Here is a 114,069-nt window from a genome sequence, read left to right on the forward strand (position 1 = left end):
TACATGAGCATCTACATAGCATACCTTCACCACCAGGTTCTGCACACGGGCAGCAGTATCTTGACACAGTGCAGCAGCCCAGATGGGTTTACCTCTGTGTTGCCAGTTGCTCTGCTTCCATTGCTGTAACTACCCCCACAGGGCATTTGCCACCATCTATGAGTCAGTACAGAGATGAAGTACTGGCCATTTTTCTCGTTCAGCAATGTCCAAGGCTAGCTGGATGGCTTTCACCTAGGCAAACTGACTCAATTCACCCTCTCCTTCAGCAGGTTCTGCAACTTGTCGGGGACTCCATACAGCTGCCTAACATCTCTGATGCTTCCAAAGCACTGGAGGGGCCCAGTGGACTAGATATTTGCCCATACTGTCCCCCACACCTTGACACTCATGACTGTTCAGCCATGGGGAAAATCTCTTGCTGGTCCTCCTATATTGTTGTCTAACTCTAGACCAGACCCAAACCTGAACCTGCTTAACTTTCAAGATCAGACAAAATGGGCCATTCTCAGGGTGGTATGGCCAACGGGTAAAGCACTTTGTATGATTAACATGCTGGTCCCGATCACAATCAGCAGGCAGGTCTCAAGGGTTGCCAAAGGCCTTTCAAAACCTTCAGAACTCTCAAATGATGCTGTAAATGGTCTGGAGGGGTGGGGGGGGGGGGGGGGTGGGGGGGCAGGGCTTGAGTGTAAGGGAATGTCTCCTTCACAGGTTTACCACCAAGGAGAAACAAAAGATGTGTAATTGCAAAACACTTCCATTATATACCTCCCGAAGTACAGAGGTGATGACCACACTGTGAATGCAAGCCAGATCAGTTTCATGATCAATGAGTCTATTGTATTACAAGTCATTACCATAAAGTACAATGAAACAAGAACCTTAGCCCAGGCCCCATAGCCAATAAACACTAAACCAGCAAATACCGGCGGTAAGTAACGTATGACATGCTGGAACCCTGAGATCATGAACAACAACTTTGAAAGCCAATAAATCAGCATTTTCACGAGTGACTATTAATTCAAAACAATGAATGCTTATCACAAATTCTATTAGAACCACTCTGGTCAGATCTGTCATTATCTCAACCCTTTGAGCCCACGTTGGGCACCACAAAGAACTGTTGTGGTTTAAGCCCAGCCGGTAACTCAGAACCATGCAGGTGCTCACTTGCTCCCTCCCCTTCCTCCCCCTAATCCTGGAGGGATGGGGGAAGAGAATCAAAAGAATGTAGCTCCCACGGGTTGAGATAAGAACAGTCCAGTAACTAAGGTATAACACAAACCACTGCTGCTCTCACCAATAATAATAATGATAAGGGAAATAACAGGGGAAGAGATTACAATCACTCACCACCCACTGACCGATTCCCAGCCTGACCTGAGCTAGCCCTTCTGGGTGACTGCCCCCAGTTCATGTATTCAGCATGATGTGCTGTGGTATGGAATACCTCTTCAGTTAGTTTGGGTCAGGTGTCCTGTTTCTGCTTCCTCCTGGCTTCCCCTCCTCCCTGGCAGAGCATGAGACTCAGAAAGTCAAAGTATACATTACTGAGCAACAACTAAAAACATCAGTGTTACCAGTGTTGTTCCCAGGCTGAAAGTCAAAAACACAGCACTGCACCAGCTATTAAGGAGAAAAATGACTCCTACTGCTGAACCCAGGACACCACCTTTTCCCATATTTTTGTCAACATCCACCTTGTGACTCGCATACATCTGGAGTATCGAAAATGCTCTGTACCACTCACTGCAAACCTAAAAATATTACCTTCAGAGTGCTGAAGAATTTTAACATGTCCCCTTACATGCTCCAAGACAAACTTTTTTCCATTTTCATCACATCCCACAGTCTGTACCATTTCTTGTTTAGTGTAATTGTAATGCCTGAGCAGACAAATACTGAATAGGTAGATGTAACAAAGGTAGATTTGGATTTTTAACCATTGAAATTTATGTGATGAAGTAAATATGTGGGCTGCTGTGTGTATTTAGTTAAAGTTCCTAACTATTTTCTAACATATTTGTACAAGGTACAGTCTCTTCAAAATTTATACACAACTACTGCAACAAATTAGTATATTTTTTTGATTTTGTTGTATTTCTGCAGTAGATCGTAACTCCAGATCTAGTCCACCACCATTATTATGTGGTGATGTGATGCAAGGAAGGCAGCAGAATCATAATTTTAAATTATCCATACCTTATCAAACTGGCAGAGAAAAGAAACACTTAGATAACTCTGAGTAAACTCTCTTAGTCACATACTCATTGAAAGTGCACTGACATAACAAAGAATCTAGCAAAAGAGATAGTAAAGTTTTGGGCCTCCTTTGTTATTTAAATAAGAATGTGAGTTTGAATACAGCAACCACAGGATCACAGAAGTACTTTAACCACCTATACACACATGGACTAGTTTTGGTTCAGCACTAAGATGAATGGATCTAATTAGCTACAGGGAAAACCAGGCAAATGTCTTGAACCATGCCCTGAAGCCCCACAGCCACCAGTGTTGACACTGGCAGTAAAGCCTTCAGTTTTACAGAATGCCAACACATGGGCCAGAGTTAAGCCCTACATTAGTAAGTGCCAAAGTTAAGACCTACATTAGTCCAGGTGGTTCTTTGACAGATGACACAACTTCAGATGCTTTATACCTCTTAAAGAAAGGGCATCTGTTCATGTCAGCCACCAATTCAGCAAGATGATCATTCAGTGTTTCTGCTCACGTGCTATGTAGCATGGAATCAAGTAATCACACCACTCTCTGCTGTGCTTGGGAAATGAGTTCTTACTAAAGTGTCCCGATGAGAAATCTCACTGCACCTGGATGCACTAGTATAGGCAGCACATGGGGCAGAACAGAAAACAGCACAAAAGTGACATCCCTAACGAAAACCAGTCTATAATCAACCTATAGTCAAAGGTGTGAATTAGGGTATATCTGTGGTTCTTTTTAGTTTGGATCAGGAGTGCACTTTTGAAGCAGGTATTTCCAACACCCCCACTGTGCTTTGGCTCTCAGTGCAGAGGTCTCGCTACGCACAAACTAGATTCCTGTCAGATGAAACTAAACCAGAAGAAGTGTTCCAGAAGGATGCCCAGCACTTCAACTGCTAAGAGGTATCTGGTCAACCAGACAGGCCACCTGAAAGGCAGAGAAAACTGCTCGCAGCTTGGACAGGCATACTCTTTGCTGGGTAAAACCTGGATGGATGGCTGGCCCAAAGAGTAGTTAAATCCAGCTGGCAGCTGGTCACAAATGGTGTTCCCCAGGGCTCAATAGGGCCAGTTCTGTTTAATATCTTTAGCAGTGATTCAGAGGAGGTGATTGAGTGCACCCTCAGCAAATTTGCAGATGACACCATCCTGGCTGAAAGTGCTGAAGGATAGAAAGGCTCTGCAGAGGGATTTGGACAGGCTGGGTCAATGGGCTGTGGCCAGTGGTATGAGCTTTAACAAGGCAAAGTGTCAGGCCTGGAACTTGGACCACAAAACCCCCATGCAACACTACAGGCTGGGGGAAGAGTGGCTGGGAAGCTGTTTAGCAGAAAAGGACCTGGGAATGTTGGTAATCAGCTGGCTGAACACTAGCCAGCTTGCGCCCAGGCAGCCAAGAAGGCCAGCAGCATCCTGACTTTTATCAGTAATAGCACGGCCAGCAGGGCCAGGCCAGATCATCTCCCTGTTCTGAGCACTGGTGAGGCTGCACCTCGAATCCTGTGTTCAGTTCTGGGCCCCTCACTACAAGAGAGACACTGAGGTGGAGTGGGTCCAGAGAACAGCAATGGAACTGGTGAAGGGTCTGAAGCACAAATCTGATGAGGAATGGCTGAGGGAACTGGGGGTATTTAGTCTAGAGATGAGAAGGCTCAGGAGGAACCTTACCACTGTCTACAACTACCTGAAAGGAGAATGTAGAGGTGAGCATCACTGTCTCCTCAGAACTGCCAAGTGATAGGACAAGAGGAAAAGTCCTCAAGTTGTGCCAGGGAAGGTTTAGATTGGATATTAGAAAAAATTTCTTCATGGAACAGGTTGTCAAGCCTTGGAACAGGCTGACCAGGGAAGTGGTACAGTCACCATCCCTGGAAGTATTCAAAAGACATGTAGACAAGCACTTACTGACATAGTTTACTGGCAGATTTAGCAATGCTAGGTTAATGGCTGGACTTGATTTTCAGGATCTTTTCCAATCTAAATGATTCAACGATTTTGTAACTGTTGTATCTACTACTTGGTAGTGGAGGCACAGTCCCAACCTGAGAGGCTCAGCAGCAGTGACAATGTATGTGTGGCAGGGCAGAGCTTATTCTTCCTCAGGCATATGAGCTCTGGGCTGGCTTTGCAACAAGCATCAGACTCTGCGTAAGTGCACTGCCATACACCCATGAACATAGTGCTGCCGAGTTTAACACTGTGTTTGCATAAGCCATTGTCAGCTTCCTGCTTCGGTGTATCAGTATCTGATAAACATTTTTCTTTGATATGCTGGCACTTGTAAACCACAAATTCTACTACGCGTCACAAGCTGTATATTTTCTATTTGTATATTCTCTAATTAGTATATTTTCTAAGGTACCAACACCATTTAGTTCTGAATGCACATGATTCAAAGAGTACAGGCTGCACATCAGTGCCAAAGGTAAAGTAATTTCATAGACTGGGATCCCTTCTCTCTAACTTCGTAGGCAATGGGTTGGGAAAGACATTTGCATTTGACGAATTAATCTGGAGTAGCTCGTTCCTGCTCACAGCCGGGGCTGCTGATATGGGTGCCTGTCACCTCTACTGCTAACATAAGGAAATGAGTATTACAAAGGCCTTAGCGGGTCACGTTTCCACTCAGCACCTTAGTACCAGAGATGATCCAGTTCCAAGATGCCCTGAACATCTACTGTTTTGGCTACCTCACCAAAAAGCGGGCTCTTCGAGGAACACTCGAGTGCGGACAGCTGAAAGCCCAAAGCACAGCTTCTTAACCCCTCACAGGTAACTCCTGCTCCTACTCGGCGAGCCTGTGCCCCAGGAGACCACACTTCTTCCCGTTCCCCGCAAGGAGTGGGCACCGCGACATCTATAACCACCGCAAACACAGCCGCGGACCCGGGACTCACCCTGACAGCCCCACTACCCACCAGATATAGAGCCCGGCCTGGAGGACAGAAGGGCCTGAGGGTAGGCCGCTACACCACCCCCGCCAGCGCCCACATCAGCACATACAGCGGTCCCGACGTCCGCGCTGCGCGCAGGCCCTCCGCGCCTCGCCCCTTCACCCGCCCTCTACAAGGCCCGCACCGGGCGCAGCTCGGGGGGGTGACGGGGGGGTGACGGGTGGGTGACCCGTGGGTGACACCCCCCACCCCCCCCCCCCCCGCCACAAGGAGCGGGAGGAGCCGCCCGGCGGCGGGCGCAGGCGCCGCAGCTCTTGCTTCCGCGCCATGGCCCGCGGGGCACCAGCGGCGGTGCTTGGCGCTATCGCTTGCCTTTGCTTCCTGGCCCCGGCGGCCGAGAGCTTCAAGAAGAGAGGACCCAGCGTGACAGCCAAGGTGACTCTCGCCCGCTGCTGGGGCGGCTCCGCCGAAAGGAAAGTCGCCCAGGGCGCCGGCCTGAGGCGAACCGGGATGGGTGGGTCGGTCGTGAGGGGGGCCGCGGCGTCTCCTCAGCGGGCCCCGCAGTGGGTGGTTTTCCTGCCAGCTCCGCGCCTGTTGTCGGCGGGTTCTGGTGGGCTGCGGGCCGCCTCTCACTCACCCCGGCCCTGTAAGCGTAACGCTGGTCCCTCGCCGGCTCGCTGTTTCTCGGGCGGGATGCTGGGCGGGAGGGAGGCCCCTGCGCGTTGGGTCCGGGAAGGGCTTGGACAGATGTCTTCGCTGTCCCATTTTGTGTTTTGATTTGGGAGTTTCTTAACCGCTTGCTCCCTTTCTGTTGGCGTTGGCACACTGCAGACCTTGCATTAGCGGAGCCTGCCTCTGCCTCATAGAAACCGTAACTTCAAAAGTTAAACCTCCCGACTGCGGGGCCTCCACTGACTGCGGACTTGTAGTCCGTGGGTTTGATTCTTTTTTTGAGGGTAAGCCTCATAAGCTGTGGCCTCCGAATCATCTTCTGGCAATATAGTGCAGTTTAATTGTGCATAAAGTACTTACTTTTTCAGACCTTACGTCTGGGATTTCATTTTGTGCCCTTTCCTGATCCTTCTGCTGTGGGACACAGATAATTGGACCTGCTGATCTTCCTTGTGCAGGCCAGTCATAACTTTACTTAGCTCATCAAATCACTACAGTTCTCTGTTCCAATTTACATAGTTTTATTTAATCTCTCGTCATATAAAAGGTGTTCCAGATCTTTGGGCATCTGTGCTGCCCTTTATCTTCTTTAGATGGGTTTTTCCGTTCTGTGCCAGAGAAGATAGAATTACATAAAGCACTCAGGCTGTGAATGCATAGTACAAATGTACACGATACATAATTATGCGCATCTCTTGTCCTTACCCATGTCGAAGTATTACAAAAATTCAGTTTTCTTCTCTGATCTTCACAAGCCCAGAGCCAGACTTTTTATCAAACTGCTCATGGTGACTCCAGATGTCTTTTCTGAGTGGTAGCTGATTTAGGTTGGCTGTGTATTCCCTCTTCCATCGGCAGTATTTGGATTTATCGCGAGTTTGTTTTTTGTTTATTTGTTTATTGTGAGTATTACCTGGTCTGTAGGAATCAGGAAATCTTTGTTTCACAGTCAGTTTCTTCCTCCCAACCCTAAGTAATTGAGTACTCTTGGCCATTTTTTAATTTCATATACACCATCTTGTGCTAATTATACATTAATACATTGATGAGAACCAGCCACTCTTACTGGTGCACTCTTTTTTTCATTTCAGTCTTGAAATACTGCAAGTTGTAAATAAGATTGTATGTAAATATTGGTAAGACTGAAAATGTATAATATTTATTTTCTTTAAGACTTTTTGGCAAAGAATCTGGCCAAATGTTTTTTGATATTTAAGGCTGCGTTGACCAGCTCACTAGTGCCTGTATGCTTATTGACTTTTCAGAGAACTTGAGGAAATATGCTTAAGAGAACATGGCTTCTCTATGCAAAAAACAATACCTACGGCTACTGAGTATTTCCGTGTTTGATTTCCTTGTCAGAAATATGCACAGACATGTTCTGTGGTGCATTCTTTGGAAGCACATTGCTTTCTGAAAATCACCAGGCAGGTAGCACAGGTATGTGGCGTGCTAGGAGGAAGCCAGGAACTTACTGCTGTTCACAGAATTAGCTGGTCTTTTGGAAGTACTGGGTTTGTTGCTTAGGAGAGTAGCTTTGCCATGGGTGAAGCCTTCTGGTTGGGTTAGGTTTACAGTATGTGATGGACTTTACTCCATGTGGTCTGTGGAAGTGTTTAAGGTTATTGCTATCTGGGGTCACTGGCAGCTTCAGTTGCATTACTTACATATGGTTATATATTTCAGGCAGTCCTACTAGGAGAAAATTTCCAGGTAAAATAATGTGTGTTTATAGGCAGGCATTAGCCCTGACCTAGATAATCCTGGTGGCAAAATTTGGAGAGGTGTGTTTATGAAAATGTTAAAAAGTTGGTTAAAGTGAGCTGCTAAAACTTTGGGAGCCACACATCTAAGAATTTTATGTTATTTAGTGCCAAGGAAATGAATGAGGTGTATCAAAAGGAATTTTATTTTCTTTATAGTGCTTTTATAGAGTTAGCCAAAAAAGTTCAACAGTCAAAACCACATGGAAGATCAAGAAATGGTAGAAATGTTTAGTAGGAGAGCATGAAAGAGGCATTCACATTGAAGAGACTGTGGTCATTTATTATCATTACTGGACTAATTTCTTAGTGTTGCAGACAAGTAATATGTGGTTGAGCACCACAAGGAACAACAAATACCACATCATAGGAATACACATTGCTGTTTCCTAGAAGTTGTAATAGTCTTTATGTAACTTTTACAGAACCTCAAAATGTCTCTTTTCCTGACAGCTGTTTCTATTTTCAGTAATTTTTGGAACATTTTTTCACGTTCAAGTACCTATTCATATATCCTGAACTATGTTCAAACACTTTATAACTCATTCGCCTTTTTGAAGTTGCTTTCTAACATTTACATTCAAGCTTCTAGGCTTCAAGCTTCTTAGGTGAATAGTGTAGCCTGGTCCTTTCTCCATCAGGTTTGAATCCGTATTTAGGAAGGCAACTCCCTGCTTGAGCTGTAGGATTTTTTTCCTACTGTTTGTCAATTTAATGGCATTTAGGCTTTAGCCTGTACTTAATCACATACATAGTAATGCTTAGAACAGTGAAGGTTATGAGTGGATAGCAAACTGTCATTTGTGGGGATTGTCAGTTCTATACTTCCCTGTTATTGTTCACCACACTGGAGTTCTTTCCTACTTTCACGATTTGTCTTTTCTGTACAGCTTTAAAAACATGCATGTCAGGGAAAAGTCTTCTTGAACACTGCCTTCAAATGTGTGATACAGCAGTCTCACTGAGCCATTAGAAGCAGTAAGAAACAAAAAGTGAATTCACCAGTTCTCAAACATTTTCCTGCATAATCTGATTTTGATAGCTCTGGAAGTATTTTTCTCAAACAGCACACTCAGGAACTGAGAGTTACTATTAACATAGACCAGCCAGAAGCAGTTTCTTAATACCTTGTACTTTCAAAAGCTTGGCCTTATTGTTGTGCTCATGTTTGTATCACTTTTGTTCTATTCTCAAAAATGTTCAGGTGTTCTTTGACGTGAAGATTGGAGACAAAGATATTGGCAGAATTGTAATTGGATTGTTTGGAAAAGTTGTCCCAAAAACAGTGGAGAACTTCATTATGCTGGCAACTGGAGAAGTATGTTTGCAGTTTTCTTCCACTTAAGTGTACACAAGTTTGGATTGGGAAGCAAATATTTGTTTAATGCTGTTTCAGTTGTGAACTGTCAATCTTAATTCAGTGGAGCCTGTGCAACAGTGCCATTCCCAAGGCAGTGCACTGGTGTGGTGACTTCTCAGGTCCTTGTGGCTTGGTTCGCAAGATGTAATTATGAGATGCTGGATATTGCTACCTTAGACTGTACTTGCCATGCAGATCTGGCATGTAGTGGTAGGGTATCAGTCAAATAAAGGCAGTGGCTTTGATAACCTGCTTTGTGGCAAAGCAGTCAGCTACATTCACCTGCATCTCAGTTTAATGTTCTTGCCACTGTTTGTATCTGGTGGTGGTGTATTTGTGAAATCTGGTCGTTCACCCATATGTGTTTCCATGTGACTGTATAGAACTGGATGTTACATTAATTTAAATAATTATTTCATTTTCTTAGAGAGGATATGGATACAAAGGAAGTAAATTTCATCGTGTGATCAAAGACTTCATGATTCAAGGGGGAGACTTTACAGCTGGAGATGGATCAGGAGGTAACATGTTTCCTGTATTCCAGGTTCCCTTTCCTTTGAATCCCTGCTGAAATGATGGGCAAAACCATGTAATTCCCTCAGTTTTTCAGCTCATAAATAAAATAAATGAGAAAGAAAAAAAAAAAAGAAAAAAAGTTTTAGACCATCTAACACTTTTCCAGGCATCTTGAACATGAGCTGCAGTTATTTGAATTACTTGATTTTAAGTATGTGTAGAGCTTCATCTTCAGCTTTTACAGATAGCTCTTTTCTGTCTGTGACTTGTCTCCCATTCAAGAAGCATGTCTTTGTGTGGTGGGTTGGAGCCATGCAGCTAACTGAGCTGCTACTACAACATACTGTCTCCAAAAGATGGAAGTCTCCAGCCTTGCCCTGCCCTGGCTTTGGGACAGTGCTCCTCCCCTGAGGCACTCCCTGATTGCGTGTATACATGAACCAGTTCAAATCATCGAGCAGAAAACTAATGTGAGATGAAATAGTGTAGTCATATAGAGAGAAAGAAGGCAGGTAGGGAAGGAGCTCAGCCTGTTCTGTGGAAACTTCAGAAACATGCTATAGGAGGGAATTTCAAAATGGGTAGCAAAATTAGAAAATGAGGGTCATGCCCTCTCCCCTTTTTTCCCCATACTAACTCTAAACCCGTAAACTTGGCGATGGTGTGAATTCTGGATGTGTCCATCACTCATGAGCCTCCAGGAGAGCAGTTTTGTCCACCAAGGAGGGCAGTCCTGTCTCTTGCATTGTGGCTTCTGATCACTTCCTTTACACATGCACGCTTCATGTGCTAGGATTTGAACTGCCTGCACACAGTGTTAGTGATTTCCCCACTGGGACAGAACGGAAAACACACATTCCTTTTCCTTGCAGTGAACAATGGGCAAGGCTAAAATACAGAAGACACAGTTTTAGCATTAAAGGTAGGCAGTGTTTTTTGCCTACTAATACCATTTATTGGGATAGTAGCTGGTGTTGGGAGCAGTGTGACCACTGTGCTAGGCACTGTACAAATAAAGAATGAGACGGACTGCCTTCTCTTTTTGAAGTGATGGTGGTTAAAACATGACTCAAATGTTTTCTAAACGATCTTAGAAACATCAATATCTGTATGTAATATGGATGGTACAGATTCACAGCAAACCTTTTAGGCTAACTTCCATTTGATCTTCATATATTTCTAGACATGTCTAAAGTGTTTTCTTATTAGGAGGAAAGGTTGGGAAAGTAAAGATTAAAACTGCCACAAAACATGGCAACCCAATTTTTAGTGCCCATAGATACATAATTTAAATTTGTTAAATTAGGGTGAAGTACAGTTGTTCAGTGGTATATGTAAGAAGGACCTTTGAAGGTACTCAGCTTCCTTGTTAAATTCAAAGGATCATCAGCTTTAAATATTCTCTCCTTACATGCGATGTTTTACCTTACCTTTTTCTTTACACCAAAATGCTTTTAGTTGTGGAATCACTGACAATGGAACAATGATGTTGCTGTGTTTACTCAAACAATGAATCTTGAAGTCCTGAATATATACTTTGTTTTTCCCATTTTTGAACTAAAAGGTTTTGGTTTGGTTCGGATTTTTTTTTTAAAGTTTGTTTCTGATTTTGTGTCACAGGAAGAAGCATCTATGGGGAAAAATTTCCAGATGAGAACTTCAAGCTTAAACACTATGGAATTGGGTGGGTTAGCATGGCTAATTCTGGTCCAGACACCAATGGATCCCAGTTCTTCATCAGTGTGACAAAGCCTTCCTGGTTAGATGGAAAACATGTAGTGTTTGGCAAAGTCCTTGATGGAATGGTAAGCTAAAAGTAGTGGCAAGATTATCCAAGAAAATCTGGACAAGTTCTGCCATGTTTTATTTGCGTTAGTGTAATTTACACCAGTGTGGTTCAGAACAGTTGAATGTTATCTAGTATGTACATAGTAGAAAACAATTGTGAAGAGCCTGAAGCTGGATGATTTGGAAGTACAAATGGTGACTGCAGAACTGGAAACTTGAATTATGCCTCTGGCTTTCACAGCTTTTGTTTAGGCCACTAACCACTGAAATCAACACTGACATCTTTGCAGATTACAAATGCAGAAGGTTCAGGTTCCCCTGTCGCTAATGCTGTTAGCCATGAAATAATTGTATTTCTACAAGCTAAAGTCTACTTCTGTAGCATGTATTAGTTAAGGATGACACTTTCACCGTTAGGGTTTTTACAATCATGTGAATGTAAAGTATAAAGATCTGTTTAAAAAAGAAAAAAAATCTAGCCCATTCCCTCCAGCTCTGCACAGCTGCAAAACTGATCAAACGCCAAATAGAATTTAAATTGAAAAATGGTACTTCCAGCTGATTGTACTCACAGTAGTCTGGTTTTCCTTTTAAGTCATTCTGTTCCATCTGTGTTTTGGAATGAATGGGGGAAACCTGAAGTGCTGCACTGACCAGTTTTTGAGGGGTTTGAAAACCTCATCAGAACACTTGCCCCTGCTTCCACATTCATAATGAATTTGATTCTCATGAGATACAGTAGTAGCTGAAAATTTTTGAGGAGCAGCTCAGACTAATTTTTAGTTTAGATTAATGCATCAGATTTCTCGAAGCCCAGTTGTGCTGTTACAATTAGAAAAACAAGCACTTCTCATCCTTTACGATCTTTGGATTACACTTTTTGATCACAGGCTACAGACAGACCCTTGAATGTGCTAGGGTCGGCCAGCTGAAAGGATATTTTGAGTTGCCCCTTCATAATATTTTTGTTGGGTTAAGGTTTTTATGGAAGGGCAAACAACCTTCCTTCTGTAAGCTGTGTTTGGGTTGTATAGTGGCATGACTGTTTATGTGGGGAAAAAAAAGGCATGTCAAGAACGCAGCTGGGTAAAGGTCTTTAAAGTTGCTTTGTATGTAGTAATGCTTGGAGCACTTAGTTGTTCATGTGGTCCCAGTCTTGAGCCACTGCAGTTTCCTTGGATAAACTGAACTCTCTCCTCTTTTGTATTAACAGTCTGTGGTACACTCGATAGAACTCCAGCAGACAGATGAACACGACCGGCCCCTTCAAGACTGTGTGATTGTGAACAGTGGAAAAATAGCTGTAAAAGAGCCATTTGTAGTTGAAGTAGGTGACTGGTGAGACCAACAGTCAGAATGGAAAGTAAAACTTGCCACTTTCTTTTTAAGGCTTGTTTTTGACTGATCTCCACCATCCTATTGAGTTTTCTCGTCAAAATACATCAGGCTGTATTTAGATAGTACTTATTATTTGCCAGACACATAAAAGATACAAGCATTTCTGTAACTATTTTAAGGAGCTGTCACTCCTTGAAGTTCAAGACATATCTCACTAAATTGCAGAAAAAGTCTTTAATGAAAAATTTTAGATGCATTTTTATTTTTTCAAGGTCTGAAGTACAGTTGTCATTTTTGGAAATTTTTGCAATATTTCCAGCTTTTCAATTGAATATATTATTTTCTGTAACACTATCAGCATTTTTAAAAATGAAAAAAAAAAAAAAATGTTGTTTGAATAAATAAACTTTTATTTCAAATAAATACTTGAATGAACTTTTTCTATACCCTTTCCATCTGTGCCTCTGGCCTCTTTTATCACCCTATTTGATCCTGCAAAGTGTGTATGAGGTGCTGCTTCTCAGGAAATGAGGTGGTAAGATTAGAGCAGGGATGGTAAATTTCTCTACTTTCATACTCCAGTATGTCAGAATCCCTTCTTTCTAAAAAGCAACAGTATTCATGTGCCATCCTGTAATCAAGAAAGAGCAGCTCTGTCTACTGTTAAGTAGGATAATCACTTAGAAACTCATTAAAACAGAAGAGTCCTTGCTTTTACAATGGTAAATTTCTCTACTTTCATACTCCAGTATGTCAGAATCCCTTCTTTCTAAAAAGCAACAGTATTCATGTGCCATCCTGTAATCAAGAAAGAGCAGCTCTGTCTACTGTTAAGTAGGATAATCACTTAGAAACTCATTAAAACAGAAGAGTCCTTGCTTTACAGCACAGTGAATTTTGTAACTCCTAGCTAAAGTTAGTTACGATAAGTGCTGCTTTTTTGCAGTTTTGCTCTATGTCAGAGGTGCAACTTCAGGTTCACTGTTTTTGTAATGCTTCTGAGTAACTCAAGTTGACAGCTTAACTGGTAGCTTTGAAACAAAATCAGCATAAGGTAACTACTTAGACACCTGAGTTTGTTAGGTTCTTTAATGAGAGAGATGTGGATTTTTTCTTGAGTTTCCAGTGTTTCAAAACTCAGGCTACAAGAACCGATGCCAAGATCTGAAGGAAGATGCACCCACCTGCAGTTTACAGTACACCGCTTAACCTTTGTGGTGATGGGTTTCCTGAAGGGTGTTCTGATGCCGAGGTCAGGTATGCAGACTGTGGTGCAGGGGAGAGCGTGAACTGGGACAGCACAGAGCTTGTAGGTATCTACTGGCACCCCTGTTGTAATTGAACAGGAAAACACTGTGGGCAGGGATTTACCTCTGCGTCTTCTGACAGGTCACTTCCAGTTCAAGGGGGTGCTGCTGCTGGTTCACCATTTGCAGCCCTGGGGCCTCTCTGGAGGGTAAATACTGACACTTTTTTTATAGAGACATGAGAAAGGATTATTGTCCTCTTTAAACAAAGCTAGAGGAGAGTCTCTGAATGTGCCTAGTACTACACAATATGGCTCCCATCTTAACCACTGTTAATTTTTATTTCTAGTGCTTCAAGTAAAATTCTCTGGGAAGCAGCACTGAGAAGCAGTGTTGGGCAGTAAGAGTGAGAGAGCCTCAGACTCCCTCAAATAGCTCAGTTTCTGCAGGTAGCTGAAAGCTTTTTTGGTGGCTGATCTGCAGACAATGTAGAGGGTTCTGCTGACTGAACAAGTGCTGTGGTCACAGGCCCACCTTTTCATCACCCCAGCCAGTTTCAAAACCCATGTGCTGCCAGGACCCGACTGCTGTACCTGCCTAGCTTTGCCAGTATGGCTTTTCTGCAATGCTTCCTTTCTCTGAGCCCAGTGACTTACTGGCTTTTAAATTTATGCTGATTTTTTTTCCCCAAAACATGCACTTTCATAAGCCTATCATGCTCACATGGCATGCTGCTGAGAGTCTTAAATGAACAGACAACCAGGCATTTTCTCGTGCTTCATGTGGAGGTATCTGTGAGACCCATCTCTGAGACACAAGCTCAGAGAAATGTCTGAATAGAAATGCAAAGACACACTGAAGCAGTACATTCATCTAGTACTTTATTTTGTAAAGTCCAGTAGCACACATACAAATTTCCAGTTAAATCTGAACAAATATATATATATAATTATACATCTATAATTTTTAGTTTTATTAATTTACTACATCATATTGTTGTTTTAGCTTACCACAGAGCTGTGTGCTCTGTGACTTACAAAATGTTAAGATATGGATTACAGTCTGCAAGTTGATGTGAAGAGTAAACACACACAGATTAGATGTTATAACTGAATGGAGATGTGTAAATGCCATGGAAAATCCCCTCGTACATAAAGTCATTTCAGCTGAAATCTACAAAATTTCCTGAGAGTGAGCTATGTATTTCAAAACACGGAAGCAATGTTTTCCAGTAGGAACTCTCCATACAGCTGCACTGGCTCTTTTCCAACCTGATGCTAAGAAGCAGATTCAAAATAATTTAAGAGAAATTAACTAAATATTGAAAGTTGCTTTCAGTCTCTTCTTAATTTTTTTGTTTTTAGTGCAATTTCTCACACAATCTCTTAAGTGCCAGCACTTTTAATCTATCCAGTGGCAGCAATGGGTAATATGCTGGGAAAAATCCTGTTGTAAAAATGCTTAGTGTAATTTATGATAGAAATTACAGTAATAATTAGTAAAGCTTTCAGTTATTTTCAAAGGTTAGTGTAATTCAGTGTAAGACTTTCAGGTTTTAGTGTTAAATAGAGTATGTCAACATATAAAGGTATAAATAATTTCAGTACTGTTGCTTCCATATCTTTTTTTTTTCTTTTTTGAAGCAGCAATTGTAGTGACACTGATTTTACTTAAAAAATCGAATGCTTGAACCTGAACTGAGGTCGTGCCTTTCCCTTCTGAGCATAATATTCACGTCTCAGATACTTATTCCTGTTAATTCTGTTACACATGACTCGGAGACTTGCTTCAGCTTCTTCTAGCCACACATTACTTCTACCTGGGCAGTAAATGAGGATAAAATATTCCATGTAGAATGCCTTCTATAACTACGTTTGGAAAGTCATCTGAAAAGAAAAAAGAAAGAACTTTGCTTTCTTACCTATGCCAGCACAATATAAATGTTTTTGTGAGACTTAACTAGGTAAGGCCTCATATAATGTGGGTTACCGCACCACTCCACTGTTTATCTGTGCTGGGGATGTGCCATTAGTAATGCTGTTTCAGCATTAAAGCCACTTTAGTGTAGCACTGGGCATTGCATGAATGCGCTGCCAGATTTGTAGCTTATTGATTTAAAGGGATGTTCTAATACCTAATGCTGCTAGGCTCCAGCTCTTTATCTGAATCTTTTCTCACAAGGAAGATGGATTACACTGGCAATTCAATTTCTAACAAAATCTCAATATACTTGAAGAAATTCCAAGATCGCTACTGGGAATACTTCTAAGCTGTTTTTCCATTGTGGTTTACAGAAATGTTTAGACTGAGAAGACTTGAGGATTCCTGTACAGTCAGAGATGATTATATGAGGTAGGAAAATTTCAGCCTGTCTAATCAATATAAAACATCATGTGTTACAAGAAGTCATCCTATTAATATCTGAAGTTAAAGAAAACCCACTATGTTCTTACCACAAATGTAGAGGCAACTGGCACTGAATTTTCATCTTAGATTTAGCAAGAAGGAATTACCAAATAGAACACAGTAATAGTTCCACGCAGGGGAATGTAAGAATGTACATTACTGAAGTGAAACTATTTTTCAAATGCACCAACTCCTGCGTTTGTAATGGAGGGTTCACTTAAATCAGTGGGCATTAAACATTAAAAGTAAGATTTTCTGATCACCTCATATGATTGCTGCTACACTAGGAGATGGACTGGCCTAGAAGAACAGACTGTTTATAGAACCATAGAATCACAGACTGGTACAATTGGAAAGGACCTTAAGATCATCTAGTTCCAACGCTGCTGCCATGGGCAGGGACACCTCACAATAGACCATGTCAGCCAAGGCTCTGTCCAGCTTGGCCTTGAACGCTGCCAGGGATGGAGCATTTATGACTTCTTTGGGCAACCTGTTCTGATACAGAACTTTCCACACTAATCAGATCTTTCCTTCACCTATCAGCCTACAGGCTATTCAAAATGGGGAGATGTAACTTTTATAAAAACCATTAGATACTTGGTAAATTAGGTCACCGAATGTGGGTGGGATGTTTCCCCTTATTCTTTCATCAAAATATTTCTGGAGATAAAAATACTGAGCAAAAAGTAGACTTGGACTTGGTAAGGAAAAAGAAGTCCTTACTAGCTAAGTGTTATCTCATTGGCATTAATACGGTGATTCCAGTGTATTAAAGATGTTACAAACAGATATTTTAGGAAGTGTTAAAAAACTGCAACATCCACTGTGAACAATACGTGAATAATTCTCCCAGCTTCTCATAGTAAGTCATAAATTACTCGTTAATAATTTGAATCCAATAATGATTCCTCAAATCCTGCAAGCTCAGCTATCCCCAGTCACCCTGGCAGAATAACCCTGTGCTGTTGTCATTAATGTTATTAAAAATACACTTGTAAGGGCAATCTGATGCTTTCCTTCCAAATTAAATGCTGCAGTTCCAGAAACAAGTTTTTACTGGTTCTTCTGTAACATACAGAATATATAGGAAAATTAGTATTGATTAAAAAAAAATATGCAACTTTACAGTATCAAAGTTACTGTGAGGCTTTGCTGCTGAAAAAAATTTGATTTCAGTTGACTGTATAAATACACTGAAGCATACATAGTCTTGCAAATCTGTGATACTGACACAGCTTAAAGAACCATCAGCAGTTTTTGAACAAGTGACACTAAATCTGAGATTCCATTTTTTAGCTTCTGTGGCATCATTTTAAATTTGCAGCATTTTATATTTTTAATTAATTTTTCTTCAAAATAGTACATGTTGGGTTTTTTTCCCCACCCCTAAAAATGGAGTGGCCACCTTACACAAAAGGCGATGTGCTCATGCGCTCAGAATCAGTGTGAAAAATCAATGAGGGTTGTAACTGTGAGTCTTATTTTTGCAAAGTTGCCTTGCAACTCAAAAATGCTTAAGTTCAGTCACTAGAATAATAGGAAGATGATAGTTTATGAAGACAAGTATCAGTGCAATGAAGGGGGGAAAAAGTGTTCTCCAAGTATTATCTTGCAGAAAGAACTGTTTATTTCATTAAAAACAAAAAAAACCAAACCAGAAATACACAATCTCCTTTTTTATGGCAAGATGTTAACACAGGCCTTCCTGTATCCAGGGAGGAATAACTCCTGAGCACTTCTGAGCCAAACAACTCTCACAGATCACCTTCAAAGAGTTACACAAAATGAATAATTATTCATTTGGACACTTTTGGTCACAATCTGAACAACCTTGGCTGTTTTTTTACAAATGAATCAGAGTCTATCAAAAAGTCAGAACTGATCTGAGAGACAATTTTAGAAAGCTCGTCTATATTTTCTCTGTGCTGCAAACTGAAAATGAAAGAAGAATTAAAGGCAGTGTGTAAAAGCTGTAAAAACTTTGTTTCTTTCCAACTAGACTTAACTAGTAGTGCCTCTAGACTTAAGAATTTTCTTCCCTTTTAAACTACAACTCACATTCTAATTTGTGTTTTAATTCAAGTTAGAGAGTAACTTGCAAACAAATTTGTTGTTTTAGGGTCTTCAAATACAAAGAATATTCATGTGCCACATGAAATGTAAATACTGTGTCAAGGCCAGAAAATTACTTGGCAAAAGCTGTAGAAGTCTTCTGTTTCAGGTGTCATTAATGAGGCCTATTTAATATTTAAACATGGCAAGCATTAGAAGAGGCCTTTATCTTAATCCAAGTGACGCACTACTTAATGGAGTAGTTACAAAATTCATCGTGAAGTTCCTAATGATTTCAGGAAAAGGGAGCTCAGCCTTAGTCATATATTAGGGAAGGAAGACCATCACAGAACTGCAAAATCCTGAACAGAAGTCTTGCAGCAAAACCTTACGTGTTGGCTGAAAACATTAACTGCTGTCTTCATTTTCAGAGTAACTGACTATAAAATCCATTTTCTTTCTCATAAATGATACAGAATTAAATTATGTTCATAATTTACACATTGCTCTAGAGGAATCCAAGTTTGGAATTAAGAGGAGCATTAAACAGTAAGATTAAAACATGCAACTGTGATCCACTCTAAATACCAGTACAGCTAGCATCTGGATCAACTTTTAGACAGAGGTATTTCTGCAAGTCCTTCTGCACTGTGTTGTCACTTGGGTCAGGAGTGATCTTGTAAAGTCACAATCTCGCCAGGACCAGCCTGTGCTTTGGTGTATCAATTTTCTGATGTATGCTCCAGCCTCAGATGTGCATTCAGTCTAGGTCAAGTCTAAATGACTAAAAACTAAATAACCTTTTAATGTGTCTTTTGATGTGGACCTTGGTCACACAAGATCTCTCCACTGTTTCATTCTAGAACTACAATTTCAAGTTCAGTAAGACTCTATAGGGTCGATACCACTGGGCCACACCACTAGCTAGAGTGGACATTGCCAGTCAGGGAGACTATTTAAACCTCTCAAAATACGTGAGCCTGGCCCCTGGGGTTTTGAAAACTAGCCTGAAAAAAACAACAGAATCACAGAATGACCGCAACTGGAAGAGACCTCCTGAGGTGATCTGCTCCAACCCCCTGCTCAAGTAAGGACACCCAGCGCCAGTTGCCCAGGACCATTTCCAGAGAGCTTTTCAGGATCTCTAAGGATGGAAACTCCACCTCCTCTCTGGTGACCTGTGCCAGGGCTCTGTCACCCTCACAGTGAGGGTGTTTGCACTGGGCACCACTGAAAAGAGCCTGGCTTTGTCTTTCTACACCCTTCCTTCAGGTATTTATATACATCTTGAGAAAATGTGAATGAAGTACACTTTGCTGGCTAAGAAATTTCAAGCAAAGTGTTCTTTCCTAAATTTACTCTTAAAAATTTTATGATGTTCAAGGCAGCTAAAGAACCTCCCTGTTGATTTCAATACAGTATTTTCTAAAATAAAAAAAAAATGCTCTATGAAACAAATAATCTTACTTGGCAGCTCTGGGAGAAAATTCTCCCGTGAAAGTACAATTACGATTTTAATATTAGATTTAGTAGAAATATCAGTTCAAGTTAAATGATAAAACCATGAGGCACACACTATTAAAAATGTTTTTTTTCTTGTTTTACCTGCACACATTTAATTTAAGACAGAGGGTAAGTTCTCTGAATTAATAATGCAAAGAACATTTTATTAAAAGAAGGCAAAAAGAAAAAAGGGTTTATTAAAAGCTCTTTCAGACACTTTTTTGAACCACATATTAAGAGATGAAGGTTAACAAAAATGTCCTGTGACATACATCAAACTATGCATTCCTATTCTCCCTCCCCACTCCCCCAGAAGAGCACTAGAGGTTATAAATGATAAGAAATAGTAATAATCCAAATGGAAATACAAACATGGTCACAGGAGATAGACTGGTGTTTACGGAAAAGCACTTACAAAGGACTGTGCCTCTCTTCAGGCAAAACAGCCCAAAGGGTCAACAAGAAGAAAAAAAGGGCAATGTTCTTTTTCTTTTGACCTGAATTCTCAGTAGATTTGTCTGAGAGAAGAACTGGGGGAGAAAATCCCACCCTTTTATAAATCGCCCACCCCACTTAGTGTTTTAATGGTTTCTTACACAAGAACTATCGTTTTATTGGCAGGTTATTAGATTTTGGACCAGTGTCATCTGACTAGGCTGGTATTAATAATAATGTGATTTATGCAGTGCAGGGTCAGAGCAGTAAAGCACTGTTAACAGATGACAGGTTTCATTACCGTTGGCTTTAGGCAAGACATATGGATCCCTTAGGAACAGCAGCACAGGCTGGTGGGACAGTTTGCTGGAAAGGTCAAGAACAGAGATGTCAGTATCAAGGGACAGTAAACAGAGTATTGTACAAACTAGCTTTGATAAAGTAAGGTGGCTGAGCCATGCAGTAGCCATGGCCAGTGTGCTTCTGCACATCAGTGCTGCCCAGAAAGAGCAGGCTTCATCTCCTGGGAGCAAAGCTCACTGCTCCTCAGCTGCACAGCAGAATTGCCAGTGTGAAGCTGAGGTGAAGGGGCTGTGTTAGGAGGGGCAGCTGGCAGCTGGCTTTGAGACCTCCCTGGTACCTGATATAATGCAGGCTGCAAGATCACCTACAACCACAGCCCTCGGTAGCTCTTCGCAGGGCTGTTTCCCATTCTGGTCACAGTACAGACATCCCCCTCCAGCCCTCTTTCCTCTGCTCTGTACATGCACGTGCCAAGTAGTTCAACCAGGTACATACAATGACCTGTCAAAAAGCATAGTGGAGAACCCAAACCTCTATTTCCTTCTGGCAAATCTTCCTGCTATCTAAAATTAATGGGTAAAAACATTCCCATAAATTATTTCAGAGCTAGCAGTACTCTATTAGGGTTTTGCAAGGAATTTCTCAATATAAGGATGCTCGATTCACGCTACAAATGGATGGATCTACCACAGCTGATGAAACTAGCGATGATTATCAACACATCTAATTTTAATACTATACTACTGCCATTTTGTCAACTGCACCAAACAAATATAGTAAACACCAATAATTTCAAGTAGTTTATTAATCTGGTGTCCTAGAAAGAGTAGGCATCAAGCTTACCTTGATTCTTCAGATTCTGTTTCATCAAAAGAGCTGCAAGTAAAGTGACAGGAAACTTTGGTTAAGCAAAATTAACTCTACACTAAAAAAAAAACCAACCCATACAAATCCTTTAAGAACCATCAAAGGGAGGAATCTGTTAATAGTCAGTAGTTGCATAATGTCATGCGATGGAATAAATGTGGGAGGTCGTATCTTTTTACAATAACCTCTACTTGGAAATGACAGCATCCATTTTACTGAAATAGATTCACAAGCACATCTCTTTGTCTATGAAGCATTGGGGTACAGTCCCACTGAAGGTATTGCCTGAGGTTATTCACTGCAAGTGAAAGTACAAGTCTGTAAGCTTCTGAGTCCCTCTGGAGACTGCCCTGGGCCAGACGCTTCCCAGTGTATAGAGGGCCTCAAAATTACCTGCATTTTTTTCACTTTGCCTCCTCTCCACTGCAGATCCAGAGAGCTTCCCCTGAAGTGGGAAAGAGCCACATAGCTTTCTGGGGAGCAAGTTCTGATGATGCTGCTGGACTATTAACTATGTCAGCCTGCATAGCAAAAGAAATTACTTTCCCTACAAAGCTTACAGCTGCAGATGGTAACAGAGCTTCCAGTTACACTGTTTGGGGTATTTCTGTAGTCATTACATTGATCATACAAAGATTCCCTTCTCCCACCCTGATCAAGAGCCCTTCCCAATGGAAAGGCAATGGGGCCATTTGGGTTGATGTCACCAGAAAGGTGAAAGACCCCGTTTTCAAACACACAGAGGGAGATCATAGAAGGATCATAGAATGAACTTCTATCTTATGCAGTTACTATGACCATTAGACACATGCATAGGCTTTCTATGCAACTTTAGTGAGTGTTTATGAGTATTGTACATTTCAGTAGATACTTCAAGATCTATGAGGAAATCATGTTTTTCCTCATCTAAACTCTCTTTTCTAAGAATATTACATGAAACCTGACTTGTGTCTTTGAACAGTCTGGATTTATTTTACCACCTTTTGGGGATATATAAACATTCTCAACATGAACGTTACGCCCATTTATTTCACAGTGTTAGAGTTGGCAGCAACACCATTTAAAGTCAATGGAATTGCATCAGCACTGAGTGAATATGGGCCTTTTGGCCTCCATGTATTTTTCAGTAAATGAGAGCTTACCCACAGCTTTCTGCTTTTGGCAAGCTAGGTACATGGCGAACATTCAGGAAATCAAGAAATATTTTAGGGAGCTCTTCATTTTCTAAAATGACTGTCTGTAAAAAAATAAAGAAAAAAGGCACAATAGAAACCCAAGATTTTTTAGTATCTTAATTATCACACACTTTTATTCAAGCTACCAAAACATTTCCCATTTGCAACACTTTTCAATTCTTACACCTATTTTGTAGTATTTAGTTTCAGTAGGAAAACCACAGTTCTTAATGAATCACATATAAATACATTCAGTTCATGCTACTACATTGTTTTTCACCTGTCATCACTGGTGCCAAGCTAGATGTCTCTCAAGCAGAGAAGCCTGATTCTGGAACTAAGTTACTGGCACACTCATTTGTGAATAAAATCCTGTTTATTTAAAGCATAAATCAGCTATAACACAGTGCTTTTATGTTCACCTCACAGGAGACTCCCGTCTGCCACACCAGTGGAAAACTGAAGTTTCCACTTGGTGTAATTTTATTAATACATGCCTTGGTAAATGCTAACAAGGGAAAGAAACTCTTTGCTTAGCTTGACAGATGAGCTTACAACATACTCCTATCTGCACTGTGACTCCTAATGACAGAGCTCTGACCAAATGCTGCTGGCTAGGTGTGCCACATTCTTCCGGAGCAGTGACATGAAGACTGGACTCCATTCTCCTTTGTTTTCCATTGATGAGATGATTTACAATTTTCGGTAAATTAATTACAAGTATACTTAAAAATATGTAGCAAATTAATGAGCTTCTCAAGTGCATGTTCATCATGAAACAATGACTCTTAAAGAAAAAAGTAGACCTCTGACAGTTTCAAAGAAGCAGAACAAAAATAATCATTTATTCTTCATTTTCATGGGGCAAACAGAACAGTTCATGAATTCAACCAATGTCTCACCTGAAAGATTAAGCCGTTATTTATTTACTGTTCATACTGCCGCATATTCTGATAATACACTTACTTCACATGCAAGTGAAAGCCTCAAGCTTTTTCCTAAAAACCTTTCCTTCCTTCATAAAGTCCTGATCCAGGGAGGATGTATGCACAGAAGAAACTTCACTAGATTTATAAATCAAACAACTTGTACAAGTAAAGCTATCCACATCCATCCTGATCATTTTCACACCCTGTGTTAGAAGAAACAAACCTAGAGAAGAAACAAGACTGGCAATGGGAATAAACATTACTCTGCTTACATTCAGGAGGTAACTTACTCCTGTGTGTATATTCTTTTACATTATAATTATCACTGGGGAGACACAACAGGATGTAGAGAATAACAAGATTACAAAAAAAAAATAAAATTAGGTTGGAAGAGACATTTAGAAGTTCCTCTAGATTTTACAGTAGGTTTTATAGGGAATGGTTTGGTTATTTGTGTAATGAAAACCCAGTTAAGTGTTAAAATTCAATAAGGTGTGCATAGACTTAAAGAGAGAAACACATTTGAAAACAAAGATACTTGAGAACTGCTTATTTTTTTATGTTACATTTGCAAATCTGAATTCAGAATCTACAGTTCTTCAACAGCTGCAGATGTCACTAACAAGTCTGAAAAAAACCCAAAACCAACAGGAAAAAAGCAGCTTTTGAACTCTCCTGTTCTATATTTCAATGGATGTAACAAACAGGGAGGTCTGAAATGTTGGCAAGTGTTAAGCCTTTCAGTTCACCTCTGTATGAAGATGCTGCATTAAAAAATGCCACTTCATTTGCATTCTGAAAAGTCAGCACTCTGCTGCTGCAGAATTTATCCTGTTCTGCATTCAGGTTATGCACAGAAGGAGGGGTGTAGGTAAGTGCATACTCAGAAGGTGTGTGAATTGCATAACAATGCACGTTGTTTGCTCAAATAAATAATCTTAATATTTATATGCAATGAAGAACTGCAGAAAGTTATATAAAGATGTTTAAGGACATACAGTGCTTACATGCAACCTCATACTTACACCTGCTGACAGCTTCTTCCAAAAGTTGAGCTGCCTGCTGAGGCTGCTCAACAGAACAGTGACTGTCAGGGAAGACAAGGATACATGACTGTATAAAAGGAAAACTCCCAACAGCTCTTATTCGTTTTTACTTCCACTCACTCCAGATTAATATCTTATTCTGTTTCCCTTTTTTTTTTTATATGACATGTATCAAGTCAACCCAAGCGTTGCTAACCCTGCCCTGACCAAATGTATTTCAGAAAAATATGTAAGGAAATAGCATCTGGTTTAGTGTGCTAATCCATATAGTTTGTTAACTGTCAATAACTCTGCTTTGGTGATCAATAAACTTGAAAATGTAGAATTTGCAGAGAAGCAAAGGCAATTTGCACTGTACTCTATCTTGGATGTTGCCTCTGTTGACTGGGAATTCTGTCATTTCCAGAACTTTATGAAGGCAGGAATGACTGCACTGAACAAATGAGGATTTTTCAATGGATGTAATGTCACATGCATTTTAAGCAATTAAAAAATAAATGGACGTACAAGTTAATTATACTGATAAGGGGGAAATTATCTTCCAGCTTAACTTAATTTGCTGTGGTATAAAAAAGGGCCAGTGTATAATCCATTCACTTACTATACATGGTAGAAACCAAAGGAAAAGAGGAAAAAACCTTGGGGGCGACAACAAAAAAACCCCAGCCCTACTGGATCAGGTGTGTCTGTGTAGCTGCATTTCCTACATCTGCTGGTGGCCCAAAGTGGATGTCCAGAGAAAAATATGAGCATGTTCAGCTTCCTATTTAAGTTGTTCAAAAAGAATACTCCTAAATCAGAAATAAATGTTAACATAATCAGCTTAATTTAAGTGGGGCAACCCATAACAGAACTGACTTTTAACGTCTAACTGAAAACTTGTGACATACGTATTTTGCAAACTCGATGATCTTTAAATAATGCCCGATTAGAAAAGGTACCAGAACGTAAAGTCTCTACACTACTGTCAATAATTTATGATGTGATATGCTCAACTGTAGCCTTTGTTCGTTCAAGTGTATGTATGTCATTGGCTTGTAAATATGACTATTACCTGTTCGCTCTGCAATCCGAAACTTAGAAGATAGATATTTTCAAAGAAATAGTCTCACAATTAGCTTGTTTGTAATGTGAATTTCCAATTAATCTGAACTGTATCAAGACCATAGCAATGAGTTTCAATTATGGGCCCCAAAGTGCCAAGTAGACTAAATTAAAAAGAAACCTAAAACCAGCATGTGTATTTCCTTCCTAAAATAAATAAAAACTTCCCAAACTAAAACACCTAACACAACCTCTGGCAAGTGATTGGGAAGTGACTCCAGAAATGCATTTTTCAAACTCATTGAGTTCAGCTAAACTAAGAGTATAGACGCCATATATTCTTAAAATATCGTAAAGGGTGTTTATCTGTTACTGTCACACTTTAACGAACTACTCTATGTTTCAGGAAGAAAAACAAAACAACACACACAAGGGAAAGCCTGGTATTTACATCAGCAGAAATGTCTTTTTCATCAAAAAGGTGCAATTATTATGTAACAGAAATCACAAAAATCCCAATCTTTCCACCTTATCAGTTTTATAAAATCATGTTTCCTAAGGATTTAATTGATTAGATGCACCTGTTCTTACAGTGACATCTGAAATACTTAATTGTTGGTTATCTTTTCTCCTACAGCAAGTAAAATATAGTCACAAAATTGCAAAGGGACTTGTTCTGCCTTAACCTTACCTAGATGCCATCATGCAGTGGAAAACAGTGCTAAAATATCACAGGATAATGCTCTCCAACAAGGGAGACATATAAACAGCATAATGATTTCCCACGAGTTTCCTTTTTAGAAAATTGTCTCTAAAGACAGGGTAAATGGTGACATATCTTCACAGAGGACAGTGCAAAATCGAATACTGGCATTTTAGTTAGGTCCAAACCTACTCATCAGCCAATTATAAGAGTAACTGAACATCCTGCTGAAAACCTGAACAAGACTACTTTGCTAACCTTAGGAGATCATGCCACAGGAATGCATCATTTTCAGGTATTTATTATTTTTTAATTATTATTATTATTAATAATAATAATTATTATTAGTGGTGGTGGTGGTTTTAATGGAAAAAGATTTAAAAATCAATTTCTTGCCATCACCTATCATACTTTCTCAAGGTTACTGAAACAGTTGTTGGAGGGCAACGAATGTGAGAGGGGAGCTGAGTTACGAGGTTTTTATGAGTCCTTACAGACTTTTCCTTTCAATCAGGTTCAGTCTGAAAAGCTGTACTGTTTCGATGAAAAAGTTCATGACAGTTTTTCCTCTCTTCACAGGGAGAGATGCTTCACAATTCCTAATTCAGTGGTGCAGCTAAAATGGGGGAGAAGAAAATCAATACATTCCAGCTACAGTAAGTAGGCTGGAGTGTCAGTCTCCACTGGGACCAAAACCCACATCTTTTAGAACACTTTACAGTCTACATTCTTACACTAACCTGCTTTTTGTGAAGTGCTTTATACAGTCCCATGAAATGATAAAAAAGTTACCAAAAGAACACATTAACTAAAAACCAAGTAGACAAAGGAACCAGACTTCCAAGAGCCAGGTTTCGTTTTCTTAAAGTCATAGCAGATACAATAACGTTTCATATTACCCATTGTGAAGAACTATGAAGAAACCACTTCCTTCTTCAGTAAGGATGTTGTTATAGAATTATTTCTAAATAAGTTGTCACTTAAGCTTTACTAAGGAATTTCCACTTTTCATTATTACTAGAAACATGTTTTTCAAGACAGGAGGTTATCAAGCATGCTTAAAACCCTGTCTAAAGATACAAGAAGCATGCAAACACGCATATAACAATACAGAAGTGATGATCCATGAAAAGTACCAGCTAGCTAACACTCCTAAGCTGCATATCAAAGGGAAGTCAACAGTAAAAAAAGGCACAGAGGGGAATCACACCTGTGAACCTGAAAACTGGAGAATAAAAATTCCTGTACCAACTTTCAGATTCATTATATTTCCATTGAGCTTAAAACTTGCAAGGTATCTCCTGAGTGACAAATCCATCTATCACAGCATCCTCAAAGTACATGGAGGATAAGTGAATTAGATAGAAACGAAGCCACGTTAAGTTGTATGACTGCTGGATCATCACTGAAAATATGCATGCAGAAATTTATGACAGCGTCTATAAGCTATTAACGCTTTAAGCCTTACTTAACCTAAATTTAAAGCACTTTCATAATTTTCACTAAAATTACTACCCACTAAGTTCTAAGGTAGTCAGTACTTCAGTTAGAAAACTAGTTAATTATGCATTTGCAGTTCCAACTAGTATTTAACTACTAAGTGCAGAACAAATTGACTTGAGGCTATGTGTACAAACATAAGCCATTTGATGTGAAGAATACAACACTGACTTTTTTTTGAAAACTGGGAACGTAGCGGGAGCAAACAGTGAATATCTCTGCAGCAAAACAGGAGACTAACCCTTGAAAGATTAGAAACAAAGTGCAACAGACTACAGTTCCTTTGAAAAATAAAAATGAAAGGAAGCAGTCAATACAATTTCCTGAGACACTGCTCAAAGGACTGGAGGTTAGGACAAAGCTCACTGAGAAATGAAGAAATCAACAGAGCAAAAGGAAAAGAAGCAGAAGGGCAGGATGAGCTAATGATATATATATAAAAAAAAAAACATTAGTAGAAACAAGAAAGGCTTTTAAAAATAAGTATTGGGAAGAAGTATTGCAAAGAGTAAACAGATCCCTTAATGACAAAAAGACACCAAAATAAACGTTGATTTTAAAATGGCTTAATTGAAGTGTTTTTTAAAAGTCAATGGACCCCTAAGACAATGGACATATAACAAGTAATTAAGACCCTGTCAATAATGCTACTGGTAACAAACAGGTGCAGGACTACCTTAGACAATAACATACATATATATCAATCAGTAGATCCAGGAAATACACATTCAGGGATGGTAAGGAAATTGGATAGTTATGCTTGGAAAAGTCTCCTCAAAGTACAGGGAAGATTTGAAAAAAGCAAACACATTTACAATACACAGTGTACACAAAAGACAAAGCAGAATAGGTTAACATCTGAGCTAGTGTTTTCTGAAAGCTTAAAGGAACTAAATACAAATACACCGTAAATCCCCTCCAACATTCAGGTTTCAAACTAAAACACCTGGAAAGTCTGGAAACCAGAAATTTTTGTGGCTTCTCACAGTCAGATGCTGCTGTTTTTATATGCTCTTGCATACCAAGGAGGAGGTCAGATGGGATAAAGCAGCAAAAACCTGCAATGGTATCAGATCAGGTAATTAAAGACTACCACAAATACATACTTTAAGGCAAATAAAGCAGGTACTGAAATGTGAGTTTCAGATTTTCCAAATTTGCAAGTGTTTCTTCAGTCCTAAGAATGCTTCTCTAAATACTGGGATTTAGTGCATGTTCGCTACTCTGCTCTTGTGAGACCTCACCTGGAGTATTGTGTGCAGTTCTGGTGTCCTCAACATAAAAAGGACATGGAACTGTTGGAACAAGTCCAGAGAAGGGCCACAAGGATGATCAGGGGACTGGAGCAGCTCCCGCATGAAAACAGGCTGAGAAAGTTGGAGCTGTTCAGCCTGGAGAAGGCTGCGTGAAGACCTCATAGCAGCCTTCCAGTATCTGAAGGGGGCCTGTAAGGATGCTGGGGATGGACTCTTCATTAGGGAGTGCAGTGACAGGACAAGGAGTAATGGGTTAAAACTTAAAACAGGGAAAGTTTAGATTGGATATAAGGAGGAAATTCTTTCCTGTGAGGGTGGTGAGGCACTGGAATGGGTTGCCCAGGCAAGTTGTGAATGCTCCAGTCCTGGCAGTGTTCAAGGCCAGGCTGGACAAAGACTTGGGTGAGATGGTTTAGTGTGAGGTGTCCCTGCCCATGGCAGGGAGGTTTGGAACTTGATGATCTTAAGGTCCTTTCCAACCCTAACTATTCTATGATTCTGTGATCCTTGTCTTCTTAGTATAACTCCTTAGAATTACAGGATCATTTAGGTTGGAAAAGACCTTTAAGATCATCAAGTACGACAATTAACCTAGCACTGCCAAGTCCACCATTAAACTATGTCCCTAAGCACGTCTACACATTCTTCAAATACCTTCAGGGATAGTGACTCCACCAGTTCCCTAGGCAGCCTGTTTCAATGCTTAACACCACGTTCTGTGACAAAATCCTCCTAATGTCAATCTAAACCCCCCCTGCTACAACTTGAGGTCAGTTCTCATCCTATCACTTGGTACTTGGGAGAAGACACCAACACCCACCTCACTACAACTTCTTTTCGATTGTATAGAGTGATAAGGTCCCCCCTGGGCCTCCTCTTCTCCAGAGTAAACACCCTGGTTCCCTCAGCCATTCCTAGTCAGATTTGTGCTCCAGGGCCTTCACCAGCTCTGTTGCCCTTCTCTGGACCCACTCCAGCACCTCAATGTCTCTCTTGTAGTGAGGGGCCCAGAACTGAACAGAGAATTCGAGGTGCAGCCTCACCAGTGCAGTACAAGGGGATGATCACTGCCCTGGCCCTGCTGGCCACACCATTGCCGATACAGGCCAGCATGCTGTTAGCCTTCTTGTGGGCACACGCTGGCTTATGTTCAGCTCAGTCAATCAGCACCTCCAGGTCCTTTTCCACTGAGCAGCTTTCCAGTCACTCTTCCCCAAGCCTGGAGCATTGAATGGGAAGCATAGCAAGCCAGCTACCAAAAACAAAAGGCATTCAGGAGTCCCTTGCCATGACCTTCTCACCATCACGCAGATAGAACTGATGTAGGAGACAAGGGAGGTTGGAAAGGGGTTATTCTTTATTTGCATAGGGTTGTTGTGGCCCAAAGGCAGGACTCGGCACTTTGCCTTTTTGAACCTCACACCACTGGCCACAGCTCATTGATCCAGCCTGTCCAAATCCCTCTGCAGAGCCTTTCTCTCCTTCAGCAGACAAACACTCCTGCCCAAATGGTGTCATGTGCAAACTGACTGAGGGTCATACTCGGTAAAGAGTATGCTTGTCCAAGCCATGAGCAGATGTTTCCTTCCTTTTTTTTTTTTTTCCCCCTTGGTCTCCTCATCAAAGGATTTCTCTAATTGAGGCCATAAACCACAGAGAAGTATATTTGCTTACAGTTACAGTAACAAATCAGCAGGCTCACACATTATCTTGCCTAAGGAAACTCATTGATTAATTCTCTGATTTGCCACTGGTCTATACCATATTATCTACAGCTGCTTTAGAACAGGAAGACTAAAAAAATGTCAAAAATGTTTAAAAAAAAGAAAGTCCCATAAGAGAACTGGGGATTTATAAACTGGTACACCTGCTCCAGGGAAGTTAGAAGTAGTGCGTGGATAAATACATCTGGATAGAAAAGGATCACAGAGCTGCTGTTAAAGGAGGCTCTGTTTCAGAACTTACTGCAATCCCTGACAGGATCAAGAAGCACAGATAAATATGGCCCTGTTGTTTAAGCATACCTTCATTTCCGAAAAGCTTTTGACAAAGACTCCCACCAAAGACTTGGAGGTAAACTGAACAGCCATGATCTTGCAGACATAAGCAGTTACAAGTCCTGAAACAAAGGACAGGAGAACACAGCCCACAGTGTTGCATATTGGAAAACGTAATGATGGGCTTTAGACTGACCATTAGTGATCAGAGAAGTGAGATACCGGGGGCTACGATGTATCCCTCAAAGGACAAGCTTGTTAGCCAGCAGCAACTCAAAAAAAAACAGATCACAAACTTATTAGAAATTATTAGAAAAGGAATCAAGAACCCATTAGAAGTAATTATTACATGTTGTTAATATTATGAAAAAGGAAAGAATTTAGAGATAATGAGACACTTCTTCATGGAACAGGTAGCTGAATCATGGGCCACAGGACATTGCCAATGCTAAAAAGTGTGTTTGTTTAAAGAAGAGACTGCACAGAATGATGGAAGAGGAATTCATTGAACTGAAAATGCATGGAAATGCAGAGTGTATTCAGAAAGAATTATCAAGGCATGTTCTCTCTGTTCTCCCTCATGTACCTGCTTTTGATCACTATCAGATGCAGGCTGTTCTCCCAGAGAAACCTCTGGTCTAATCTGCTCCAAATATTATTTTATGGTATGCCAGGTGAGTCACAGGGTTAACTGTACTAGTCCACAGTAGCAGATGGCTCTCCCAGAAAAGGGAGACGGCCAACTCACTCTCCCTCTCTTCATTTCCCTTGTCCACTGTGCCATTTAGGTGGCTGGGAGAGGCTGCTCCCACCTGCCAGTTCTGATCAGCAAAACTCCATGATGAAAGGTAACTTGTTGGCTTCCATGCACCCAGAGCCCCTCTACCTCCTTCCTCTCCCAGCGGTAGAGAGAGTGGAGATTTGCTGAAGAGACATGGGAGCTCTGTTCTGCTCAGTGGATCCTATGTGAAGGACTGCCAGGGACAGAGGATAGAGCTGGCGGCTGACCCGGTGGTGGTGGCCAACATCCCAACTTGCAGGCAGTGAAGACAAAGGGGTGATGCAGGGATGATAATCCAACGCCTCTTCCCTGCTGTCAACTCCGAGGAGTTCTACTTTAAAAATATTCACATTCTTTAAAGATTTGTAAAGCAAAATAATTTTAGGACAAAACAAAGATAAACAGGAAAGAGTTAAAGGAACACAACAAATATTTTCAGAAAACTTTAAGATGTTACCTGGAACTAGGTACTGTTTTCTTGGTTTACCTGTACTGAATACATATTATCTGAGAGAAAATACATTTCTGAATGTAAAATGGAAGTGAAATGATTGTTATTTCAATTCGCTAGATATTTTATGTAGTCACACTGTGAGAGATATTAATCCATATTTCATAAAAAATGCTGCTTGACACAGAATACAGTTTTGGCTGCAGAATGGCTGCAGTTTTGTATTTGCATGCTTACTTTCTATACATACAAAAATATATATAAAATTTTTTTTTCTCCTTTTATTATGTAATTTTAAAGAGGAGCTTGAAGAAAATTGTCACTTAGTTCTACACAGAGTGCTTGCTATTTTTCCTGCACTGCTGTATTTTCTAACTACTGTATTTACTATGCTTGTAAAAAGCCCCTTATAAGAAGAAAAACTATGAGCAATTAAAGAACTAAGCTGTACTCCATTCTTCAGAGCCAAGTGTGACAATATTACCTCAACAGTCAGAGAAACAGAGGCACAGTTCTGCAGCATGACCAACTTTCTCTTCATCTCCTCAAGCCTCCAGTCTCTGGATAATGTCACAGACTATTCTGTTAAAACACTTACATGGAATTGGATCTTGGATTTTTTGGTTGGATAATGTGGTTTTGGTCAAATAAAGCAGCTTGTGAGAACTGAAAAAGCCCAGAACAATACTGAAACCATTAAGAATAGCCTTGAAATAACATTTTCACTTTTTTTGTTTGAGAAAAAAAAGCATCCCACAGTTCCAGTTTTGCTGGTTTTGCTGGGAACAAGGAAAGAGCTAGGTATGTGATGAAGACTGAGGAAATTCCCTACAAAAACCAAGTTTCTAAGTCTTGCTCTCCCACAAGAAGGTTAATTACATGCAAATGTCTTGTCAAAAATCTAGGAATCATTGAGGGATGACTTCCCCATCTGCACTGTTTCCACAAGGTACTGTAACAAAAATGCTATTCAAGTCTACAATAACTTCTTATTTTGTCTTCCTGATATTTTCTTGTCAGAGGTTTTGACTCACAGTAAACTCTTGAGAAATGATTCGACATTCCCTTTGAAACTAATTAGACTAAGCAGCAGGTACCCACTCCAAAGTCCAAACAAGAGAATGTAGAAAGCACAGGGAATTCGCTGCACCAGGGGTTAGTAAACTCACAGTGCCATTTTTGCAGAGGTAACAAGGGGTAACGTAGCTGACCAAACATGTTTAGATTTATATGGTGAGTTTTCTGGGGGGTTTCTTTTTTAGTTTTGTGTGTTGGTAGCTCTTTCAGCACAAAATCTGGTGTTGAATAAGGACTCCAGGCTATTTTACAGTGTTGGAAGTGTCACTGCAAGGAAACTGGTAAGCTTAATTGTAAAAACTCTGAAGCTTCCATTACATTTTAATCAGCTTAATAAGAAAATACACTCTGCAGTTGCAAGACATTTACTGACTTTTAGCAGCAAAAGTGAGGTAAAAGTCTGTCGTTTTTTTCCTTTTGTTTTGTTTTGTTCCCCCAAATTATTAACATACTAACAACTTACTCTGATATCCTAATTCTGTAGTTAATCAGGCTGTTGTTCACACAGGGACAGAGAAGCATGAAGTAAGTTTTGATCACTAGCAAACTCAGAAATGAAAGAGACTGGGGGGCTGAGGAAAACGAGTCAGTCTTAACAGTACAGATAGATACCACAGGAATAGAACAACAGTATAAATGTCTTTGTTCTAATTTGTGAAAACAACTGGCTTTCTTGTAGAACCACTTAAATAAAATCTGTTTTGAAACATCCACTTTTTCAGATCATATTAAATTACCTTCTGTTTGTAATAATTCTTATGTTTTAAACATTTCCCTAGCACCACAGGAGACCAAGACACAATCAACTTAGAACAATGCAGTAGATGCTGTGCTGACAGCATTAGCTATTGACTCAAAAGCATCAGTTTTCTGAGAAATTCAACAAGGTTTGCTCTCTTTGGAAAACATTCATAAGAAATTTCTACTCTGCACTGAAACCAACACATTAAAAGTCAAAGGTTCAGACAATCTCTTCTTGCCTACTTATGCTACAGAAGCAGCATAAGAAATGGTCAAAATGTAGTGATATCTAACCATATGGATATCAAAAAAGCTTAGAGAGCATTTCATAAATTACACAGGCAATTTCGAATCAATGTCAGAGAACAGAAGCTTGACCAGATGAAGTAGGACATTTTTTAACTGAGACTAATATGTGCGTTTGAATTAAATTCTTGATTAATAACTACTATGCTGGGAGAATGTTTTGTCAGGGGTTATAACTCGTGGATTATTTTCATTAAAAAGGAAGACAATATAAATGACTTGGATGATAACAGGGCAGTCATAACAGAGTAAATTATTTTGCCAAACAACATCAGAGCAGGAAGATGCTCAAGACTGTTCAGAAATCAACAGTAAGCACTTCCACCGGTAACAGCCACTGCAGAACAGTCATGTGGGCAAGGAAGACTTTAATATGTGTTGTCAGAATATTTAACTGGTCCAGTTTTGTCATCAGTAGGCTGAGTTTGTTAATTCTAGTGCTAACACACAGGTGAACCTTGACAGATGCATTACTTCTGTGTTAAACCAGATTGACTGGGGACTGCACCCTGCTTCTTTGTACCACCCACCATACTACTCCTCCAGAAATGAGACTTTCAATTATCTAAAATGTTTTGTCTTAAAACAGTAATTCCTATGCTATTCCTATTTACTGAAACCGTCCTTTATCATGCATGTAATTTTCATTAAAATCTGTCAAATAAAGACCTTGCTCATGCCAAAATTTTACATTAAATACCCTTGCAAATTTTCAGAAAAAGCTCTCTTTGTCCCTCTTCCCACTCACACCCATTACAGGAGAGATCCAACAGCAAATTATTAAATTTTTTACTTATCAGTGAAATGAACTGTTTGCAGAATCAAGCTCAGCATACTGCAGCATGACTTTGTCTTGCTAAGGAGTTGACAGTGTCTAAACAAGCAGGGGGGGGGAAAAAGTATAAATAAAAGATACAGGAGCTAAAAAGTGTGGTGTAGAGTCTCTGATCCTAAATTCTGGATGCTCTTTACAACCTTAAGTACTTGCTTGCTCATGGATTCAACCTACAGTGAGAATGTTACCAGAAGTGCTAGAACCAAAGTAACTCCCTTTCTGTGCAAGTACACAAACCCTGCTTTTTGTTTGTACAGAACTGCTAACAGGAGTTGCAAGTTTTCCCTTTTATTTCTTGCCAAAAACCCCAACCCCAAACAATCCTCAAAATACCTTGTCCTTCCTTTTTCAATCGCGACACCCTGGCAAAAACCTTACCTCTTTCAGAGAAATGAGCATCTCTTGTTACATGCTGCTCTGTAACTATAGGAGCAAATCAATAGCAGCTGAATGCCATCTGCTTCGGGCAGCAGAACAGCACCAAAAGTGTGAGCAATGCATCTTCCCTTATTGAAAGGTTATTTTATGCAAGTAAACAATTCATCGTCTTCTTGCACGCTTGATGCTCATTTACCACTTTTGATCAATAAAATATGCAAAACAACAAAAAAATTGAATCCTAAGAGTAGTTCTGATGCCAGTGTGATAGTTAATCAATATCAGGTCTCTGTTCAGTAAGGCAGGCAGTAGGGTAACTCCTTTATTGTATGAACCCAGGAAAAAGTGTGGAAATGTGTCTTCTTGCCTTTAAAAATACAGTACAAGAAACAAAACTTTATGCTGCAAATTAAAAAAAAAAATATATATATATATATATATATAAACAGGAAGCACTATTTCAACTGTATTTTTTCCCCTCACTGTACAGAGAGTCCTTATGTCAGCCGGCCTGATAATTTGTTGCAAAGAATCTGCTGTTATGGCGGTCTACTATCATTAGCACAGATACCTAGTTAAATTGTAGCCATTACAAGACATACTTTGGACAGCAACATACTCTGTTTCCTTCTGAAGCTGCTCTACGTTATTAAGTCTTGGCTTTCAATGTATTTATGTTTCAGGTGAATTCAGTTTTTCTGTTAAAAAACAACTGCTATGGGAATTTCTTTTGCACAGTGTTTCTTTTAGTCAGACCACAAACTGCCTTATTACATTAAGCCTCCTGACAATTGATTCAAGTAGAATACTCCTCTCCCAACAAAGAAAACGACATCATTTTTACAGGTATTGCAGAACAAAACCTCCAATTCAAACAACTCCCTAAAATAACACTAAATACTTGAAATAACAATTGCTACTCACAAAGGCTGTCTACTGTAGAGAGCCATATATAAAATGTAGAGAGCCATAATAAAAAAACAAACACTGCTCTCTTATTTGAACAGCAATTTTGCAGATTATATCACAAATATAAAGCCACAAATATAGTTCCACACTCTATGTTCTGATCTGCATTTAATACTGCATTTTCTTCATGGTTCCTTCCTGCTTGTACCTAGAAAGAAAAATATTCAGATATGTGGCCCTCACTCACTTTTGGTTATTTGAACTGAAAAAAAAGCTTGGTACACTTCTGTAGAAGACTGTTTTTTGCAGGGCTTCCATTTAAGAGAACTACCAAGTGAAGGGCTTAAAGAAACAAAACAAAAAACCTGTTCTCTAGATTTGCAATGCAGAGACACGTCCCAATGTACTGGTCATGGGCTTCTAGGAAAGATTTATTAAGGTGAAGCCAAGCAGTGCTGAATAAAATATAATTTCATGATCAGATTAGAACCAAACATTAACTTACTCAAGCAGCAATGCTTGTACACAGGAGATACAGAAAATCTCTTGTTCATTGTTCAGTTCTCATAATTCTCAGAAAAACAAGAAAACTGGAAGAACATATTTATAAATCAACCTGCATAGAATTTTAAAGATAATTACTGTTAATTAACAAAGCACATGTTTGCACATATGAAAAAGGTCCTTCTGACCCATCAGTGAAACTTACTAAATGTAAGACAGGTTTGGGTTATGGGTTTATTTAAATATGCAAATTAGAGGCTGGTTTGTAAGCAACAGTTCAATATTTTTCTTTGAAAAAAAAAAAAAAAAAGACCCTGTAAGAGCCCAAACATCTGTAGTTATAACAGGCAGCTGTCCCTTCTGTATAACGAAGCTTGGATCAAGCTCCTTCTGCATGTCTTCTTCAAAAAAGCTTATGAGTTTACATGAACTCCAATATACAGTTTGATCACATTTACAGAAGCCAAAACAATTTTGATCAAATTAATAATACAGAACATAGTAGTGAAAGCACAGTAGCTTTGAGTCAATGACCCAACTAGCAGCAAGGGTATAATTTAAAGTCAGAAATTTCCAGTGCATGCACCGTTAGCCACAGTGAGGCTGTTACTGCTCTAAAGGGAATTGTTTGCCTCTTATTAGATTTTCTACAGCACAGCCATAAGTGATAAATGTACTGCTGTACTCACTGTCAAGTTAATCAATGCTGCCAAAGTTTTGTTGACCTAACAGTAATCCATAAAGTGAGCGGCATTTTCTCTATCCCTATGACATCTCAGTCCTCAGTGGGGATACAAATCTTCCAACAGCTTCTTAAAAAAGATGAAGGAAAAAGAAAAAAACAAAAAAAAAAAAAAAACCCAAAGCAAAGCAAAGCAGAGGGAAAAAAAGATATTTTTGAAATTCTGTCTTTAAATTACCAGACTGAGAATTCCTTGAGTCTCCGAGAAATTGGTTAAAAATGAAGGCCACAAAATGGATTCAGTTTGATGGTTAGAACACTAGCAAATGGATAACTTCAAACAGAAGATAAAGCCTACTGAAAAGAAGATAAAAAACAGTGTCAGGAGTCTTCCAAGGAAAGAGTTGTGAACACTATTTACTTGTGACTATAGATTAGTGCCAAGGTTCAAACGGAGCATGGTGCAGCAATTCTGAAGACAGTAATGTGAAAACAATAATAAGAAATCACCACCAATAAAACTTGTCTATTGCTGCATCTGGCTGTGATTCACAGTCCACGACAGGCATCACCACAGTGAAGAAGAAAAAGTCAGGAGACAACCCCTGGTAGAACAAGCTGCCCTATAAACAAACTGCTGCCATGCTCTCACAAGCAATTATAGACATATGAAATATGAATTGCCATTGATTTTTCTTCCAGAGGTCACTCTACTCCATGTTTTACGCACTCTAGGCATTTATTTGGGTGGCAAACTGACAAGTTTTTACAGAATTAACGGAACAATGTAATACTTGCTCAATCATAGGTACTTCATTATAGTTCTGTTCCTTGACACTTGTCCCTCCCAAAACTCACTAGCAAGGGAGTCCTTGATAAAGGTGAGGAACAATGCAATTCCTTGTGAAAAGAAATCATCCTAACTTGGTCAGCAAATGCTTATTTACTTCTGCTGTGCTGATGGCAGAAAAGCAGCAGCAGTCAGAGGGCTGCATTTATCACAGCATAGTAATTTTGCAATGTTCTGATTTGGCTAAAACTCTCCACATTCTTGCTATTGAAAAGAGGGTGACTTCTCTGGAAAGGAGAAACAAGATTGCAAGTTAGCTGGCTAATAGAAGTAACATAGCTGCCTGGATTTCATAACATGAAAATACCGCAAAAATGTCTAACTGCTCTCTAAAATTTCATGGGTTTAATACTGTTTTTCACACATAGCAATTGCTTGATGTCCCTTACTCAGCAATTAGAGAGCTACTTAATTTTGGCCAGTAAAGTGGACAGAGAATCAAGAATTCCCTAATCATATATTCTGGCATTTTTAGACAGCAGTCTTCCTTAGTTCTGTTATTCTTTTCTGATATCAATATTTAGTCTCTGGGTTTCCCATGCCAGAAGAATTTGCAAAAAGACTGTGTTGCACAGGTATTCTGGCCTGAGAGGGTCTTGTTTACCCTGCAAATACGCCTTGGCATCTGAAACTAACCTTAAATTGTTATTCTTGATGCCTCAGTGCAAGGACAGAACAATACTACAGTGGCACAGACAGCTTAATCAGACTCTAGACTCCATGATAAGCAAATAAAAGAGAGTATCTGAAGGGGGCCTATAAGGATGCTGAGGAAGGACTCATCATTAGAGACTGTGGTGATAGGACAAGGGGTAATGGCTTAAAACAGGGGAAGTTTAGATTGGATATAAGGAGGAAGTTCTTTACTGTGAGGGTGGTGAGGCACTGGAATGGGTTGCCCAAGAAAGTTGTGAATGCTTCATCCCTGGCAGTGTTCAAGGCTGGGCTGGACAGAGCCTTGGGTGACATGGTTTAGTGGGAGGTGTCCCTGCCCATGGCAGAGGGGCTGGAACTAGATGATCTTAAGGTCCTTTCCAACCCTAACTATTCCATGATTCTATGCCACCAGTGCAAGTACACTTGGAGACTGGCACCCTGAAACCAAAGCATATGTGGATATAGTATAAGGGTTCAGAAAGGATCTACAGTTGAACTGAAGTCTACAAAACTCCTTGCATTCTTTGTTGACTGGACACAGAGGTATCCTTCAACACATGATCATTAGAAGACACCATTATGAGTGATATGTAGACTGAATAAACCAGTCAAGGGGACAAAATTAAATTTCAGGGAAAAATCAGCAAAACAAGAAAAGGTGGGCAGATGGGTACCGACATATGAAGTTGAAAGAATCTGCTGTAAATATAAAAAAATATAGATATGATAACATGCTGGTTATAACTGGTAAATATACTACATGGAAAATAATTTAGATTCTGAATACGATTTACTTGTGATGATAGATTAGTGCCCTGTCCATCCACACATTAACAAACCCAGCTCCTCCATCTGCCCAATATGTCAGCATCAGTCAATGGTCAGTGGTGGACTTCCATCTTACTTCTTGGGTGAACATCACCGTTTTGTAAAATTGGGCTAAAATAATTGGTCAATCTCGAGCAATTGGGACTTTTCAACAACAGCCTCCTGCATCATTAGAGCACAAATGCATCACGAAACCTACTAACGTTTATTTCCAATACCACAAAAAGACCTCAATATCCTATGTTAAATTACTCTTACAGAACCTGTCCTCATCATTCCAGCTTTTAAGGTTGGATAATTAATTAAGGTCACATACTTAAACTTACCTGAATTTGATTAACAATAAAAAAATCCACCTGTAAAGCAAGTAAGCACTAGTTCATGGCATATAAATACAATGTTATTACAAAAAAGCAAACTGCTTAGTAACCCCGAAGTTATATGACTGCTGCTGTTCAAAACTATTAGCATGTATCGCTGCATGACCTTGACTGAATCCAAATACACAGAGAACCATCTGACTGGATAATGTAGACACAGCTGCTTAAGTGCTGTGGCTGCGATTATGAATCCTATGCAAGGTCTTTGCTCCTCTGTAATCTCCCGTTACTTTAAGAGTGCTTTTGAAACGTTACATTAGGAATCTTCCCCACTGAACTAGGTGTGTGGTCTGGATCCCATGCTGAAAAGTCCACTTGGACATCTGGCAAAACTGGAAGAGGTTTCACTTGGCTAATTTCCTCTTGATTTCTTGCGGACTTTCTGAACATTTTTGAGAAGCCAGCATTACAGGGAAACTGCTCAGAAAACCACAGTTACACATATGCAACTGTTATCTCCCAATGACTTGCCAGCAAGGATTTAAAGAAAAATAGTGTAAATGATCTCTGTTCAAAATGCTATGTCTGTGGTGGCATGCCTGCTATCATCAGTTCATGAGCTGATACAATACCATACTAGCACAACTATGAGTGCTGGATTTCCCTACTGATTATGATATTCTGGAAATTAAAAAAGACACTAAAAAATGGAGGATGAACTCCCCCAGTCAGATACACGTAACTGGAATGACATTTTCTAAGAACATTTTATTGGGAAAGTTATCACTGACCTTTTCATTTTCCTAGAATAGACACAGCCAGTGGGTTGCAACAGCATAAGAAATAAGATTTGTATCTAACCATTTTAAAACTGTAATTCTACAAAAGCAGACTCCAGCCACTTTGCTGCTGTAAAGGCCATGGACACACCACAAAACCTGCTGTTCCAAGACAGTAGTTTTCAAAGCTGCGGCAGCTGGTGTATTTGTGCTATCAGTTTACATGAATGATGCCAACATGCACTGCAGCAATATGACTTACCTAGCCGACATAGTTCTGTAAAAACTGACATACAAATAAGCCTGTTTAGTGTGTAATTGACTACGTGTATCCTCTCCTGCCTTCTTGATGGAGCACATTACTCCAAAGCCTTATATACACAACAAATATCAACAACCGAACCAACATGCAATACCTTCTTTGAGTATACTAATACTCAAAGCCTATAAAACTATTTTGATATCTAAGGTGACAGAAAAGCTTTCTACTCATGCTGATGCACTCATTCTCAAAAGGCAAAAGGCTGGGACGTAAGGGTCATCTAGATGTCATTTGTCATTAAGAGAAATATCTAGAGGACCCACGAGCAGAATTATGCTTGTACCACATGGGTCAATACTATTTGGTGTGCACGGACAGCTGAAAGAACACCCATCAAAAATGTCTTTAGGGACACCCACCTGTTTTAAAGAGGAATCAAAATCCAACATCCTAGGTTTAAGTCTCTATCAGGCACATGGGTTACTGGTTATTAACAGAAGCAGATACTTAACACGTTACCATGTGTACTAGACAGTAAAAACCACAAATGTTGTAGTGTAAGGAGGGCTTTCTTGAGCTTTAGAAGCAATTGGAAGGCATCTTGTGACTGGCTCTGAATTGTAGGATCTGAGATTTTCCCATGTGCGTTATTTCCTGCACCATGTTCAAGGAGAAATGTACACAGCAGAGGTGTCAAATGCAGTTTGACACTCCCACAACCGAGGTCTTGAAAAGAAAAGGATTTTAGTGCTTCTGTTGTGAGGAGAAACAAACAAGACTTATTCCTATATCACAGATATAATTTTCCTTTGTTCTTAGTGATTACTTGCAACTCTATTTTGTTGAACCACTGCTTCTTACTGCTTTATGTAAAATTTGGATTCATTGATAACATTGGTTTACTCTGACTGTTATACTGAGCTTTGAACTAATTGCTCTCAATTAATCTGTTCCACTCTTTGATAGCTTATTTATCAGATTGGGAAAGATAGATTTAATGGTACTTGCTGGAAACAAGTTCTTTAATTGGAAATACCAGAGTGTTTAGCTCACTTCGTGCTCTAACAATTAAGGACAATTTGGAAAAGCATTTTTCCCCCTACTATTGTCTCCTTGATTAGATATCCAAAGTAGCAGACAAAACAAATGACAATACCAACTAGCAATATTGGTTCAAATAAAAGCCAGCAGCCAAATTACTTACTATGAGAAATGTGAACCATCCCCATCAATTCCAATGCTGTGTTACATTCATTTTGCTCTATCTTTGCCTCCCACGAAGGTAAATTGCAAAATTTCTTTCAAAATGAGAGGCTCTATGCCTGCCTCTGTACAATTATCCCTTTCCACAAATAAGCCAAATCAACAGAAGAAATTATTTTTCTTGATTAAGCTCCCACATTTCTCTTGGGATGAAACAAAACAAACAATTAATCTTTCCTTATTTGTTCTCAGAAGAACCTGCATCCCTTAAATGTACGATAACCAGGGTACCTGTGGCAGGCAGTCGGCAGCAATTAGGCTTGTGCTGGAAATGAATGGACTAGAGTCAGAATACCTAATCTGCTGAGAGTTTCTACAAGAGGGCAAGGTTAGACCAGGAAAATTCCCTAGCTGTGGAAATACTGTTAAAAATTACCACTTGACTTCAGCATAATTAACAAGGTTTGGGAATTTATATGAACTGAGTAATTGAAAAGAATTAGCAAGAGATATATACATTAATCTTCACCAGTTACAACATGCCTAATGAAATTAAAGGTTCTACTTCTACTTCATGCTTTGTTTCTGCAAACTTTTTTCACCTACAGAAGAAAAATTATATTAGATAAAGACAATAATATTTATGATAAATTAAAAAGAAACTGCATTAACAATTTTCCTGTCAATACTTCTTGAAGATTTTCTTATATATACTTCATAGTATTTATGATAAGCAACTCTATGGAAGTTTCTTAATGTTCATGTTTTTAAGGTCAACAGGAAGAATCCCTATGAGAATTATGTTTAGCCATCATTCAGTGATGTTTTAAAATGTTTGTAAACATACCCACAGAGAAGACATTCTACAATCAACAGTTTCAGTAAAATTAACTTTTTCACACTTAACTGAATTCATATTATATTCAGACTACAGAGACAATAAGCAGGTGAAAAGAGAAATAAAGGCAAGCAATATTGATGTGTGTGGAGAAAATGTTAGCAGAAGATAACAAGCTACCCATGAGCACAGGACCTTGTCCCCTCAGTTCACTCTTGATATCCTTCAACATATCCTTTAGAAAAGGTTGCACAGAAGCCAAGAAAAGGAAAGATACACAAAGGAATTGTATCTAATGCAAGAGTCCAATTTACTGCAAGACCAAAGGAGAAAGCGCAATGACTACTTTCGCATAACCTATATGAGGAAGTCTAGTCGTCTCCTCCTCCTCTCACCTCTCTAGCTACTGATGGTATAGCTTCTTGCTTAAGCAACCTTTCTTGTAAAGGATTTTTCTGACCTGTGCTCTTTCCTTGCAATGATTCTTATAAGCAGAAGCTTGAGAATTCTGAGATAAATAAATTCAATATCTTTCTGGTAAAACCCTATGAAGATACATTGTTAGATAAATACATTAAACATTATTATGGCACACTTCAAAGTAAATCATTGCCAGGTTAGGTTTATCAATCAAACTTTTATTCAACTTCCTTATGTGTAAGGGTTTATTTACTGTTGCTTACATATGCAGCATGATCCCATACTACTTTTGCCCTCCAGAATCAGTTGTTCATACAAAGCACAGAATGGATGATATTCAGTTATTCTGCATACATTTAATTTGTTTTTTTCCTCTCACCTCCAAACATGGCCTATGCCTTACTTGTGAATTCAAATCCTGCTTTGAAGATGGAATTATTCACTTCTTCATGAACTCACTGGCAATTCATTAAGTAACTTTCAGATTAATTTTGAAGAAAAAGCCGTTAAGACTTAACTTGCCTTAAAAGTCCAATTAAAAAAAGGACTACTCACTTGTACACCACAAAGTATTAGCTTATGCAAACCAACACAGAGTAGGAAATGAAAATGCATTTAAAATGCTGAAGATCGATTAAAAGGACGAAGGAAACTGTCTGCCATACTTCAAATGGTGATTATAAGGACTCTGCAGGAATTACAGCTCCCTCCTTCATCCCTTTATTACAATATACAAAATTGTTTTGACTTTTTTTTTTTCCCTCCAAAGATGCTCAAGCAAATATATAAAATATTTATTAAGGAAAAAGAAACTTTAATGCCTACATGTCAAACAAGGGGCTGCTTTCAGGATAAGGAATGTGACAGTTTTTTCTATCATCACAGCTAAATGAAGTAAGTATCTCACGCCTTCTACTGCTCCAGAAGCAATCATAGCTATAGAACAATTGGCCATCAGTAGACTACAGTGAATACAGCAGTGCACCAGCATTCAAGTTTTACTATACCTAGTTCTGCTTTATCAGGTCGTGAAATCTCAGGCAAAGAACTTGATTTCCTTCCTGTTTAAAATATCTTACAGTTACTCTGAGCATACGCAAGTCATGACAGAGACCATTTCTCACTGTACAGAAATGCATAATTAGTCTGGTTTGATGTTCATCTTAACTTGGGTGAAAGTATGTGACACAACAGTGGTATGATACACAGTATAATGAAAAGAGAACAAGCATTTAGACATGATTTCTAAATCTTTTATGACTTCTAATGTAAACTCTGCTTTTAGCTGAGTAAAACTTATTTTAATCTGCTCTTAACATGTAAGGGTGAAATGAGAGTGTTCATGCAGCACAATTCTATACAGCAAAACCAGATTATTGTAGATGAAGGAAAAAATATGAATCACAAACCACAACATAGTACAACTTGAAAAGCAAAAGATGTATCTCTTAAAACAGAAACCAGGTAATCTTCCTAAGCATGTTTGAAAAATGCTTGGACTATTTCTGCAGCAAACACCTCTGCTGACGCTGTTAATAAATGGCTCTCCTTTAAATTATCTACAGATTTATTCTGCTTTCTCATTTTCCTTTGCTTTCTGCCTTGTCTTAACAAAAATACAGACCTGCATGTATCAAGCACACTTCTTTAAAATCCACAGCCATCTAAAACCAGCTGTGTAACTGTACCACCCAAGAAACATGTATGCACAACAGCATCTTAAAATACCTGGTCGCAGCAATGATGGATTTAAGTTATTAACCGATCAAAAAAAGATGGATGGTGGTCTACTTTTCTTAATCTACATCATCATCTAGATCTATTTAAAGATATGTGGTACACTAACAAACTTAGTTAAGGTTTCGATAAAATCAGTAGAATAATCTGCCCTGCTACATTGAGACTGTATGGATCAATAAAATCACTTGTACTAGGAAAGTACTGTTAACTACTGACAATCCCAGCCATTAATATTATTTAACACTCTGCTCACAATCTTTAATGAGGACAAAGAACATTTTGTCTTTTTACACTTACCGTACCATTGCTTTTAGAGCTCCTTACAGGTACAGTTCAACCTTGATTACTGCAGACTAAATGGAGTTAGAAAAGGAAGACATTGAATAATTTTGGATAATGGAGAGAATTTTCAGTGTGATTAATAGATGTGTGTGATGCAACAGACTTGCCAGCAAAACATCAGTTAAATCTTATTTCACTGAATCCAACTTTTACTTGCAACTTCCTAATGCTAGACTGATTCTTCCCAATGTATTTATCTGCATTAAAAACAACTGATTTCCAGAAGCAGCAATCAGAAAGATAAGCATCTGTTCTGGACTTCATGAGATTATTTTTTTTTTCTGCAAATAAGCCAATTTAGTCTTAAATTAATCAGAATTAGATCCCAACAGTGAATGTGTACATAGGAAAAAGGCAAGGATTGCCTTTGCAGAAATCTTTGTGGTGGTTAATGAATGACACAAGGAAGTTGAAGTGATTTCTACCCAGCTCCTGCTCTTAAATACGGGGAATGCTTAAGCAGAAGTCTAGTGGGAGAAAACCTACAGGTTAGAAATGAACAGGATAAGGTGGAAAACAACAAAAATAGGCTCACATTTTGCACGAAAGTTTTATAGCTTAAAATTTCTTCCTCCAAGTTCAGCTTTTAAATATACAGCCAATTAAGCCAATTACCTCCCACATGTAAAGTATTTGGTCTTAAAAGGCCTTTATTAATGCTTTGCACAATGGCATCTTACCTGTGTACCTCTTCATTATATCGGTATGAGTCTATCATGTCTTCTCAGCCACATGATTCAAACTCTTTTCTTTAAGAATAGTGTTTGTGATGAACACAGGTGTTCACGAAAACACATTAATGTTCAATCAGATCTAATGAAAACTGAAGCACAAGTATGTGTTTAATTACTTCAAGGGCTATGTAAGAAGAAACATAATGGTTCAGACCAAAGGTCCATTTGTATGTATCCTACCTCCAAAATGGCTAAAATGGATACCAAGGAAGATTATAAATGAATAAGACTACCATATAAGTAACTTTTTTTCAATACTCTAATTTCAATACTCTAACAGCCTTGAAAGGCATGAGGACTTTCTATGCTTGATTTAAACTACTCTTCCATAAACCTTTCCAATCTTCCATGCAGCCAATTTAAAGTTTTGCATTCATGACACCCTTGGGAAAAGACACACAGGAATACAGGAATAACAAATTGCTTGATACAGAATGGATTTCTGAGAATATAAAAGAACAATTGTAAGGAATATGAACGTTGGCAGAATGGATAAATGTGATGAATGTGAACTGCACAGAAGTAAAATTTGAATAGCTGAATGATCATTAAATAGTTCTAAGATCATTTTGCTGTTACATTTCCAGAATTCAATAGTAACCAACTTGATTTTACTGGGGAAAGGCAAACAAACGTCTCATAAAAATGCTTGCATCACACACAGAGATCTCAGTATTTCCAAACAGCTCCAACAGCACTGGTTCAAAACTGTCTACCTCTACAGATATTATTTTTTTCTTCTTCTTCAATATTGATAATGGAACATCAAAAACTATTCCATTTAGAAAGCACTTACATATTGCTTCTGATTCTAGAGAACTATGACAGCTTCAGCAAACTCACAACCAAGATCTCCCTGTCTTTATATGAAATCATAGCTTTTGTTCCACCTAGAAGAGCTAAGGCTGACTTTTATGTACTACCATGGGATACTTTTATCTTCACTTGACAAACAGAAGAAAAAAACCTGAAAAATCCAGTGCATCACCAAAGATTTGTTTTCCTCACTTTCTAATCCTACTCCAGTCAAGATAGCTCTGAAGCAGTATTTCAGCTACAGTTGCAAGAGGAGTATTTGGCTATTGAAAGGCAAAGGTTTAGCCAATTCACTATGTGGAGTACTTGCAGACTGGAGTCAGGAGTCTAAATGGCTCTTCTTAGAGCAGGGAACTCTCAGTCTTCTTGAGGATGGACAAGGTTATAAATGGCTGAGTTTGCATTCCTTGTTAGAACTGCAAGATGCCAACAGAAATGCAATCAATTAAGCAGTGAAAAACTAATGAAACTTCCCACTAGGTGATGGAAAACTCTTCTTCTTCACAATTTGATAAAAAAACCCCGTAAGAAAATAAATTATCTCATTCCCCCAAATGATAGTGAAAAGGGGCAATGAATGAGACTTAAAGAAAGTGGATTTTTATTCTCAGTTGCAATATGAAATGCTCTATTAAGTCTGAAATGCTCTACAACAGAGCTTCCAAATCAACAAAAAGATCCTTTCAGTATTTTATTTTTTTAATTTGAATCTAAAACTTTAATGAAGCAACAGCACATAACTAAATCAACTTAAAAGACAATGCAGAAGTTTTAGAATATAATTTGGATCGATGACTAAAATCAGAGGGTTTTCTGGGGATAGTGAAGGTCATTTAATGCTTCCATTCAGATTTATTAATTTGTTCATACCCACTGTCCTGTCAGAAAAGGGTATTTACTTATTTAAACTTTACCACAAGTAATTTATCAACACTTACTGAAGTAATTAAAGAAAAACTTCATGGCCCACAAAGAAAGAACACTTTGGGCCAAATTTTCTGTAAGATAGTTTTCCTTCTGCAGTCACTAGCTCCACAAATAGCTCATTTGCTGGTTTTTGGTTGCTTTTTTTTTTTTTCTCTTGGTTGCTGTTCAACTGTTCCCTCAAAAAGAGTAAAACTATCATTATAATAATGTGTGACTTTCTCCTTTGTATTTCTGATTAACTTACACATAAAGCAACTACACATAATACAACACTCCATCCACTGTTTTCCTAACTCCACTCTGCTGGAAGCTAATACAGCTAAGGAGTATAGGGCTGGATTTTACTTTTTTAAGAGCAAAATCATAACACATATGGGTTTATTTATATTTTTCAGGAAAGTTAGGTAGTTAAAAGATTTTTTAAGACAACTGCATTTTGAAGAATACTGAAATATAGGACAAAGTGCTTCTCAAATATTCAGATTATTTCCTTAAATGGAAAACAAATCTCCAGTTCCATAAATTCCATAACTCATTTTTAAGATTTGGATTCCTGGAACTGCTGGAATGCTGAAGTTCATAAAATCTTCAAGTCTCACAGCCAAGCAGCACTTTAACCAATCTTATCCACAGGAATCAGGACTGTTCTCTTTGTAAAAAGTTCAAGAGTAAATAAAAGGCAAGTATGTTTTCTTGATCACAGCTAAGACAGAAATATTTAGCTATACATATTAACTCTGGTTAGAGACATTTGTACATACAGACCTTACATACATGCTGAGCAGTTCAGAAGGTTTACAGCCCTCTGTTTTATATTAGAATCTTGCCAGTCACAAGAAGAATTTCTTCAGGCCATGAGGACCAGAAGAAACAAGTTAGTATCCCGAAATTCATCAAAAAGATGTACCTCTTCCAAAATCTCTCTCCATACCCAAAACATTTCAGTGACAACTAGCAGCAGCTACACAGTCTCATGCTGAGGTGTGGGTGCCACTTCACAGTAAATTCTCTTAACGATGCCTGTTACCTTGTTGGACTGATGATATCAGCAAACAATGAGATTTCTTTTGCCCAAGGGGTTAGAAAATATCTATTCCATTGAACTTTAAAAGCCAGATCTGTCAAAGGGCAAGTCCTTGGGGCAGAGAGACTGAATGACAATAACATACAGTGTCAGCTTACTGGGACCAAGGATATGACCTAACTCCAAATCAGTAGAGAGCAGGTGGCTAGATCACATTCTTTCCCATTATCAGTTCACTGGAAATATGCTCCATAAAAACTCCTCCTCCAAGAGTACATTATATAAAACCTATTCGTAGCAAATACTGATCAGATTGACAACGCAACTGCTTTGATAATCATTTAAATAAGGTCCTTCAGTCCTGCCCTTAGAAATCCCAACAATGTCTTCAATATCCAAAATGAAACCCCAGCTAACTCTTCAGTTGGTCCGCTCACAAGATGACTTACTGAACTCATACACAATAATAATTGTGCAAGTGGGAGCATTTCAAATGATCTATGCCTCCTTTAAATATGCTTCCAGAGCAGACTATATTTCTGTATTGCTTTGTGATACACCATCAGTACAAGATTAGATAGTGGATTAAAAAAAAACAAAACAAAACTCAGATAACTGCCACCAAGAAACTACAATGCTGATTAACATTCTGTCCTATCATCTTCCACACTTACCTTCATCTTCTCATACTTTCAAGCAAATACATTTCTCCAGGCTCACAAACATACTATCAGGAATCACAGACTTTCAGTGCAGTCCAGCTAGCAGCCCTTCTCAAATTAAGGGCTACTCCCTACACAACCAGCTCCCTCAAATCTGAATCTTCCACTTTTTCTTAAGACCAAACTCTACATGAAACATATTGATAATAGATATTTTGTAACCACAAAAAAGCCATAGCTAAGTTTAAATCTTGCTGCAGTCTAATACTACTATCAAGAATATTTTTGTCAGCAATAGTATAATCCAGTGATATATATTTTACAAATTTTAAATCAAAATCACCTGGATCTCTGCTGTATTACAAGCTACAAGCTCAGATATTCAAGTAAGTAACTATTAAGTTAGAATTTATAACATATGCCAGTTGATTTATTAACTCTTAGTTGATAGCCACCACAAGGTAATGAGAACTGGCTTAGTTCGCTTCCACTGTCAGTAACAGGCATTCTTTACTCAGCAAAGACTAAACCAGCTCAAGCCCTCTACGCTGTCGGTTAAGATCATGGACAGAGACAGCTACCACGGATCAGCAGAGAAGCAGTAGTTTATTGCTTCATAGTAATCTGCTTGAGTATTTGGGGCCACACTTACCTTTGCATCTATTTCCTCATTAATAAATTAAACATAATCACCTTTCTTCTTGTCAATCAGTTGATTGTTCTCAGTATGCATAAGGGCTCTGTATTATTATTATATGTAAAGTTGAATTACTACGCATATTAGTGTTTACTAGTCAACTGTTTCACAGTATTAAAACCAAAAGTTGTAAATTATGGTCAAACTTGTGAAAGTAACTTAAAAATAATATAGCTAAATCATTCTTTCACAATTCAATGAAAACTGGTCTATTACGACAAAAAAAATTCCCACTCAGCTTTTCAAGAACAGAAGTAAGACCTCATAGCAGCCTTCCAGTATCTGAAGGGGGCCTATAGGGATGCTGAGGAGGGACTCTTCATTAGGGACTGTAGTGACAGGCCAAGGGGTAATGGGTTAAAACTTAAACAGGGGAAGTTTAGATTGGATATAAGGAGGAAATTCTTTCCTGTTGGTGTGGTGAGGCACTGGAATAGGTTGCCCAGGGGGGCTGTGAATGCTCCATCCCTGGCAGTGTTCAAGGCCAGGTTGGACAAGGCCTTGGGTGATATGGTTTAGAGCGAGGTGTCCCTGCCCATGGCAGGTGGGTTGGAACTAGATGATCTTAAGGTCCTTTCCAACCCTAACTATTCTATGATTCTATGATGAATATCAGCCGACAATGTATACTGATAAATTCAAGCAAATGACTATTTTTATCTTGTAATTTAATATTTTACTTATTCACAATTTTGGTATTCCCAAGAAAGACATAATTAAATGTTTCTGAGCTCCTGTCTTTCCAGTCCAAGAAACAAACCACCTGTGCTAAAAGGATTTAAGAGGGAGATTTCATAATGAAAAAGTCACAAAGAGCTAACAAGGTAGTTGCAACTGCAGCACCCTGCAGCTCAAACAGGGGAGTTTCTGCTCTCTTTATTACTTGATACAGACTGATTTTACTATTCTAATTTCATATTATTTTTTATCTACATTTAACTATAGAAGACTACTTTATAAAAAGTAAATTAAGAACCCAGTATGGTTAGACCATGTCAGATACAGCTCTGTATTTGACTACAATCTTTGTGGCATGCCACTTCTTGCCTGTACAGATTTTCAAGGTCCAAAGTGCAATTATGAGAAATTAATACATATTGCATAAGAAAAAAATATCTGAGTGTAACATCCATGTAAATGCTTAATCTCTGCATGAAATTTTGACTGTGTTTTTGAAAAAGTGACTACCCTGACTCTATAAATAGTTTACAGATAGCACAAATGGCTGGCCTTTAATATCACAACTGACTAGTGATGGTAGTAGGCAAACTGCTCTTATGGATTAACTCTCATTAGTATCACCTGAAAATGTATTTGCAATATTTTATATACATATTGTTAAAAACTGATCATGTCTTGTGAAATTGTACCATGTTTCTACATTGTGTCTTAGAAAATGCTTGGCACTATTAAGTGTGAACTTCTAGCTCTCTAAAATCAGTTTCTTCATTATCTTACAAGTTAAAATTTCACTGATGATTAGTTCTGCTTTCTGTTAGCAGAATCAGAAATTAGTGACTTTGACAAGAATTCAATGACTTTTGTTCTTTTAATTTAGCATGCACATGAGTATGGATATAACTTAGAGGCTTGTCATGTTTTAATCAAATGATGTCCATCAATCCCTTCCAACAAAAACCATTGCATGTTCCTATCATAGCCAATGGTGACAGAAGAGGGAAAAAGTTAACTGAATGTACCAGACTGTACAAGACCAAGAGTTGATTGACTCTTCCAGTAGGGGGAGATGTTCTTTTAAAGTTTATCAGCAATTATAAAGTGCTAACTGAATTACCCCTGTATCTTTTTAAGAAAATCAATCTCATAACAGAAATCCGTGCCTTAGTAGCAATATGCTCCAAAAGAGTGTTATGAAAATCAGAAAAAAAAAAAGAAAAATCACAGAAAACGGCTGTAACAGAAAAACATACTGATGATGGAGAAAGCTGCGCTGACAGCCATCAAAACCAAAAAGGCCCTATTCCTTTGCAAAACCAGTCTCTCCAGCAGCAATGTTTTTTCACCCACACAATAAATGTAACTTTTAGATGTCAAAGATGCTATAAATACCACAGAGGAAGAAGGAAAAAATGATTGAATTTTTGCATTTAACAATACTAATTAAATATTTAAAAATGCAAAATAAACTATGTTGCATGAACTGCTCCCTGTGTCTCAGAACAAAATCTGAGCTGTGTTTTCCTCCTTATTTCCAAATTACTTTTAAAACTTTAATGCCAAAAGTAATTCTGTCCCAGTATTCTCCTCCTTAAACGGTTTTCTTTCACAAATATTATTTGAGAATCACGGGCGTTCCTGAGCAGTGCAGGCTACCATCTATTTTCTATGAATGCAACTCACTTTTCATTGTGTTTCATTTCACGATTCTTCCAGATGTGCCACTGCAATTGTAGATGATGTCATAAATCAGATCTATGAAATTTTTACTATTTTTACTACTCTGATATGAGTAAAAATAGAACATTCTCAGTCTTGCCTCCCTCCAAAAATTATTTTTTGACTAAGGTAATCTCTATGATCCCTCTCAATAAAACAGCACTTGCATCAGTACAGCTGAATGTCCAGTAAACTGGGAACATGTCTAGGGGACCACCTTAATCTGACTTTGTCATCAGAGAAATAGCTGTGAAACTACACCATAGGAGATTTTTAAAGCAACCATGGTAAGAGTAGAAATTCCATTTATTAAAGAAGGCTGTTACTTATCACTGGTATATTTAGATGTCTGTATGTCCAAGTCATTCCTGAAGAATCCTTTTACAGTCTCTAGGAAAATCAGAACCCAAATAGGTAGAATCTGGGACTTTAACTGCAAGTTTCCAAACAAACAGAGATGAATACAGGATGACAGGTGCCTATGTCAACTAGATGAACAATTCAGATACAGGTATGACAATAGAGAGATATCAATTTGATGAGCTGATTCTTCCCTACTCTGTCTAAATAGAGCTAAGTTAAATAAAGCCTCCTCGTATCTCTTCTGCAACAATTTTGACTGGTACAGGCAGAACAATAACATTATTTTCCCCATTTTAGGCACAGGAAAACAAGGTACTAGTAAGTACACTAAAGTCAGTCAGCAGCTTTTGCATGAATTTGAGACAAAAAATGTCAAAACAGTCTGGATTTCTAGCTGCTAGGCTTGCTAATCATCATTGCTGTATCCATTTCCCACCTCTAAAATTTCCTGTCAGAGAAACATCCCACTTCATACCTTCAAATGTTTTGGACACCACCACTTTGAAAATGGATGTTGACTTTACTTTCACAGTGCTGAGAGGAGACTCACCTGCAAGTACAACTCCAAGCCTTGCCGTCGCTGCTCCAGGACTTTGGGGACCCAGTTTCTGACGTGCTTTGAAGGCATCTCTGGAGTTCTTATGAATTTCTTGAGCTGCAAATGAAAAGAAATGCAGACTAGGAAGAAAGTATAAGAGTAAACAAAAGATTTCTGTTAGAGATGAAGCAGTACAGGTAAAATAATAATACATAAAGTACAACAGCACAGCAACGAAAGTACTCACCATCAGCTCACTGAAGTAACAGAAGACTTCATACCTACATGTTGCCATGACAAATCTCCAGGTCTAGCTGCCCTGGACAGTGAAGAGGAACCCTACCAACAATTTGGTGTGACTAACTGCATTAAAACAGAATGACAACAGCTACATGAGAATAATTGAAATGAACTCCCCATTAGTCAACCTGGGATGATACCTCACAATGTCACTGCAGCATACCTAGGTATTACTTTGCTAAGTGCACTGACAAAAAATGGTGACAATTTTGAACTCTGGAATTAGGCAACGATGAACAGGTGGAAGTACAGACAGGAGAGCTAACCATTTCTCTGGAGAGCTGGCAATCAAGAGAGAAAAATATCCTTGTTCTCAAATTGCACCAACAGATCATCAGTTGTGTTTAATATCTTACACTGAGAAATAGAAAGATCGCCACTGAATGTATTTCCAGTAATTCTCCATAATTATTCCTCTAAAGATTTGCATAGGAAAGATTTATAGATACATACAGAAACGTGTCTATGAATACCTGACTGCATACAGATGGACACAAACATGCATTCTGAGAACACTGAGAATCCGCTTGTTAGAGCAATATATTTTTTCAAAACCCAGAAATATTAACGTTTTCCTCAGAACTACAGCACAAAAATGATAACTGAAATAGACTTCATTGCATTTTAATAGAAGGTGACATTAGACATTCTTTCTGTTGGATATTGCCTGAGTAAATCTGAGGCAAAGAATGCATGGAAAGAAACTAAAAATTGACTTTGACATGCATGCCCATGGGAGACTGAGAATTTACATTTCATTTTTGAGCTTGCTGAGATGTCACTATAGGAAAAAGCAGTGCCAACATATCAATGTCTCTACAGTCATAAGTAACGAAGCTACTGCAAGGAAACCTCAATTGCTCTGGAAACATTTTGCCACTTGCTTATTTCTTAACTGTGCTAAATTACAATTAAACATGAAGTGAGAAAGCAACCCACCAAAGCAAAACCCCAAATCCATGTACTTTTACTGACTGATCTTAAAGCCAGAATATGAACCCCCATTTTTTCATCTAAATTGGTTGAGAATGTTGAAGAAACTATGGTCACAGCTGTTGCGAACTATGACAGCACCTGTATGGGAGTAACAAATAAGCAGAATGCTCCAGATAAGAGGAGACAAATCTGAAACAAAACAAGTGTCCACCAAAGCCTATCTGCTTGCAGGGTAAATGCTCTGTGGCTGGTGCCACCAGCTGATGATTAACAATCCTTCTGTGCTCTGTAGCCCTCTCACATAAAGCATCCAAAATACATTTGCATAAATACGCAAGTACAGGTACTATGTATAGGTATAAAGCATGTGCTCTACAGATGTAAAAGTAAATAAGCCCACTTTCTTATGCTTGAAATAATATATTGCAACAAATAATTACTATAATATCAAAGAATATTAAGCAACTGTATGCATTAGCTGTATTTCTTTAGACCTGTGCCTACAAAAAAAAAACATGAGGATGATCAGGGGACTGGAGCACCTCCAGTCTATGAAGACAGGCTGAGAAAGTTGGGGCTGTTCAGCCTGGAGAAGAGGAAGGCTGTGTGGAAACCTCATAGCAGCCTTCCAGTTTCTGAAGGGGGCTACAATGATGCTGGAGAGGGACACTTCACTAGGGACTGTAGTGATAGCACAAGGGGTAATGTGTTAAAACTTAAACAGGGGAAGTTTAGATTGTATATAAGGAAGAAGTTCTTTACTGTAGGGGTGGTGAGGCACTGGAATGGGTTGCCGAGGGAAGTTGTGAATGCTCCATCCCTGGCAGTGTTCAAGGCCAGGCTGGACAGAGCCTTGGGTGACATGGCTCAGTGGGAAGTCTCCCTGGCCATGGCAGGTGGGTTGGAACTTGATGATCTTACGGTCCTTTCCAACCCTAACTATTCTATGATTCTATGAAACCTTCCTACTGTGTTATACATTAGGTCCGTAACACTGACCTAATGCCTGTTTGACATACTGTAGTCTCTATTTCCTGCAAGACTAAAAGATGGCACAAATTACCAAGTAAAGAATTATCTGTAGAGCTGTAAAGTCAGTATGATTTACAATGTACACTAGTTGTTCTAAAATTATAAGTAACTTGCAAGACAAGATACAAGGAGCGTAAGATTTTCAGAGATTTCACTGCAGTGAAATCTGCAGCTGTAATGCTGTCACCTTCTAGCATTCTGGTGCTTAAAAAGAACTACCAATATTTAAAAATGTAAAGGAAGAAGAGTATAAAAAATAATTAGGCAATAAATGGTTGTATTTTTAACTATTTTATACATATAGAAAGAATTAAATTCTTTCTAAAAAGCTCTCCATAAGAGAATAATAAAGCTTTTAATCAGACTTGAATATAATATTGTAATGTGAATGGTGCACAGCTTGAAAGGCCCAGTTTGCCTTTCAGAACCAGCGCAAAGAGTAAGAGTCTATGCAAAACTATTTCAGAAAAACCAACAGCAGTGGATAGTTTCTGTCGGAAATAACCTGTACTCCTGGTGTAGTCTTGGGAAGATTTTAAACCTTTTCCCCTATAGCCAGATGGCAGAGGAAGTGGAGCTTTATCTTTTTTACACAACTGGAATGTAAAAAATGTTGAACCCAGGAACGAGAATATTCCCCTGTGTTCTTGGAAATGGCTTTGCTTTAAAAAAAAAAAAAAAAATAAAAATATATAATTATAGATATCAAAACATTAATTGGCATTCTGATGAATAAGTAGTCTCTTAAATGAGCATTGGAGTCCTCCTTCCTTAAAACAAGGCCAGATGAGCATGTCCTTCCCTGGCAAAAGGTAAAATCACCCCTTCAGCCTTTATTTCCATTTGCTATCATGGCTGCTCTTTACAGAAGCTTTGTTTCTCCAGCTCACTACAGGTATCTCCAGCACTAAGGACATCTTGAACATTCAGCAAGTCCAAAGATACCTTTCCAACTACCATGTACTCACAGCAGTTTGGAGTGAAACTTACATTTTAAATTAATGAGTAAGACAGGAACAAAAAATAAATACCTTATTAGCATGCTGAAAACATAGTGTCATGAGATGTGAACAAACTGTTCACAAAGAACAATCAAGATACAAGCACCAAATATTCTTCTCCAATAAAAACTGTTCAAATACGCATCTTACTTTTTTAGGAGCATTGAGATTTTCTGCTCTAACACAAAACAGAGAAGGGTGAAATCACATACTGCATTACCAGAGAATCCTTTTTCCAGGATTTCTGTAACACTGAAAGCACTAAGAGAGGTTCAGAACATGAACTGTTCAAACATGTTTACTGAAATTTTACTACAGCTTCAAAAAGTAAGGCTTAAGAAAAGAGGTATATTGTTGCAAAATACGCTGGGTGTTTTGCCAGGGACAAGGAACAAATAAAGAAAAGTCACTATCAAGTTTGCAGAGTAATATAAACAGACAACAAACAGATGAAGAGTAAGATGGAACAAATTGAAGAGCAGTGCAAAGTGTCTAGTTAGAATAACTGTTTTTCAGGTTTGTTTATTTTGCTGTTTATTTTGCTGCTGTTTCTGGAGATAAAGAAAGTGAACATCATTTATGTTTTTCTAGTGTTTTAAGGAGAAATCTCTGCAAAGGAATTTATTGCAAAGGAATTGGGGTAGAAGGAGACAAATCCCTTGCAATCATTTGTGACATCCATGTGGAGTAACTGTGCAACTCCAGAAATTACAGTGAAATTAGACTTCAAAGGGAAAAAGAAAAAGGAAAAGAAAAAGCAGAAGCATTCAGTGTCCCCCCCCTTTTTTTTTCTTTTTGCCTCAGTCTTTAAGAATACTGACAGACCTTGGGCTGCCCAGTCCCTGGAGTTGGAAGACACAAGTGTGGGAAGAGTGACTTTCCATTTGTGAGTGCTGAAATTATGTATCAGCTGAATGCTCACAAGTCCCTGGGGCCTGATCAACCAGGCTGCTCCAAGCCCCAACCAACCTGGCCTCGAATACTGCCAGGGATGGGGCAGCCACAGCTTCCCTGGGCAACCTGTGCCAGTGTCTCAGCACCCTCACAGTGAAGAATTTCTTCCTAATGTCTAATTTAACTTTCCCCTCTGTCAGCTTAAAGCCATTCCCTCTTTTCCTGTCACTACATGCCCTTGTAAAAAGTCCTTCTTCTTGCAGGCCCCCTTAAGGTATTGGAAGGTTCCTACAGCGTCTCCCCAGAGTCTTCTCTTCTTCAGGCTGAACAAGCCCAACTCTGATAAGGTCATCGACCTAGCAGATGAAAGGAAGGCAGTGTATGTAGCTTTTCTGGATATTAGTTAGGTTTTTGATACTGTCCCCTCACAGCATCCTTCTGGACAAGTTGCCTAGCTGTGAAATGAGCAAGTTTACAATATACTGGGTGAAGAACCAGATGAAGTTAAGAGCTCAAAGATTTGTAGCAAATGGGGCTACATCTGGCTGACAGCTGATCACCAGCAGTGGTCCCCAGGGCCCAATTCTAGGAACAGTTCTGTTCAATATTTTATCAATGATCTGGATGCAGGATTGGAATGCACCATTAGCAAGTTTGCTGATGATGGCAAACTGGGAGGTTCTGTTGACTCTTGAGGGACAACAGGTCTTACAGAGGGATCTAGTCAGATTTGAGTCCTGGGCAATGATTCATGGGATGAAATTTAACAAGTCTAAATGTCAGAATCTGCACCTGGAGTAATAACTGGTACAAGTATAAACTGGGAGAGGAGCGGCTGTGGAGCAGCCCTGCAGGAAGGGATCTGGGGAGCTGGTTGACAGCAGTTCAGTGGCAGTCAGCAGTGTGCCCTGACAGCCAAGAGGGCAAACCCCATTCTGGAGCGCATCACACATAGCATGGCCAACTCCATGGCCAACTCATCAAAATAGGTGATTATCCTGCTGTATTCACAGAATCACAGAATGTTTGGGTTGGAAGAGATTTTAAGGCTCATCCAGTTCCAATCCCCTGACATGGGGAGAGACACCTTCCACTACACCAGGTTGCTCAAAGCCCTGTCCAACCTGGCCTTGAAAAACTAGATCATGTCTTATCACTCACAGTGATACAAGAAAGAAATGCTTTTTCCATGTGGGGAGATTGACAAACTTATTTAACACTCTAAAAAAGAGTTTAAAACTTATTTAAGACTCTTTAAATGTTAAAGGTGCTGTACAAACACACACACTCCTTGTGTCTCAGCTTGTGCGTTATAGCTCATCGTTTATAATTTACACTGCCTGCCATAATAAATGTGACAGGGGGAGAAATACTTCATTCCAGTTCCAATTGCTCCTGAAATTTTAATTCCCCAATTCTATTTTTTACATAAAAATATGTAAAAAAAAAACATATGAAGTTTTATTTTTAGAAATTTTCATTGAGAAGGATAACTTACAGAGCCACACAACATATCCAGTCTCCTTGTTCATCCTTCAAGGACTTTTTAATCCAATAGCCAAGTTCTGATTCAGTAATGGTGCAGCCTCACCCTGAGTAATGTGTGCAGCTGTGGCCCCACAGCTGAAGGATGTGGTCCTTGAATGTGTTCAGAGAAAGGCAACAAAGCTGGTGAAAGGGATGGAAGGCATGTCCTGTGAAGAGCAGCTGGGGGCTCTGGGCTTGTCTAGTTTGGAGACAAGGAGGTTAAGAGGCAACCTCACTGCTCTCCACAGCTTCCTGAGAAGGGGAAGTGGAGAGGGAGGTGCTGAGCTCAGACTCCTAGTACCCAGTGACAGGACATGTGGGAATGGCTCAAAGCTGCATTAGGGAAGGTTCAGACTGGACATTAGGCAGCACTTCTTTAATGAGAGGGTGGTGAAACAGAGGAAGAGGCTTCCTGGAAAGGTGGTTGATATATCAGTGTATCAGTGTTTTAGACTGATTTGGACTCATACACTCTTTATAACGTGTTAACTTTTGGTCAGCCCTGAAAGGGTCAGGCAGTTGGACTATATGATCCTTGCAGGTCCCTAGCAACTGAAAATATTCTATTCCACTCATGGGCAGGGTGCATTTTAAGCATATAAATCCTGATTTTCCTCTCAAAATGCTTTCTAACTTAGTTGTATAATCTCTGTTCATCTGCTTCGCTTTTAATTGCAGCATCAATCTCAAATGTAAAATAAAGCACACATGTATTGCAAGGCTTGCTGGTGGGCAATTTGTACCACTGATTCTGACACTGTTGCTCATGAGGTATCATATTCAATGTAAATACAAGGGCGAAAACATCTGAGACACATCTGAATTAAAACAATAAACAAGGAAATATTAAAAAGTGGCAGCTGATACATTAACCGGGCCAAGAAGCAAAAATGCAAGAAATACTTGCACATCTTAATTACAGTTCAGATAAGCAAAATATACCTTTGAACTTTCGAGAGACAACAAACTGATGGTTTAATAGTTGCCTTTTGTTGACATGAGCTTGCTTATATCCATAACCCATATATGGATGGTAAGCCCATCCTGTCTTCCACCAGTATAGTGTTTCTTCCCTGAATGAGATCATTCCTGAGCTGATTCAGGACCACCAGCATACATGCTGGTGTGTGAGCTCCTCTGACACCACAGTGGCAGGAGCTGTAAACTCCTGTGCTCTTCTCTGTCGCTTGCAGAGAAGCTTTTCCATACTTAAGGCAAGCAGTACCAGCCAAAGCAGTTGAGTGCGCACAACCCCACTGCTACTGAGAGCTACAAACCAACAGATGTCCGGCTGACCCAGGTCCTAGGAATGAAGGACTAAAGCTCTTCATTGTAGTCACCTCTGGCAATAGGCTGCAATTCTTTTCCATAATTTTCCTTCACAACCCTTGGCCTCCATGAACCTTTCAGCTGAACAACTAGTGGATAACCAGACTTGAAAGTACTGAGTTCCTCATTACACATTATTACAATGATTCAGGAGACAAGGTTATCAGATATCTTGTATCTTATAACACATTCATTATATGAAGAACAGCAGAGTGAGATGCTCTACTCAGTCTTTTTCATGCCTAGTTTCTGGTGTATACGAGTTGTTTTCTCAGCTTTATATATAGCAGGTTAGCAACATAAAGAACTAACAAGTTATTTGCCTAAATGAATCAAACCAAGTAACATATTTATTTGATATAGGAATGTGTCTTATTTTGTGACTTTACAAGAGGAAAAAAAACATACAACAGACAGCATTTTAGCAATACAACATGTAATAAAAAAAGGGGAGCTAGTAACATGTGAGAAGACATCACTCCCCTCCATAAAAAAGGAAGAATCCGAGTTAGTTGGGAACTCATTTCCAGATACATGAATCACAAGACGTATTTAAGATAAACCATATATAGCAACAATTTTGAGAAAGGAAAACATCACAACTAAGGCAAAACAAAGTTACAACTTAAAAAGAAAATTACTACCTTTTTATGAAGTGCATGGAATTCACTATACCTCTTCTCCACAAAATGTTTCCTTCCACTCATAAGCACCTCTATTTTAAAGACCTGAAAATTATAAATAATAAAACAGAGATTAATGTTATTTGCACAGACATGTTCAGTAAGAACTGGGTAACAGAAGTAGGTTAAGCATGGAAAAGGAGAAATAAATGCAAATGCTCTACTGTTGGTTTATTTCCTCCTAACATATTCATCTACAGCCTCAACAGAGCTTGTGCTAGCATCTACACCCTAGGAAAAAAAAAAACAGAACAAACTCCCAAACATGGCAAATGCTTGTTTTCTTTGTATGATACATGTGACAGCTTTTGTTGCTGCCACTGGAAGGTTGAAAGGCCAGGAGAAGATCCTCTCTGGGTCCACTAATTAGTAGTCACTAACATGACATTTCCTTGATTCTCAGGTCACTGTGTCAGTTCTGAGGGCAAGTGATGCGAAATATTTTGAAGTGCTCAAGAAAACACGGTCTATTAAATAAAGGCAAAATCAGCAGAAAAGCAATACAGAAAAGGTGCCTGGTCTATCTAGGACTTCTTTGTTTCCTGTTTTGCTCAGAAAACGCTGGAAATAATTATTTACAGGCCAATTAGAGACAATGTTCAGGACACATGATTACATCAAGACTCAAAACTTTGGCTAAATAAAAAGTTGTTTGAAATAAATTTGCAAACAGTGTTTATCCCTGTCCCTGTCACAACATGCCCAGCTGGATAAACACTTTGTATTGTCCACTAGAACCTTTCAAACAGGTCAAAATCCTATGGTTTTCACTGGCTAGCCAAACCACATTAGAAACAGACCACATTTTATTAAATGCGGTCTGAAATGCATCTACTTTTGTTTGAATGCAGTAAGGATGGGACTGATTTCACACCAATGTTTACATTACCAAAATTAGTTCAGATGCTTGTAATAATTTGTGCTACATTCTACCTCTTTGAAAAGGATTACTTCTGTGTCCTAATCACTGTGACAGATGACCTTATTTGGGGGCACTGTTTCCCCGGCCTTCCTGTTAATCTATTTAGCCTATTTTGGGAGAACAGCTATTGGCTATTAAACAGTTTTCCTCTACACATGAATAAACTCCAAGGGACCCTAAGGAATATGTTGTAAGTTCTGAGTTGTAAAGAGAATCACATGCAAAGAAAAATCAATGTAGACTTTTTTCTTCAGTTGAGACTTAATCCTAATTATATGAGAGGAAAACATGATTTACATCTTATATTTTACACACTGTATATAAAAAAAAATAGCTCTGCAAGGAACAAAATGCTTTGGATTGCACATGAAAGCTACTGCATTGAGGGACTTTCAAGTTATCTTGGTGGGAAGAATGGATAACAGAATATAAAACTAGTTACATTAGAAGTGACGATGAGTCACTAGTTAAGGTGTTACAACAACTCTGAATTAACTTGATATTAAATCTCCAGGAATTACGAGCAACTCGTAATTCTTACTTACAACTAGGTCAGCTAAAAGCCACTACACCACTGTCGGTTTAGCACTTCTGTTGGCTACGGGGCTTGCCAAGCAATCTGGGGAAGCGCAAGGGCCTCCTGCCTCAGCTATAAGCACTCCCTTGACAGGTAACTTTCTTGTGAATCATGGCTTGGCTTGCACAGTCCCATTTTGATTTTAGTCATATATGTGCAACTTCAGAGAAATGTCTCTCTCTCTGAACACTATAAACCTGACATTTTTTTGAAGAATAGTTGGATATGGGGAAGAAATTAAATATAAATCTCTCTGTGGACCTTCTTTTCAAAGCACATATCTGTTCTGTTCTGTGTTTCATCACTGATTGAGGACTTACAGAATTGGCTACAGAACACTGAAAAAATATGCAGCATTTATTCATTCTCCTTTTTCATCTTAGAAAAGTTTTAATTAGTGTTTTATATTTTTTGTTAACAACATGACACTAAAGAATATATTTGGCAGTCACTTTTCACGGAAGACACAAGAAAGGAGAACCACAGTTTCCCATGCATCACAGTGGCATTATTTCCAAACCCACAAATCTGCTATCTTTACACCCCCAAATGCCTGTGACAATAGAGAAGCTTTAAGTTTGCCTCCTACCATCCAAAGCTCTTGGATGCAGCTTTAGCAGCCATCTAAAATTTACAAAGCTAGACAACAGATCTGCTATGCATGAAGTTGAAAATTACTGTCTGAGAACAAAACCCTGCAGATGGCACTTCTAATCTACTTACTGTGGCACCTATGTTCCAGAAATATAAGTGGATATTCTGTAAATATTTTCATTTAATGCAAATCTAAACATTGAATTGATTTATAAAGCATCTTAAAACCCCAAAATGCAAGTAAGTGAGATAACACATACTGTGTTTATGAACTTAATATTATTAAATGATTTTATTCAGACAGCCTAAATTCTAGGTTTTCCTCCTGTTTACCAGATCACAATTCACAAGAGCAAACTAAAAGCACAGAAGTGAGTTTCTGCGTCACTATTTTATATAATAACATGGCTTTGTGTGAAAGACAGAAAGATACATTAGTTTGAGAGATAGGATCTCTTCATAGAGATTAGCTATAGACAAATCTCACACAAATTTAACTGAGCAATTGCAGGCCTTGATAGAAAAACAATGTAAGGAAACTGGTGAACACAGAAGAAAGTGCCAAAATAAAGACGGAAGAACTATGGCAAAAAAAATTGCAACACTGCAAGGAAATTACTTTTCTTTTAAAAATGTTCATGTTCTACGAACACGTAACTCTGAAAAGGCATATGACTTTTTACGAGTGACAGTTAGTTAAATGAAAAATGCAACAATTAATCACCGAATAAGACAAGTATAATGCTTTTCCAATAGTCACTGAAATACCAGAAATTACACTACATTGAAAAATTTGAAGTTCATCCTGACTTGGATACAAGGGCCCATAGATACAAAGACACTCTTAAGATATGAAGAGTACTCTTAAAGTAGAAATGTCTCACCCTTCTTGGTTGCTGCCAGAACAGTTACTGAAGATATCTGCACAATGCCAGAAGGTCATTATCCATTAAAAGCATTCTTCCAACAGAGTTTAACCCACATAAATGAAGTATGGGACAAACACCTTTGGATATCAATATGAATAATGTTGACATTTTGCCTAGTGGAATTGCAGATCTGCCACTGTAATTCATAACCATCAAACCTGTGAAGGAAACTCTTCAAGAAGAATTCCTATGGTAAAAACTTTCAGGTCCAACTAGAAAACAGATTTACATATGATTTTTAAAAAGTTCAGTAAGAAACCCCAAATTTTTTTGTCTTACTTCTTTGCTTCCACTTTGTTCCAATGATACAGATTCTGTTCAAATCTTTGAAACTATTTTCTTCATTTGTTGTCGTTAGAAAGTATGCCTAATTCTACCATTTTCTCAAATTTATTGGCTTTTGATCATTAGTAAACCTCTTAACATAGAATCATAGAATCATAGAATAGTTAGGGTTGGAAAGGACCTTAAGATCATCAAGTTCCAACCCCCCTGCCATAGGCAGGGACACCTCGCCCTAAACCATATTACCCAAAGCCTCGTCCAACCTAGCCTTGAACACTGCCAGGGATGAAGCATCCACAGATGCTTACTGATCCTTTTTCATTATTTACAAGAATACTTATGTTTCTCACTGCAGAAACTGGACAGTACAATGTAGTAACTGCTCTGGATTATGTGTGGGCAAACAAACAATTGGTACGCTATCATTTTGAATTTCCAAGACAAAGAGCACAAATGGAACAAAACAGGAACCAGTATGACATATTTATATGATTTCACATTTAAAAACTACCCATGCTTTCCTGTAAGCCCACCAATGTCTTAAGTGTAGTTCAAGAACTTTGTGGTAAATAACACTGATACTGCCCTCCTTCAGTTCTTTAAATAACTCTGATACTGCCCTCCTTCAGCTCTTACCTATGTCAAATGCTTACACTAGATACAAAAGGACATCTCTTAACTGCTAATTTGATGTGAAAACAGGCAGCTTCAGTAACTTTGTCTCAAAAACTCCAGAATGACTGGTTCAACAAAAACCATACAAGAACAACAAACATGTCCAGGAGTAGGGAGGAAACAAGAACAATAACTTCTCAGTTTGGTTTTCTATTATATAAGAAATACATGGACCGCACCTTTATATTCACTCACGGAAAATACATTAACTACACAGTTTGCAATTATGGTAAATTAATATATCGTGTATATTTATACATGGAAAAATTAATTCCAAAATATATCAATTTCTGAAAAACCACAGTTGAGAAATGGGCAGCCTTGTTTAGAATGGGGAGAAACAAAAACCAGAAGCAGAAAAAGAGAAACTTACAAAAAACAGATACACTTGCCTAACATTCATCAGGAAATAAAACTCCACAAAATTCTAGTACGGTGCTTTTCTCTCTCAAGACCAAGCTTAATAACACTAATTTTATTTAAAATATTATCTCAGAAATAAATACATCCTTTTAGATGCTTCAGTATGTTTGACAGGCTTTTGTCTGAGGAACAGCTAATGCATTCAAAGTGTCAAGAAACTCACCCTTAAACCTTTGTCATGGCTGTATGAAAGGAATTCCAGAGCAAATGAAATGACAGCTATGGTCCATGAAACACTAATCAGATTTCCATGTGTTCAGTGTTTCATTATCGTACAGACAATGGCACATTTTCTGTCTCAGTTGTTATATAACTGGAACAAGACTATGGCATATAGTAGAGATCAAAAGATGATTTTAAACCTATTCCCACCCAACTGATCCAGGGGAAAATAATATTCTACAGAATCAGCAAGAGCACTTGGGGGGTGGTGGTAACCAGAGCTGCATGTAGCTATAGCAGCAATTCAGTATATCAGGGGTTTAAGTGCCTCATGGCAATACCCCATACTTCTGCCCTCCACAGCAGAGGCGGAGACAAGGACAGCATTTGGAGCCAACTCAAACTTCAGAGCAGCCTTGATAAAACTGAATCTTGCTATCCCCCAAATGAAAACAAATTAACTTATTCTGACTTCATACTTCAGAAGGGGGAGTAGCAAAACTCAGTTCTGTAGTGGGCATAGGGCAGCTCAAGGGCACAGAGACAGGCTGACATAGATCATGGAGGCATGAAGTGAGGGAAATCTCCCTTTTTCTCTCAAACCACATTCTCCCAAGTTCTGGCACTTCCCTGTCTTGCATCTGCTGTTTACTTTGGGACATCTCCCCCATTCTTTGAATTAATAGCCACCATGACCCCTTGCTGAGACTTAAGGCCTTCTGTGCCATAGGTAAACTGCTTGTAGTCACATCTTTGCCTCCTCTCTATAGAAACTGATCTCCTCGCTCTACAGGAGCAGCCCTTACACAAGACCCTGCATGGTCTTCCCATAAGAAAAATGTCCCCTTCCTGCTATGGAACTAGGAAACAAACAGGGGCACAGTAAAGAAAAATGCAGGAGAACTCTCAAGACCCCTGTTTGCTCCATTCGGCTTTGCTGGGGCCCTAAGGAGGGATGAAAAATGGCTGCAAGAGACAGCAAAGGAAAAGTGAAACATCCAATATTAGAAAGTAATCAGAGTGCTGGATGGGGGGGAGGCTGAACAGGATCAGAGATGACAGTCATCCATACTCCCCCTAGCAGCAGCCCTCACCCGTGCTGAACCCTTTTTCCTGATGGCCACAAGAGGAGGAAGAAAGCAGGAACTACAGAGGGGCAACGCAGCTACCACAATCATTTGAAGCACTGGTCGTCACAGGCAGGCAGCAGGTCCCCAGCCACCTTCACCTCCCTGTTGGCCTGGGCAACTGCTTGTGCCTGTGCGTTGACCTCCAACAGGGCAGCTCTACTCAGAACAAGTGTTTCTTTTCACTTCTACAGAAGGGCCCCTAAGAAATTCATATCCATTACATTATCCATTGCAAGATGTACTTGCCTTACCTGAAGCCAACTCAAAATGTGGTTAAGACCCACAAACAGCCCCCTCCCCCAGCCCAAGCTGTGTCATGTCTGTTATACGAAATCAGACTGTTTCACTTAGTCCCAATTACAAACATACAATATTAAGCTACAGCACAAGAAGTCCATTATTAACTATGGAAATCAAGGTTTAGCACTATGCAATTATGACCTGCTTTCTCAGGTCTGTGAAGGAGACCATGTCAGAGAAGTGAAATGTTCACTACAGGATTTCTAGAGCGTATTCCCAACAGCTGTAGCATGTGTGAAAGCAGTTAACTGATCCCTCCTAGAAGCAGCCCTACTATTTTTGTATTACAATAAATAGATTTTCTACTGTGATATAAACCCATTGAGAGGACAAATATGTTGTTTCACTAACTTCTCTTAAATCTCATGTTACTGCAATCTAACTTGGATATTCATTATTAAAATAAGATGCCTCTTTACTAATTTTATGTAATCTTCAGCCATTTATTGACTGAAAAAGCTGGCTCTTCACTAACACCAGTGTTACTTGCACCAGCAGCTAAGCAGCCATTTAAACAAGACTACAGTCTCTTTAAGAAACTTTCAGCATGCAGTTTATCTTTCCCAGCAATACTACAAAATAATCAAGGATACTCCTTCTCCTATGCACTTTTGCAGCATGGGCCTCCTCCACTCATAAAATGGCACAGTGTTGGTAAGAATCACATGCAAAACGCATGCATAGGACTTGAGGGTATTCTTTCTGAAGATGGCCTTTGAGAAGTACATGTCATATTTCTTAGGGTTTAGAGGAAGAGGTAGTAAAACAAATTATACTGCAACCCAGTGGGACAGCTTTGTAATTCCTACAACATGGGAAGCTTGAGGGAGGCTTCTACAGAGCTGTCACTGTTGAATGAAAGAGTAGCTGACGTACAAGACTAAGTAGTTTTCTGATTTTTTTCAACTCTCTTTAAACCAATCTTTTCCAAACACATGGTTCATAAAATCCCATAGGAACTTCTCTGTCATTTCTTGAAAAATAACTTACTTGGCTTTCCAAGCCTCTCCCTTGCCAGAGACACTGACTATGGAAATCTAATTGTAACCTAACCAAGAAGCTACAAGATCTGACTTGCTTTTGATAGTTTTCTTTATTAGCTCTGAAGAGCACAACTGTTACACAGGTGACACCCTTTTAAAACTTCATTGGCACTGTGGTCCCCTATTTGGCTAACATCCTTAGAATCAAACTCAAGGAAAAATGTGTCAATCTTTTACTGAATAAGGAGAAAATTCCTAACAAAGGTTAATGCCTACAGTCACACACACAAAAAAAAAAATAGCCTGCTCTGCTCTATTTGTTCACTTGGATCATCTCAATGTCTTTTATCGGAAGTGTTCTACTAATAGAATGACCATGCACCTTTTTATGGAAAAGATTAACTTGCCAATAGAAATAGTATATTGGGATAAAACACTTGAATATTGCAAAAAAATAACTAATGGTGAAAGTATATTTATATGAAATGTCTAAATTTGATGAAACATAAGGACTCTTCTATTTTGTCACAAAATCCTTTGCTATTTTATTTGGATTCTATAGAGTCCTCCAACTTCCCAAGGCAGGGTGCAATTCGCAGTTCCCAATGACAATGAAAGTACTCCCACTTGCAGCAAAATAGCTCCAAAAAATTCCTTTTATTGAGAGACTAGACACAAGGCCAAGTTTACTTCTAGAAAGTTTAAGACTGCATTACTTTTCTTACACTTGTATTTGCTGTCTAGACAACGCCTGGGTCACCTTAGACTTCCAAAGCACAGATGTTTTGTTTAGAAACAAAAATGTCAAATATGCATCAAAGAACACATTAAAATAGTATACACACAGCAGCGTGATAAGCATTACACGTCAAAGGACCTGGCATTGTATGCCAAAGGAACTGGCATGTCTTATACTCCATGGTATGTCTACCATGGTATGTGAATTTAGCTTCTCTGCTAGTGACTAACTAAACACATATGAACACGAAACACAACAGTATTTAGCCACATTACATTATACACAAGCTATTAAAATCAGCTCCGTATTCTTCATAGTGAGTAAATACTGGGGGTAAGAAATACCACATACCCAGCTTGCAACTTTTCTTCTTAGGGTCTCTGCAGTAACCCACCTGAGAAGTCTCTGCTCCACTTTACCTGTCAACGTAAATAGTTCATCTGAACCATTTTTCAAGAGTGGTAGTCAAAGTAGTCAAAGATGTTGCCTTTCTAAAAATCTGTGCAGCTTAGCAAAGATCATTCACTTGAGCATTGGGATTAGTTGGTTTAGTGGCCACAGTGAATGCAGGTATTCCTAAACCAGATTTAAACTATTTCAGGTACTGCTGACAGTATAGCAGTAGCAGCAGGGTGGGTAGCATAAGATGCAAAACTGGTGTCAAAGTCCAGACAACGGTCAGTGGCAATGGAGCCAGCCTGGCTCTAACCAGGTGTATCTATGGGAGCTGCAGTCAGTGAAGCACTGGTGTCCCACAAAAAGAAGCAAGGGTGCGTGCGAAGTTCAGAGGAATGCAGGGTTCGGATTTGACTTGAGCACAATATAGTGGGGGAAGAGAAAAAATATTTCATAATTTTCTTTTTTTAGAGTTACTTAATAAAACACAAGTAGCTGAATTGCAGAGTTTTAAGGAGAACTGCATTGGCCCTAGTGGAAGAGCTAAGGCAGCACCGAATTTGACTCAAACACACGTCTAAGAAAAGGCAATACCTAAACCACTTAAGGAGACTACATCAACATACTGTATAGGTTCAAAGGCAGTAGAAACACTAACATAAACCAATATCCAGGATAATATATAAAGTATCCTGTTAACAATTTTGCTATACGAGATTGAATAATCTATCAGAACTGGTTGTACAATTAAATATTTATCATTTGAAAGACAATTAAAATTGATTAAATGAGAATTATGTTAATTTGCAACTAGTCTCTCAATCACTTGGAAGACAGTGAGGCAAACATCAAGTAATTACATGCCTGCACATGTATCCAGGCAGATAAAGTATTACATATCCAACACATTTCAGAAAGATTTTAAATAAGTTATGAATCGTGTCTGATGATGGCAACGTGAAGATGAAAACATGTACTGCAAACAAAGTGACAGCAACAGATGATTGAAAATTGTGCTAGATGTTTAATTGTTGACTGCCACTTGAACTGCAGACAACCCAGTATGCCAATCTCTTCAAATGTTAACTAGAAGCATCAGAGTCAAAAAATTAGTATTGACAAGTCTAAAAATCTGTGACTGTTTTTTCCTCAAAGAAGAAAAATTTAGAAACAGCCAAGCACAGGCTGCTGAAGAACTAACCTGACTTGAACACTTCAGTAAATCATAGAATCATAGAATAGTTAGGGTTGGAAAGGACCTTAAGATTATCTAGTTCCAACCCCTTGCCAGGAGCAGGGACACCTCACACTATAACATGTCACCCAAGGTTTTGTCCAACCTGGCCTTGAACACTGCCAGGGATGAAGCATTCACAACGTCCTTGGGCAACCCATTCCAGTGCCTCACCACCCTAACAGGAAATAATTTCATCCTTATATCCAATCTAAATGTCCCCTGTTTAAGTTTTAACTTCTCCTGTCCTGTCATTGCAGTCCCTAATGAAGAGTCCCTCCCCAGCATTTTTATAGCCCCCCTTCAGATACTGGAAGGCTGCTATGAGGTCTCCATGCTGCCTTCTCTTCTCCAGGCTGAACAGCCCCAGCTTTCTCAGCCTGTCTTCATATGGGAGGTCCTCCAGTCCCCTGATCATCCTCATGGCCCTCCTCTGGACTTGTTCCAACAGATCCATGTCCTTTTTATGTTGAGGACACCAGAACTGCACACAATACTCCAGGTGAGGTCTCACGAGAGCAGATTAGAGGGGAAGGATCACCTCCTGCGACCTGCTGGTCACACTCCTTTTGATGCAGCCCAGGATACAGTTGGCTTTCTGGCCTGCGAGGGCACACTGAAGCCAGCTCATGTTCATTTTCTCATCAACCAACACCCCCAAGTCCTTCTCCACAGGGCTGCTCTGAATCTCTTCTCTGCCCAACCTGTAGCTGTGCCTGGGATTGCTCCGACCCAGGTGTAGGACCTTGCACTTGGCATGGTTAAAGTTCATGAGGCTGGCATCAGCCCACCTCACAAGCATGTCAAGGTCCCTCTGGATGGCATTCCTTCCCTCCAGCGTATCAGCTGAACCACACAGCTTGGTGTCATTGGCAAATTTGCTGAGGGCACACTCAATCCCACTGTCCAAAAAAGCTTACAGATTCCTAAATACAGCACAATTAAGAAATAATATCCATATACTAATTTTTAGCTGGAATTTGAGAGTCACATTTCGTATCCTGGTTCTTGGGTGAAAAAGAAACCTTTATCAACTCTACTAGAAAACTCTGGATGTTCATCAGCTGCAGATAACAACCAATTCCCCTATTTAAACCTCTAAATTCAATTGGACAAATTCAAAAGTACTATCAATAATAATAATAAGTCGCTACAGACACAATGCAATACTGTCAGAGATACCACTTCTTCCCTCATTCTGAGCCTTCAAACTTTCTTTTTGCCTTATTATGAACTTACTGGAAACTCCACTTCCCTATGCAAGCCTCACCAAATCTCAGCATTTTCCTGGTTCTAACCTTCTGTAATTCATGTAAAACTTTTGTCCTTTCTATTCACAAAAACATTGATGTAAATAACTTATTCAAATGGGTTTTTTGTTACAGAGGATCTATTATTGTGAGTCTCCAGTGGCTCCCTGCAGAAAGAATGTAAACTTCACTTTACTTTCAGTTCTTAGTTGCAGCGAAAGCTTATTCTTTTATGCATTTATGGAAAGTGCCATTTCTCTATTTACAGTGCAGAAAACATGCAACTTCACTTATCCTATATGTGTGTAAGGTGCCATCTTCAACTGCCTCAGCAGTTGTTCATCCTTCTGTACAGCCTCTGTCCCTACTTTTCTTTCACCCGCATACATTTACACAGGTATTTATCTTATATCCTTCCTGTTTCATACTTCAGCTCACACACACTACTGTTTTTAATTAGCATCTCAATAACATTTGAAGAGAACCTGAGATGGAGTTAATTTAATAAAACATATTATAAGTTAATGGCAGTGCTAGGAATAATTATAATAATCTAATATTTTCAGTTACAAGACTGTTCTCAGTTACATACAGTTTTGCCAACCTTTAATTTTTGAGCTTAGATTTTTTGTACCAGGTATGTGATTCAGACAGAAAATATCTTTAGAAAGTTACAGCTGAGACAGTCCAAACGCAAACTTAAAGAAAAATATATTTTCCTTGACACATGCCAAAAGAACAAATCAAAACCTCCAAACCGAACCCAAAAGAAAGCCCATGCCATTTCACACAAATTCCTTCAGGACTAGGATGAGCAAACCAGTAAGACAGCTGGGAGGCAAATCTGGCTAACCCATAAACCTCTGGAACAAACTCTTAACAAAACTTTGCACAAGTATGTGCACAATGCACGTCTTCCAACGGCATCAGCAGTCCTGGTGCTCTGTTATTTTTACAGTGCATCCCTACTGACTGTATGTTTATGGCATCTCCACAAAGCTTGGGTAAGTTTCAGGCCTACATAGTATTTTTCTATGGTTCAGGAGCCACTATGAGCAGAAAAAAGATTGGACAATGCTTTTTAGTTTTTGTGAGAAAGAGATGCTGGACAGGAATCTACACTATGGCACAGGGAACACCACCTGAAAAGACCATACAGTGTTACCATTAAAAAAAGCAGGCTAAGGAAGACCAGAAGGGCCGTTTAATCTGAAGTAGTCCAGCTCCTGTAACCTTGAAGGGAATGCATGATTCTGTCAAGTATGAATCAGAAAAGTATGTCACTGGATCTGCTCACTGTGAGAACCCACTGGTAACAGTATTCCTCTTCCTCCCTCCACTGCTGGTAGATGGTAGATAAATACCAAACACCTTTTAGTCTAGAGACCTGTACCAGGGACCTAAAGGCTCCACATGTAATGATCATATGTCTGGGGCAGTACCTATCCAAATGATGTACTCCCTTCCCTTTATTACCAGTCACCTGCTGTGGGGTAGAAAAAGCAGAAACTGTTAAGAAACATTGGTTGTGAACTTACGTACTCAAAGTGTGATTTAAACTATTCATACAATGCAACCCAGTCTCACTGCACATACTTGCAGTGGTCAGTTACATGCTACTTTTCCGTAGTGAGCGCCTTTTCAGCTCAGCATGCAGGATTGACAGTGTCATCGGAACAAATGAGCCCTGGATATGGTGTCCTTAGGGCTCTTTCAATGTAAGAATTAGAAAAACACTTCAAATGGCAGGAAAACCATATGTATGGAAAGCATGGCCTCAAGAATAAGGCAAATGGTAGCATCACAGACACTTTGGAAACTTTAGATCTATAGTTCAAGTACTTCTGCAACACTGAACAATTTATTTCATGCTTTTTCCTAGGTTAAAATGCCAAGCCTTCAGAGATCCAGTGGATGCAGAGCAAAGATGTACATGTTTACACCTATGCAGACAACAAACATATTTCACCTTGCATACTGCTGTACAGATCTTGATTTCAGGACATGAGAAACTAACTCTGGCCCTTACTCGCTTCTTCCTGATTTTGTCAAGAAGGCTTTTCAATAATGTAAAATGCAGGGGGAAGAACAAGAACAACAGAAAACCAAAAGCCCACCACCAAACCTGGCAAGTGCACACACAAACTCAAATGCCTCCTGAAGTTAGCTCCTACATGCACTGCCAAATAGCTATTTTAACATGAGAAGCTGTATCCTTGCACGGACCACTCTACACACAGATCCAACATATCTCAACTCCTCCTTCTAGGGTATACTAAAGAACTAGAGAAGGAAACAGAAAAGCTATTCCAGAAAATGCAGTATTGATTTTTCAACCTGAGGAAAGAGAGTCTAAGGGAAAAATAACTCCTTGCTCCTCTACCTTGTAAGAGAAGTCTCAAAAAAGACATTAACCTGCAAAACCACGAACCACTGCAAAATTTTGCTCTAGAGAGCGTTTTTGGCATACGTTGACACTACATAACTGAAAAATCATCAAACAGTATTCATACTTCTGGTATTCTTGAAATACGTAAAAGGAAAAAAAGTTATTTTTCCTCAAACTTCTTACTCACTGCAGTTGCTAACAAATAACGAAACCAGTGGAGGATTTTAAAGTAGAACAAACTACTCTAATTTCTCTAAGATCACAGAAAAAAAAGAGCAAACCAGTTCATTTAAATGTGTAGGTAAAAAACGGTGTTAAAAGACTGACATTTTCTTATTCCTGTATCACGTTAGCTTTCTAAGATCTTGATCATCATTTCTACATGAAATTGTAATGCCCTACTAAAACTGAACATAAGATTGCTGACTGTAAGGACTGATAGTATTTATAATGGTCTTAAAGGAAGATATTAATTATTACTGCAGTTTACTGTGACAAGATAATACTTCTAAAATAATTTCAGAAAAAAACCCTAGCACTTGAATGCTTTGGGACAGTTGTTGCTTTATCTACATGTTACCCAACATGCTGGGTTTCAAAAAGTCTTCCCCCAGCATCTGTCATGACATCCAACTGTGAAATAAATAAATAGCTTGTAAAATGCTACCCATCAGAAATAAGCAATGTAAAATGTGTAATCCTGCTCCCAGATCTTTGCACTGAAAACATTTTTTTTTTCCCCTTCATTTTCTTTTTTTAAAAAGAAACAATGGGAAATTACTGCATGCAAAACTCTTTTTTTTTAGGAAAGTAAGAGCATGACAGATCTAGCACCAAATCTGGACTATTTAAAGTTTCATCAGAAAATTTTCACTGGATAAACACTGCAGCTGGGGCCTGAAGCAGTGGTGGAGAAAGTCCAAACATGATAGGTCAAGACCCTGTGCAAGCTGACCTATGTTGGCCCTGTTTGAGCAGGGGTGAGGTGAGGGGTGCCTATATCTCCATGGGCCCTTACTACTCTAAATGGCTCTGTGATCATATGAAATACCCCTTTTAACTCAGGAGGAAAAGTAAAAAGACAAAAATAGCTGCTTTTCTGTGCTCGTTTTTTGGCTGAAGTCTGAACATCCAGTTATGTACTCCCAGCTTTTACTCTGTCACAGATTTGTAGTTTTGTGTTACTGGGCAGCAATTTGCCCTTCTGCTTTGTGGAGTAACTACCTTGAAGGATTAAATTTATTCTGATTTAGGATATCAGATGATATCCTAAATTTGTTGTTTCTGTGAAGATCCTGTTGCAATATTCTGAAGAACATGGGTGGGATGGGAGACAGTAGATATTCCCATTAGCTTCACACTATTTATCTTCTTAAGAGCCTTTCATCTTTCCCACCAGATACAGGGGAAAAAAGTCAGGTCGACAAGTCACCATTCAAACAGTAATTTATTCACCACAGACAAAATCCTTCCTAAGCTACAAATAATGCTTGTTTGCTCAAACAGCAATCACAGAGCCAGGAGGGAATCTCAAGCTGGCGTCATCTTTGTGGTTCTCTCCATTTCCTCTGTGACTTCAGCAGTGCTTTCTTACACATTCATTATTGCCACTCCAAATAAAGCTAATATTAGCTTTTATGGGTTCTACAAAGAAGAGTGATATTTCTCAGACTGCTGGTGATCTAATAGTGAATACTTGCTGTTGTTACTGAACAGTACAGCATATTTCCTCAACAAAGGTTCAAAAGGTAACTAGCAACAGCTAGAGCTCTCAATATCTCATAAAAGTTGATGGATTAATGAAAAAGCTTATCAGATCACTAGCATGTATTAATCATACACTTGAGACTACATACTTATTGATGTGTATATAACACAATGACAGTTATTATTTACATTCCATCTTATGTGATTAGGATTAAAGGTGAAGTTTCTAGCAAGAGAAGATCAATGTTTTTCTATGTTCAGAACCCTTCAAACCATCAACCTATGTTCAATCAAACATAATGGAAATTGAAAATTCAGCAGCAATTTACAGTAAAATGAAGAGCCAATAAACAAATGGAATACATTTACATAAGCAAAACTTTCTTTTTCCACGTTTATTTTAATTGCTCCAGGGTGCCATAAGATCACAGGATCTACACTCTGCTGATGCACTTTGATCCAAACCTTGCAAAGATTTGGGCAAGACATATGCCCAATTTTGTTAATGTCCTAAAAAGCAGCAGAAGAAAGCATTATGCAGTCAAAGCAAACTATTATTAAATGTGTAGCAACTAAGTGTGACTGTACTGTTGGGTAAAAATAAGGGTCTCCAAAAATGCTGACAATAGTAAAATAACCTTTGTTAGGCACAGCGCCTATTCAGCAGATAACTGAAGCAAATCCCAATCTCAAAACACTACAGAACCTCAAAAACACACAAATTACATTTATCAACAAAACAGCTCAGTTCCCACATGAAAAGGGAAAGCATGTGGAGACAGAATAGTAAATAAACCTGGTTTAAAATACAAATTTTGTAAACATAAGCTTTTAGATCCAACTAACAGTGCATAACTGAGAGATAATCTGTTTACACTGCAAGGTCTGTATACTTTTTTAAGTTGTTTGGTTTGTTTTGTTGGGTTATTTTTGTTTGTGAGTTGGGTTTTTTTATTATTTTTAAGTTACCACAAAGCATCCATTTATTAATGAACAGACTGTGCTTGATAAATGAATAAATACATTGCCTGCTTATAGTTAGAGGTATTTAAAATATTCAATATATCAGGAATAGAAGTCTGAAAATATTTTTCATGGTTTTGCTTGTTCTTAAAATGGGAACTCAAATGCCTTAAGTTACTGGTGAAAAGTCCCAGTAATGACTAAACAATGACCCTATTCATTCTTTCTCCTACTCCCTTCATACAAGCTGGCTTACAATGACCTCATACCAACCTCAACATTATTCTGCAGATTATGATCCAGTTTAAAATAAGAATTTAAAATATGTTTCCTCTTCTCCTCACCTCCCATTTGAAAGTATTTTAATCAGTAAAAAGTTGTACTTTCTAGACTTTTTGTTAATGCAAAGAAAAAAAGAGGTACTCTGTCTGAAAAAAACCTCAAGTGACTTGCTTCCAAATCAGATTTGTACTGTCCCCTCTCAAGACACCTATTTACATGAAATCTCTTATAGTTTCTCTGCCTGTATAAAATGCAGATGCCACTGCACATCAGGCCTATGTTTGCCTCTTTGCACAGACAGTCCGAAACAGTTTTCCTGATCTGTTTCAACTTGAAATGTTGTCAATATATGGATTGTCTTGCTTTCTAATTCAGTGAAAAATCTAGTTTTCCATTAGTCTCTGCCTTTCTAATTTTCGATACAGCTTTACTAAATGTAATTATTAAAGGCAGATTCAAGAAAGCAATTACTGAGCTACTGGTTTGTATCTCTGAAGTCTTAATAAGGAACAAGGAGTTGAAGTGACAGAAACATGGCAAAATCTGTAAATAAAAAAATAAAAAAGGAACAAAAGCCCAAAACTAAACCAAAACCCCAAACCGGGCTAGGTGTTTACTTTAATATACAATATGCAAAGAGAAAAATCAGAATGATATATAAAATTGCTATGATCGGTATATGTTTGGGGCAATCACACAACTCCCTGTTATAACAAATGTGTTTTAACCTTTATATCGCTGTGCAATATATTGGAATTGAAAGTATATTTCAGCACTGCTGCAGAAACAGATCTAGAAAGAGATTTTAAAATGTCAAAAGTGGGATTGTGAATAATGGGAAAGTGTAATTTCTCCCTCTTCATTTGGGGATTTTCAATGTATTCAGGAGGTTACAGTATTTGGAAGGGTTATTCTGGACTGAGATACCTAATCTCACTTGTCAGTTCTAACAACCAAGTATTCAAAGTAAAATAAAGGTGATTACATAAAGAATGTAATAGGTAGAAAATACGCAGTAATTGTTTTAAACTCAAGAAATGTCCTCAAACACAGGAAGGCACTAGGTTGTAGCAGAACCCTCTTGCTAGTTTTCAGAGAATTTCAGTAGCTGTTCTCAAGATGGTTGAGTCCAGACACACAAGACTGCAGCTGGAATACTTTCATTTCCCTTTCTCTCCCACAAAGAAGTGGGTAATATCCACAATGAAATCAGTAACAGAAATCCCACTTAACAGCTACACCTTGACACTACTCTGGTTTTCTGACAATTCTACACACACTATGGGTTGCTGTAAAATCATTTTGGTCATTTTATGTATCAGAAGGAATGACAATGTTTATCATTTGCAAGGCAAAAAATACTGGCTCTGAGTTAGCTCATAAGCCAAACAAAGAAATAACAAAATAGAAATTGACTAAAAATAGTTTTCTGATTTAAAATAAACATCAACCCACACAGAGCTTTCCAACAGCCTCTCCTTCATCACAATAGTTCATCATATGCAGTAAATTAATTAAAGTATTCTAGCAGAGTAGCAATTAGTAACTTGGCATCACTTTCCACTGGTACAAAGGTGTAACATCAGAAGAGCACTTAGCCACTCTTTGTATACAATACAAAGGTAATTCGTATCAAATAATTAACAATATAAAGGAAAGGCAGAAGAGCTGATGCCTGAAAAAGTAGGGAATACAGTCAATTTCGACTGGTTTAATTTAACTAAGATTCATGCCTCTCTCAAGAAACCTGGTCTAAGTTTTCCAGCTGAGGACAATTATTGTTTGAAAGCCTTGCAGAAACCCCCTCAGGTGATGGTTACCTGAGAGCCCAAACTGAGGACTCCAGAAGTCAATGAGAATCATGCTTCCTGCTCTGAAACGAGGTGTTTCAGCTGAGACATTCTGGTACACATGAGCAGTATGGTGAGTGACTGGTGGAAACCAAATCCCCAGTAAAAAAAGCACTGTCCACACAGCACATGCCCAAGCCTCTCACAGTGGAAGCACAGTACCAAATCTGAGGGCTCTTGAGCTTTTCTTCATACAAATCACACTTCAGTATAAGGGATAAGAATAGTAAAGTATGATAGCATAATTAAGGTAGCAAATATTCAACTGGATATGGTAGACTGGTAATTACACACCTGTATAAACATGTACGCAACATCCCCTAAAGGTAACATCCCTATTTTCTCAGCAGTTTTGCCAATGCCCAAGAGAGCAGGATGGAGGGCAAGCTCGGTGAGAGTGCTATTACAAGTAGGTAGGCTACAGAGCAGTTTGTTAGTGTATTAGCAGGTGTCACTTTAGATACTAAAATCATTATTTTTTAGAAAAACTTTTCATTTTATTCATATAAATAACATATAAAAAACTATTCAGTTTCTCTTCAAACTCACAACTTCCATGTTCTCCTTCTTGGCAGTAGCAAACCCAGTAAAGATGTCTATGCTGCACAGGAAGGACTAAACCAATCCTGAAGACAAAAAGCCAAATGCCATGCTCCTGTCATAACAGCTTAAATGTTTATCTAGCTCCAACCATCTATTACAGAAAGTTCCCCTCCTCCCAGAAGACTGTGCTCTGAAACTTGCATTGCAAACTTCTTATGGTAAAATTGGGGCTTGAGTCTGTTCCACAGTGTAAGACCCATAATACAGCCAGCTATAAATGAAATACTGAATTGTACTAATCTCGCTCCTCTTTGTACTATTTCCTATGGAGGTTGATCCTCATTCGAATCATGAAGTATGACCAAAAAAAAAAATAAATTCAAATGAGAAAAATATTGCACATTTCAGCTACAATTCCCCACTGCAGAATGCAACTATTTTGTTCTTCAGTCCCCTGCTGTCAATTTTGAGGTTCTTCAACCCAACCAACCAAAAGCCCTCCATTTTTCAATTCTGTGGTGAAATATTTAAGAAATTAACTATCTGGAGCTTTGAAAGAGTATGTTAGCATAAATAACGTATTAGCTATTGTATGCTGCCTAGGAGAACATTTTCTATATTTATTTAATCTTCCTTCATTTTAACAGCAAGTAGGACTGAAGATTTAGTATCAAAAGACAAAAATAAAGTAAGAGGTTACTTCTAAGCAGGCCACTTAAAAAACTCTGGTCAGTGCTGCCCTGTAATACAAAAAGCCTTCTTTTTCTCTTCAGTCTTTTTGAATGATTTGACTTGTACAAGCCAGAGTCACTTTGTTGCATGCTCACGGAAAATGAAAAATCTTGTATGTAGCAATATCAAATCATTTATACACAGCAGATATCAGCTGTCATTTCTGTCTATCCTATCAGAGCAGTACTTCCCCTCCCACACTTCTCTTTAGTCTAGGGGAGCTGTCAAGTTTCTAGTCTCTGACACGTATTTACATCATTCAATGACATCTGACAGTAGTGAAAGGCCACAGAAAACTGCTTATTGATCAGAGCAAAACTAGTTGACGGAACAGATGAGGTTGTATCACAGAAATGCAGCCACACTCAGGTGATGACATTTTGCTCCCCTGTATACAAGTGCTTAACAGAATACAACTTCATTAGATGATGCCACTAGTGCTTAAAGAATTGAACAGTTCTCATGAGGGTTTGTCTATGCGGTGATGAGGACAATCTATCTGTACTGGTACCAATGTATTACTAACCCGTTTTGCTCATGAAGACTTGCAAAGTACCAGCCAACGTGTCCCGATGAATACACTAAGAGACACTGAAGACTCAATCTTGCCAAAATCTAATTGAGCTGACCTTTAAAAAAAAGACAGAATTACCATTTAGGGAGCAAGATCTACTTGAGATTTAGTTCTGCAGAATTGTGTGGTGCTTAGTAAAGACATTTTAAATGACCATTTTTATGCCTGGGACTCATACAGTTTCCCAATGGAAGTGATAACTGTTCATTAGTATTTCAGAGGTTATTATATCAGCTGCATGAGTGTCTTTCAAACTGTATTGATTTCAACACTGTGGAGTTCTTGAGCAGAAGCTCTCCATATAAACTGTGCTGCAGCTAAAATATTATTTTTATTACTTTCTTCTTTTTGTTGAGTAGAAAGCCACATCCAATGTAAACATATTTTCCACAGAGTAACCTACAAGGATATAATTACAGTATACAACCATTCTTTACAGAATCTATGTTTGCATTAGCAGTGTAACTGGAAAACTCAAAGCAGTTTTAATATAAAGTAAACCCAAGTGATTCAAAAAGCCAGTATGTCACTGGAATAACTTGCAATCATGAAACTTCTAGGGGCACACTGATTACAGCACAAACCTCAGAAGAACTTGATTTCCATTTCACATCTTACAGTACATAACAGCAGTAGGTCTTTGTTTCAAAATAAAAAATACAAAGGGGAAAAAAGATGCTGATGGTCCAAAACTCACTCTTCACAATGGGTAAGTGTTGCTCAGCCTTTCCTATGTTAAGCCCTGCATTCAGGTTAACTACTTAAAATTGAAAAGAGTTTTCAAATTCAAACCAAAACTACTGGTCACCTCAGACACTCAGAAATTTATTTCAGCTTCAAGGGGATAGAGACAAAAGACTTGGTTTCAAGGAAGGCATTTCCTATCACTTAACTTAAACAAGTAGCATGAGACTATAAATTGACTAAATCTAAGCCCTATACAGCTAGAGAAATCCAAGCTTTAAAAATAACAGAGAAACGTAAGTGAATCATGTCTTAAACAGAGTACGTACTCTGCTATTTCTTAGTAGAAACAACATGGCCTATCCTATACGTGACTTGCTAACAACAACAGAAAAATATGAGAGCAGTCTTGCTATTTTCAGTTCAGTTATATCACTGAAACTTTTTTCAGACAAAAAGAGTAACTTAGAAGTGTGTCTTGTTCTTTCCTTGGTGTTCTTGTAACACACCTGCTGAAAAAAAAAAAAAAGTCTAGAAGAATTTTGCTTTCAGGATGGAAAAAACCTTGGGATAAACAGATTTTTTTCTAGGTTATCTGGCTAAGTTTGGATCAAGTTTCAGGTACAGAGCAATTATTTTTCCCAGTTGAATAGTATCTCACTGTAATAAAACTTCCAATGTCTACTCTACAGAAAAAAAAAAGGGGGGGGAAGAGTTAAAAAAAAATAAAATAGCAGCAACACAACAGTTACAAGACTGAATTTATTTTATTAGCCCAGGCAAAACATTTTTTTCCCCTTTGTTTTTGTGGTTGGTTGTTTTTTAGGTTTTTTGGGGGTTGTTGTTTTTTTTTTCTGAAATTTCTTAAATTTCAATGCGTCCTGATTACTTGTGATGGAAGATTTCAGTCCAGACCCCAGTACTTACAATGATTCAGAAAAATAAAATGAAGGACTTAATCTTACCAAACAGCCTGGTATATCTAACAGAAACTGTGTCATCTAAGACACTGGTTAGCTGTCTGTATTTGTTTGCACATAGACAAACCCATGCATATTTAACATGTACAGGACTAAGGGGAAAAAGGAAGGTAAAGAAACAGTCACATATTCAATGTATGTGGTGTCAAATGTCTGAAAAGCAAACTCTCTGTAATCTTCTTAAAGTTAGTGGGAAGAGGAGAGGAAGTACTCCAGACTAGACAGTATAGATTGGATGCTATTTTATGTATATTTAAGAAACTTATTTTAGCACTGACCTTTTTTTTTCTTTTAACAAAATAGAATAAAAAAAAAAGAAGACAAAGAAGTGCTCCACATTCTGACATAAAACTCTTTACTACATAAGATTTTATTCATAAGAACTCAAAATTATCCAGAATATCTTTAGACAAGAAGTTGCAGACAAATTACATTTTGTCCTTTCCAAGTCTGGTTCTTGTACTTTGTGCTTATATAGAAAACAGGAAATTCTCTTCATCTCAGTTGTCTGATATGCATAAATATCTGGGCTCAGAGCCTTGATACTGATACTGATGATGGCAACAATTCATAGCCAGTTATGAAAAAAAAACAAAACCAAAACCCAAAAACCAACCCAAACAAAAATACCTAAGTGCACCTAACTTTTAAATTAACCCTGGATCTAGACCTGTTTGCTTTAAGTCAAAGCACAAGAAACACCTTTCTTAATTCAAATAAATTAATCAATTTTGAGTCACCCTGAAAATCAAACATACACAACACAGTATTAATCATTTCCAAATTTTGCTGGACATACCTTGAGTTCTCTCACAAAAAAGCAAGAACCCATACATTTCCACTCTAAAAGAAGCTGGAAGGCCTGGAAACAGACTGTAGGACTGCTGACATATGGATACATAGAGGACATGTAAAACTTGAAGGTGAATTATAATATACACACTTTGCTCTTTCAATCTTTACACAACATAAAACGAATGTCACATCTGATGTTACTTCTTAATTACTTTTAGATTTGGATTTTATTTTTGTAAAGCAGATCCTAATTGCAGCATGCAATAATCTAAATTAGTTGTTCATATTTAGGGCATTATTTTAATATTCCTCTATCTCATTATGAGAAAATACATCACAGCATTTCTTTCTTAGAAGAGACAGAAGACTTTTTCTTCCCTGTGAATAATTCACAAAAAGCCTACATCACTGCATCTGACTTCAAAAGAACAGAAACTGACTCTTTATGACAGGGATATATGAACTGGGTAAATGCCCAAGCCATTGCTCAAAGCATGCCTGTAGGGGTATCACCAATTTTTTCTAGACAGGCACACTAAGCTGAAGCAATGACTTTTCTGTTTTTCCTAGTTAAACTCAATGGAGTTTAAGTCAAAGTCAAAAGAAAAACTAGTATTTGTATTCCTTATGCATTAGAGTTATCTTTCTTTGTTAGTGGATAAGTATAGATTCTAGTGCCATAGGCTGTTGTTATATGAAATATTTACAATAAATTTTTAAAAGGAATCCTGAAAGACTAAGAAAAACAAAAAACATGTTTACTAATTAGCAGTAAATTATAGTTCTGCTATCTTGAATCCCAAAGCATGAGACACTACAACCTGCATCACATAATCAGATCTTTCCATTGGAAAACACATCACTTCAGAGAGCTCCTTTGAGCACGGGTTCATCTTTGCACTAAAAGCACATTATTCAAAGGGTCCCACACTGAGGATCTTATGACAACTTCTGCAGTGCACTTCCATGTCATATTTTGCTCCCTCTTCTAGCCTCGGTCTTCTTACTCTGCTCCTTGGCAAAATGCCTGATCTGTGTTCTGCATGAAATACAGTGTACAAGCAGTAACTTAAAAAATCAGTACGACATTCACTACTGTACGATGTAGTAAGTCTTTTCACCCTGCTGAGGTGGCTTGACAGTTATCAACTCTCACGTTACTATTTGTAAACTAGGTTTTTTGTTAAATAATTATTATACTTTACTGATTTTTTTGCCTTTTTAAAGTTTTTATGTTAAGTAAAAGTATACCTGAAAATGAGACAGAGTTAAAAAAAAAGTAAATAGCTACATCTGTGATTTAAAATACAAAGCCTACAAATAGAATCTAAATTTACAGCAATTTGGTACATAAAGAAAGAATCGCACATTAATTTAAAACCACAGAAGCACTGTTTCAGCCAATAAAGTGGCAAAATATTTTTATCTTCTCAGATCCTATTTCCTGTATGTTCAGACTAGATATAGGAACCTGTTTCCTATATGTTTCCATACAAATCTAGTGATCTTGTCAACTCTTCTAAAACTATTCTTTGGATGTATTTTGAAGAAAGACAAGTCTATGTTTTCCCCATGGATGAAGAACCAAAAGGATTTCTTCCCCTTCCCCCCAGTCTCCTGTTTACCAAGCTGCTGTCTGAAGTTATAATAGAGTATGCTGACATTTTGTCATATTCCTAATCCACATCAACCCCCTGAACCCTCCTGGAAAGCTTTATTTCCGCCTACCTTGGAATGGATAGCTTTTCCGAAGAAAAAAGTAATTGCAAAAAAGGTAATACAATTAGTCAGTGAGTAATACAGCAATCATTTGCCCTAATCAAGTATTCCCTTTAAAAAACACCAACATATTATACTCTCTCAATTATCATTACTCATTTATCAGTAACCACTACGATAAATCATACATAGGTCATGCTAAGTAGTAAGTGCTATAGTTAATCTATATTACTGAACTGAAACTAATAATGTCAGTTGCTATCATGTTAGCAACATAACATTAACTTGAACTACTGCAGAATTTTGCTGTGTACTCATCAACTGAACAGGTGGAAATATTCACGTTCAATCTTTTAAAGTTTTGACAGAATAGAAAATCATAATGTATTTGAAATTAAAACTAGAGCAAGCTTTTGTTTCAAAGATCAGCTTTTTTGAACACTAAGTATAAAAGTGTTAGAATATATTAAGCTTAGACGATTGGCACAATTAATATACCTGGGAGGAAAGAGAATCCAGAAAAGCTGTGATTCACTTAAGCCACAATGACTGCACTGGAGATGCAGAGAAGAATGAAAATGCAGAAGAATGAAAAACAAGTAGTCTTATGCTACGTGTAAATATACTTACATTGAAGCTGAAGTAATTTTGTTAATTCAAGGAACATTTGCTGAAAACATTTGCTTTTTCTTACTGGATTACTAAATTTGTTATTCTGTTTCAATCAAAATGTATCATCATTTGAAGGCACTTCTCTGCTTTTAAGATATCACTTTTTAGACTGATTAATCAAGCAAAATGTCAATTTTATAAAATAAGAATATAAGGAAAGGATTAATACTCTTTTCCATCACTTATTTCTCCACCGTTCCCTCTCTCCCATTCTATAAAACTCTTCATAAAGAGATGACAATTACTTAAAGGAAGAAACAAAGCTGTTCTTTATTATAATGCAAAAATTTCCAAATATAACTAGAATTTCAACCAATTCACTAAAAAAAAAAAAAAAAGGAAGAAAGACACACACTTGAGCAAATCTTTGGCTCCCTTGTCAGAGAGAAATGCGTGCAACAGCGATCAGCACAAGTTTTCAGATACAGCTCATCAATCAAATTAAGCAAATCTCAGCAGGCACAGAAAAAAAAAGAGATGCTGCTGCCTACTATCTTGCTATTTCCCCTTTCTGCTCCCATCTGCTGTTGTACCACTACTATGTAAATAAATCACTTTATCCTTATAGGCAGCTGCTGAAGCAAAGACTATGAGTATTACGAATATGCTCTTACGCTCTACCTCAGTTTCACCTGACTCCACATGGTCTTCCATGCTTTTCTGCAGCCAACTACCACTTGCTTCAATCAAAAACTGAATTCTCAGGTCTTGGATCTCAGCTAGGGCACCAGCCTGGGTGGTTTTTCCTGGAAAACAGAGCTTTGTCCGCAGACCACTTACACTGAAGATTCTCAGTGGCTTCAAAACATTTTGAAATAAAGCTCAAGATCCATATATGAGTTCCTGAAGGCACAGCTGTGGCAAGAATAACATACATACGAAACGTAGTTGTGGAAGAGGAGATCATGGGAAGGATATGAAAATAAATAGCATACCTATCTCCACCTAATTATGTGCAATGCTTCCCTCAATAAGAAATCTCAGCAATGAAAGTATTATAAACAAGAATTCTCATTCTTCACATTTAAGTTAAAACTGGATAAATGCCCCATTTAAGAAAGGATTAAAATGCTTATGTGCTTTCATCTTTCTTCGACCTTATACAGAAACATTTAAAATCCCAAGATACAGATTTTAGGAGAGGGCAGAAGGGAAAGAGATATTTCACAGCATTGCCACTACAGAAAAACTAGAAACAGATGGATCTTATATATTGGTTTGAAGTGGCCACATTGATTATGAACTCGTTGCATGATTAACTGCCTGACTTGCACATTTTAGAAGGAAAAATATGGTTAGTATATCTTTCTGCCAGACTTGTTAAAATGGCTTAAAATTTGTTTTTTTAATGAAATGCAAGCAAACATTACTAAAGCATTTCTGTGGCACACCAACCTGCCTCATCACACATTCCAATCTGTTTTATTGTGTTAGGATAAGAAAATACAGCAGCTCCAGCCAGAACCACATTCTTCTCAGCACACTCCTATTTTCATCAAGCTGTGAAGACGCTTTCAAAGTCAGATCCTCCTGAAACTGTATCATTAGACATCCAGTCTTTGACATATTCACGCTTTGCACTTACCTTATAAAATGGTATTATATGTTTTGCACAGATATCCCAACTCAAAGACAATAGAATGCTATGATAAATAATGAATTATTGTCTATGATTCGTTATTTCAAAGTGTGCTAGCATACACAATTAAATAAAGTAATTAAAATTACTTACATATTTCCTAAATTCAATGCATACAGTGACCCCTACTGGTCTGCTAGACACCCCCTCAAAGACACCAAGTGACAAAACCCATCAATCCCTCCAAGAAGTGTACCCGAGCTAGCTTACAAGGACAATCCTCAGATAAAAAGCATCTATACCTTATTCAAGTTACAGAATGACTAATACTATTAACTCCATAGAGGCAAAAATACTCCAGTGCTTCTTATGGACTTTTAAACATACACTCTTATTATTATTCTAAATAAAATAATCAAATAAATGGATTGTAAAGAATACCATATACCAGTATCTATAGCCAAAAGCCACATCATCATGAAGAGTTTCAACTTTTTTCCAAAAATTTTCTTAGAAAAAAACAGGAGAAACAAACTTCAGTCAACTCGAGGTTTCAAATGACAAAAATGTATACTTCCTGTACTTTCCCAATTAAACATGAATAGCAATTATGACAATAAGACCCCATGAATCAGACTGTGCTTGCTACTGTTTTATACATAGAAAATAAGGTCACAGAAGTATCTAGTTATTTGACTAAATACTTTCTGCTTTAATATACAACTAAATAATAAGCTAGGTAACCAATAATGTGCTGTGCAATACACATACTTTATCACCTAATGCACTATTTTATTAATTTAAGCAATTCATGTTGTAGGAGAATCAGTTCAAGATCTTAACACTGAGTACTCACAGTTTAATAAGATTACAGTGTTTATCAGAAGTGCTAAATGTTCTATGATTTTTTATAATATATGTATATATTAGATATATATACACACATTTATGTATGAAATCAGTATCCAACTAGGATCAACAACAACTAGACAAGAAAGCAGCTTAGCCAAGTGTGAATTCCAAATGCATTTCTTTCCCCACTGGGCTTTTAAATTACACACACGTGATTACAACATAAAATGTGTGGGAGATTGATGAAACAAAATAAACATTTGCCTCTGACTCCATTTCAGCCAGGATTAATTCCAAGAATCTAGCAAAAGAAGTGTTATTTCCCATTCCTGAAGGAAACCTTTGCTTGGAAAGCTTAAGTAATAGAAATAGGAATCTACTCCCTCTGCTTCAGAATCCCTGCAAATTAAAAGGAAGAGAATACTGTGATGACTGCAAGTTTCCACTGCATCTAAACCAAGTCAGTCCAGTGTTGCTCAATACGTGCTCATACCAGGAACTTACATAAAACATCCTCATCCCAGTTGCTCAGTAGTTGGAACCCAGAGACAGAACCTGAAGGCTTCCAAGTGGTCACCAGCAGGCTGGCCTGCATTCTGCTTCTTACTTCTGACCACTAGTTATGGTTGCTGGAGCAAACAATTACAGCAAAAAGATATTCTTAAAATGCACTGAACCAGTTCTAACTTAGCACACAAAATCCCTAGAGACTTCAACAGGAGCTCAACATTTTCTAGAGCTTTTATTTTTGGGAGCCATATTTAAATATTTACAATGTTAGACAAAGAAGAATAAAAGAAAAAAAAAAAGAGAAAGAACAGTGACATGCTATAAAACATTTAAGAAGACTGCAAGTCTATTTTGCTGTAGCTTTTTTTCTTCCAAAACTATGCAGTGAACTTCACTATTGTTTTCACTGAAATACTAAGTACTACAACATCCACTGTAGATGTATAAATTTAGATAATTTTATGTCTAAAAAAAATACAAAAAAAAGAACACTGAAGTTAAAAGTCAAGCACCCCAAAGACAGCAAATTCAAGAAATACTACTGTGCATGTATAACTTAATCAACCCCTTCAGTCTTAATGCCTCAAGACATAATTAAAAACTTATTTCTTAAGATCTTAGCACTATTCAGTGAGTAAGTGTTCAATCATTACTGTGGTGGGTCTTGCACAAGATGGCTTCTAACACTGTACTGAAGCAGACACCAATCTGAGTAGTGCAGTTCATTCACTAGAGGGAAAGGACGCCATTCAGAGGGACTTTAACAGGCTTGAGGACTGGGCCTATGTAATAAATTTTAACATCATAAATTCCAACAAAGTCCAAGTGCAAGGTCCTGTATCTGGGTCAGGCCCATCCCCACCACCAATACAGACTGGGGTATAAAGGGACTGAGAGCAGTGATGTGGAGAAGGATTTGGCAGTACTGGTGGATGAAAAGCTCAACATGAGCGGGCAATGTGCACTTGCAGTCCAGAAAGCAATCATACCCTGGACTGCATCAAAAGAACCGTAGCCAGCAATCAAGGGAGGAGATTGCACCCCTCCACTTTGCTCTGGTAAGACCCCACCTGGAGGATGGCATCCAACTTCAGTGCCCTCAGCACAGGAAAGACATGGAGCTGTTGGAGCAGGATCAGAGGAGGGCCACAAAAATGGTCAGAGGAATGGGACACCTCTGTTATGAGGAAAGGCTGAGAGAGCTGGCGCTGCTGCTCAGCCTGGGGAAGAGAAGGTTACAGGGAGATCTTATTGCAGCCTTTCAATACTTAAAGGGGGCTTTATAGGAAAAATTGAGAGAGACTTTTTGCAAAGTCCTGTTGTGACAGGACAAGGGGCAACAGTTTTAAAGTGAAAGATGGGAGATTTAGTTAGGACATAAGGAAGAATTCTGTATTTTTTTTCTTTCTTTTTTTTTACATTGAACATGGTGAGTGAGACACTGAAACAGGTCACCCAGAGAACTTAACAGATACACCATTACTGGAAGTGCCAAAGGTGAGATTGGAACTGATCAGCAACCCAACCTATTGGAACATGTCCCTGCCCATGTTAGAGGTTGGACTAGATGATTTTTAAAGGTTCCTTCCAACCCAAACCATTCTATGATTCTACGAAAGGGGACTTTCTTATGTTTCCACGCTGTCCACACCAAAAGAAGGGCTCTAAACCTATTAGAAACCCTGATTCCCAATCTGTGATAAGAGGAAGTAACACAGTGCCAAAGCTGTTGCCAAGCTAGCATCAGTTCCAAATGGCTACAGATGCACTACTACATTAGTAGGCTGCTCTGATCAAACCACAGCTTTTTATCTGCATTACTTTCAAATCCCTGATCTCTGTACAGCAGTGCAAAGCCACATTGTGACTGCATGGGTGTAAGAACACATGTGGCTGACTGGGGGATTTCCACTCCGCTCCTTCTCAAGAGTATTCTCTCAGGGTACCTTGACTTTTCTCACCCAATCCCCACCCCACCCCCACTGGCCACTCCACGCACACACTGAACACTCAGGATAAAACCACCCAATGGAATGTCAGTAATCAAAGTTGTATCTTCTGTCTCCAGTGCTTGAGTGATCTGGCATTGAGGCCTCCAAAAGGCTGACAATATATGTCAGCCATCACATGGGTTACCTGGCTACTAACTTGTGTTCCCCAGGTAATGTAAATTCCAGAGAATAGTAAATTGATCCCCAATGCTCTTCTGCAAGTCTACTCATGATTTGTAAATGGAATATTCTTTCACCATCTATAAACTGCTGCAATGCAGGTGGTAAAAATGGGTTTGTAACTGGGGAATGCATGAATGTTGACTCATGCTGCCTACTTACCACAATGCCCATCATAACCTGACACTGCTACCTTAAAAAAAAACAAAACTCACCATGCCTGAGCCATGAGGTTAAGAACTTTTTACTGTAATCATATTCCTTGTTAGAGACCATGATTCTTGCATACTAGTGATTCTTAAATTGTATACCTTCAAACATCCTGTTAATGACAACAGTGAAATACAACTGGTTTATATTTAGTGTTTGGGACAGAGGCACATTACCATACTGCTGCACATCCAGTATTTTGCACCAAGCCTTCTGTTTTAAGGTATTATCCTTGCATAAGCTGCAGAAGATTCTTTGATCACTATCTTGGTGTTAAGGACAAAAAGCTACATCTAAACATGAACAACAAAGGAGTTACATCAAGAATCAAGTGAAGCTAAATCATCTGTGGATGTCTCTAAGAGAAGCAAGAGGACAACAGTAGCAGGTGGTAGAGCACTGCTATATTGTCTTACTCTACCTGTAACTTCTGGCAAAGTACATGGTCTCTGAAGGCACACGGGAACAAGCACACAAGAACTTAAGAGTCATCACACAATGCCTCTTGCATCAGAGACAAGGTTTGCATTATCAGTGAACATGCAAGAAAACATCAGGAAAAGGAGATGATGCTGATTTTTGAGCACTAAAGCACACATTGACAAGCAGTAGCTCATCCCACAAAGTTAAAAATACATGCTTGACTAATTCATTAATTCAAGATCAGGTGACACCTACAGTAAGTTCTGCAAATAAAGGTATATAACAATGGTTGCCCTACAAATGTCCCTGAAATTCTTTTAAAAAACACAATTCTTTGATCAGCTCTGGAAAATATTTGGGAGTAAGCGGCACAGATTGCTGTGTTTTTGTTCTGTTATCTCAGTCATTAGCAAACCTGAAGATCCTTCTAGCTTTACAAACTTGTACAGTTTACCTTCATGCCTCCTCACATGTGACAGGATTGAGGCAGAAGATGCCTGTGCTCTTCAGGTGTTAACTGTGGGAAGGGCTCCTGCATGGCTTTCCCCTCCTACAAAAATGTCTCTTTTTTTAACAGACAGATGAGGACAACAGGCTTGATTTACACTGGAGACCCAAATCTGTGATAAGGACTCCTGTTACTCTTGTGCTGCTTTCTGCTTCACAACTAAGCCACCGATCTAGTCACCCCTTAATAAGCTACCCATCTAGCAATTTAAACATTTAGAATGCTTTCATTTTATGGCAGACGTTAAACAGGAAAAGGTGTACTGAGGTAAGAGTGGCACTGAATTTTTGCAGTTTCTTGAGTAGTTTATAGAGCTATGTACATTTACAGTGACAGAAACAAATATAGGTGGTCCAATTCTGAAGTACTAAACAAGATGCATACTGAACACAAATGCTTTATTAAATAATATTTGCAATGTTTAAAAAAGGGGGAGAAAATCTGATGTGGCAAGTCTGCTCCAAGTACAGTTGTTACTTCAAAATTGAAAGCCGGGAGTAGAAAAAAATTACCTCCTCCCAGGAAGACCATGCCAAAGGCTCTCTTGAGCAAACTAACAGAAGATGCTTCTTCTGCATACAGAAGCTCATGATTGTTTCAGTAACTGTTCCACTGTGAGATACTCCTACCATTCCCTGGAAAAGAGAAAAGGAGCGAGCTACTTTGGGTAAGTTCTCTAGGGGTTTAGAAAGCCATTTTTGAAATAATGCAAAGGACAATTGCCAAGTATCAAGGGAGGCTCACAAAAAGAAGCTTGGGAAAGACTTTGCTGGGAGATGTCTATATGAGCTTCAGAACGTCCACACAATTTGCTTACACGGGTTTTCTGCATATTATCTTCCAGTTCTGAAAGACCTCATGTCTATTTTGGCTCTGTATTTCTGGGAGTTCAGCTCACCCTGCTGCCTCTAGCCAGGAGTAACTATACTTTTTACCCTTGACAGAAACATCTAAGCCTCATACAGATGAAGCTTCCAAAGCCTACTCCTGAAGCATGTTCTGGTGCTGCAGAATCTTTATTATTTGGCACCACTTTGTAATTACTTTTTTTTATTTCTGGTGGATAGGACAGGAATTGCACAGCACAGGAGCGCAGCATCTCCAGTCCACAGACTGATTGCCTCCTTTCTTTTTTCAACAGCCTTTCCTCTTACTGAGATTGTTATGAAGTTCCTGCTCAATGTTTTCTTTTTGACCTAAACCACCCCTGGTTTATTTCATTCTTCACAGTGATCAAAGACCCAGAAAGCAGTGTAACACAGCATATTTCCTCCTACAGTGCCTTTGCCTGTGGACACTCTTTCCCATAGACTCACATATTTCTTAGAGTTCAGTATCTAAAATTGGATATGGTAGTCCATACTTAGTATACAGTAGTCCATGCTTAGTATATAGTTCTCAGTACCATTGGGGTTTTTTATATGCATCCTTTGAAACTCTAACATGCAATTGCTTTTTCTGAAACAGCATGATGTCAGTGACATGGCCCTCTTGCAATGCACAATGAACCCCACATTCTTTTAGGAATATCTGTTACCTAATCTGTTGGACCTTACTCTGTGCTGCTGATTATTTTTGATAAATACAGCACTTGATACCCAGTTCCTATTGAATTAGCTCCCATCTTCCTTTCTTAAGAAATCTTCCCAATTCACCAAAATTATTTTTAATTCTATTCTTGTTCTCCAACGTGCTCACAGTCACTTCCACCTTGGTGTTGACAGCAAATTTAAATAAGGACACTCTATCATCTGGGTCATTAAAACATTAACTCATACAAGATCTCAACCAGGCTGCTCTGCAGTACAACCCAATAAATCCATTTTTGACATATGCCTGTGCTTTTGTAGACTTTCACCCACACACATTCAAACATGTGTGTATACATGTCTATGTTCTGCTCCTATCTGAATCTAAGGAGACTGCACTGAACACAGTACTTTATTGCTTTTAATGTTTGCTTAGTGGCAACTGATTCAGATTGCCTTTAGTACAAACTAACCTTGTGCTAAAAGCATGCTTACTGAATTCAACTAATTTCTACTTTCTATAACCAACCACATTTTTTCCACTGGGAAATAGAGCACAGCTGTTTTACTAATGCACAGCCAACATTCACATAAGCTAGCTGATGCCTACCAAAGACCTCCACCAAGAAATAATAGCCAAACATACTTCCAAAAGTTGGTCTGTGTTAAGCTTAAAAAGAAACTCTCCTTTCTTTTTATATGGAATACTGAACAGTAGAGTTTCAATCCTAACACAGAGTTTCTCCAAGGCACTGTATGACACAAGAATACTTTTCTGGGTATATTTAGAACAAAAAAATGCATGCTCATTTAAAAATTTTGCTTAGCTATGCGAAGCTGCTAAGCAAAAGTGGAAGCTACAGTAGGAAAGAAAGTGTCAGACCTGCACAGACACGCTAGCAGGGTGCTCAAAGTTACACTGTTGTCAGAAATTCCCTAGGTAAAGCTAAGAAGAAACAGGTCTTGCTCAAGCGTTTTTGTAAGTTTCTTAGAGAACCATAAATATTAATAATATACTTAAAAATAATCTGTTAAATATTAAGGCATGTGCATGTATGCTATACTAAAGTAAAACAATAAAATACAAATCTGCTCTTCCCATAGGATTCACTACTTTTTTTTTTCCTCTCCAGAAAAATCCTCGTTAACCCAAACTAACGTGTTCAAAATAACAAGATTCAATGGTCTGGCAGTATTTAAGAACAGATTACTGACATGGTTTTGAATGTTTCTTAGATGAGATCACTAACTAACACCTTCACATTAATCGATTAATGTCAGCAGAACTCTGGAGAGCTATGCTGCAGGCTCCTGCACCAAAGTTGTAATCAATTAAGGAAGTCAGCTGAAAAAAAAATGATACAAAGATCAGAGTTGTCAATGGCAAAATAATCTCATCTCAGTGGTGTCAAAGGAAGAGTGAAAATATTCCATATATTTACTTCATAATGTAAGAAAACTATTCCAAACAAAGATTTAGTAATCCAATTAATTGTCAAATAAGTATTGCAATTAAAATTTAAGAAGAAATTCTTCAGGAATCTATACTTTAGATCATACTGATGTTATTTTACACAAGATACGTTTCAGGATAAATAGTACAAGCTTTGTTTTGGTTTTATTTTACAGTATTAAAGAATATACTCATTAAAAAAATGCAGTTATTTTATTTAGAGTACTAAAACTCCAAACAATACAGAGTTAAACAGAGAAAAACATATGCACCATTTAGCCCCTGGAAACTCATCGACATTTTTATACATCTTACACACTTAAATTTTTGAATAGGGAGAAACAAAGACACTGATTTTTGGCTGTATGTTCCATCTGTAAACAACCCTTAAGCACAAATAACACTGTTTTGTTGGGCTGCTAAGTTCTTGAATCTGCTGAGTTAGCAAGGATGTCCACAGCAGGGTGCTGAGAAGGGGAGCATTAAATACCACTCAAAATAGGGTTCTCATTTCTCCATACTCTTTGTTTGGCTATTACCATCACAAGGGCCTCTAACATGCTACATGCCATAGAAAGCTGCCTGACACAATCTGTAGTGCATTCTTTACCTTCCACAAGCAAACCATCAGAATCTATTAACATTACTTTAGGCTGATAGCACTAGAGACATGACAAATCACAGGCCAAGAGTCAGATACCAAAGAATGCATCTCAGGGCATTGAGGCCAGGCCCATTTGCAAGCAAATGATATTGTGTGAAGCTGGCATGCTCAGTGTATGACAAACTGATGCAATTTCAGTACTGTCGGAGAAGCTGGGTGAGATTTCTCTGATGCTGGCTACGGTTACTGTACAGAATTGTGCAGAGTTCCCAGATTTGAATCACTTGGGGCCTGAGAGGGCCTCACTTGACAAGCCACAAGTAATTACACTACACTCTTTCTATTGTACTCTATTATTTTGCCTCTTATCTCTAGGCTTTGGGCACTGGTGAGCAAGCAAGGTCGCTTCTATTTTGACCGTGATGCAACAAAACATTGTTCTTTTGTGATATGATAAATAAAACACAGCCCTGCAGGCTAAACATTTTTATCAGGCCTATTTTCCACTTCTATAAGAAACAGAAACTTTGGGAGCTTGTTAGAACAGTTGAGGTTGGAAATAACCATGCAGGCAAGTTCACAAGCTTTTCACTTTTCACTATCTCGTTATTGTAAAAAGTCATTTGAGAAATGGGCCATTAAGTTCTTAGCTCATAACAGATAACAGTTGTATCTGCGATTCCTTTAAGCAGGTTTTTACCCCCTTCCAAATCAGCAATTTTTGACAATTTAGTTGGTGAGTAGCAACAAAGAGTTTTGAATGTGCAGCATGTTGCCAGTTCTTTCCCAGACAACAAATACCCTTCAAAACTAAAGTAACTATATTTTCTGTACCAGTTCACAAAATGTATGATTTAAACACCTAAACAGGTAGGAAAGTTTTGTGTTGTAGCATTATCCTGGCCACTGAATTTAGGAAGACTAATGATATCAAAAACATTCACACAAAAAAACAAAATAAAACAAAACAAAACCCCAAAACCAGGAGTGGGTGTGTGTAAAAAAACCCACAACAAAAAACCAGTGGCTTTAGGTTTAAGAAACTAACTTCTAGTCATGTCTTCTTAGCTTACAGAACAATTTTTTCTTTCAGGAGAAATTCCCTTCTTTCTTCCATGGTCTAGGCAAAAATCAGGCTTTTAATTTAGATGTCTGTATTACAAACCAAATGGTACCAGGTTTTTTCAGCCTTGAAAATGTACTTAAGAGTTTTTCTAAAGCTACAATTAGATACAAAGCATTTAGCAGTAAGGGAAAAAATCAAATATGAATGCTAAATGCACATAGACAAAAAATGATTCTACCAAGTACCTTAAAACTGTTTCCAATTCCCATTAATGTACTGTCCTTACGTTTCTGATAAATATGTAGTAGCAAGTAGGCAGCAAAAAGTAAAGAGAAACAGCTAAACAACTTAGCTGCAAGTGCTGAATTTAGGGTATGTTCTCCAATTTTGTCTCTAAACCAGGCCAGCCTAAGGATTATCTAATTTGTTACCCTTAGTAACACTCGTAACAAGTTCTTACCAAATTGTTTTAAAATACATCTAAAAATATTCTTTCCCTCTTACCAACAGGTCCTAAGAATTTATGGCTAAATCTGGAAGTCTGGCATCATAACATTTTCACCAAAGGGAGGTAAACCAAAATGCCCAAATGAACAGATTTTGATATAGAGGAGAAATATGGAAACTAAAAAAAAAAAAAAAAAAACAAAAAACAACAAAACAAAACAAAACAACATACTCAGCCATACTTCAGAATCTGCTCGAGCTTTGTAATCTCTAAAACCAGGAATTTTTAAAACATGCAGAGGAAACAGTGCAAAGATTGTAAGCCTACCAATCACACACATCCACATTCTCAGCGCTCAGCAAAAGAAAAGGCCTCTGGCATTTTCTATTCAATACCAAAACCAGATGTTGTCAGTATTTTCTGCCTTTTTATGCTCCCTCACTGCAACGTGAAAATGGAAGGTAGGTCTTTGGCTTTCAGAGGGAGAATGGATCTTTAATTAAAACTTAGCTTTTAAATGGTTTCTAACTTGCTTTTAAGCGTTGAGTAGTTTGGAGTTTCATTTAGAGTATGTCATCATGGGACACATTTTTTCTAAGAATTTGTAATAAAATCAGAAAAGCGCTAGGCTAGTTTCTGAATCTATAACGGCATAGCATTCAACTCCAAATTCCATTTGTATTTTTTCCCTGAATATCCATTTCTTCACGTTTCAAGCAAAGTAAATATAACATTCCTTGACATTACTATAAATCTGTTAGTCCATTAATCTATGATCAAACTGAACATATGCTCCTTATGTTTCTACATCTCAAAAGAACAAGGAAGTTAAGACAGTAATTACCATCTCAACTGCAGAAGTAGGGAGTCCTGCTCCTGAAGAGAGCTTGAATACTATGTAAAGAGTACAGAAGGGAATCTATATGCAAAGAAACAAGAGCCCTATGCCAGACCAGAAATAAAGGCAATTAGGTGAAGTACATATGGTCACTTTTCATAAAAGCAGTTCATTGTAATCAATACAAACTTGCTGCTGAACAATTGATTGTTTCACCACATAATCAAGATTCTTTTATTTGTCCTTATGTAAGAGATGATATGAAAGCTTTAGATTTCATTATTTTCCAATTTGGAGATACCTGCAGCACATGAATGTGCTAGTATATAAACAAATTCTGCCCTAGTATAAAAAAGGAATCAATTTTTAAAAAGTGAATCAATTACAGGAGAGACAAGGAATATAAAAAATAAAATAATGATGAGCAGTAATTTTCTCTCATAGCTTCCAAGGTAGACTAGTGGGAGAAAAGACTCACAGATGTCTTATACCATTTTCACTACACTAAAGATTTCAGTAGTCAAAACAGTACATTTTGGATAGACATAACTTTTCACAGCATCTCATCAGGAAAACACCATTATCAAATGCAAGCAACCCCTTTCAAAAGTGATTTTTGAAACTCTGTGTACCATGGTACACAACAAATGTCACCTACAGCCCCTGGTCTTAACTGAGATCCACAAACACTGTGACATACAAATAAATAATACAGTAAATAGAAGATGCAGTGGAGGCTTGGCAGTCATTTCTTATAAATTATTTACTGTAGCTCACTAATGGCAGCTTCAATATCCAAAAGCATTTTCTCAGATTACCTATTTATACATTCATGTAACTGAACATTGTTTTGAACAGAAGGTGGAGCTCTCATTGCACCAGCAGCAGAGGAATGAGAGGAAACATATTTTAATTAGAACATGGAATGAAGATGCTGCTCCTTTCTCATGCTCTTTGTGCCCTGCCTTATTGCAATGCCTAAAAGTATGCAAGCATTACTGTTGTGCCCAAATACCTTATTAAGAAAAAAAACAACCCCAAACCTAAACAAACAGAAACACTCATAACCACACAGGATTTATTTAAGAAATGTGAAATGTTTAGAACATGATATATAGATTGAAATAATTAAAAAAAAAAAAAAAAGTTACTGGGAAGAAACATGTTCTAGCTACAGGATCTTTATCATCAGGACATCTTCAGGGTGCTTCTTTCATTTTTCATTAAAAATACAATGCCACTTTCAAAGGGAATGATGACACTTCTGCTTTGTCACCAATGTCGCCTTCCAGAATGCTCTACAAAAATGCTGTTTCAGCCTTCCCCAAGTCACAGACAAGCTTATAGGAAACACAAAATGAAAAGTTGATACAAGTCCTTAAACAGTTATTGTGTAACAGAGAATGGAGAAATAACAGTTGCTCACAATTCAAAATGTAGTAGCTGGAAGGCCTTCACTAGCACATTTCCATGGTGCATACCCAATATAAGTACTTCCACTGTACCTAAATGTAGCACTGAAATTCTATCACCAAGTGCTCTGACAAGAGCCTGTCTTCTCAATATTCTCCTCACTGTCAGGGTGCCAGGAACACCTTTCTTCATCTTAGCAGCTGGGTCAAGACTGACTAAACTTTGTCCTCACTAACCTATTAAGTAAGAAACAGAGTTAAGTCATTAAGCTGCCATATAAAGTCCCACCGATCTCTTTCCTATTTCTTGTGAATTCAAAGATAATAATAGATAATCATTATTAATTCAAAGTTAATCATTACAAAACCCACTAAGATTTACACATATTCAACCTCCATACAACCAGTCCTTTAAATTCCTCCATATAAAAATTTCACAAGGAACTTAAAAAAAGAGATAGCTAAGTCCAAGAAGAATCCATGTAAATTAGCAGCACAGACAACGTTCTTCACAAAGACTGCAAAAATTAAAATCTATAAGTGGGAAAATATCTTGTGGTATTTTCCAACAAATAATTTTGAATTGCAGTGGTTTGCAGAATTTTCATGTAAAGGTTCCAGTTACTCTAAAAATAAATACCTATTATTAAAAAGACATCTTTCTAAAACTGCTACTGCAATATTAGCTTAATTAATTTAATAGCCTAGCTAGTTCTGTAGATGAAAAGCACACCTTCAGCTTCTTCAGGAGTCACCAGTCACTTAACACAAAAATTGTATCACATACTGAAATTCAAAAATGACTTCATCTTTTAAACCTGGAATGAATTACACTAGGCATTAAAAAGTTCAATGACCAATTGAAATGTGTGTTGCAGTAACAAAACAAAACAAACAAACAAAAAAAGAGACATCTACTATACATCTTCCCCCATTTTGTGTTTGAAAGCCTCATGTGTTTTTTCTCTGGAAGTAAAAAATGTGCATGTGCTTAATGCTATTTTGACAAGATTTTACAAGTATCACAAACTGATGCTATACACACATAAAACATCAGCAAGAGCAGTTTGTGTGGATCCTCTGATCAAATAATTCTGTTGGTAGCATTATATTATTAACAAAGATTTGCCACTACCTCTTAAAAAGTCAAAGGAATTCAAATATATCTTCATTGTGATGCATGTTTGAATGTTCTGCTACTTCCTATCTTCCTGAAAACATAACTTCCTCATCAAAACTGCAAATCAGTAGGTCTTGGGAGAGAACTGGGTAACTTGTGTTTTGCAGTTATGTTTTACTGACAGAATGTGTCAACTTTTGGTCTATCAGATGGTAAATTGATACAGGCAATCAAGCTGCTGCTTTTTTATCCTACTGCTGACCCCCCTTCAGGAACACAGAAAAAAAGATTCATTGTGCAGAGAAATCCTGCATGGCCATTTCCATCATGATTTCATGACTGTGAATCAGGGGAAGGAAAAGGGTAGTGGTTGAGCAATTGCACAAGAAGTAGAGATCACTGGAGCTGTATGTCTGCCTAATCTGTCTACACTCAAAGCAGATAAAACACACACAAAAAAGGAAACAACTTTAAATGATTGTTATATCTACTTTCAGTCAATTTTACATTTTGTTTTTACCTTTTTCCAGTTTCTGCCTTAGATGCTTTCATCTGCACTGCAAAATTCGCCGTGTCTTACTCCATACTCTTTTAAGTTCCCCACTGTGCACCAAGCGGTCAGTTTCATGTCACTGACTTAGTCTGTCAACAGGAAAACTGACTGGAGGAAACAAATTTAATCATCACTGCTGACAAATGCACAAGTTAACGCGCACACACAAAAGTATTTTCAGTAACAGCAATGTTTGACCTAAATTAACAAGTCTGTTTCTCCCACTAATACATGCTCTTCCATTGGAACTGAAAAAAAAAAAAAAACAGTGGTAAAAAGAGCATTTTTCTGACACTACAGAATCATTACCATCTGTCAAATTATCTTTATCCTCTTCATCACCCCATGCAGGAAAGTATCCATACTGACCTACTCTGACTCCCCTGTGGAGTAACCACAAAATTCTCTATGAAGACACTAGGACAATAAGAAAAGAAAAAAAAAAAAATTGATCTAACAGAATATTTCTGTTTAACTTCCTTGAACTTGGAGTAACTGGTCTGTCATTGATTTCAACAGGACCTGTGACATGAGGTAATGACTGGTGAGTTTGCACAAGCCAGTCTGGTAAGCAAGAAGTGTCCATGCTGGCAGATTTCATAACCAAGGCACACAGAGCCTGCTCAGATTTTTTAAAACTACCAAATTCACAGAGTCCAGAGACTCAGTGAAGGGCTATATATAAGGTATCCCAAACTCTAAGTCCTTGTAGTTTTTTACACTTCCAGAAACAAGAGTATAGCCTAATATTTAAACTGCTTCTTTTATGGACGTAAAGTCTATGGACTTTAAAAAATCCACAATACTTCAGAATTTTACATGTCATGTCTTACTTCCACAACATTTGCAACTCCAGAAGCAATTTGGGGAGTAGTATTGGAAGTGTTAATTAACCGTAGTAAGCACATGTGTCAGTCAAATATGCCCTCTGCTCTACAACATATTTAAATGTATGTCACCTTGGCCTGTAATATACCACTGTAAAATTTTTTTGGTCAATATAAATCAAATGTACACTAATTTATTCAGTAAGTTTCCCAGCTTCTGAATCAACATTAGAAATCTGAGCAGTATTTATTATTCTGATATTGACAAAGGGAGCATATTTAAATGATAACAAGAACACATGGGTGTCATTTTGAAGTTGAATTGTTCCCTAGGGACATCCTTAGTAAGCATCTACATTTAAAGGTCATTCACTGCCAAATTATGAACAACTGTTGCATTTATTAGCACAGGCTCAATAGTTTGGAAGCTAGTGTCATCAATTTAAACTGACAATGAAATCTAATTGTCCACATGGAAAACGGACATTTTCCTTACTCTTATGTTTCATCATGTTATGCATACCTGAAACAGAACTGGAACAAGTGCAAATCTACTCTGGAGTTTTTTGTTGTTTTGTCTGAGGGTTGTTGTTTTTATTTTTTTGGGGGGTGGGGTAGGGGAGCACATGTGTGACCTGCACAGGGGGAGGAAGGTGGTGGTGGTTAAAAGGTTCTATACCATAGGAAGTGTGCTTTAGTAAAGCTGAGCTCCTGAAACAAAGACTGAAAAGAGTTCATTTCCCATTACTTTGTTGATAGGTCCCTATCTCAAGTGTTGCATTAAACACTTCTTCCTCATTTTCTTTCTAATCTTTTCTTTCCTCAAACCAATCCTTCATTGGTCCAGACCCCACCCTTTCTACTTCTTAATTTCTCTGTAGTTTTCCCTTTGAAGCTAGAGAGAAGTTGTCAGTTCCCGTGGCAAGTCGCTTCTGTGCTCTCTCCAGAACTGCATTCTAGACTCTGCTTTTAAGGCTAGACAATGGCTGATGGGTCTCTATTCATACCACTTTCTCAGTGTTGCCTAGCCATACCAAGGAGAAAATCATCTGAAAACAGGTTTCAGGGAAAGCAAGCTGAAAAATAAACCAGTAAAATTGGTAATAAGCTTCTTTAAAGGAAAGGACAAACACTCTTTTTTGTGACTTTCCAGTAAGTGAAGATACACAGTGGCAAGCTGAATCCAAGAGGAACTGGATTCTGTTCTGCTATAGATGAGGAAGCAGAAACACAGAGATATCAGGAAAGCATGTTTTGGTAGCCATGCAGAGCCACCAGAGAGAGGAAGGGGTCTTCTTGCAGTCTCTCAATCATGCAGGAAGTCACGACCATTATTGTTTCTAGCAAAGAACCTAGGATGACCTGATGGCCACACTTCTCAAACCCCCATCTTTCAGCCCTGTTTCTCTGCAGTGGCTTCTGACAGTCACAGTACAGAAGGCATCCTCTGCAACTCCCTGGAGTGCTACTGCACTGGTGGGCAGCCAGCACATGACCAATAATCTATCTGCCCCAAGTTCCATCAGCCTTTTCTGCTATTAATCACGTAATCTGATAGCTCCTTGTTTCAGCTACTCCAAGAATATGTTTTAATTCTAAGCACGTTAGCAGTTGTGGGAAAGGGAACAGTAAAAGACCAACTGTACTCCTGTGCTCACAAAATCACAGAATAGTTTGGGTTGGAAGGAACCTTTACAAATCATCTAATCCAACACCTCCTAACATGGGCAGGGACATCTTCAACTATATGAAGTTGTTCAGAGCCCCATACAACCTGACCTTCAATGTTTTATGGGATGGGATATCTACCATCTCTCTGGGCAACCTATTCCAATGTTTCACCACCTTCACCATAGAAAATTTCTTCCTTTGTCCTAACTAAACCTCCTGTCTTTTCAGTTTAAGTTCCCCCTTGTCCTGTCTCAACAGGACTTTGTAAAAAGTCTCTCTTGATTTTTCTTATAAGCTCCCTTTAAGTATTGAAAGGCTGCAATAAAATCTCACTGTAACCTTCTCTTCCCCAGGATGAACAATGCTCTCTCAGCCTTTCCTCTTAATAGAGGTGTCCCATCTCTCTGACCATTTTGTGGCCCTCCTCTGATCCTGATCCAACAGGTCCTCCATGTCCTTCCTATGCTGAGGACACCAGAGTTAGATGTCACCCTCCAGGTGGGGCTTACCAAAGCAGAGTAGAGGGGTGGAATCACCTCCCTTAACCTGCTGGCCATGTCTTTTTTGATACAGTCCAGGATAGGGTTGGCTTTTTAAATTATGAGCTTGCGTTCAGCCTTTCATCCACCAGTACCTCCAAGTCCTTCTTCACATCGCTGGTCTCAATCCCTTTATCCCCTACTCTCTACTGACAGGGGATGGCCCTGACCTAGGTACAGGGCCTTGTACTTGGACTTTGTTGAACTTTATGATGTTCACACAAATCCACTCTTCAAGCCTGTAAAGGTCCCTCTGAATGGCATCCCTTCCCTCTAGTGAATGAACTGCACTACTCAGATTGGTGTCATCTGCAAATTTGCTGAGGGTGAACTCAATCCCACTGTCTACATCCTTGATAAAGATACTAAACAGTACTGGTCCTAATATAGACTCCTGAAGGATACCACTCATCACTGATCTCTATCTGGACACTGAGCCATTGACAACTACCTTCCGGATGCGACCATCCAGCCAACTTCTCATTCACCAAACAGTCCACGCATCAAATCCATATCTCCCCAATTCAGAGAAAATGATGTTGTGGGGGATCATGTCAAAGGCCTTACAGAAGTCCAGATAGACAACATCTGTAGCAACTCCACTGAGGTAGTTAGTTTATCCTAGAAGGCCACTAGGTTGGTTCAGCAAGATCTGCCCTTGGTAAAACTGTGCTGGCTGTCTTGAAACACTTCCCCTGCCCTTGCTGTACCTTAATATAGCTTCTAGGAGGATCTGTTCCACGGTCTTCCCAGGCACAGAGTTGAGAGTGACAGTTTGGTAGTTCCCAGGGTCCTCCTTTCTACCATTTTTAAAAACAGGTATAATGTTTCCCTTTCTCCATCCCCTGGGGACTTTACCTGACTGTCATGACTTTTCAAATACCATCAAGAGTGGCTTGGGAACTGCATCAGCCAGTTCCCTTAGGATCAGGACTTTGGGATACATCTCATCAGGTCCCATAGATGTATATATGGTCACGTTCCCCAGTTACTCTCAAATCTGATCTTTTCTTACAGTGGGACTTTGCCCCCCAGTCCCTGGACTGAGGTCCATCCACTCAAGAGGTGTGGGAAGAGAGACTGTCAGTGAAGACTAAGGCAAAAAAGTTAAGCACCTCAGCCCTCTCCTTACAAGTTACCAGTTTGACAGTTGTGTTCATCAGGGGGACACAATTTCTTTGACCTTTATCAGCATACTGGTTTAGATGTTAATACTACATACTGATGGTGCACAAGAAGTTATATTGAATTACCTATATAATTTCATAGAAAAAAAAAAACGTATTTCACTCATATATACTGCACTAGTCCAGGACTGCACCAATCCCTTTAATTTGAAGGCTACATTTCGAAGAGACTGAATACTTTATAGTTCCACTTCCTCCACTTTTCTCAACTTTTGTAACCCATCAGATTCAGGTAGCACAGAACTGGTGAAACATCTACTTAATCACAAAGACTTCAACACTCTACAATCCCCATATTTCATAGCAATAACCACCAAACACACAGCTTCTGACTGTTAACACCCATACAATTATGTCTATAAGAATGACAGCTGATGTGGTCTGGACACGGAAACATTCACAGGCTCCAACCATTCGAGTGAAACCACCCTTTTGCTCAATGCAAAATAATTCTTATGTTACCGTTTTTTCTTAGGTTAATATTTCTGCCTACACAGTATCTTTCAAGCTAGTAAGGCGCAAGGGTAAGCTCTCAGTAACTTCAGTTTTGCTGGAGGGAAGATCTATTGCGTACCCATTTGCATCAGCCATCAATTTTTATGCTTGGAACAATACCTACATAAATTATTTAGCAATGTAACAAACTGACAATTACATTACAATAAGCATTGCTCATGCATAACCCAAAAGCTCTTCAAAACATAAAGGAAATACACCATATTACTTTCAGAGCAAACTTCCATATCCTCTCCCACCAGCATGCCTCACCCAGAGCTATAACTTCTAGAACAGATTCATGGCCAGGGAAATCCCTGAACTAATACATTTGATAGCGTAAAGCATGATCATTTTTGTATGGGATGTGGTATAAAACTCCCTCACCAGACTGAAGAGGCAAAGTAATCATGCAGGAACAACTACCAAACTACTAAGCTAAAGCAAGTTTCAGATCCATGAGTCTGACTCAGCACCAGTGACCTGAGAGGAACAGTGCAATAATAATGAACAGTGCTGCAATAATGAAACATGCTCACTTTCAAGCTCATTTTCTTGAAGGACTTCTAGAAAGACAATTATGTTTTTTACAAAATGTGTTTCAAAAGCTTTGTTTGAAGCTTACACAGCTTAACATTTATAGTATTAAAAAAACCCAAATTCTCTGGATAGCAGGATTCACTGACAGAATTACTATTAAAGAAATAAAAAAACCCTCAAACGACTAAAACAGACTAAAAATTTATATTGATATGAAAAATCCTACTTGTGGGATAAGCACATCTTAGAAATAATTCTGTCACTTCAACTATCCTGCCCAAGCTGGACATGCTGGAACCACTCAGCTGGAATATTTGAAAGCTGGTTTCATTCCCCAGAATCATGCAGACATGTTGTAGGGAACCACCCACATTTAAGTTCAGCTAATCAGAAATATTAATGCAGTTACACTCCTATATTAACACATCTGAACTGGTTTACAAGGCTTACAAATACTTGCCAAAGAATAAACACCATTAGCATCAGGTAGATGCACTTGCTTCACCCAACTATGCCTACATGGATCAATCTTCTGGCAATCCTACAGAATTAGACTTTTTTTCCCTAGTATTTCTCAACAGGTCAGAACTACTGAATGAGTAGATTTAACAGAAGCTAGCTTTGAATATCCATCTTCAGTCAAACGCCTTGGCGTTCCCCTAGCAACAGGCGGAAAAGTGTTAAAGCCCAACAGCTCCATGGGACGAGAAAAACACTGAGGTCAAAAGGATCTCTGAAAATCGTGCAGACTAACTCCTCTGCTCAAGCACGGTCTGGTACATCAGGCTGCCCATGACCATGTGCAGTCAGGTTTTGAGAACATCCAAGGATGAAGACTTCACAGTCCTCTGGGCAACATGTGCCAGTGCTTGACTCCCTTATGCTAACAAAAAGGTTTCATCTTATTTTTAAATGGCATTCCATGTATTGTGATGTGTGCCCATTGGTGTCTGTCACTGAGCACCAAGGAGGAGAGTCTGTCTCCTCCTCCTTCATTCCTTCCATCCACATTATTTGTACATAGCGCTGAGATCCCCCGAAACTTCTCCAGGCTGACCAGTCCCAGCTCTCTCAGCCTCTCCTCACGCAAGAAGTGCTCCAGCCTCCTCATCACGTTTGGCTCCGCACTGGGATCGCAACTCGCAAGCCCCTAAGCTTGACCTGGCCTCAGCACCCACACGAGCCTCTTAGTGGGGCCGGGCGGCAAGGAGCCACGACCTCTCTACCCGCTGGCTACGCCGCGTTAGCCACTGCTGCCACCGTCACTGCCGCCACTCCACAGTGCGACTCTCGCGTGCGGCAAGAGAAGCCCGGACAGGCCGAGGCCCCCCGTCCTGCGCCTCGGGGGTCAGGGCACAGCACGCCAGAGCACGACAGGGCGGCCTTGCATCGCGGCCCCTCAGGCCAGCACCTGCACGGCGGCCTGGCTCCTGGCGCGGCCCCTGCCGCACCGCAGTCCCGCCGCTCACCGTGTATCCCCGCTCCAGCTCACTCTCCTCGTAACGGAAGGAGGGGATGTACACCTCCATGGCGGGGCGGGCCGGGCCAGTGACACCGACTCCCCGTCAGGGCCGACGACTCCCGGCGAGCGGGACCGCCGCAGCCATCTGCACGCAGCACGTGACGCCGCGCATATGACGCGGGGAGGGGCGGAGCGGCGCGGAGCGGCTTTTGGTCGTGGGGTGGTGCAGCCGTTTCCTTTGTCTCCTCACGGTTGAAGGCACAGGTCAGCTGCCAGACGGCGGGAGGGGCAGGCCGCAGCCCCGCCGTAAAGGTGTGCGAGGAACCGGTGCCCGCAGGGCGAAGGGAGGAGCCTTCCGTCGCGGCGGTGCTCGCCGGGCAGCAGAGCCGCTACGGCACCGTGGGGGAAGGGCAAAGGTAGCCAGCTCTGGTGGGAGGGGTGTGAGGTAAAAAGACCGCAGGTTCCTCTAAAACCAGTGCCTTTTAACACAAGGTTTGAAAGCAGTGGCTTTAACGTGACAGGGCAGCTGCGTTGCTTTGAAGCACAATAAAACGAGGAGAAAATAGAAAAAGGATGCGGATCCAGTCCAGAAAAAGGGTGTGGATCCAGTCCTAAATCCACACCACGGCTCAAACTATTCCCGTGCCTTCTTGGGCAACCAACTCTTGGTAGCTGTGCAAACACAGCGCCTTTCATGAATGCCAGTTGTGAACTGGTACATGAAGTGATGGGAGAGGGGAGAAGCTGAGTGCTGAGGGGTTTCCCGTGTTGTGGCTGTTCCTCAGAAGCAGCCTCTTACTTCATTATTTGATAGAGCAAATGCCCCATCCCTGGCAATGTTCAAAGCCAGGTTGGATGGGGCTTTGAGAAACCTGTCTTGTAGAAGGTGTCCTTGCCCAGGGCAGGGGGCTGGAACTGGATGAGCTTTAAGGTCCCTTCCAATCCAAATCAGTCGATGATGCTATGAAGCTAAACCATTTTAAAGAAGTACAGATGATTTCTAGTCTTTGGGCAAATTAAATTAAACTTCCTCCCCCAAATAAGCAGCTGTGTTGACGATTTAAGAAGTAATGGAGGAAAAAGCAGGAGGTAGAATACTAGATTCATTTAGTAGGCAGGGATGTTGTACAGGGTAGCACTCCCACCTCACATTTGCAAGTTTGCTAACCCCAAGCTCCAAACCATTTGGAAGCACTTGAAAGCAAACCACGGCTGCACTAAATGCAGCACCTTGGAACTCACCCTGTAAGGTTTTATGAATACTGTAGAGTCTTGGAGGCTAAATGGTTAAGATGTGCAACGTCACCATTTCCCACTGGTCTTGTAAGAAGTAGCTACCATTACAAATTTATGTGCATGCCGGGTTTGATTTTGCAAAAGCAGAGTGAAGTATAAAGACATACCTCAAAAATGACAGAAACCAGCTGATTACTTTCATCTAACCTCTGTGGTTATGCTATCTCAGTGCTTCTAAGATCAAATTTTGAAACATCTGAAAACTAATTTGCTTCCTGCTAGACTAGTAACATCAGGAGGAAAAATGTTACAAGCTCTCCATTTCTCATTGTTTGACTACCAGTTACATTTAATTATATTGTGCTCTAAGCAAAGACCTGTGACCTGAAGAATTCAATACAAAATAGAAGGATTTTGACTAAAACCAAGATAACTAAAGCAAACTAACACTAGCTGTCTTTGCTAAACTTTGTTAATACAAAGTAACAACCATACATATAAAAAATTACCTGAAGTCAAAGTAAGATGGTCCTGGTGCATTTGTTTCTGCACAACACTGCTGCTGAGCCAGTGTCCTCAACTGCTGGTGACCAGCAGAACAGTCCCAGTGCTGCTCTGTGCTAGCGGTGACAAGAGTGAACAGGTTTCCAGCCCCATGTACTTCCTCTGTAGGAACCACGTCCTTGGAACACAATGATGACTGAAGGGAGTCAATAAGAAATCCCATTTTCACCCAAAGCATGACTGATAAGTACATTACAATCATCCCAAAGATAAGACTAGCCATATAATAATAGTCTAATCGGTCTTGTAAATGTGGGCATGCTAGAGAATAATTACCATGCTATCATTATTGCTAGTTTCTGGTTAAGACTCCAGTCTTCAAGCTTAGTTTCTGTTCTTCTTCTAATGGAAAATGAATGTACAATTCTAATTACACTATTTGTGCTGTAATGCATTTATGCTGATGAGAAATCAGTGAAAAATTTCACGGAGCACTATTTATGGTTGTTTGCAATCTAATAACCAATTATTTCAAGAAAAAGCTACTTTTCTCCCTAATGCCATGTAACTTATTAACAGAGAAAAGTTTGAGACATTAATCTGGTTTCAAATTCGATAGCACATAATGGAACTTTTGACTGTGCATCAGCCAAGAGGAACAAGGAAGATTACATGGTGAGCTGAATTCAAATACATCAATATGTTTTGGAATGTTAAATACTTAATTTGCACAATACATCATCATTAGTAGGCTAATCTTTAAAGTTACATCTAAAGAAAAGATAGGATTTCTCCACATGGCTGACTGGCCAAGGATTTTCTTTCTGTCTCATACATCGAGGATCAAGAATGTAAGAAACATTCATTCACAAAATGCTATCAGTGTGTGCTGAAAACCATCCAGGATTCTTCATTTTGAAAGTTAATTGCACAAATGATACAGTGATTCCTACAAGCAACAAAGCAAGGAGAATATATTTTAAATGTAGCTTGATTTGAACCAGTGTAATGTATAAACTCCTTTATTAAAAGCAAAACTGTAAAAGGGTTGAGCTTTACTGGTAACAATTACATAGGCTGTCTTCAAATTCAGCTGTTGAGCAGGCCCCAGAAGATACAAACTGCAGGTGTTGGTCTTCAATGCTGGTTTTTGTCACACGTATCAGTATCTTGGGTTATATTCTTAAGTTAACTTGATCCAGAATGTAAAATAAATTAATAAATATCATAGAATCACAGAATCATAGAATGATTTGGGTTGGAAGGGACTTTAAAGGTCATCAAGTTCCAACCCCGCTGCTGTGGGCAGGGACACCTTCCACTAGAGCAGGTTGCTCAAAGGCCCGTCCAACATGGTTTTAAAACTGTACTCCGGTTTTAACCACTGCCTGTCATTAGACTCTGTCTTAACCTTCCATGATTAGAGAAACACCGTCACTGTTTAAAATAAGGTCCAATCAGTGAAGTATGCCACACTCAAATAAATGACTGTTTAATAATTTATTGAATTTAAATAAGAATGTGGCATTTTCACAACCAAACTTTCAGATTATCTAAAAATGAAATACATTTTGGAAAACAAAAACCCTCCTCTCTTTGTTGGCCACTTATGTGTTTCTTTTTCCCAAAACTGTTACTGTGCAATTCCTCCAACAGGGGGAATAGGGGGTGAATTCAGCATCCATAATGCTGTAAGTATTCATGGGAGCAAAAAATGGAATGAACAGAGTCAACTCTGAAAGATCAGTTTCCACTAATCTTCATGATTCAAGGACTTTCTGAATGGCTAATTTCCAGAATAGGAGTAGGCAAAGAAATGCACATAACAATTCTAATCAAAGTGATAAGTAATGTACACATCAAAACAGGAGGCCAGATTAAAATAAGAGATAGTCCTTAATAAGATTGTTAAATCACAACCTCAGTTTGCCAATTTTTCAGTTGCTACCAGAAAGACTGGTTTTAAGTAAACTTGTATCTCACTGTACACCTACAGATACTGGTCTCCTAAGTAAATAGTAGCAAGATTGAGCATACTAGATAAAACAGCATTTTCTCTATTCTCTTTTAGGAAAAAAAAAAAAAAAAGCCATTTAAATCTCTTTATTCCATTAAAGATTTAGACGGCTTTTTTTTCTAAAAGAGGTGTAGTTCTTTCTAAAACATCACACAGCACTTTAATCAGCTAGTGAGTACAAACAAGACCACTTGGAAAGAAGACAGGCAAAATCATAACTTCAGACAGGTCAGTCAGTTTTCTGCAGGAGTTCACAGAATCAAATACAGAACTCAGTACTTCTAACAGCCTCACTGTTTGGACCTGGTAAGTAGGTAGTTTTCTGAACAGCTCAAGGCGTGAGCACTTGGGTGGCTGGGGCAAGGTGGGGAAGTCAATGTGTTAGTACCATGTAAGGTAACCACAGGTTTTTATATGGTGCAGTGCTCCTCTGTCTTGCTGAGACCTCCCACAGAAGTTCCACATCAGATGTGAGGCCAAGGCAAAGCATTTCCTCTCTCATGATTTGCGCTTTCTTCCTTGTGCTTTCCTTATCTTGATTTCTCTAAACCACTTGGTTTATTTCATCTATCCTTGCTCTCCCATTTTCATTGCATATTTATTTTATTTTAGTTTTCAAATACCCTGCAAGAAGGATTCTGCCTAAGCTGCCTTCCATACTCTTCTGAGACTCTCTTTCTTAAGGACAAATTTTCTTAATGACAGAAAACAGATGTAGTGTTTTAGCAATCAAGTAAAAAATTATTTTACTTATTAGCAAGCTCATTCAACTATAGAGGACAAAAATTAAAAAAAAAAAAAAAAAGAAGAATCCCCTCAGCAAGTAACCAGTAACATTCTGAACAACCTGAAACTTCAGGTCCTTACATGTTTTAATATTGAACTTTTTGTTGTTGTAATTGATTCATGTTTTGCCAGAGATTCAAAGTATTACCTTAGGAGAGGTAAAAAAAGGAATAATTGATAATGAAGCAGAATATTCCATTTTAAAAGGGACAGTGACTAAAGAAACAGAGACTTACTGTGGACTGAACATCCGTTTAAGGAAGATGTAACTATGTGTTCAGTTTGAGCCATATCATGTCATATATTTTTAATTCAGAAAGAAGAAAACCCTACACAACTCAATTCTCATTTTCAGTTGACTAGTGTAGAAAAAGAAAGTCATGTTAATCCCTGCTAAAAGACTAATGTGAAAGCTATTTCTCATTCTCTTATCAGAGAGAAGAAATCTGATCCATAATTCAACTGAATTTTAGTACTGATAGAAGACAAAAAAATAAATCAAGAGCTAAGAAAGCTCAGTAAAACACCTAAAGAAAAAGGTCATGAAAGTATATGTTTACCCATTTTGAGCACTGCATGTTCAAATTGAGCCTTTAATTCTGGAAGTACCCACCTTCAACCTCACTGGCACGAATGTGAAGTTTAATGTTGTGTTGTTGGTCAGTTTTCATTAGCACCAAGCAAGCTAAAGTCAAGAATATCATAGTGCATAGTTGAGTGTTAGGCCTAATCAATTGCTTAATCATAAACCTGTTGCATACTTGAGCTTTGCAAGAAGCAGTTATAAGCTGAACACTGACGCACAGGGTGTTACAAGCTTAAAGTTTCAGCATTACACCACAGAAGGTGCTAATCTGGAAAGTTTACACTAATTTCATTGCATAAATCAGAGTGTATGATCTTCCAGCTGAATTTAGGTTTCCATTCTGTTTAGAAACAGTATTGGGTGTTTACTTGTGCTTGACCACAAACATCCAGTGTCCACAGATCCTCAGGGAACTGGCAGATGAAGTTGCCAAGCCATTATTCATCATATTTGAGAAGTCGTGGCAGTCTGGTGAAGTTCCTGATGACTGGGAAAAGGGAATATAACCCCCATTTTAAAAAAGTTAAAAAAAGAAGACCTGGGGAACAATAGACCAATCAGTCTAACCTCAGTGCCTGGCAATGTCATGGAGCAGATCCTCCTGGAAAATTATGTTAAGGCACATGGACAATAAGGAGTGATTGTGCATTTGCAGCCCAGAAACCACCC

At 38.7% G+C, this 114,069-nt stretch overlaps 2 protein-coding genes across 6 annotated transcripts; one reads left to right on the forward strand and one right to left on the reverse strand.

The window, feature by feature from the left end:
- Positions 1–5,394: 5,394 nt before the first annotated feature.
- On the forward strand, positions 5,395–12,820 carry PPIC (peptidylprolyl isomerase C). Of its 2 annotated transcripts, none has more exons than XM_061346034.1 (5): positions 5,395–5,554; positions 8,759–8,872; positions 9,342–9,435; positions 11,051–11,235; positions 12,432–12,820. In XM_061346034.1, the coding sequence occupies exons 1-5, from the start codon at positions 5,447–5,449 to the stop codon at positions 12,558–12,560; spliced, it is 630 nt and encodes a 209-aa protein (XP_061202018.1). In that variant the 5' UTR covers positions 5,395–5,446; the 3' UTR covers positions 12,561–12,820. The 2 variants fall into 2 exon arrangements, with proteins under 2 accessions (XP_061202018.1, XP_061202019.1); XM_061346035.1 differs by lacking the exon at positions 5,395–5,554 and adding an exon at positions 5,634–5,887.
- Positions 12,821–14,675: 1,855 nt separating this feature from the next.
- On the reverse strand, positions 14,676–108,445 carry SNX24 (sorting nexin 24). 4 transcript variants are annotated; one of them, XM_061346046.1, is made up of 8 exons: positions 108,279–108,378; positions 89,199–89,334; positions 61,747–61,830; positions 54,096–54,200; positions 22,515–22,609; positions 21,349–21,381; positions 20,504–20,568; positions 14,676–15,689 (listed from the first exon to the last, which is right to left on the reverse strand). In XM_061346046.1, exons 2-8 carry the CDS (start codon positions 89,298–89,300, stop codon positions 15,619–15,621), a joined length of 555 nt encoding a protein of 184 aa, XP_061202030.1. In that variant the 5' UTR covers positions 89,301–89,334; positions 108,279–108,378; the 3' UTR covers positions 14,676–15,618. The 4 variants fall into 4 exon arrangements, with proteins under 4 accessions (XP_061202030.1, XP_061202031.1, XP_061202032.1 ...); XM_061346047.1 differs by lacking the exon at positions 89,199–89,334 and having other exon boundaries at positions 108,279–108,445; XM_061346048.1 differs by lacking the exons at positions 89,199–89,334; positions 108,279–108,378 and adding an exon at positions 62,082–62,191.
- Positions 108,446–114,069: the final 5,624 nt, after the last annotated feature.

This window comes from Neopsephotus bourkii, unplaced genomic scaffold (genome assembly GCF_033783945.1).
Source record: "Neopsephotus bourkii isolate Nb327-2 ecotype Australia unplaced genomic scaffold, CSIRO-AGI_Nbou_v1 NB_256, whole genome shotgun sequence".
Taxonomy (NCBI): Eukaryota; Metazoa; Chordata; class Aves; order Psittaciformes; family Psittacidae; genus Neopsephotus; species Neopsephotus bourkii.

Bases quoted from the DNA above. Each gene is read 5' to 3' on its own strand.
- PPIC (XM_061346034.1), top strand. From the start codon at position 5,447: ATGGCCCGCGGGGCACCAGCGGCGGTGCTTGGCGCTATCGCTTGCCTT. The intron at 8,873-9,341 runs GTATGTTTGCAG...TCATTTTCTTAG, and splicing joins TTATGCTGGCAACTGGAGAA to AGAGGATATGGATACAAAGG. The intron at 9,436-11,050 runs GTAACATGTTTC...TTTGTGTCACAG, and splicing joins AGCTGGAGATGGATCAGGAG to GAAGAAGCATCTATGGGGAA.
- SNX24 (XM_061346046.1), bottom strand. From the start codon at position 89,300: ATGCAGGCCAGCCTGCTGGTGACCACTTGGAAGCCTTCAGGTTCTGTC. The intron at 21,382-22,514 runs GTAAGCTCTCAT...CTTTACTTGCAG, and splicing joins CCAAAAGCAGAAAGCTGTGG to CTCTTTTGATGAAACAGAAT. The intron at 20,569-21,348 runs GTAAGCTTGATG...TGACCTTTCCAG, and splicing joins ACAGAATCTGAAGAATCAAG to CAAACTGTCCCACCAGCCTG.